Here is a 144179-nt window from a genome sequence, read left to right on the forward strand (position 1 = left end):
TGATGTAAAGATTGGCCTCTGTCACAGATTATGTGCCTTGAACCATCTTCCCTCCATAATGTCTCCCTCCAAGACAGAAGGGAGTAGTCCATGGCAGCAGTGGCATTTGGGAGGTGGAAAAATGAATGGTTAATCCTGTGATTCCAGTGCCCTGGCCCAGCAATCAAGGAGCCTCAGACCTCACCACTAACACCAGTGAGGGGCATCTCATATAGGAGGAAAAGATAACAAATACAGTAAAGTGCAATTTTCCTTAAGAGCACACAGAGATCACAGTCAGTCCAGCGCTGGTTGCTCCCTTGCTCTCCAGGTCCCCAATACGACTCCTCATTGGCACAGCTATAGGGTCCAGATCTCAGCCTAGTGGCCAAGCTAAAACCTCCACCACCCTCTCTGTCCAACCAGTGCTTCGTGTCCCTACCCAAGTAGCTGACACATGCACACACACACACACACACACACACACACACACACACACACACACACACACACACACACACACACACATGCACACACACACATATACACTTTGAGAAGAGTTTATACAACCACACAGACACTCCTGGGGAAGGCTGGCATGGGTTCTCCAGCTGTGCCCCTTTTTCCAAGACCATACGGTAGTACCAGCTGCACCACCCACTAATATTTATCAGCTACTCAAAGGCCCTTAAAAGGGTGTCCAATTATTACTGTGAAATATTATTATCCAATTGGTAGTATAGCCCAGGGCTAAAGCTATTGAAGTGGCTTTGTACAATTTTACCAAAGGCATGCAAGTACTCTAAAGAGGTTAAATTATCTCTACAAAAACAGCCAGAGTTGAACGGGTTTAAAAATATTTAATAACAAATAGACAAAACACAACACAATACTTTTTACTAAACAGTGATAGTTCAGAGATCACACAGAAATACTTAAAATAATTCAGTAGTACAGTTCTGACATCACAGAAAAACATTTAATCTAATCTTTCTAGCTTTTAGCTATTTCTAAGAGAAAAGACAAGTCTAAGATAAACTTACATATAGAGCAAGACAGTGCTGGTGAGTTGGATGGTCAAGACAGAAACGCTTAATGCTCTCTGATTCTCTCTGTTTTTAAAATCACATTCCTGGTTCACATTACATCATTCTTCACACTTCCCTGGGTTCCCAGGCTAACAGAAACTACATTTACATTCTTCACCTATGGGCAGGAACCAGAGCAATAAACAACATTTATGCATGCAAATTCTAACCATTAACTCTGGCCTTAAAACAATAGGCAGGATGCCTCACTCTAGACTTACTGACTTCGAGTTTTAACATCAAAGGTTCACAATATGCTATATTTGGTCAGTAGAGTGCACTGTTGATACATTTTTTCTAGTTCCACATGCAACACTATTTTTACCATTTAAGACAACAAGCCTGTGATTTACATTAATATTTACAAATGACAGAATTATCAACAAAATTCGATCTGGCTAGGGTGGCAGCCTTCATCTATCTTCACCCAATCTTCACAAATCCAGGGAAATCTGAGGAGAAGTTAGCTGACACTGAATGTTGCATTTGCTTACTGGTGTGATGTGAATTGGAGAGTGCAATGGATAATGCAATATTGACAACTGAACTGCCAAGGACCATTGTAGAACTCTCACATAATACTTCAGCTGTAGGACTACAAGGATAGATATAGCCACAGAACCTTAAAGATGAAGAATGAGTCTCACTGAGGGATTGTTTGAAGCAAACACCAGTGAAGCTTAATGATAATTGGAAACTATTCTGGACTGCAGAGATCTGGCAATCTGAGGTGATATGTCCAGATGACATCCAATGAACTCTACTGTCTATGAGGAAGTCAACTGACTTTTTGCCAAGTTTATGGTGATTCCAAGGTGATCTGAGAAATGGAGCAAGACATCCCTGAAATGAATCAGTTATTCTATACTGGGAGTGGTAAGGAGACCATCGTCTAGGCAAGGAAACATCCAGAGCCCATGCAAACACAGATAGGATGCTACAACAGCCATTTATTTGGTGAAGACCCTGGAGTCTCTGTTGAGAACAAAGGGCAATATTTTGAACTGGAAATGACTATTTACCATCTGAAAGTAGAGAAATTCCTGGACTGCTTCACTGTCTTCACATGGAAGTAAGCATCCTGAAAGTCTATGGAGCACAAAAGTCATTCTTTCTCAGGCTAGTCAAAATGGGCTGCACAATGACCATCCAGAATTCTATCTGTTTGACAAACTGATTTAGGTGGCTTAGGTTCAAGATGGGCCTCAGGTCTCCTTTTTGAAACCAAAAATAATCTTGAATAGACTCTGGATCCTTGCTGGCCTGGAGAGACTTCCTGGATGACTCTCTTTTCTAGCAGCTTTGTTACTTCTGCTAATGAGACATCCCACTGACTGGGTGGAACATTAGGGATTTTCTTGTTTATGGAAGGGCAAACAAAAGGAATAATGTAGCCCCAATGGTTATCTTCTACACCCAAGAGCCTTGAGTGATGGCTAGCCAAGTGTAAGAGCATGGGGATAAGTGTCCCCTGCTTGCCTCCAGAGTGCAGCAGTCTGGCAACCATTCAGGACAGCTGAAAGGGTTTCTGTGTAAAGGGGCCACAAAATACTTGACTCCACAGTCCATCTTTTCCCAAAGGGCAATGGCCATTGAAGTTAATTTCACCCTCTATAGTCTGAAGCGTCCTAGACAAAATTCTGAGACTTTCAAAACCAGAGTCTCTCTCTACCCATTTGGTTCCAGAAAAATGTCCTCTGGGGGAGGGGGGTGAAAAACTGAATCCCTATGACAGAGTCTTGCTCTTTTGTTCAATTCTGGCTAGCATTTCTTTTACCCTGGTTATGAACAGTGGTGACCCATCAAAGGCAACTGTGATAAACTATGTCTTGAAACATTTTCCAGAGTTGCAAAGATGCCTCCAGACATGCCGATAAATTGTGATGCTGGTACTTGCTGCTCTTTCTGTGCCACTGCTGCATTGGAATGTAGGAGCATGGACATGTTAGTCATAGGCTTAAGGCAAGGAAGCTGGGATTCCACCATTTGCTTGACATCCATTGGTAAATTACCCAAAAGTGACTTGGAAAATTCCTCAGTAAAGACTCTTTGGAAACAGGTAATGCTTGTGCAATAATTCACTGGGTGAAGAGCAAACATCATTGAAGCATATGTCTGCTTTCCATACCTATCCAACAACCTGGACACACTGCTAGAGGGGATGGACAGAGGTGCTCCAGTGAGACTCATTTCAAGGGAACACAAGAATTTAATCTAGTTTCCTAGGAATTAGCTCTACCACACTGGGTTTCTTCCAGGCACACTGAGTGACCAGGTCGATAAGCTCAATGCCCAGTCAGTAGGTAAGCCATCCCCAAATGCCTCCAGGAATACTGACTCCTCTCTGAATAGAGCTTCAGATGATCATCCCACTCTCCCCTCTGCTTCATCAATTGCAGGATTTTCTCAGAGGTGGGACTCCTCCCCTTCAAAGAACTCAGTATCTTCTGTGAGTGACTCCGTGAGAAGTCAATATGTCTCTTCTGGAGAATGCTCAGGGAGGGTCTCAGAACTGGGATGGGGACTCAATAAGTGTGGAACCTCAAGTCTGAAAGAAGTCGGTTGTCCCTGATGGATGGGATGATGGGACAAAACATCAAGTTCCAACAGGAGTTGGAACAGAGTCAAGCTGGTGTGAGGAACCTCCCCTCTGGATCTGGAGACTACCATTTCAAAGGCTTGAAACACTGACATTGAGATCAGAGCCAATGAAGGTCTCCCAGGACCCAAAGATATGGAAGAAGAATCACCGACTCCTATCAGACTCAGCTCCAAAGCTGATATCAGGGCCAAGCTGTTTAAGTCAGAGGCTCTGAGAGGAAGAGATGACTTTGAAAACTACAGCACTGAATTCAACCCCCAAGTCCAGGCACCAGTCTGTCAGCCTAGAGACCCTTTGAGCACCGATGGAGCAGGAGTCAAGAAAGTAAGGGAAGAAGCTGTAGTCACCACTGAAAGGACTCTCAGCTCTAGCAAATTTCTCTCATGGGTTCCACTTGGGATCACAGAGCATTGGACTGAAGCATGGACAGGGGGAAAGAGAGATTAAAATGGGACCTAGGTGGGGCACAACCAGCGATCATAAAGAAGGAGCTGGGAGGACTCCTATTTGGATCTGTGTTTGAAGGAACTAATTTGTCATGCTATTAACATCAGCTTCTAAGAACCTTCTTATCGACTGAAAGGACCTGAGGGCAGAAGTCAATGAAGCTGGACTCAAGGATCACTCTTGAAGAATTAGGAAGTGCAGCCTAGAACTTATTGGCTCCAGAGAAAAACCTCTCAGAGGAGACAGAGATTGGATCTGTTGTTCCTGCTGTTCAAGACCTAGGAGTCTGAGAGCCTTAGGTGTTGGAAACGAGTAATGGGTTGGGTCTGGGGTCTGTCTTTCAATTTTTCGTTCTGCTTTTCCTTTTCTTTCTCTTTTTCTCCATGGCTATCCTTATTCTCCTTATCTGGCCATTTGGAAAAAAGGTTAGGTAGACGAGGGAGAAGCAATAGGGTTTGATGCTCCCATTTGGGCTGACAGAAGACCTTTCAGGACTAACTTATTTTTACAATTAACTAGAACCCTGGCTCATATGTTGGCCCCCAAGGAATATATGAAGTGATCATGTAGATCTTGAGGGGGAATCATGTGGTCACAGGCACTACACTTTTTAAATCTAGTGCCCTTGTTTGACATAATTATAGAAAAGGGGTACACTTGCAAACACACACACACTAGCAACCAACTATGCCACTAAAAAGACAACGCCACAAAGAATAGCTTACAGATACTAACTATGCAACTAGCAAGGCAGTAACTAAATGATTATTAAGAAAAACAGTTTAATACTACTACTAACACTAGTCTAAATATATATTTTTTAGGTAGGGGAGAAGATAAGGCAACATATTCCCCAGAAGGAAATAAAACAGTAGAAAGGGAAGAAAATATCTGGATAAGTAATGGCAAAAACAGAAAAAACTGTTAGCTATTAGAATGATGAGTCCTCACTGATCATGTTTGGTCTCTGTAGGCAGCAGACAAGATTTCAGTTATTTCAGGAAAAGAAGGATACTGTTGGTAGTAAAGGAGCCACAGCCCTGGATCCAAAACCTGGAAGAGGTGCTGAGGATGGATCCATTCAGATTAGACAACCCAGTTGTGGAGTTGAACAAATAAGACAAAATCAGATCAATATTTATCATTGAAGAGTACCAATATCACTCTCAAAAGGCTTGTAACAGGAAAATATTGGAATTACATCCAAAAGCAAATGTCCTCATGCTATGATGCAATGATAATTTTGGGGAATGAAGCAATCATACAATGATCATCTTTGGGAGTGCTGCAGGAGAGGAGCTGGGGAAGATGATGACCCATCACCACCCAACCAGTGTTGTAGAGGTGGACAATCACCTGAACCAAGAAGAAGGAAGCCTCAATCTCATGGGACATCCCAGAAACAAAGGTACAATGAATGCACTTACATCTTGTCAAAGTGAAACAGATCAAGGTAAAATTGACAGAGGAGAATTCTTGCTGATGGGATAGCTGATATAGGATGAAAAGTGTATTTTCCTTCTTCTGGTCACACAGTCAAATCTGTATGACTTAGTGGAGACTGTAGACTCTTCTACCTGATAAATGAGACTTCCCCATGAAGATGACTGACAACAGCTATATGCACTGCATGGGCAAAGAAGAAAAACAACAAAGAGCCATTATGGATATTGGTATACGTGTCCATGAGCATGAAAAGCTAGTCAGCCTATGAACAGCTGTTTGATGTGTTACAGTCACAGTGTAAGGTGCTGTCTGTGCACCTTATTAAAATACCACCTTTATTTGCATTTTTTTTGCTTGGGTTCAGCTTTTGATCAGTGGGCTTTGGCAAGAACCCTACAGTTCATTTAATTCTTGGGGATGACGACAAGTGGACTCAGGGTGAGGCTGTCATCCACAAGAAGGATCAGGGTTTTTGCTTTAAGGTCTTGTCTCCCACTGTGTATACAAAACAAACTGCATCAGAATGGATGAGCAATCGGCATCAGTGAGAGCACATCACTTGCTTCTGCAAGTTACTTAACCCTTTCAAGACCACCCTACCTTTCCCGGGGTATCCACTCTCCAATGGAGCTCTAACATGGGACAGTGTTCCCCAAGCATGTGCCCTATACTCCCTATAAGGGAGGCAAGCCAGCTAAGTCTTGTCTTTCCTCTCTCCTCTACCAGGTCCAAAAGGCACTCACAACAGGCAAGCAGCGTGTAGATTATATATTCTCATAAAGACAGAAATGAGGCTGACGCATAATAATTGCAGAAAGGACACAACTGAATAAACACTGAACACTGACAGACTAAATTATTTTTGTTCAGTTGTGTATTCCCTTACTAGTTCAAGCAAGTACTAAAGAAGCACTTGCATCACAATGCACTTAACAAGAAAACAAAATTAAGATACATCAATTCATTCATCTTTAGAACACCCCTTTTCATACCTCTGTTCCATGTGCAGTCCCTTCTAGCATACCATTGTTAGTTTTTGCATGTTGCATTAGTGAGATTCCAGATAAAATTATAAAGATATACTTGCTTCATTCTTCCTCTTTAGCATGTGAGTTTACCAAATGTGAGTTTACTGTCTCCAAACCATTCATGAAATTATTTAGATTTATACAACACATACGTGTTGTCTATCATATTATTTTCAAGAATTCAATAATTTCACATTTTATACTTCCAATTTTCCTTCCTTTCTCACAGCTATTGACTGTTTCTCAAAGTTCTTTTATTTCACATCACACTAACTTAATGTATCTTATAAGTTGGATAACAAAAACACTCTACAGTTAATATTTAACTAAAAGAAAACTAACTGTGAAAAAATATATAATTCAGCTAGTCGTGTCTCATCTTAACATATAATGAAATTCATATAGTGTGAACAAAAGCGCTGCAGACAAGCTATATTTATTAATTTTTAACATACACAGACATTTTTAAGTGGGGTTGCTTTCCTTCCCATTATTTAAATTCTCTTATATATTTTAAAATTTACTTTTATTTAACTGATAACCTGCTGTACACCAACAACATTTAGTTTCTATATACAAAATACCAATCACACATAACCCAAATTACAAAGTCCTCACTGATGCTTGTTATAAGACCCATAGCAGACCAGCAGTTAAATTTTCACCCAATCAGATTTTACTTCCTGATTTCCTGCATACAGTTTCTCTATCCAATCACACAGACAATGGATAGTATAGTTTGTGTTTTAGACAAGTTAGACTACATAGTTGAATAAATAGTTAACGCCTAATGATGCTCATTTCTCTATCTATAAAAAACATCTAACACACGGACTCCAATTACTATATCCTCATAAGTTCTTTCATTCAAGTTTTACTACTGAATTTCCTGGCTACAAACACTCCAATCACACACACACAAGCTGGAAGCAAGATAACCATTGTAATACTAAAACCGCCTATATTCTAATATATACTCCAAGGGATATTTAAGTTTTAACCAATCACAATTATATGTTTACATTTCTACAGAATTAAATAGAAGGTTAATTTTCTTTCTTTGTTTTTGAAATGTGTAGAAACATACGATTTATATCTAGTTTCTTTACATAAGCATAAAGCTTATCTGCCAATTTATATAAGTTTCATCCAATAAAGATTTGTTGCTACTAAGGAGTGCAGCTATTTTTAATTGCAACAAGAAGATTTGCTGTTTTGGTATGAAGAATGCGAAGCTGTTTTTATTCACAAAAGTTAGAAATTTTTATCGCAACTAGATTTTTTACTATTTATTACCACTGTTTGGAGTTTCATTTACAAATATTTCTTACTACTACTACTGCTTGGTGTTTTAGCTTAGCTCAAATAGCTGAAAAGGCTATTCTTCCATATTTTTTCAATATAGTGGAATTCAGGAATGCCAGTTAAGATGGACACCCTCCACCACATTCAACACTTTACCTTCTTTCAGCACCATTAGCTAGTGATAAGCTCCATGCTAGGCAACTGCCTCATTCCACCATCTGCTCTAAGCTTTTCTTTTGACCTTCTAGTAAGTCATTTTCACAACATGAAATAATACAGAGTCCTTATATTTGCAGATGCCTCTGACAGTTTCACTTTTGCTAAACTGGCAACCAAAATTAATGACTGATGTAACTAATCACAATTTATAGCTCACATTACAGCTTATTATGTCTCAGATTCCCCCAGTCAAGTAACCCTTCCCAGTTTGCCCTGCTGTAAACCTCCAAAATATCAACCCCATCATTCCCAAGTTATTCTTAACTATAGAGCTGCTACTTTAATAGTCCCCAAAATAAATAATCTCATCCCTCCATGTGATGTACTGCAATTGTTACTCCCTCTATATACACCATGGGGTAACCTGCATTATGTACATTCAAGGACAGAAGTATTTAACAGATGCGATTTGCCAATGAGTGATAATATCCAATCAGAGGTCCAAGCTAATCAGAGATCACCCAAGTTGATGTCATCTCATCTCTTCTCAAGAAGCATTAGTACTAGTTTAGTATGACATTCACTCATATACTTAAAATAAATTGTGTAATTTAAATATTTTAATAATTTGTTGATAAGCGGTTTCCTTAAATACTGGTAGGGCAGAAATCAAGGAATATGTTCCTTAATCACATTACAGAAGCTTCACTGAGCTCTTAGGAGCTGGCAGTGGTCTCCTACTGAATATATTTATATACTAATCTGCAATGTTAAAATTGTCCCAACAAGGCTTACTATAAAAGTACACAAAAGTGATTCCCCTGTGACTTTTACTACACAGGATGGCACCTTAGTCTATAGATCCAATGAACATTAAAATACACTGACAATTGCCAAGCTGCCAACTGACATTGTGGACTTAGTTGTTTAACTTCAGGCTTCTCATATCATTCTTGACTTGGCATTTACCATCTAAGGGGTCTTTGTGAATGAGAACAGAGAACCATGCACATTTTGATTGCTTGGATTCACCCTTAAAGCATCTGCAGGTGTCCCCCTAGCACCTCTGGACACTACACAGTTCCTTCACTCATATGCTAGGAGAATATCAGACTTTATCATTAAAAAACTCATACACCAGATTAAACACACAAGTCAGAATTGCATCTACGATGGCTTCCCAGGTCTGAACTATGGAACATCATAAGGTTGAATACACTAGACAGTAAGTTATCTTTCCTCTCCCCAAGGTACAAACAGAAAGATATCGCAATCAATGGTCTTTTTACAGCATTCTACAAGAAAAGTAATTTGCTTGTACTCATGGAACACCAAAGTGATTTAAATGGGGTGCATCTATATGACAGATGTTCAAAACAAACAATAAGTATTGGGCCACTCAGAAACCTAGGAGAAAACGGACTGCTTTGGTGGAAGCTAGTCACGGATCAGCTGATGTATCTCACCATTTTTAAATATGTTCCAGTACTTTCTGGTTATACTCACAAAAAAAAAAAAAAAAAAAAAAAAACACTCATTTTAAAACATTACAACTTCATAATGGCATAACACACAGTAACTTAACAAAAACTGAATAATGTCCAAAAAGCTTGATGAGGTCTTCAGAGTTACTAAATAATAACTTTAAAATTTTAAATTCAGTCTAGGAAGGTAGTTCTTGCAAGTCCAACCACTGTTGAGAGTGCTCTACCCCTGCATCTTTCACGTCTTTGGTTCAAGTATCCTGCAGCTTTTGTACACTCACCTCTTCCTCGAAATATAGCATAACACGATGGACTTTGAATATATACAGCAAAATACTACCAGGGTTATAACACCCCAGTCAAAGCTCATTGGATGCCCATTTGACCTGGGCCAAGTAGTGTGTGCAAATGTCCAGAAATGTGGCCTGCAACTGAAATAGAGCATAAACACAGGCTTCTAACTGTAGGTGATGGAGCTTCTGTCACTATTTTTAATTATCCCACATGGAATGCAGGAAAACATATTCCAGATGTGTGGGAAGCTGTATGAGTAGCTGAAGCCACGTTTAAATGGTTTAGGGGCCACTACTGGATGCCATGGCACTACAGGATCAGAGTCTCTAAATGTTGACTGCGTCACCATTGCTTTTGTCCATCATGAATGTTACAATGACCACCCTTCTAATTCAGAATGGAAAGTATAGCTCTGATCACTGTGCTACAGTAAGACAGTGGACCAATATGAGCATAACACTAGTCACAACCTGAGAGAGCTTGTAGTGAGTGGGATTCCCTCTTTGCGATGCAGAAAGAGATGTCAGGTCAGACAGGATAAGGTCCAGTAAATGATTCTGGACAGTTATATAAACCAAGTGATAAAAAGTACCTTCAGGCTTTAGCTCATCATCTATAACTGCAAACATACCATTACTTAATAGTGGATTTCATGAAAAGAACATGCACCTTCACATACATCTCACCCACTGGAGACCCTGTCTTTAGGGAGAGGTGCCTGCTTGTGGGGATGTGGATATTATGTCAGCCAGCTTTATACAGTCTCAGGAGCTGTGAAACATTTAGTAAACTTTGTGGTAGATATTCCCAGTCTACTATTGACTGCACAGAGACGGCACAGTTAGGCTATGAACTGGGTTTCTATTCGTCACAAAAGCTGAAACATTTCTTAATTGTTTGACAAGTTGAACCTGCATATTTCAAAGGTTCTCTTTCAGTGTTTTGACCTCCTATATTTATGTACTTACACCACAATCTACACATTCACACACACCAAATAGGCACAAAACATCTTTGCCCAAGCCACAACAGCACATTAGGTGCAAGGTCCAGCCTAAACTGCTACATCAATTAGTGACAGAACAGCTGGAAATCACCAGGAAACAGCACATCCACCCCAGACCAGTTATTCCAAAGCAATATTCTAACACAACAGAAATGTTCTAATAATTGGTGACTCCATAGTTCAGCACATGGATTCTACACTTATGAGGCTGGATGAAAATATGGTGAAAGTGAGCTCTACTTAATGCTAGAAGTCTGAACAGCAAACTACTGGACCTTGAGTTCCTCCAGAATTTGGAGCAGATTCATGTATGTGTTCTTACATAAATCTGGTTTAAGTATCTAGAGAGCAACTCCTTCAATTACTGAGTTTTGTGCTTACCACTCATTTAGGCCAATGGAAACTGTGGGGTTCTATCCATATTTGTTAGAAATCAGCTTTTTGTTCCTTTTCATACCAGGACATTGGGTTTGGCAGTCTATAAACAAGCCATCTTCTCCTGGATTTCTAAGGCCATTTCTTTTTGTTAGTATTTTCATGGTAAGCAATTGTCTGCTTCCATGGGGGCTCATTCTACTAGAGTAGTTACCTACTCAGGGGCTTTCTTCAAAGGTTTAAACATCAACTCTATCCTTGAAGCTGCTACTTGATCTTTGATTCTAACATTCATTAAACATTACAAATCGGATGTCATTTCCAGGGCCAGGGCATGTTTCACCAAGGCTATCTTTCATGGGTTTGTGGAGGGTTCCTCCTTGCCTTCCTCCTCCCTGCCTTAGCTGTAGCTTTTGTGCTGTCCCAGAGGTGATGAGTACTGCAGCAGTGCAATGGAAGGACAAAGAACAGTTGTGTAAAATCTTACCATAACAGTACATGTCCTTCTTTTCACTAATGCAGTATTCACTCCCTCCATCCTGGCCCCCTTTCTCTCCTTTTTGCATGGGTGGTATTTTAGTACTGACCAAGAGGTTCATCACCTTCTCTTCCTTCTTTCCTTTTTCTGGATGGACATGTCCTTCTTTCTAGTAGTGGTCACAGTTCTCCTGGGTTATTTCAGTTCTGAGTTGGGGTGTATGTATGTCACCTTTATGTCCTATGCTTGCATGGGGAGCATACGTCTGATGCACAACTCTCCCTAGGTAATAAAGGCTTTGTTATACTGACTTGACTTTAACCTATCCTTTGCAGGATATGTCAGAGGTGATGAATGATGTAACAGTGATATGGAAGGACATCAATATTACCCACAATGTTGATGCTGCAAAGAGTTATGCATAAAGTTGTGATTGTTCATACCTGGACACATGTATTAAATTGGCAGTTCTAACTACATCCAAGCACATGGGGAGGTCTAAAAGTAAACCAACATGGCTGTCCTCAAGAATAAATAAACTATGTAATAAAAAGAAGAAATTCCTAAATCAATGCAGCAGAATAAATGACCCTCAAATTAAACAGAACATGAAACAGATAGCTAGGCAACTAAAAAAGGGCATACACAAAAGTATCCCATGTACTCAGGCTAGCTACAGAAGCCAATGACAACTACAAATACTTATTTATTTATGTCAGAAAAACAAAAATAAAATAGCACCCAACAGTGCCACAATCTTGTTCATAGGGGTACTAACTACTCCAGTCCAGTGGATAATTGCCAACATACTTGCAAATAAATTTGGTGCCAACTTCACCAGAGACATCTATTCCAAACCCACTTATCCCTGTTGAAATCAAGCTACTTACCATCACAAAAGAGAATATACTGAAGGTACTCTCTAAAATGATAATTTCCAAAATGAAGAACACTTCCATGGAGCCTAATAACAGCACTAAGGAAGCACTAGTGGAACCAATTCTTGACCTCTTCAACCTGAGCCTAACAACTGGCTTTATCCCATGAAAGTGGAGCACAGCTGTTGTGATGCCATTCCACAGGCAAGTTCTACTACAGAGAATTACAGACCCATCAGCCTAATGAGTTTTATATGCAAGGCCATGGAATGTATCACAACTGACATGATTAACTATGATCTAAAAAATCTTATCAGACTTAACCCCAGCAGTTTGGCTTTGGCAAGGGTGGATCCCATCAAATGAATCTTGTGAACTTCTTTGAGAGGGTTACCCAGGCTGTAGACTGTGGACAAGCTGTTCACACAGCACTCCTTGATTTTGCCAAAGCATTCAATGTCATACCACAGGCAAATATAATGAGCAAGTTGAAGAAGCAGTATATGCTTAGTTGGATAGCCAACTGGTTTAGCTACAGGACTTACATGTAATAGTTGCAGATGCATCTTCTGAGAATATGAAGTTAACCATAGAGTTCCACGGGGATTTGTGCTGGGATCTCTCCTGTCCGACATCTACTTCTCAGATCTCCATTTATCAAATGAGGGTCTTTGGTTAACAAAATTTGCAGATGATTGTAAGCTGGGAGTAATTGTCAAGTCCCCCACTCAGGGACAGGTACTCAAGCAGAAGCTTGCACTTACCAGCTGCTGTATTAAAAATAGGCTCAAGCTCAGTGCCAAAAAGGGAAACATTGTACTATTTGTTAAGAATCTAGTAGGTTCATAACACAAATAACACACCATTTCAAAATGAAAAAGTTGTGAAGAGACCTGGGCACTTGAGTGGATAGCTCCATTATATTTAATCATCACACAGTGGTTAGGAAATCCTTTTACCTTGCACAGCTTATAGCAAAATGTATTTATTCCAAATCAAAAGAAGTCCTCACCTCTTTGTACTCTGTGTTGATTACATACATCACTGAGTACAATGTTCCTTCAGAGCTGAACATTTCTAAGCATATCAAGCAATTGGCAATACCCCACAAGTCTGTAGCAAAAAAAGATCTGGGCCTAAAAGACCAGACTTACTAATAAAGACTGGAGGCTTCATCCCTTTATGCAGTTTCATACAGACTCCTAAGGGGAGACCTGTGCCTTGCTTATAGGGGTTTAAAGATCCAGTAGTCCACAATCTTTTATACCTGAATAAATCAAATAGTCCAGCTAACACTTGAACGAGGGATCTAAATCTACTCCAATAAATAGATAAGTCAACTTGGAGGGATAGATTTGTCACACAGTGCCTACCCCTTCTCTAGAACAAACTTCCTCACTATGTTAAGCAGTGTGGCACACTGTCTGCTTTGATAAATAGCTGGACAACTGGATCAGTGCTCACTAATTCACCCTGGTAAGACTGTCCCTGCCAGAGCAGTAGCTGGGGCCCGGTGTCCCTTCCCAATCTGGCACCTTCAACACAAACTTAAGCAACACACACCCACACACACACACACACACACACACACACACACACAATGCCCAGTCTCTAATCTGGTGTTCCTTGGCACCAGAGAAGCACCAGATCATAATGCCCCACATCCTCTCGTTCTGTGTGAGAGCAAATAAACAAAAGGCTCACTTCTCCCATACTCCTTCCTTCTCTCCTAAAAGCGAGCACCAGTCAGGTCCTAACACCCTCATGCTCTACTTTCCCACTTTCAAATTTACATGAGAAGTAAAAAATGTTTAAAAAAATGGGTCTGTCAATAGTGGCCCTAAAACCTTTTGCCCAGGATGGCTGTCCCTTTTACCCCACCCTAGCTACACCTCTGGGCCTATCCCTCCTTGAAAAGAGAGGAAAGGCATAAGGGTAAGGCAGACATTGCCTTATGGCTCAGCTGCTTTGTAAACACTAAGATCCTGTAGGGATGCACTGTCTTCAATGAGGCATGCTTTGAGTATACAGCAGGTGTACCGTGTATACTATGACACGGTGTACTGTTTTCTCTAACTCTTATTGATTTTGTATACTGCAATCTTTCCATCCAAAGACATCAAGCATTTTTTCTCACATTCATGTTTTTATTTATGTTTATTTATGTTTATATTCACATATGTATTCATATTTATATATTACCCATCATTATTATATTTTACTTATACCTGGTATATATATATTTATTTTATTATTTACATTTTTTACATTTATATTTGTATTTTTACATTTATATTCATATTTATACACATGTTCATATCCATATCCATATCCATACTTAGTTTTATCATTCATACACAGCATTACATTTTATTAATTTTCATTAACCCATTTATATATAGGTCACCAGCACACAAATGTAAATCATGACAAATCAGAATTTTTTTGACTTGTTTTGTGACTGATGATTCAACCACTCCGTGTTTAGGTAGCTGTGTCTCTCAAAAAGTCATCTTCTTTACATTTGTATCTGCATGTAAAGTGTCAGGCACATCTTCAGAAACCAAGACAACCATGATCTGTCAAGTTCTAATTGATTTTAATTGATTTTTAATTGATTGTTTAATTGAATTTAAGTGTTGTTAATGATGCTTTTTCATATTTAAGATTTGTTATTTTTTTTGTGTTGTTATCTATTGAAGCTGGTTAGTAGGTACTTCTGGAAGCGCTCATTTCAATAAACCTGTCTTTTGGATATACCTCGAATTTTTGTGGAATACTTCAAAGTTGTTTCTTCATATTGGATCTTTTTATATTACTGGCTGCATTTGTGGTGAGATCACCTGGTTTTTGCTACAATGTTGTAGGCATTCTTAACTCCCTTCATCCCTCCCAATCTATAACAAGCTTCCTTGAAAATCTCTTCTGATCGACACCATATTACTATCACAATGGCAGAACATTTCAATAGTTTACTACCCTTTCACAATAAAATATTTACATATGTTTTAAATGAGTTTGGTCTCACTACTGTGTATACCCTTTCTTGTTTTCTTTCCTTCTTAGCACAATGTCACCCAACTAATCAGTCACTGTACAGTGAGCCCATGTCCTCAAATGTCATTTATTCCACCATGGTATGGATGTCCTGAGACTTATTTTCCTTCCTACATCATTCCTGTCTTCTTGTTCAACAGCTTAGTGACTTTGCTTTGCAGTCTCTCTTTCAGATCAATTTCCTTAACTATAATACCTCTGGGACTGCACACATTATTCCATGTCAGTCAAATTAACAACCCCTGCAATGGACGCATAGCATCTAACTCCAATCAGCTGCATCCCCATGTATCAGTCCAACATTCTGCTAAAGTTTACCACAGTGATACAGCCAGTTCACACAGCTGTGCATGATTAAACCACTCCCAGGTCATATTTTTCAACAGTGTTCACTATATTCACTCTTATAACTTGCACATTACCCATGATTTTCTCCTGAAGTGCTAAATATGCATTTACCTTCATTGAATCATAAACATGATTTAAATCCATTTCCAAGCTTTACCAGACTGCCACTTCCATCCCAGAGTTCAGCAATGAACTTGGTGCCATCAGTAAGAGGTCGGCTTATGACTTCCACAATTTTGCTTACATTCGATGCAAATGTACTAAAAAGGACCAGTCATAATAGTGAACCTTCACAATCCCACTGGTAGGTAGCTTATCATTAGTTAGTCCTCTCTAACCACGGCCTTGTCTTTTCTATGTAGTGACAGTTTCCTGTGCAGTGCAACAGCCTAGATCTTCCCATTTAGCCTCCAGTGTAAACAGTGACAAAAATTCTGATTAAATCAATATGAGTCAAAGCCACCAGGTTCCCTTTGTCTACCACAGCTGTAACCTCATCAAAGAATTATATGAAGCATGGCAATAACCTTTACTGAATGTGTCACACTGTTACCCATGTGACTGACTGCATAATCCTTTGCATAATGTTTCCAAGGATGAATGAGTAAGGTTAACTGCCCAGTTCCTTTATTCAACCACCTACAAACATACACACACACACACACACACACACACACACACACACACACACACACACACACACACACACACACACACACTATGAAAATGACACCACTACAACAATTAATCTGCAGTCTTCTGGTATCATCCTGAAGCCAGATGAAGAGACCACAACCAATGCAATCAATTCTTTAAATATACTGGATGGTGTGACTCATGTGCTTTGTACTTTGTCCCTTGACACTACCTTGAACAGATTTTCTACTTCCAGCCTTTTTTTCTTCTCCAGCCTACCCCCAGGCTGGCATCTTCCTGCCTGTTCATTTATATATGCATATGGCTATAATAATTTTCCTCATTCACCCTGCATAATAAGAACTTCAGAGTACACATTAATCCAGTGTCAAAAATTTGATGGTATTAAAGGTAATCTCCTTGCCTTGATAATAAAAGCACCTTACACTGAAATACATGACTTATTTTTACCTCTATAAGCCAATATAGAGTAATTTCCATTAAAAAGATGCTATCTTTTTTCTCTTTTAAGCATTATTCTGTGACTGCAGAAATTCATTTGAGGTCATGACGTTATTAAACAATTCATTGTTAGGAAATCCCAATAAATTAGATTTTTTCTTGCATTCAAAGAAACAGAATGAACAAACATCTTACTGCATGTCTCAAGTGAAATAATTGAGTTCTTTTGGGGTCATTCAGAATGCATTGCTCAAACCCAGGTAAGCTTTGCAGACATAGACCTTCAGCATTCACTTATTTGTTTGCACAGAAAAGGGTATAAAATGCATCTCTTTTTGTAAGGTTCTTCTAGGGATTATCCCTGACTTAACGCTTTGGAATAGGGGTTAATCTAATGCTTAAAAATATACAGCTTTCTTATGAAGAATTGGATTTGCTGTTTGTAAAATAGATGCTCATAAGATATCACATATTGCTATCCTTACTACTGCCTTCTACTGTATTACATATAACTGCTGGCAGATTCTTACAACATGCTAGAAATACTCATAATATTTTTCTATTTAATTTCCTTACTGCTGCCTGACACTATTAAAGTAATATGACCTTTATAACATTCAAGAGATGCCATAAGGTATTATTACATACTATCCTTACTGCTGCCTGACAAGTACTATATGTCACTACTGGCAGACTCCTCCAGGATACTAGATATACTTGAAATATATTGCTACTTATTGTTATTACTGCTGCGTGACACTTCTATCTATATGTCACTGGTGGGAGACACTGATACAGTGCTAAATTATAACTATTAACCTATCTCCAGTGTCAGGGATAAATGAGGGACACTTTCAATCATTAAATACTGGGCTCTAAACTTAGAAAGGTGATAGCATAAGAGGACTTGAATTAACATGCATTTTTAGAAGTAAAACAAGTCTCTCACATATTATTGAAGTACTATACTTCACTGCTGGCAGATCCTCAGAACACGCTTACTTTTAACTTTTGGTGCATACTCCACAAGTACTGCCAGTTACTGCTGGAAGATGCTCTTAAATTAATACCCAAAGTACTAGTGTATACAGTGAAATACAAACAGTATTCTGTAGCGAGGAACCTGCTACTAAGATCAGCACGCGGAAAGAGTATTCATTGTGCCAGTGAATGTATTTTCTAATGGATTTACATTGGGAAATCCCATATCTTTTTATATTGTCTAATATGAGCAGTAACATCTCATCACCTTCAGTTGATGAAATAAGAAGTTATGTACCTACCATAACGTTCCATGTTAGTTGTCTTCGCCTTCTTTCTTGTTGATGGGTTGGAGCCGATCCCTCGGCTCGACTTCGCACTTGCTTTAGCTCGAGAACCCTTTTACCAGCCTCGAGGCAGCCCCATATCCCATGATGCAAGGCAGGAAGTACCCAGATCTCGTTTGTTGACAAAGGCAATAACACCAAGCATAAAATACTTCCCAAAGGAAGAAGAAACTTACAGATGGAAAAGGACCAGGTTTGAATGGTCTTTAGCATAATAGTTTCTTATACAAGGTCTGTCCAGGCCAGGGGAAGGAGGGAGGGTCAGAAGAAAGTAGAGAAGACAACTAACATGGAACGTTATGGTAGGTACATAACTTAATGTTAAGTTGTCAATCTCGCCTTCATTCTTGCTTGATGGGACCGGCCCCCAGCACCTCTATCCTGGGTGGCTCAATGGAACAAACTCTTGAGGACTGTAGAGCCAAAACTGGCTCTGTCCCTGGAGGCCAAGTCCAATTTGTAATGGGAAACAAAAGTGTGAGGAGGGCCCAAGTGGCCGCTGCACAAATAGTGTCCAAAGGCAGTCTAGCTGAAAAGCTGTAGAAGTAGCTAAACTCCTAGTTGAATGTGCTTTAGGTTTTGAGCACAGCTGTTTTCCCCTGATCAGATATAAATTTCAGTGATGACCGAAGAAAGCCATCTGGACAAAGTCACTTTAGAAACAGGGAGGCCTTTTTATTATCCGCATAGGAAACAAAAGTTGATCAGATTTCCTAAATTTTTTGTTCTGTCCAAATAATATCTAAGCTGACGGTGGACGTCAAGATAATGTAGCTTTTGTTCAGCTCTATCTGAATAGTTAGGAAAAAATACAGGAGATCAATGGATTGATTCAGATTGTTTTTAAGCGACCTTAGGTAAAAATGATGGATTAGTTCTCAAAGATACTCTGTCTTTGTGAAAATCAAATAGGGGCCGAACCGAAGAGCATGAAGTTCAGACACCCTCCTGGCAGATGTAATAGCCACTAGGAATAAAGTTTTCCAAGAAAGATATTTCAGGGAACAAGAAACAGCTGGCTCAAGGGGGAAGAATCAAGGATGTCAGCACTAAATTTAGATCCCACTGAGGAGGAGGATTCCTGATTGGAGGCTTTAGTAGGAAAATTCCTTTCAAGAAGGCCCTGCAGAGCCTATGGGACATAATATTATGATCTGCTATCCCAACATGAAAATTAGAAATAGCAGCCAACTGAACTCTGACTGTGGAAGAAGAGGAGCCTGCATGAAAAATCTCTGCTAAGAAGTCCAGAACTGCCTGAACAGGGCAGTAAAAGGATCAATATTTTGGGCCTTAGCCCAATAAGAGAAACGTTTCCATTTGTTTCGTAAATCCTCCTGGTAGAGGATTTTAGTGAAGCTACTATGATATCTCTAACTGGGTTAGAGATCAAAGGAAGCCTGGCTAGGAAGGAAGTGGAGCAACCATGCTGTAGGTTGAGAGAAGGATTGACTGGTGCAGCTGACCGGATTGGTGAATCAGTAGATCTGGCACTGGGTCCAGATGCCACGGCTGCACCAAAGGTGATGATGGAGGAACGGGAACCAAACTTGTCGAGGCCAGTAAGTATATAATATTATTTGTTTTAAGGTTTTCAATCACCGATGGATAAGAAATAATATATAAAATTACTTGTTAATTTAGGTGAGCATTTGCATGTGAAGATAATATTAAAATTGAACTGTTCTTTTTTAATACAAATTAGAATTAGAATTTAATATTAAAAAAATTTGCCATATGTAGTTGTATACCAGTTAGATTAAATATTTAATTTTTATATATCAGTTGTTTTAAAGGATCCCTTGTCAAAAGTGGATTTTAAATTGCAATTTTCGAACACAATGGACTTGGTTGGTTGTTGATATTACCTGAATTTTTGGATGCAATGCCCCGATTTTCGTGTGGCTTAATTTAAAGCCTTCTTTCCGGAATAAAAGGAAAGGGATTAATGCCCCCATGCTTCTTCGAAATACCCACCACAGGATTTTTCTTGCATTCAAAGAAACAGAATGAACAAACATCTTACTGCACTCAAGTGAAATAATTGAGTTCTTTGCTTCGGGCTTCAGAATGCATTGCTAAAACCCAGGTAAGCTTTGCAGACATAGACCTTCAGCATTCACTTATTTGTTTGCACAAAAAAGGGTATAAATGCTCTTTTGTAAGGTTCTTCTGGGGATTATCCCTGACTTAACGCTTTGGAATAGTTAATCTAATGCTTAAAATATACAGCTTTTTTATGAAGAATTGGATTTGGTTTGTAAAATAGATGCTCATAAGATATCACATATTGCTATCCTTACTACTGCCTTCTACTGTATTACATAAACTGCTGGCAGATTTTTACAACATGCTAGAAATACTCATAATTTTTTCTATTTAATTTCCTTACTGCTGCCTGACACTATTAAAGTAATATGACCTTTATAACATTCAAGAGATGCCATAAGGTATTAACATACTATCCTTACTGCTGCCTGACAAGTACTATATGTCACTACTGGCAGACTCTCCAGGATACTAGATTTGAAATATATTGCTACTTTTTTTAGTTGACATTCTATCTATATGTCACTGGTGGGAGACACTGATACAGTGCTAAATTATAACTATTAACCATCTCCAGTGTCGGGGATAAATGGGGGACACTTTCAATCATTAAATAGGGCTCTAAACTTAGAAAGGTGATAGCATAAGAGGACTTGAATTTGCATTTTAGAAGTAAAAAAGTCCCCACTTTTAATTAATACTATACTTTGCTGGCAGATCCTCAGAACATAATTTTTGGGGCATACCCACAAGTACTAGTTACTGCTGGAAGATGCTCTTAAATTAATACCCAAAGTACTAGTGTATACAGTGAAATACAACAGTATTCTGTAGCAGGAACCTCAAAGATCAGCATGAAAAGTATTCATTGTGCCAGTGAATGTTTTTTCTAATGGATTTACATTAAATCCCATATCTTTTTATATTGTCTAATATGAGCAGTAACATCTCATCACCTTCAGTTGATGAAATAAGAAGTTATGTACCTACCATAACGTTCCATGTTAGTTGTCTTCTCTCGCCTTCTTTCTTGCTTGATGGGTTGGGCCCGATCCTGGGCCCGACTGCACTTTCTTTAGCTCGGGAAATCCTTTTACCAGCTCGAGGCAGCCCCATATCCCATGATGCAAGGCAGGGAAATACCCAGATCTCGTTTGTTGACAAAGGGCAATAACACCAAGCATAAAAATACTTCCCAAAGGAAGAAGAAACTTACAGATGGAAAAAGGACCAGGTTGAATGGTCTTTAGCATAATAGTTTCTTATACAAGGTCTGTCCAGGCCAGGGGGAAGGAGGGGCAAGAAAGAAGGAGAGAAGACAACTAACATGGAACGTTATGGTAGGTACATAACCTTTTTTAAATTGTCAATTTGCCTTCATTCTTGCTTGATGGGACCGGCCCCTAGCACCTCTATCCTGGGTGGCACAATGGAACAAACTCTTGAGGACTGTAGAGCCAAAACTGGCTCTGTCCCTGGAGGCCAAGTCCAATTTGTAATGGGAAACAAAAGTGTGAGGAGTGGCCCAAGTGGCGCTGCACAAATAGTGTCCAAAGGCAGTCTAGCTTGAAAAGCTGTAGAAGTAGCTAAACTCCTAGTTGAATGTGCTTTAGGTTTTGAGCACAGCTGTTTTCCCCTGATCGTATAAATTTCAGTGATGACCAAGAAAGCCATCTGGACAAAGTCACTTTAGAAACAGGAAGGCCTTTTTATTATCCGCATAGGAAACAAAAGTTGATCAGTTTTTCTAAATTTTTTGTTCTGTCCAAATAATATCTAAGCTGACGGTGGACATCAAGATAATGTAGCTTTTGTTCAGCTCTATCTGAATAGTTAGGAAAAATACAGGAGATCAATGGATTGATTCAGATTGTTTTGAGCGACCTTAGGAAAAAAGATGGATTAGTTCTCAAAGATACTCTGTCTTTGTGAAAAATCAAATAGGGGTCGAACCGAAAGAGCATGAAGTTCAGACACCCTCCTGGCAGATGTAATAGCCACTAGGAATAAAGTTTTCCAAGAAAGATATTTCAGGGAACAAGAAACAGCTGGCTCAAGGGGAAGAATCAAGGATGTCAGCACTAAATTTAGATCCCACTGAGGAGGAGGATTCCTGATTGGAGGCTTTAGTAGGAAAATTCCTTTCAAGAAGGCCCTGCAGAGCCTATGGGACATAATATTATGATCTGCTATCCCAACATGAAAATTAGAAATAGCAGCCAACTGAACTCTGACTGTGGAAGAAGAGGAGCCTGCATGAAAAATCTCTGCTAAGAAGTCCAGAACTGCCTGAACAGGGCAGTAAAGGATCAATATTTTGGGCCTTAGCCCAATAAGAGAAACGTTTCCATTTGGAGTTGTAAATCCTCCTGGTAGAGGATTTTAGTGAAGCTACTATGATATCTCTAACTGGGTTAGAGATCAAAGGAAGCCTGGCTAAGGAAGGAAGTGGAGCAACCATGCTGTGAGGTTGAGAGAAGGGATTGACCGGTGCAGCTGACCGGATTGGTGAATCAGTAGATCTGGCACTGGGTCCAGATGCCACGGCTGCACCAAAAGGTGATGATGGAGGAACGGGGAAACCCAAAATTGTCGAGGCCAGTAAGGGCAATGAGAATCAATTTGGCTCTCAAAACGGTAGCTTTCTGGATCACCTGAGGGATCAGAGGAAATGGAGGAAGGCATAAAGAAGTCCCTGGGGCCAATCCTGGGTCAGAGCGCCTCTGGGGATGGCCTGATAGAGGAAGAGGCTGAAGAAGTCTGGACATTTGCTGTTTTGGGAGTAGCAAAAGATCGCAACATGGACACCCCATTCCAGAAAAATCTCTTCCGCTATGGATTGCTTGAGAGACCACTCGTGAGGCATGAGAATAGCTCTGCTCAATCTGTCCGCTATAATGTTGGTTTTCCCAGGGATATGCGTTGCTACCAGAAACCGATGAGAGGAGATCGCCCATTGCCATAGTCTGAGCGCTTCGACACAAGGGGTAGGACTTGGTTCCCCTGTTTGTTGATATACCAAACTACAGGCATGTTGTCTGTGTGGGCTGCAATTGTCCCTACGGGGAGAAAGTCGCTTTAGGGCTTGCAACGTTAAAAGCACTGCTCTCATCTCCAGGACATTTATGTGCAGATGGTACTCGAACGTTTGACACGTCCCTTGAACCATCCTGCCCTGATAATGACCCCCCCACCCGATCAGGGAGGCATCCGTGGTGACAGTGGCTATCGGGGACGGAGGTACAAAGCATCTGCCTTGGTGAACCTGAGAGATGTGATCCACCAAGCAAGATGTTCTTTGATGTTTGTGTCACCAGAATCTGGTGACGCATTGGGAGTGCTGGTATGACCACTGTGAACAGCATCCACTGAAGGAGGCGCATGTAGAATCGAGCCAGGGAAGAAGAGTAATGGCCGCAGCCATGAGACCTAATTTTAGAACCATTCTGGCCTGTACTTTCTGGCCAGAATGATCCTGACATGAGTCTGAATGTCTGAAACTCTTTGTTCTGTAAGGGTAACATGGACACCCCATTCCAGAAAAATCTCTTCCGCTATATTTTAGAGACCACTTGAGGAAGATATTCCAATCTGAGTTGTTTTCCAGGGATATTGCTTAAAATAATAATGGCCCTTGCTATTGATGGTTTTCTCAATTATTTGACTCTGATTTTCTGAAGAAGAACACGAATCGAAAACGTACTTTTACGTGTGGCATTAAAAGTTGTATTGTCTCCTTGTGGAATAAAAAAGATTGGATTTTTGCAGTGGCTGGACCTGATTTCCTTCAAGTGTGTGTATTTGTTTCAAGTCTCTAATCTGGTGTTCCTCGGCACCAGAGAAGCACCAGATCATAATGCCCCACATCCTTTCGTTCTGTGTGAGAGCAAAAAAAACAAAAGGCTCACTTCTCCCATACTCCTTCCTTCTCTCCTAAAAGTGAGCACCAGTCAGGTCCTAACACCCTCATGTTCTACTTTCCCACTTTCAAATTTACATGAGAAGTAAAAAATGTTTAAAAAAAATGGGTCTGTCAATAGTGGCCCTAAAACCTTTTGCCCAGGATGGCTGTCCCTTTTACCCCACCCTAGCTACACCTCTGGGCCTATCCCTCCTTGAAAAGAGAGGAAAGGCATAAGGGTAGGTACTGGTAAGGCAGACATTGCCTTATGGCTCAGCTGCTTTGTAAACACTAAGATCCTATAGGGATGCACTGTCTTCAATGAGGCATGCTTTGAGTATACAGCAGGTGTACTGTGTATACTATGACATGGTATACTGTTTTCTCTAACTCTTATTGATTTTGTATACTGCAATCTTTCCATCCAAAGACATCAAGCCATTTCATCATACTGATGATTCAACCACTCCGTGTTTAGGTAGCTGTGTCTCTCAAAAAGTCATCTTCTTTCATTTGTATCTGCATGTAAAGTGTCAGGCACATGTGCAGAAACCAAGACAACCATGATCTGTCAAGTTCTAACAATGCTGTAGGTATTAAAGTATAAAAAATACCACTTGATAGCTGAAGAGACCACCCGTAACGTGAAAATAGTAAATGTAGCAAAAACCAGGTGATCTCACCACGAATGCAGCCAGTAATATAAAAAGATCCAATATGAAGAAACAACTTTGAAGTATTCCACAAAAATTCGAGGTATATCCAAAAGACAGGTTTATTGAAATGAGCGCTTTCGCGTAGTACCTACTACGCTTCATCAGATAAATACAGAAATTAAAACACATCTTAAATATGAAAAAAGGCGCCATCATTAACAACACTTAAATTCAATTAAACAAATCAATTAAAATCAATTAAAATCAATTAGGGAATGCTTGCAAGCTCATGAATGCGTAGTTCCGTTACTGGATCTCTCTGAAGAAAGTCTGACTAAACAGCGCTTAGCAGCCAGAGAAACAGAACGCAATGTAACAGAAAGTGTATGTTACAAATAAAGTGCTGTAAATGATTATGTATACGATCAATATAGTGAATGAAAAATGCAATCGAATAAAATATAAGTTATGGTAACTAGCGTGAAGCTACGTAAATAAAATATATGTGTAGATGAGCAAACACCAAAGCTTCAACTTAAAAACGGAGAGCATGTAACATGAATTATAGTGCAGTCACAAACAAGTCACAAAAATTCTGAATTGTCATGATTTACTATGTAGTGCTTGGACTCTATATATAAATGGGTTAATGAAAATTAATAAAATGTAATGCTGTGTATGAATGATAAAACTAAGTATGGATATGAACATGTGTATAAATATGAATATAAATGTAAAAATACAAATATAAATATGAATATAGATACAGGTATAAGTAAATATAAATATGGGTATGAGTATAAATATGAATACATATGTGAATATAAACATAAATAAACATAAATAAAAACATGAATGTGAGAAAAAATGTACATATGAATACACACACACACAAACACACGTACGCACACACACACACACACACACACACACACACACACACACACACACACACACACACACACACACACACACACACACTATGAAAATGACACCACTACAACAATTAATCTGCAGTCTTCTGGTATCATCCTGAAGCCAGATGAAGAGACCACAACCAATGCAATCAATTCTTTAAATATACTGGATGGTGTGACTCATGTGCTTTGTACTTTGTCCCTTGACACTACCTTGAACAGATTTTCTACTTCCAGTCTTTTTTCTTCTCCAGCCTACCCCCAGGCTGGCATCTTCCTGCCTGTTCATTTATATATGCATATGGCTATAATAATTTTCCTCATTCACCCTGCATAATAAGAACTTCAGAGTACACATTAATCCAGTGTCAAAAATTTGATGGTATTAAAGGTAATCTCCTTGCCTTGATAATAAAAGCACCTTACACTGAAATACATGACTTATTTTTACCTCTATAAGCCAATATAGAGTAATTTCCATTAAAAAGATGCTATCTTTTTTCTCTTTTAAGCATTATTCTGTGACTGCAGAAATTCATTTGAGGTCATGACGTTATTAAACAATTCATTGTTAGGAAATCCCAATAAATTAGATTTTTTCTTGCATCAAAGAAACAGAATGAACAAACATCTTACTGCATGTCTCAAGTGAAATAATTGAGTTCTTTGCTTCTGGGTCATTCAGAATGCATTGCTCAAACCCAGGTAAGCTTTGCAGACATAGACCTTCAGCATTCACGTATTTGTTTGCACAGAAAAGGGTATAAAATGCATCTCGTTTTGTAAGGTTCTTCTAGGGATTATCCCTGACTTAACGCTTTGGAATAGGGGTTAATCTAATCCTTAAAAATATACAGCTTTCTTATGAAGAATTGGATTTGCTGTTTGTAAAATAGATGCTCATAAGATATCACATCTTGCTATCCTTACTACTGCCTTCTACTGTATTACATATAACTGCTGGCAGATTCTTACAACATGCTAGAAATACTCATAATATTTTTCTATTTAATTTCCTTACTGCTGCCTGACACTATTAAAGTAATATGACCTTTATAACATTCAAGAGATGCCATAAGGTATTATTACATACTATCCTTACTGCTGCCTGACAAGTACTATATGTCACTACTGGCAGACTCCTCCAGGATACTAGATATACTTGAAATATATTGCTACTTATTGTTATTACTGCTGCGTGACACTTCTATCTATATGTTACTGGTGGGAGACACTGATACAGTGCTAAATTATAACTATTAACCTATCTCCAGTGTCAGGGATAAATGAGGGACACTTTCAATCATTAAATACTGGGCTCTAAACTTAGAAAGGTGATAGCATAAGAGGACTTGAATTAACATGCATTTTTAGAAGTAAAACAAGTCTCTCACATATTACTGAAGTACTATACTTCACTGCTGGCAGATCCTCAGAACACACTTACTTTTAACTTTTGGTGCATACTCCACAAGTACTGCCAGTTACTGCTGGAAGATGCTCTTAAATTAATACCCAAAGTACTAGTGTATACAGTGAAATACAAACAGTATTCTGTAGCGAGGGAACCTGCTACGAAGATCATCACGTGAAAGAGTATTCATTGTGCCAGTGAATGTATTTTCTAATGGATTTACATTGGGAAATCCCATATCTTTTTATATTGTCTAATATGAGCAGTAACATCTCATCACCTTCAGTTGATGAAATAACTGTTTTCTGTTAAAGGAAAAAAAAAAAGTTGGATAAAAAAATCGAGGAAATGTAATAATTTGAATAACTGTGTGAGAAATAACCCAGAAGTAAAACAGTGCACTAGATACCTTTACAGATGATTAGTAAAAGCACAGGTTAGAGGCTTAACACTGTGTAGTGGGCAATGAGAATACACCAGGGTTTACCCTTGGAATATTGCATGCTGCTATCAGTCTCATTTCATATGCATGTCCTCCTTCAACCTCAGCTTCATGTTTAGTAAATTTCTTGAACTAGAGAACTACACCATAAAAACAGGAATACAGATATAAAATAATTAAACCATGAAAACAACAGTAAAGATAAAGATAAACAACAAAGACAACAGTATATTACAGCGGGTGGAGAGTCCTAGAGTGCTCTGATTTTCAATGGGACACCTTGGTAAGGAATTGTTTGTCACTAGGGGCAGTGATAAATTTAGAAGGCCTCCTAGGGACTGGCTCTACAGAGTCAGGAGCTGTCCACGCCTTTCGTGCAATAACCTGCATAAGGGGGTCGAAAGGCGGAGACACCCAGGAGGTGGAGGGCCGAGATCCAAACGCCTCTAGGTATACTGACTCATCCTCAGAGGGATTGTTGGTGGGCCAGTTTCCCTCTGTTTCAGAAGTTCTAGGATGTCTGAGAAGGAGACATCCTCAGAGGGGGATCTAGGGGATCCCTCTGACTCATCAAAGTCAGTATCCGAAGTGACAGACTCAGGGGAGTCTACATGCTTCCTCTTACAAGTCCTCTTCCTAGGAGGATCTCCCGAAACATCAGGAGAATCCTCGAAGAGGGGAAATTCCCAATGGGGAAACCTGAGGTGGAGGATCTCTGGGTCCTATAGCAAGAGAAGTGGCAGAGATGTCAACAGGTACAATAGAGGGAGGAGCTACGGAAGAGACTGCTGACTGATACCAGTGGCCAGTACATTCTTCATCACTCAATGCTCCTCCCAGGCAGGTCCGAGAGAACCCGCCCAAGAGCTAGGGAACTCCAGGGGCCACCGAAGGGAAGTCTCCGAGGCAGATGTCGGAGCCGAGCTCACCAAGGCCGAGGCTCCAAGGGAAGAGCGGGCTCGGACAAGGGTCCGATGCCACTCACCCCTCGGAGGAGACCATGAAGCCCGACCACGAATCCCTCCAAGGAAGAGGAGATAAGAGTAGGAGCTGAAGGGACAGAAGGAGGTATCCGCCCCTCCAGCCGAAGCAGTAACCATGCCCTCAAGACTCCAACTCCAAACTCTGGGGTAGAGTCGAAGGAGGAACTGTAACGGGTGTGGACCAACAGTCGCCTGCTGAGACGGACTGTGTAGCATTTGGGCCAGTACCTGTGACTTGAGCAATCTACTGACCACTCTCTAGGTCATGATCTGACAACCTGGATGACCTTGAAGATCGGCTCCGATGGTCTGCCCGATAGAAGAGGCGGCCGGAGCCGAAGTATCGGCTCCAAGGAAGGAGACCTCGACCTCTTCCTGGAATGGGCCATCGGAGCCGATACTGATCCTGTCGGCACCGCATTTCTCGAGCCGCAGAACGCTCGATGTATCGGCTCCAGCCGAGCCGGCCACAGCTACCAAGGTAACGGTGTCGGAGCCGATCGGAGCCGACACGATGCCTGTGCCACATGGGTGTCGGAGCCGAGCCGACCGATGCGTACACGGGTGTCGGAGCCGATCGGAGCCGACACCACAGTGGTCAAAGATTCGCACCGATAGCCATCGGCCAAAGCTTTGTGGATTCAGAATCGGCTCCAGCCGAGCCGATCTCACTCTATACGAAGTCGGAGCCGAGGCCGCAGGCTTAGAAACAGAAGCCTGGGCCTTGGCAGTTTTGGTTGATTTTTGTGGAGTTTACTTGGCCGGAGAGCCCTCCGGCTTAAGAAGACCCTGAGAATCAACTTTTATGCTCTCCTGCAGGACTCTCTGGCTGAAGGAGTGACAAATAGCACAGGAGTCCTGCAGGTGAAGAGGGCCCAAACAGTAATAGGCAAGAAGTGTGACCGCCTGTCAGAGACATCTTCTGACAGCACGAGTCACACTTCTTAAAACCTGAAACCCTCTCCTTAGACATGGTGCCTAAACAACACACACACACACACCAGTCAAAATAAATTAAACTAATACCAAGACGCATTTAGTAAAAACACCAACACACACACCCTAACGGGGATGGGATAGGGAAAATTGACTGACTAAAAAATTAAAAGAGACAGGGATTTCTGTCAGAAAAAGGTTAAAATTAAATTAAACTATCAAAAATATTAGTTTTAACTAAAAGAAGGGGCTTAAATATCACAAATGTGAACTACTTACCAGGAGCTGGTAAAGAGAAGACCTCCCAAGCTGCCGCAAACGAGATCTGGGTACTTCCTGCCTTGCATCATGGGATATGGGGCTGCCTCGAGCTGGTAAAAGGAGTTCTCGAGCTAAAGCAAGTGCCGAGTCGGAGCCGAGGGATCGGCTCCGAACCCATCAAGCAAGAATGAAGGCGAGATTGACAACTTAACATTAACTGTTTTCTGTTAAAGGAAAAAAAAAGTTGGATAAAAAAATCGAGGAAATGTAATAATTCGAATAACTGTGTGAGAAATAACCCAGAAGTAAAACAGTGCACTAGATGATTAGTAAAAGCACAGGTTAGAGGCTTAACACTGTGTAGTGGGCAGTGAGAATACACCAGGGTTTACCCTTGGAATATTGCATGCTGCTATCAGTCTCATTTCATATGCATGTCCTACTTCAACCTCAGCTTCATGTTTAGTAAATTTCTTGAACTAGAGAACTACACCATAAAAACAGGAATACAGATATAAAATAATTAAACCATGAAAACAACAGTAAAGATAAAGATAAACAAAGACAACAGTATATTACAGCGGCTGGATAAAAGAAACACCATAATTGTAAAAAAGTTCATATAAGTACACTTGGAGGGAATGACTGAAGCTGCTCAGTATCAGGCATTCCCACAGCCAGACAGACAGTAAGTGCTACAAGTGCAGCACCTTTCTTTTATATAGACTCAATGACAACTGATTAGTGAATATGTGCCCATCTCCTGTTTTCCAGTCTGTATTGAAATATATCCAGAGAAGAAGGTAGGCACACACTTGTACAAATGGATGGGTACACAGATAGGAAGCAATGCAGACAGATGGACAAACAGCTAGACAAACTTGCAATGAGACAGACAGGAAGACATTTGTGGTACATAAATTCCACAAATATAGATGGACAGATACAGAATACTGCATGCACGTGCAGTGTTTGAGAAAAATCCTCCTCAATGGTTTAAAATAATCTCAGCAAGACGGCCAAGTCTCTTACCATTAATAGAGCTACAGTGTAATACAGATTACATGGTTACTGACTACTTTGATAAGGCAGTGGAAAAATAAATCATGCAAACCATCCAGCTCTGGAAACGGTCTTAAGCCAGATTTATATTGCATACCAGTAATGAAATACCAGGCATTCTTGTGAGAATGGAATGGGGACAGTGTTCTTCACAGGATTCAGTAGAACAAAATGCTCTGACTATACAAGGGCAGACTGAAACCAACAGTGTGATATTTTACAAAACAGCAATACTTTTCTGCAAACACTGCCTGTCTAATTTTAGCTGTATTTAGGAGGGGGGAGACAAGGATCTCAGGCATACACAAGCACATGCTAGACATTGAGGTATGCATCTAACAGTTTGGTCATGGAAGGAAAATGAAAATGAAGTGGGAGCAAAAAGAATATAAATCTATTCAAATAAGTAGGTATTTCGATTAGATTGAATCACTGCCGTTGATACGTAATACAGTTTGAACTTTTATCATAGCATATCCAGTCCCAATCTCTCCACACCACATGCTCCACAGACCTCAACCTCACCACCACAATTAACAAAACATGCTGGAGGGATAGGTTCATAACCCAGAGACTGCCCATGCTATGGAACAGACTTCCCATACATGTCAAGCAGAGTACCTCGCTGACCCTCTTCAAGATAAATCTTGATGAGTGGATGGGAAACAGAAAATTCACCCAGGGGATAACTCCAGTGGCTCTACTCGACAGAGGCACTGGGAACTAAGGTCGTGTGGCACTATGCCAGGGTAATCCTATGGCTAGGCTTGTAAAGGCCTCAGGACCATTACCTTAGTACACACCTATGAACCTATATGTCCTTATTCCACTGGACAAAATATATAATAGTATTTTCATGCAAAATCTTACCATAACAGTAGATGTTCTCTTCACTGTTGCATTATTCTTCACCTTAGGGATCTCCTACCCAAGATAGTCCAATGTCTGTCTAGTATACCAAAGACTTTAGATCTTGTATGCACCATACGTCACACATAAGCTCCGCTTACAGGACATACAGCATGAAGGTGACATACAGATGCAGTTACCTGGAACTGTATTGCTCCAGTACAGAACAGTCTCCATAGGTCAAAGGAGGGCATATCCAGAAGGAAAAAAAATGCAGATGGAAAAGGGGGACACTCAGCCAGGAGGGAAATCAAATCAAAGCCCAAAAGTAAAAGGGGGGTGGAGGGAAAGACAAAATATTGCAACAGTGAAGAGAAGAACATCTACTGTTATGATAAGATTTTACACAACTGTATTGTGTCCTTCTATATCACTGTTGCGGTATTCTTCACCTTAGGTAGAGTACAAAACCTCAAGAAAATGAGAGGAAGGTGGAAGGCTGGGAAGAGAGCTCAATAAACCCATGCAGGGTGGCGCTAGCAAAATCTGCTCTGGCCCTACAAACCATATCCAGTTTACAATACTTAGTAAAGGTATGCATTGAAGACTGAGTAGCAGCTTCAAGGATAGAATTGGTGTCCAAACCCCTGAGGAAAGCACCAGAAGAAAAATAGCTCCTGTGGAATGAGCTCTAATGGAAGTAGACAGACACTTATCATAAAAAGAATAACAAAATGAAATGGCCTTAGATATCCAGGAGGAGATGGCTTGCTTAGAAATAGCCAAACCCAATGCCCTTGGATGAAAAGAAACAAAAAGCTGGTCAGACTTATGAATGGCCTTAGTTCTGTCCAAATAATACCTGAGCTGTCTATGCAAATCCAAAGTCCACAGAACCCTCTCACTAGCAGACTGAGGAGAAGAAAAAAAGGGAGTTGTACTGCTTGATTCAAGGACAACTCATTAATGATCTTGGGCATAAAAGAAGGATTAGTATGAAAAGACACCCTGTCCCTGTGAAAAACAACAAAGGAGGAATGGCCATAAGAGCTTCAAGCTTAGGAAATCTCTGAGCAGATGTAGGAGCAAGCAATAGCACAGTCTTCCAGGTACAGTGCTGCAGATAAACTGAAGCGGCAGGCTCAGAAGGAGCCTGGGTCAATTTATTCAAAACAAAATTAAGGTCCCAAAAAGGAGGAATAGGCTTCCTTGTGTGTCCAAGATGCAGGGCACCTTTATTTATTTATTCATTGACATTTGACTACTGGGAAAGTGCAACTGGGAAGAAGCCTATTTTCAGTGGTGACCCAGGGAGAAAAGATCCAACTTACTACAAAATATTTTAAGAACAATAATTTTACAATCTTCAAAAACAAAACAAAAACTTATACAGTTTAAATAATTATAACAAATTAGACATAATTTGAAATATTGTTTAAGAATTGATGCAAATTATATGACAATCATTTAATATTTAGAGAAATTTTAGACAATCTAATAAAAACAGAAACTGCAATATGAAGTGAGGGAAAAACAGGCTTATGGTCAGGAGAAAGTCAGGGAAGAGAATTTGACAGAACTAAAGAAGTAAGTGAAGAAGGGAGAGTAAGGAGGTATAAGAAATGAAAATGTACTTCTTTCCAGTTATTGATATAGTTTATCCCGGTTCTGAGCTGGATAAATTGTTTGATAAGAACTTGTTTGACTTTAAAACAAGAAGCCAAAGGAGGATTCAAGAGCAGACAGGTAGAAGTAGCTGACAAATAAGCCTTTACAGAAGAATAGGCCAAGACAGACTGAAGCAACTCAAGCAAATGGAAGAGAACCAGAGGGACCCCCCAGTGAAAAAGGGTCCTGGCTATGAGCATAGCAGCAGACAGAAAAACCTTTTCCATTTAGACATATATGACTTTCTGGATGCAGGTTTTCATGCCTCCTGTAAAACCATCAGCACATTCTCAGAAAAAAAGTGCCTAAAAGGGATCAAAACCCTATCACCTACAGTGTCAGTTGATGTGTGGACAAATGAGGATGGATGACTGATCCCTTGTCCTTTGTGAGGAGGTCCAGCTGGTGACGTAACCTGTGGTGATTGTCCCTGGCCAGATGCATTAACTGGTACTGTCTTCGCCAAAAGGGAGTCACTAGCAGGATTACTGGGGAGTCCAGCTGAATCTTTTTTAGAACTCTTGGAAGTAGAGGAAAGGAAGGGAAAGCATAGAGAAACATCCCCTTCCAAGGAAAAGAAAGGGCGTCCATCTTACATGCCAGATGGCATGGCATTCTGGAACAGAAGAGATGGAGCTGTCTGTTCAGAGGAGAGGCAAAAAAAGTCTACCTGAGGAATACCCCACCAATGGACTATGTCCAGAAACATGCCTGTGTAAAACATCCATTTGTTAGTCTGTGTTTTGAACCTGCTGAAGGAGTGAGACTTAGATTATGTTCTGAAGGAATATACACTGCCTGAAGGATAGTCAGATGCCAGGTCTGAAGGACCAGCCTACAAAGAAGGTAATAATTTGTGCCCCACTTCTTGTTCACATACCACATTACTGTAGTGTTGTTTGTATTCCGGGGGCCTGGAGAAAGATCATGGGGTGAAAAGTCTGAAGGACCAGAATCAGAGTTCTCATCTCTTTGATGTTGATATGGTATGATTTTGATTCGGGGGGGGCAGAGACCTTGAACTTTCAGGTGGCTACAGGAAGCCTTCCACACCATGTCTGAGGTGTCAGTGAATAATTCTTGAGAAGAAACCAGAGGCTGAAAGGGCAGGCCTGGATTGAAGGTAAGAGGCTGAATCCACCATCCAACCTCCCACTTCAGACAAAGAAGGACAGGCACTCTGAAATCCAGAAGGTGACAATGCTGAAGGCAAAGTGAATTGAGGTACCATTGAAGCATCTATATGTGCAGTCTGACAAGAGGGAACACTGGAAAAGAAGAGACCATGAATCATAGGACTCGAAGAATCTCCCTGGCTTGAATGGCAGGCAGAGGAAGAAGAGACTGAAAGAAAGCTGTAAAGGACAAAACCTTTGGTGGTGGGAGAGAGGGCCAGATATATAGACTTTTGAAAGTTGATAGTGAACCCCAGACTTTGAAGGTAAGATATGGTGAACTCCAGAGCCTGTAATAGACAACTGGGAGAATATATCTGAATTAAAATGTCATCTAAATAAGGAAAAATATAAATGCTTTGGAGCCTGCAAAAGGCAATCACAAGAGCTAGGCATTTTGTGAAAACCCTTGAGGCAGTAGAGAGGCCAAAGGGCAAAGGAGACAACTGAAAATGAGAGGAAAAGGCAATGAATTGCAAAAACTTCCTGAAAAGAGTGAATAGGAATATGAAGGTAAGCATCCTTCAAATCCAAGGACACCAGAGAGGCCTGGTGTAGTAACAGAGGAAACAGGGTTTGAAGAGAAAGCATCCCTTAAAGAAGGAACCTTGAAAAAGGTGTTGAGTAAGCAGAGATCCAGAATAGGCCTCCAAGTGCCCTCCTTTGAAGGAACCAGGAACACTGTGAAGGAAAATCCCTTTCCTACTTGGAAGGAAGAACAGGCTAGATAGTTCTCTGGTCCACTAGGAACCCAAGAATCTCTGAGAAATGAGGAAGCTGCTCTACAGAAGGATGAGGAATCACTGCAAAAGACAGGAGATACTTCACACCATAAAGCAACCCAGATGGATGATGGACAGAACCCAAGAATCTGAACTGATGAGTTGTCAGCTTGGAATACAGAGGCAGAGCTGAAGGGATAAGGAACCTGGCTGAGGGTTGAGGGAGGCAAAATGTGAAAGAGAAACATGCTTGTCAGATTAAGGAAGCTTCTGGACCACAGCAGCCTGAGAAGACTTAGCAGGAGGAGCTTGCCTATCACCCTTTCTACCACTGGTGGCCTGACAAGGCTACCTGCGAACAAAAGCAGACGTTGTAGGATAGTTCCTCTGGAACTTAGGACTAGGTGACACAAAATATATTGAAGGTCCTGCAAAGCTTTACCTTTTTCTTGAAAAGAATTAAACAGATCATCATCAGCAGTCCCAAGGAGATTTTTGTTATCCAAAGCAGCATCTAGCAACTTGGCTGTAATCTCTTCAGGTAATGACTACAGATGACGCCAAGAGTAATGCCTCATGACAGACTCAAAGACAGCAGCTCTGGAAGAGGCATCAGCAGTATCATAGCTTCACTTCATAGTGGCAAGACACCTGAGAGGTATTATCCCAAAGAGATAAAGAAGAATATTTTCCCTCAGAATCAGGGAGATCATAAATAACCCGACAAGCCTGGGCAATCAAGGCCAGAGCATATCTGGTCACATGGGTTTGGTAACTGATGGCTGAAAAGGACAAACTAGAAGCAGCACAGACCTTCTTTCCAATCCTGTCCACTGCTTTACTATACTTAGCTGAAGGCAAAAGCTTGGAAGAGTGCAAAAGCTTACAGGGCTTGTCAGAGGTGACTGAGCAGGATTAGCAGAAGGGCATTTAAATAGGAACTGACAATCCTCAGGAACCTTATACAATCTGTCAGTTTTCCTTGAAGCAAGGGGCTGAGAATCAGAAGTCTTTGAGGCACCTATAAAGGTAACTAACAAAGCAGCCAGAACAGGAGGTACTGCAGAAAGTTTAGGAGCGTTCACCTGAAGCAAGTCATAATACTTTGTCTGGATATCAGACACTTGAGAAGAATCCCACGTAAAGCATTCCATCAGGTTGGCTACTATGTCCCCAAAAGGCAATTCCTCCAAAGGAGACTCAATGCTAATGGACTCCTCTTCATCAGAGCCATAAACCGAAACAGATTGCATCTGAGAAGAGTAAGACAAGGACCCTTCATCAGACTTCGAATCCTGATCTGAGGAATCAGGTTCACTAGGCCTTTTGGAAGGAGATGGAGTCCAGGGGGTAGTAGACACAGAAACCCTTTGGGCAGCTTTCAGGGTTATTAAGCTCAAGCCATTCCCTTTGATGGTCCTTAGGATGTACAGAAGAATGTTTAGTCTTCTGCTTTTTTTCTTGGTAGTGACATCAACCCTAACAAACACCAAAGGTTCTGAACCCTGATGGGATTAGAAAAGAGTACCAGGAACCTCTTCCATGACCAGAATCTGCAGAATCCCTCTAGGGCCCTCCATGATAATCAACCATGGTTCCCCCTAGATGTCTAGAGCAGATGTCTGCAAAGCCTCAGAGGACATGCAAAAGGAAGGATCCATGCTGGCCTCTGATGGGGTCACGGCAGACAAAATCCAAAGTCAACATCAGACAGCCTATGGGGCTATCACCCACTTCTACAGAGACATCTGATAGAAGCTGGACAGCCAAAGAATCTGTCAGAGATTTCTTGGCCTTCTTCTTGCTTAATGTAAATACCTCAGAGTTAATCAATTATGTCATGCTACCCTGGGCTAATTATTTAAACCCCTGGTTCTCGAGATAGAAGGCTAGAGAAGACAACCGACTTCTAAGAGTCTCAGGCACAAATGCCTTACAAATACTACAGGAGGTATGGCTGTGGGGACCACCCAAACAAAAAGAACACTCTTTGGGATGATCCTTATGGGGAATCTGCCTGCCACACTGACATCTTCCCTTCCTAGATGACATGAACTTCAGGTAACCAAAGGAAAACAAGAGTGATAGCAAAGTATTCAGCACAGTAAAGGACTTTCAGACTGATAAGCAATGATGCAATTCGGACTGGCGATAAGAAGCTCTGGGTAATTGCATCCATACATCACCTTTATGCCCCATGTCCTATACAGAGAGAATACGTGTGATGTATGGTGCATACAAGATCTAAAGGCTTTGGTATACCAGCTGGACATTGGGCTATCCTTGGCAGCAGATCCCCAAGGTGAAGAATATTGCAACAGTGATATAAATTTTTTGAAATTCTGGTAAAAAGTTTGATTATTTTTAATCATGTGGATTATAATTTACAAATACTGATGCATATTAGCAGAGTAAAAGAAAACACACTAATAGAGATCTGCTGTTTCAAGTATATAGGGAGTTCCTAATAAATTCCCAGATCGTGCTTTGCAACTCACTTTCTGCATTTGTGTTGCTATTTGCCTGGCTCATACGTTTCTGCAATCAGCTCTGTATGCAGTTAATCATACATGTTAATTATTTCAGAAAACAAAAAACGATGGTGGACATGATTTATGAATCTGTAGGGGGAAGAGCAAAAGGGAGCAGATGGGAAGGAATACCAGAGGCATTGCAAATTGCCAACAGTCACTGATCTAGGAAACCAGTTTTATAAATAAGATAATGGGATTTTAAATAAATGTGTAGCAGGGCCCAGGAACATATTCAAGAGTGGTTAAAAGAGTATGAATATACTGACAGGATGAAACAGGCATGGGATGTATGAAGGACTGGAGAGGGAGAGGAAGGAGTGACTTGCAGGAATGTATAGTGATAAAGACAACAGAGGTCCAATGTACAGATGCATTCCCTCAACAGCATCTTCTTTTCTATGTTTCTTACAGTAACTAAACTTAAACCCACCAAATTAGCAGCAGACAACCTCCCACGTGAATACCTACAAATCTCAGCTGATGCTCTGGCCTACCCAGTATCCATCTTGATTAACTAATCTCTGTCAGAAAGTTACATTCCCACACTGTGGAAAGTATCACATATAATCCCCTCCACAAAGGCGGACCCTCTGCAGAACTAACCAATTACCGGCACATAGCTATTCTCTCTCCACTCTCCAAAATACTACAAAGATGCATACACTCTCAGGTCTCAGACTACCTCCTTACTAACAACCTCCTTTCCAGTACTCAGCATGGTTTCCGACCAAACCATAGCACCACCACTGCCTTACTCTCCTTTACTAACACTATCCTTCAGCATAAAAACAGTGGCTATCTCTCCTCTGTTACTTTCCTAGACCTATATAAAGCATTTGACATGGTCCCACACAAACAACTTATCTCTGTCCTCAATAACCTATCCTTCTCACAATCAGTCACCAACTGGTTTCAGAGTTACCTGTCTGACCGCCAACAATCCACTGTATTGCATAATGACATATCTCCCCAACTACCTGTCTCCATAGAGGTTCCCCAAGGATCCATCCCTGGACCCCTACTCTTCTCTGTTTACACAAATAATCTAGCCTCTGACACCAAACAATATGCAGATGACTCAACCATCATCTGCTCAGCCCAGTCCATACCAAAACTGCAAAAAGTCACACAGGAAGCCTTTTCCTCTGTTGAAACATGGTTATCCAATGCCCAATTAATACTCAACCCAAACAAAACTAAACTACTCATCTTCCAACCCACCAAACATACTCAAAACAACTCTCACTTTAACATCACAGCAAAAGACAACACCACTATATACCCAACTGAACACACCAAATTGCTAGGAGTGGAAATAGACAATAAACTAAAATTTGACATTCACATATCCATGACCATAAAAAAGTCAACAAAAAACTAGGATCATTATACAGAAATAAGCAATTTCTCACCAAAGCAGCAAAGATTTCAATTGCAAATTCCCACCTTATCTCCACCCTACTTTATGCCTCTCCAATATATACCACCTAAGGCAATGCGATCTAAACAAGCTAGAGACCTGCTACAACAAAATCACCAAATTCACCACAGGGGCATCCTACCATAGTCACCACTGTCTCTCACTTGCTGAACTGGGCTGGCTTGAACTCCCTCACCTCCTTCAGTGGTATCAACTCTCACTCGCACACAAACTAGTAAACCATCCACTAAATGTCCCATCCCTCCAGAATCTACTCCAACCCTATCACACCACCAGACCACTAAGATCCAGCAACAAAAATCAGTTGCAGATCACTAAAGCCAATAACTCTTCTGGTGAAGCACTATTCTCTTGCACTATAGCCAAATTATGGAACTCACTCCCACCCACAATTACCTCCGTACTATCATGCATCCACTTCAAAACTTTACTAAAAGCGCACCTAAAAACATGCTATCTATGCCCTTGCAACTTCCACTCTAATATCATCCGCCCCATCCAACCACTACCTTTCTTTCCACTCCACTAACTACCTTGATTATAGCAAGCTCAGATGCTCATAAGCCTAGTACTTATTATACAGCAGGAACTTCTCATTGTAACATTTGTTAATGTCTGTTATGTACTTCACAGATAAAGATTCTAGTTGTCTACTGATGTACTATGTTCTTCATCTGTAAATATGTTGTAAGTAATTGCTATGTTAAATTGTTAATCACTATGTAATCCAGTGTAACTACTGTCTGTTTATTTTAACTGTGGAGCTTTTCTCCCCGGGCCTCCGCTGAAAATAGACCTACGTCCAGTCAGACACTCCCGGTCAACAAATTTAAGTAAATAAATAAAGTAAAATAAAATAAAAACAGAAAGATCATATCTGGAGCTCAGTATTAAGGACAGTGGTGTCCATATAGTCTCTCGTTCTTCCAGAAGTTCAAAAAGAAAAAGAGTTGGGGGTTGGGGGAAATGAGGAAAAATGAAAATGGACAACAGAGTCAGAATGTTTGAGTAAGTACATAACTTTTTTAGATGATGATGTGAATTTTCATTCTGTCTTCAACTGCTGGGACAGAGTCCCCAGCCACCTAAAATCTCAGGTGGACTTTAAGGAAAGATATTCCTGAGCACAGTTAAGCCAAAAGCTGCTCTGCCCCTTGAGACAAGATCCAGTTTGTAATGAGTGATAAATGTATAAGGACTGGACCAAGCTGAAGCCACACATATGTCATCCATGGATGCGCTAGAGAAAAATAACAAAGAAGTAACCATGGACCTAGATAAATGGGCTGTAAGAGGTCTTGGTAAGGATAAAGACAATTTGTTGTAGATAAATGATATGCAATCCATCAGCCATCTGGCTAAAGTTAACTTGGCAACTGATTTGCCCAATTTAGAATCTGCAAAGGATACAAATAATTGGTTTGTCTTTCTAATTTCTTTTGTCCTGTGTAAGTAAAAACATAATTGTCTGCGAACATCCAGTAAATGCAAGATATATTCACCTTTGTTTGTAAATTTGATTGTAAATTGGAATTCCTAACCTACATGCCTAGCTTACCCACAACCAGCCAGACATAGTTGCCATCTCAGAAACTTGACTGAAACCACACATAAGAGATAATGAAATCCTGCCTCCTGGCTACCATATGATTTGTAACAACAGGCACAACAAAAAAGGAGGTGGTGTAGCCATAATCTACTCTTCCACCTACTCAGTTACCCCATACTCACACTCCAAAATTTGCCAACTCTAAATTAACCATAGCTCTCCTAAAATTGTACAAATACAAGTCCATATGCATAGCTGCTCTTTACATCCTTCCAGGTAATAACATCACAGTAGTAGAAGACATTCACTCCTGGTTCTCCTCTAACATTAAAAATGAAACCTTCATCCTAGGTGACATAAACATTAACTGGGCCACCATTAACTCTCAATCTCCTACCCAAACAATCAACCTCTTTAACTTCACCCAGCTAATAAACTCCCCCACCAGGCCAAACAAAGATGGAACCTCTGGCTCCATCATTGACTGGATCTTAGTGTCTCATCCACATCTAATCTCAAATTCAGGAATCCTTCCCGCCCCCTTCAGTGACCATATACCAGCCTTTGCTGACTGGTACCCCTCCCTCCTTCATAAACAACATTGCTACATTCAAAGCTGAAACCTGTCCAACTTCAACCTACAGACATTTTCAGACTGCCTAAAACTAACTGACTGGACACCTTTAAGAACTCTGCCCTTTGACAATGCTATCAACTACTTTAATGAAACTTTTCTGTACCTACTCAATAACCTTGCCCCTCTCAGGACCAAAAGAGTTAAAGCTATAATTTTTCCCTGACTATCTAAGGAAACTAAATAGATCATGCTCCTAAGAGAGGAAAAGTGGAAACAATACCAAAGAAATAAGCAACCTAATACCCTACTAGAATTTAAACAACTCTGCAAGTCCATAAAACAACTAATAGCCAGAGAATACAAGCTTCAGTCTGAACATACTAACAACCCTAGAAAATTCTGGAATACTATCTCCTCCCTCCTTCACGCCAGGAGTACAGACAACCCATGCCCAAACCCTAACTGCTCTGACCAAGAAACAGCCTCTCTATTTAACATCTTCTTTGTGGAATGAATAGCCAAGCTTACTGCCAGTTTCTCTAGCTCCCCTCCCTCTGCTCTCAAAACACATACCCCTTCCTTCAGCCTCAATCCTGTGGCCACACACACATAATAAAAGAACTCCTCCTTCGACTGAAACCATGCTCCAATGAACCAGATAATTTACCTGCATCCTTCCTCAAACTATCTGCCAAAAGCATAGCCTTCCTTATCTCTATCATAATAAATAGGTCCATTCAAGAATCTTATGTTCCCGCACTTTGGTGACAAGCATTCATCATCCCTCCCCATAGAGGCAGTACAAACACTGACACCACTAATTCTGGTCCTACTGCCATACTTTCCCAACTCTCAAAAGTCCTGGAAAAATGTATTCACTTACAAATGATGCCTTAGCTAACACAAAACAACCTCCTAACCTCCACACAACATGGATTCTGTCCTGACCACAGTACCATTACAGCACTCCTCTCCTTCCTCGAGTCCATTAACCATGCTCGTGACTGGTAAAATCATATCAACCCTGTTCCTAGACCTTTCCAAAGCCTTCAACACCATATACTCCTATCGCAACTCTCTTCCCTCAGTCTCTCCCCTTCCACCATAGCTTGGTTCACCAGCTACCTCTCCAAAAGACAACAAGCTGTTAAATGGAAACATTCCACCTCTTCCTTTCTATACACCCTTACTGGAGTACCCCAAGGTTCTGTCGTTGGCCCTTTACTTTTCGATATATTCATCAACAACTTTCACCACTCCATCTGAAATTCTACACTAATCCAGTATGCAGATGATTCAGCAATCATCTGCTCAGCGGACACCCCTTCCGACATTCTTCAGATCACCAAGTCAACGTTCTTAAATACTGAAACCTGGATGCAAAACAACCACCTAGCTCTTAATGCCAATAAAACCAAATTAATGATTTTTCCCCCATCTAAACACTCCCCCATTGATAAAAACTCCTTTAAGATCATAAACCAGAATAACACCTCCATTGACATTGTCCCTCACACCAAACTGCTCGGCGTCATTATTGATGAACATCTAAAATTCAATATCCACATCCAAACTAACACCAAAAAAAGCCACCAAAAATTAGGACTTATATATAGGCATAACTGTTATCTTACCCCTTCCATCAGAAAGACCCTCACCTCCATGTACCTTCTCCCCTCCCTAATGTATGGTGCTCTTCTGTTCTTGAATCTTCAGCTAGGAATTCAATCTAAATTAGAAACCTGCTACAATAAAATCTGCAAATTTGCCACCAACTCTAGGAACTCATCCCATCACTGCATCTCCCTCCACTCACTGCAATGGCTCAAGCTTCCCAACTATCTGAACCTCCTTAAATTCATCACTGCCCATAAGCTCATATTTAACCCATCCTCCTGTCCCACTCTCTCCACCTCCTTAACCCCTTATATTCCTAATTGCTCACTTAGTTCAGAAAATCAGAACCTGCTCAAAATCTACAAACCCTTACGGCCACCTGGACACTGTCTGCTATCCTGCTCCTTAGCTAAACTATGGAACTCTCTTCCTCCCCCCTTAGAAATACTCATAGCAAGTCTGACTTTAAATCCCTGTTCCATTCCAAAGTGGGAATGCCCTTACTCCTTCGTCACATAGGACTGTCCTATACCAAAACCCACCTTCTAACTCTGTGCATCATCTCTGCACTCACATCATTTGCACTCCTATTCCTCCTTAACCTCCAAATTTTGTTATAGTTTATTTCCAACAATTTCTTATACTCAATTTAATTCACTGTTAATGACCCTTAGACTGTTCTGTTGGTAGATTGTTACTACTATTATTGTGGTTGTGGAATGTAAAATTTCAATTGTAATTCACTGCTAATGACTCAGACTGTACAGTTGCTAGATTTTTATCTTTATTGAAGAATGTAGAATTTTTTTACTATAGAATGCTGCATAAAGCTGTATAACTTCTTTGCTTTGTATGTGTATATGCTAACATGTTTGTCATTGTTACTGGAGCTTTTCTCCCTGGGCCTCCGCTGAAAATGGGCTATTTTTAGACCCAGTAGACTTCCCCGGTCATCAAACTGAAATAAATAAATAAATAAATTTAGGAAAAAAGACTGGCAAATTAATGGATTAATTCATAGTCGATTCTGATACCACCTTAGGAAAGAAAGATGCATTGGTACATAATATGACGTTATCCTTTTTAAAGATCAAGTAGGGAGGTTTAGATGACAGTGCTTGAAGTTCTGAAATTCTTCTGCAGAGGTAATGGCAATTAGAAAGACAGTTTTCCAGGTCAGGAACTTAAGATCACATTTTGTTGCTGGTTCAAAAGTGGAATGAGTCGAGGCTTTCAGTACCAAGTTCAAATCCCATGGTGGAGTAGGGTCTTTATATGGGGGTCTCAGCAGTTGTGTGCCTCACAAAAATGCTTTACAAAGTTTAGTCAAAGCCACAGATGAGTTCTTAAATCGAATATGAAAATTAAAGATTGCTGCTAACTGAACTTTAATAATTGAGGAACTAGCTCCCTCATTAAAAATTGTTGCAAAAATTTAAGTGCACATTGTACAGGATCAAAGAAAGGGTAAGTGTGTTTTTGTTGTGCCCAGGAAATTAACTTTTTCTATTTACTTCTGTAAGTTTTCTTGTAGAAGCCTTATGGGAAGATAAAAGTATATGACGGACGAGGAGGAGAGCATCGGTTGTCAGGCTATTAATGGAATTGGAGAAACCATGCTGCTAGCCTGAGATTTGAGATATCTGGGTGAATCGTGCCTGTCAGGTGAGACAGGAGTTCTGGAATCAGATCCAGAATTCAAGGTGGATAAAGGAGTTGAGGCCAAAGAAATGGGAACCAAATCTGTTGAAGCCAGTAAGGTGCAATAAGGATTACTTTGCTCTTCAACCAGCTAGTTTTCTGCAGGAATTTGGGAATTAGGGATGTTGGGGAGGTATACATACAGAAGATTGGGGGGGGGGTCTTGTAGTAGTGCATCCCTCGGTGAGTCCCCCAGTGGGGGGATCAGGGCAAAGAAATTTCTGCACTTGTTGATTAGGGGTGATGCAAAAAGATTGCAGCAAGGCTCAATCCATTAATGGCAAATCATATCTGTCACTTTCCTGCTGAGAGACCACTAGTGAGGTAGAAGAATGGACCTGCTCAATTTGTCTGCTATCACACTGGACTTCCCTAGAATGTGCGTTGCTATCAGAAAGTGGTTGGATGAGATTGCCCATGCCACACTCTGAGTGCTTCTTGACACAGTCGGTATGATCTGGTTTCTCCTTGCTTGTTGATGTACTAAACTACTGGCATGTTGTCTGTTTGAATCACACTTGTCCCTAAAGTTATAGCATCTTGGAAGGCCTGCAACACTAAGAGCACTGCTCTCATCTCTAGAACACTGACATGCAAATTGGCCTCTTTGGGGGACCGAGAGCCTTGGACTGTTTTCCCCAGGAAGTGCACCCCCCCACCCAATCTGGGAAGCGTACATGGTCACTATGGCCTTGGGTTGAGGGAGAATAAAAGACGACCTTGTAGATCCTGATCTGAATGCATTCATCACCAAAGATATTTCTTGCATGCTTGAGTGAGTGTTATTTGTGCTGACATGCACTGGTAAAGAATAGATCATTGTGTTGCTAACATCCATTGGAGAATTCTCATATGAAATCTTGCTAGCAGGATGAAGATGATGACAGCTGACATTTACCCCAAGTCTTGAAGAATTAAGCGAGCTGAAATTTTGGTATTGTGAATTATTTTCCTGACCTGAAATCGTATAGTCTGCTCTCATGACAAAGGAAGAGAAGCTGTCACTGATATTGTGTTGAAGAATGCTCCTATGAATTTCAAGGTTTGAGCTGGTTGTAACTGAGACCTCTTGTAATTTATGGTTATCCCCAGATGAGAACAAGTCTGGTTCACCTGATTGCTTGCTGTTAATAGTAGATGCCTGATCAGGGTGGTAATAAGCCAGTTGTCTAGATATGGAAACACTCGGAAACCCTGCAGTCTCAAGTGAGCCGCTATGACTGCCGTGCATTTGGTGAGCATCCTTTGGTCTCTGGTGAGGCCAAAGGGCAGTACTCTGAACAGATAGTGACTGGTTCACAGCCAGAAGCGAAAATACCTTCTGGATTGTCTGTTCATTTTTATGTGACAGTATACGTCCTGAAGGTCTGTTGAGCAAATCCAGTCATCCTTGCCCAGAAAGGGTAGACTAGATTGAACCATGACCATCACAAACTTTGTACGTCGAAGTGGCTTGTTCAAGTCACTAAGATCTAAACTTGGTCTCCAGTCCCCTGTTTTCTTTGGCACTAAAAAGAATGTTGAGTAAGTTCCGCATTCTATCTGGTCTGATGCGACCTCTTGGATAACTCTTTTTTCAAGCAGTTTTTGTATTTCTGTGCTACTTTTTTCCTCTGATTGGGTGGGACATTGGGAATTTTGTGTACAGTTGGAGATGGAAGGGAAAAGGGTATTATATAGCCTCTGGAAATAATCCTCTGTACCCAGGTATCTCTTAAGTCTAGCCAGGCTCTCTAGTGCATGGATAGTCAACCCCCCATTGCCTCCACAGGGGGACAATCAGACCTTCTTACAAGAGCATTGATGGGGTATTTCAGAGAAAGAATCTCTGGACCCCTGGTTTTATGGGCCACCTCTGCCACTGGGTGCTGGACCCCTGGTTTTATGGGCCGCCTCTGCCACTGGGTGCCGTTGTCCATTAGAATTTCCCCCCCTCTGCCCTTAGGAGAACTATCTCCATGTGTGTCCTGGAAATGACCCTGGGACTTTCTGAACCACATTTTCTGACTACCTCATTGATTCCTTGAAAAGGACCTTTGAGGGGTCAAAAAAATACACCCACTGCAGAGAGAGTCTTCCATCCTTTTCACACTTGGAGAGTGTGTCCTTCATTTTTGGGTCAAAAAACAAACTGCTATCAAAGGGAGCACTGATGAACGAGGACTTTAAAGCTCTGAAAAATCAAATAAGCGCATCCAGGCATACCTCCTAATGGATATGCCTGGACCTGCTGCCCTTGAGGAACCTTTGGCTGCATGCGAGATAAGACTCACGGATGAATTTTAAATTGACTGGAGGGCAGACAACTGAGAGGCCACAGAAGATTGAGCCTCAGCAGTAATGGGACCTGAAAGGGATTTTGAAAGTTCCTTGATCAAGTCCATTTATAGACTGGTAAAATTTCCAAATAGTTCAGTGACCTAAGAGCAAAGGGCATGCATGCATATACATGTTTCTCAAACCTGTCCATTTCCCTAGATTCCTTGTTAAGGGGATGGACAGAGGAACAAGGAACTTTGCTCAGTGAGTTCCTTCTTGGTGGATACTGCAATGGCTATAGCATCCAAGGGCACCCTTACTCCAAAATTCCTTCCCAACTGGTGGAGCAATAATCCAATTTGGCACTATAGGGATTAGCTCAACTGAGTCAGGTTCCTTCCACACCCATATAGAGATCAAATCAATGAGCTCATATGCAGGAGCAGTAACCCATGAGGTAGAAGGAGCCAGCTCCAAAAGCATCCAGAAATACTGATTCCTCCGGTGAAGTGTTGCTGGAGGGCAACCACCTCTCTGTGTTAAGTTCTTCAGAATTTCTCCAAATGAGACATCATCTGCAGGTGATCATGGGAACCCTTTTCCTTCACCAAAATCAGTATCCTCCATGAGTAGCTCTTTCTGAGAGTACATGTGCCTCCTCTTTTACTTCCTCTTCCGAGGGGCTTCCTTGGCAGGAAGATCTGGTGAAGTGTCAGAAGAAATTGTAATACCATGTTCAGTGATCTGGAGGCCTTGAGCTGGTTGTCCCTGTGGTGTAGAATGATGTGGCTCCAGACCAAATGGATCTTTCCATCCTGTAGGAAGAGATAACACTCTCTTCACTATCTTGAAGGCGGATCACTCCAGAGAAAAAGAAGACAGTGGTGGAAGCTGGAGCCTAGCTATCCAATACTGAAGCTCCGAGGGGCAGAGAGGGCTGTAAAAACCTGGGAGTCAACTCCAACTCTCCGGACCCAACAAGGCAAGTTCGGCTCCTACAGTTATCCAGATCTGAAGAAGTCAGAGCCTGTACTCTCAGAGATGTCTTCAGATCTAAAGATAAAGATATCTTCAGATCCGAGCCAGACAAACCTGGAAGGACTGTTGGGAACAGAGAAGAAATAGACAATGATGGTGTAAGAGATGGATGGGCTTCCTGACAAGAAGGGGTAGGAGCTGGGAGAACATCAATCTGAATCTGCACCAAGAGGACTTTCCTCATCACTCTGTCCACATCTTCCTCAGTTAGACTCCTGGAAGTACGCGATGAGACAAAAGACAGTGACCTTGCAGATTTTCTCGTCGGATCCAAAGGGGAAAGGACCTGAGTAGATTTCGGTTTGGGTCTTGACTTTTTCTTTGGTGGCTCTGAAGAAGAAATGGAAGTAGTAGATAGCCTTGGAGACTTAACCAACATCTCCATAATTTTGGTTTTGGGAGACTCTACACAAGGATGGAAGCAAAGAAAGTTTTTTTTTTGTATTAATGTAAGAAAAAGAAAAGGGAAGGGAAATATCAGCAATGGTAAAAAGAAATACACAGACGTGTATACTATAAGAAGTTATAGATTGTAGGGAAAATTTACCAGCAATGGTTTAATAGATTACACTGAGTGTAAAAGGTAAGGGAATATATAACAAAAAGAAAACATGAAAAAAACACTCATCTCAACACTCGAGAGTTCAGATAGACCACATCTTTCGTGAAAAGTGTCTAACGACATCTGAGGTATTTTAGGGGCTGGTGCATTATGGGTAAGGGAGGAGGCTGAGAGTTTTTTGGTGGCCACGAGCTTTAGTAACAGCTGAGTCAGATCAGAGAATTACATCCAAATCCAATAGTTGAAGATACAATGAAAACTGACAACAGTTCATAAAGCATACAAGAAAGAAAGTTAAGCACTGGCATGACTGGCATCACTCTTACATACATACATTCAATGAATATCTTGCAGAGACATAAAAGCAGTAGAGAATATTCATGCAGACTAATAGACCGCCTTTATGTTGTCTCTGCCCCATGCTGTATGAGGCAGTGTACAGACAGCTTAAAGGTGACCTGGGATATTGTTTATAATTAGAATAATTCACCAATCAGAGCATGCCAATCATTGAAATGTAATATGTGCAGGACACCAGCTCACTGCACCAGCAGGTACAAACATCAAGACATCATGGGTACAATCTATCTTGCTCACAAGTCTGTAGTCACTGTATCTCAGTTAAACACAAAGCTCTTTCTGAAAGAGGGAAAATGGAGGCATCACAGATTTCATTATTATAGAAATAAACATACTCCATCCATCCCTGACCGAGATACAACAGCTCCCGATAACAGATGCTGGAACATACAGTGACAAATTATAAGTAGGGAATAACAGAGTGATGGACAAGATGCAACAGTGTGTATGTGGGGGGATGGCAAGGCATACAATTTTTATGCAATTCAGGTGACACCTGCAGATGCATTCACAAGAATGTATTGATGTGTGTATGTACAAGTATTATGCATGTGTGTTTGTGAGGATGCCTGTCATTCTACGTGTACATTTCAGGTTTACAGCATCATGAGGCCACACTGTACATAGTACTTATGAGATGAATCCTCTGGTAGACAGAAATTCACAGTGCTACTCATGAAGCTGAAACCCTGCACTTGTTTGATTACCCCAGTCCTATAGTCTGAGTTCAGTGCATCTCATTATACCTTTACTCACAGAGACTGATGGCACTGTCATAACATGTATCATTGTCTTATTGTCTGCATGGGGGGGGTGCAGCCACTTTCTGTCTGAGTGTACCTGTGTGGGCTACACTTGTGCTACCTATCCTGACAATAGATTCTGGGGACGCATATTCAATATGCAGTACTTTATTTTCTATGAATATACAACTGTATAGATGAATGTAGACATATTTATGTCTACCTTTTGAACCATAAATCTTTCGTCTACTACAAGTGATTCTATGTATTGCAGGGTGACACATGCCTGGGCTGATGCACAAGTGCCACTAATGTTTTTTCCAGCTTGTTGTGATAGTACACTAGCCACAGAATGGACAATGATGCACTGTGACATAGTTATAATGCAGTGGCAGATAATGTGCCACATGAGGGGTGCTCTATGAACTGCATACAGGCTTAGTCATAAACAATGTTTTGGATACCAGAGGTCATTCTTGTGTGTATCAGCATACCTCTTGTGTGATTTTCCTAACAGGCTGTTTCTGAATCATTTAGTAACTGTTATGTGCCTTTTCCTGCACATTAGTTTGATACATGGAACCATACCAGAAAGAACAGCACCCTTTTAATTTTTCTCCTTGATGTCAACAGAGTACTGCCTTCCAGTACACGGAAAACACTTTGTTGTTACTATACATTAAATGTAATTAGTGGAAAAAATCCAATAGTATCTGTAACAAAATTATTCAATCTATTGTAGGTGATGTGAGAAAGTGAAAAATGGAGAAGGGGAGGGTATGATGCATGTATGATACAATTTTGTCATCTAGGCAGACAGATTTAAATAAAGGGATAAAAATGAGAAAAGAAAAATCCTAATACATACTCATTCAAATTTTACTCATTTTTAAGATAAGTTCCTTCGCTAAAGCTGAACTGTTGACACATGACTGACTGGACTTATTAGGATGAAAATTGCTGTTTTAAGTCTCTGCAGTGAATGATTGCCCTTTTCTCTAAAATGCAATGTGATTATTTGAAACAGATACAAGAGTGGTAGCCACTACAGAAAATACATGAATCTTGATTTAATGAAACCTCCTGCTGAATTGGCTGTGCCTTAGTCAACTTTACTGAAGTTGGCTTCAGTCAGTTATTATGCATCCTTGATATGGCCTTGTATGAGAAATCAGTCTTTATTTCTGAATAGATGAAGCAGAAGTCAAACAACTAATGAGAATGAAGGCAATGCTTGATCTGAAGTTCTAAGGCAGCGGTGACAACTGGCAACCATTTTGACATCACAGAGCCTCTATTTTAATTTTCATAGAGCAAAACAATCTCACAAAGGTGAGAACAAGGAAACTACTGCTTACCTAATCCCTCTTTCTGGTACTGGAAACAGCTGTCCTCTTAATGCAGTCAACCCTACTCCTTACACACACACACACACACACACACACACACACACACACACACACACACATTTATTGCAATAATCAGGAAAATAAAAGCATACAGAGTAAGATGATCTCATATCATAAAGAGACTTGATTAGAAAAATAGACTTTTTATAAAACATTTCAGACTTTGACTTATGAACAGAAATCAAGTCCTTCTTTATGCTGGCTCCCTTATGCATGCTTGAGATGAAATCTCTCAAGCTTCAAGAGTACAAAGAATAAAAAGACAAATTACATGACAACAAACACTAGTTTCCATACAAAATCATTGTCAGTGTGGTTTCTAAGTGGACACTGGCAATGATTCACTTGTTCTGGACTATTTCATCATTCTTTGAGTTGGTGCAACCATGGAGTTGGTATATACAAGTCTCAGGGGTGTGTGAGGCTTGAGGCTACAAAAAACAAATAAAATTATTTTTTTCCTTCTTTAGAAGTTTTGAGGTTACCACACCTTTCGAACAGAATCCCACTTTGTTCCAAGCAGAGCACCTCATTGGCCCACTTCAACCGCAATCTGTATGATTGGATGGGTAGCAGTAATTTCACCTCAGGGGTTCCACCTATGTCCCTCTTGGACAGGGGTGATAGGTGCTGATCATGGAAATAATGGTAAAACTTGGCTAGGCTTTTAAGGGCCCTAGGGTCATTAGCCTAGTAACCTCCTATGATCCCATGAAGTTTGAGCATTTTTGTTTTATTCTATTGGGCCATCGGCTTTCAGGAAGTTGGCATTTCACAGTAGATCTTTTATGCTATATGGCCAATACAACAGATTCAGGACTCCTTGCCTGAAGTTTTGGAACTTAGAATATACACACACAATAACACTTTCCCTCATTTTTCAGTCCAGAATTCTGGTCAATAGCTGTGAATGATATATCACTCAGATTCATCTTGTTGAAATTAAAAACTATATGCAATGGCAGTTTTCATGACACAGATTCAGTCTCATAAAATGCATCAAAGGGCAAAGTGGGCAATCTTCCACTTTCTACTGCACTACTTAAAACCTATCCTCCTATTTATTAAAGAACAACCAAAGGACAAAGCAATTACACGTTAAGTACCAGGTAGAAACATTCTAAGGGTCTATATTTAAATGGGTCTACTTTGTTTGATAGAAAACACATTTCACTGAAACTCATTTCGTCAAAGCTTCATTTCACTGAAAATGAATTGCCTCAGCACAATTCATTGAAAGCTCACTTCACTGAAAACACATTTGAGTAAAACTCATTTTGTCTAAACAGGTATATGCCCTTTTTTCCGCTGTAGTGTGATCCTGGAATTAGTATATATATATATATATATATATATATATATATATATATATATATATAGTTAGGGGGTGTGGGGGCACAGCCCCCACATTGGGGGGTATGGGGAGTGTAGCCCCTCACATAGTTTGAGTATATATTATTTTCTGGAAAGAGTTATTCATTTGACTTGTAAGAATCCATGTCTATGGTTTACAACATTTAAGATAGGTGGGGGCTATGTCCCCAACACCCCCAATTTGGGAGGCTATGCCCCCACACTCCCCTTACTATATATATATATATATATATATATATATATATATATATATATATATATATACTAACTCCAGGATCACACTACAGTGAGGAACAGGGCATATACCTGTTTAAAGGAAATAAGTTTCAGTCAAATTAGTTTTCAGTGAAGTGAGCTTTCAGTGAATTGTACTCAGGCAATTCATTTTGAGTAAAATGAGGCTTCACCAAAATGAGTTTCAGTGAAATGTGTTTTCTATCTAACAAAGTAGACCCATTTAAACATAGCTCCTTACTTACCAAATAATAGTATGTCAGCAAAAATATAAGCCAAAACCCCTTTAGCTCACCTTTAACTAAATAAATTCCCTCATTATAACGTTGTATTCTCTTATTATATTTTGGATCATCTGGACAATAATGCTGCAAGTTAAATGATTAACCTAGATAAAAATGTATTTTTTCACTTTCTTTTACCACGTTAAGTGAACTTATCTTAATGAATTATTTTTATTCGAGACCTAATCCAGGAAAAAAATACCAAAATACAATAGTGACTAACAACAAAATTAATTATAAAGAGAACCATAAAATAAATGCAAACTGTCATCTCAAACATACTGACAAAACAACATACACAGGAAGAAACAGCTATTGGTACAACTTGCTAAAGAAGGTTCAGGAAGCCTTGCCTCTGAAGTAAATCATTAAGGATTGCTAAATGATTTGATATTCTGTGGTACCTAAATATGACAGAACATTGCACACCTCTCAATCTCTTAGCACAGGAAATCTAGACAAAGTCAAATACAAGGCTGGAGGAAGAGACAAAGGCCGCAAATCAGGGACGGTTTCTAAATTTTGCTTTTATGCACTCAGAAAGCTATTAAAATAACAGATTTTGCATTAGTATGCATTTTCTGAAGGAAAATAATTCTGCAACACAAATTTCTGTCATTATTTAATGACTTCAATCTGCTGTGACTTGCCAGAATACCACACATTTTGGGAAACAGACCAAAAATATGAGGCAAAAATTGGGACATTATGTAAAAATGTGGGCAGTTGAGAAGTATGAAACACGGAGTCTTTTTCTTAGACCGAGGAAGGAAAAAGCTTTTTCATCTATGAAACATTTGTGCAAGATACACTTGGGTAAAATACCCTAGCTAAGGAAGGGTGCAATCATTGTGTAAGTTTGTTTAAATGAAGTGAATGTGCAAGGAAAGCCATGCATTAAGACTTTGGTGTTTATAAATTATATTATATAGAAAAAGAGACAGAACTCATATTCACTAGAAGAGTATTTTTACTGTAATACACTGATGTTTTTGATCCAAGACAACAGAAACAACAGTGTTATCAAGCAGCACAGAATTTAGAGCAACTACAACAGGAAAACTGTAGTAACAATAACTGAGAAGCCAAAGTCTGAAGTACAAAAAAAACAGCAAAACATTTGGTTTGGAGGGTGGCCTAAGTAAGTGAGGGGCCAAGTATGCAGCTTTCATCTGAGAGGACATTTCAGTGAAAAAGTTGTTGAGCTAATGTTATAAAGGTAGAACAATGCCCAGTTTGATTCTCATATCATAAAAGTGTTCAATTGTTTTTGTCAGTGGATTGCTTGAATTCAAGTGAATATGACAATCAGAAGGGGAATGAACTATCTTAACAACAGCCCAACTTAACATAGATTTGTTTCTGTCAATAACTAAGAAATGTAAAAACTAAAACACGATGCAAAAGCACAGAGGATGGCATACAGCACTGTTAGCATATAATGTCTACATGATGCTAACAATGATGCTAACACTGAGGTGGGTATCCTACATATATCTACATGGTAGAGCTACAACACAGCATTGTGCAGTGCTAACTACAAACTACTGAATCCATATTGGTAACTCTAGCACAGAAAACTCAGTCAGTGAATAACTGAAAAAGACAAGTAAGTTACTCTTCACAAAATTATTTATAAGACCTCCAATGCTATTAATTACCATGATACTAATGAATTAGCTGACAGAACTAAGCAGAACTGAAACTGACAGCTACTGTCATCCTAAATCTATAATATTTCTATAGAGTGAATCTGGCACTGTGTGACCAAAAGCTGTCATATTCTAATAGGTACACCTGACACTATTTCACCTAAAAGTGCAATATTCCTATACAGCACACTTTCCACTACATGATCTTAAGATGTATCACACCCACAGGGTACACATGGTCCCATGTGATCTAAAGATGCAATACTCCAATAGGCATACTTGACACCTAAAGCTGTGATACATATATATATATATATATATATATATATATATATATATATATATATATATATATATGTATATATATGTATATGTATTTTGTTAATCTGTTGAGCCCACAGGACAAAAGTTCCCTTTTCAATAGTGTCTCAAAAGCATTGTTTCATTAAGAGAATTGCTCAGAGTCACAAAATAAGCCAATAGGGGCTGATGGATTCAAACAGTGAACCACAGGAAGCTCATTAATAATGTACAGCCTACGTTCTCTGTACTAACAAACAAAATATGTATATATATATATATATATATATATATATATATATATATATATATATATATATATATATATATATATATATATATATATATATATATATATATATACACACACACACACACACACACACACACACACACACACACATACATATATATAAATATATGACAGCTGATCGAAACTTCAACAAATCGAATGGTGACTGATCGAGAATAACTTGTTGACCAGCAGATAATAAAAAATAAAATAAAAAAAAACAACAAGTCTCATTTTTAGAGGGGACGAACGCCTCCCACCCACAACTAATTATATATACCAACTGTGTGATTGCAATATAGTGGGAAAGGTGCAAATTCTCCAATCCCTACTGTACTGCCATCTTGCAGAAAACAACTGCTGGCACATATGATCAGCTGATTTTTGATAAACTGTGCTGGCAGCTTTCCAGATTCGACAAGTTGCCATTTGACAACATGTTGTACACCTATTATTATTTGTAAACACACATGTATGCATAAAGAATATTTTCAAGATTAATATTATAACCATACAAAAATTACTAATGCATGCTTAATGTATACTTTCATGAATCTTGGCATAACCACAGCTCATAAACCTGTTTTTCTAATCATGCAGTACAAAGTCGTAGGACCATAAGATTTACAAGACAATTAAGTCAAGAGATTATCTGCATCTTAGAAATACCTGCACACAGGATGTACATCCCACTTTTAGAAAAGTAAAGCATGTCAAACCAGGGATGAATTTGTAGAAATGTATCCAATCATCCAGGTTTTCTTGAATGATAGAGGGTTTCACCCTGCTCCACATGTACAAGTAATCTGATAGGAAAACCACTGTGTAATAAATCTCTCTTCAATGTGTTTTATTTGAGGGTTGGTGGAAGTGGGGCTGTTTGCCTTACTGATGTACAAGAGATCTAGCATGATAGGGTTACTGATGGCACAGAATGCAAAACACAGATCTCTTTATAGATCATGACTATAGATTCAAAATTATTTTGGTAACTAAAGTTTTTTTGTTCAGAAACGTTGCAGTCTTTGTATGAAACAAATCAGACCTCATACATTCCAGCTGTCTATTTCTTTTGCACATTTGTGTGTGTGTGTGTGTGTGTGTGTTTGTGTGTGATTGTGTCTGTGCATACACACGCTTATGTGTGTGCCTTTCTGTCTGTTTTCCATGGACTTTACTGGACTATGTTAAGGTTTTTAGTATTGTGCCCAGATGTTTATAAATGAAGTATCTATCGCATGAGTAGTTTTTGGCTGTAATTTCAGAGACATTTTGTGGTGTCATTCAGTTTTTATGATGTGTACTGAGGGAAATGTTAGGACTTGTAGCTTTAAGCTTAGTTGTGCTTTTCAGTCTCAGATAGTCAGACTTTGATCTATTTTGCTGATAATCCTATTTTTCATACCGTACCTGTCATAAGTGTTTTGTTTTACTTTTTCCTGGGATTCAGAAAGGCTAAGCGCTACGCAGGAGGCTTACCTTGTAAGGTTTTTGCATTATGCTAAGCCTTTTTATTTCTGAGACTGCTCTGTCACTGAGGTTTTCTGCTTGCAGGACCCCAGTGTTGAGTGTGGTCTTGCGGGCAGTTAGCTAGATGGAAATGTCTGCAGGTCTCAAATTACTCAGCTGATTTATTCTGAGAATCCATCTGCCAAGTAGAATTTTACTCTAGGAGGAAAAATGAGCAGTCACCCATTTACTCCTATAGGAATACATGCGGTAACATAGTAAGTACATCAAAGCTATAAGTGTAAGGTTGTGTCAATCTCTTTGCATATGACTGGACATGTGTGAGAATGTCTGTCGGACTTTGATGGCAGAGGAGCCAAAGATTACCTATGTTACATCAAACAGACTTTACAAACCAACTGTTATAGCACAGTTGACTTGATGAGAGACTTTTATACCTTTGTTTTACAATAAACTGGACTGTTTTCCAAAACCCATGCTGGCAAATTAAAGTACAGGGAGAGGCTGTGTAGTACTAAAGACTCTTTGCTTTATCAGTTCATTCATAACCATTCATACTGCTATACTCTAAGAGTAAACTGTGACTTCATGCACCTATTTCAAGTTGTAGCTAGGAAAACAGCAGTCTAGCAGACTGATCCAACATAACCTAGGGGTGCAATATTCCTACAAGGTACTCTTGAAACACATGACCTAAACATATAATACTCCTACTGCTACAACTGACACTACATGTAGAATGAATGTGAATGTGTATGTGTGTGTGAGTGTGTATGTGTGTGTGTCTATTGGGGGACTGCCTTTGCTAACATAATGCACAGGCTGCTTGGGAGAATACTAGTGTGACCAGGTCTTACAGAGCAGTGCTCGATTCAGAGACATGATAATGAGATGATAATGAGCTCCTTCTCATTGTGGCTCTGCCATGTCTCTGAAAAGGAATTTCTCTCTTTTGAGTCATTTGACCAACCTGTGTTGGGCAATTAGCATGGGTGGAAGAGATTCTCAGAGTTTAGTTTTTAGTGGTGCAGCAGTTAGTGTTGTCTTCTCACAGCAAGAGGCTCTCCAGCTTGATTCTCAGCTGGGGTGCCTTCTGTGCGGGGTCTGCATGTCTTCCATGTAGTTGCATGGGTTTCCTTCAGGTGCTCCAGTTTCACATTCTAAATACATGTGGTAGGTGGACTGGACACACTAAACTGGCCGTAGGTGTGAGTGTGTGTGCAAGTGAGTGGTATGGATGAACTACCATGTCAGGGCTAGCCACTTGGTGGTGTAAACCTTGGTTCAAGATGAACTCCACTGTTGAAGTGACACCCTGACCCATGTGCAAAATGGGAAAAAGGTTGAGGAGGGATGGATGGAGGACTGAATTTCACTTCTACACAGCTGATTTATGTAGGTAGTAATGGAGGGATCTGTATTATGCAGGACTGTGGCACAGCAGGGATGAGGATATCTGTGTTTCCCCAAAGTGGTGCAATCTCAGACTTGGTATATATAATTAGCAGAAGGTGTGAGGGTGCAGGGGTGCTTTCCCCCTGTAAAAATAGGTGACTCTGTTATTTGTCCTGGGTTAATCTTATGTGGTTTGATTTTTTTCAGCTCAGTAATGTGAACTGTGATATTGAGAGCATTAAATCTGATTGGGATACACACACACACACACACACACACACACACACACACACACACACACACACACACACACACACACACACACACACACACACACACACACACATATAAATTGATAGATACACGGATAGGTAGATATCTCAGATCTTCAAACACAAACACTCACAGACACACACACGGTGAAATGCTATTGTCTTTGATGAAGATTACATTAAGAAGCATTACTTCACATTAACTGTACCAGACATTTGGAAAACTGTTTCCAGCGTTTTAGTCACATTTTGAAATGTCAACATCCACTTCATGGAATTATGCTTAGTTAATTGTTCTTGGCCAAAAATCATTTTGCCAAGTCAAGAAAAAAAAAAGTCTATGTACATACATTGGAGTGTGGTGCATACCTCCATAATTTACAGTACTTTGTTTCTGTTTTCCATTTAATAATACAACTGACTTCAGGGTCACACTTGACTGAAATTAAAATACTAGCTAAAGTGGGTGGGTGGGTGAGTAGTAAAAAAGTAGCGCACAAAAATCACTTCAATAATGGACATTTCAGTTCACAGTGGCATCCAATTTAACAGTATGGACAAGAACATCTTTGATTTTTTCCCCTTTATCTTTCCTTTTCTTTTAATAGCATGTTCAATATAGGTTCACAGTTATGTACTAGGGTAGCTGCCCTTGTGGGCCATTTTAAGCCTAGTCAATTTCCCTTTTGATGTTCGAATTAACCTATCCCATTTATTAGATTGGCCTTTCCCAACCCATGATCAAGAATAACTGGGATCATACCACAGATAATTTGAGGGGACCCATGTATGTGATAATGCATTTAGGAGCTACTTCTGTCTATTAGTAGTATAGGGGGCAGTCCTAGGGTAAATTTTCTGTTTGCCATATAGAGATCCAAGCTGCTCTTAAATATGGACATGGATAAACTGTATATGCTTGAATATGGATGACAGATAAATATGAGAAGAATACAGAAAAATAATATTCCAGGAAACACCCGGTGAAGAAGAATTTGTCATTACTACAAATCCCAACCCCTCTATTCAGAAATAGTGAAATAACTACTTGTCTGCTACAACTAAATAAACATAAAAATATATGCTTCATTTCTTTATACATCTCCCCAGGTGACAACATCTCTACTCTAGAGAATATTCTTCACTGGGCCTCTTCTGAGATAAAATATGAAACAGTTATTCTAGGTGTTGTCAACATTGATTGGAACAAAATCAACACACCTTCCCCCACGCTATCTATCAACCTTTTCAACTTCTCTCAATTAATCCATTCTACAACCAGGCCTAACAAAAAACACCCCCCCCGGCTCCATCTTAGATTGGATCTTAGTCTCCCACCCTAACAAAATCTCTATTATCTGGGGATCCCCCCTGGCTCCTTTGACCATCTACTACTGCCTTTCATTCATCGCTCAACAAACCCCTCTCAATCACCTCATTGTTATATCCAAACTCGTAACCTTAGCAACTTCAACCCCACAATCTTCTCCAACATATTCAAAGAAATCAACTGGCATATCCTTCAAACTCTGTCCCTTGACAATGCCGTAGAACATTTTAACTCCATCTTCCTATCTACTCTTAACTCTCTAGCCCCTCTTAGACATAAATTAATCAAAGCCAATTCTGCTACTTGACTAACCAAAGAGACTAAACAAACCATGCAACTCAGAGACAAATCTTGGAAACTTTTTCAGAAAAACAAACTGCCTTCTGCCTTGCTCCATTATACCCAACTCCGCAACCAAGTAAAAAAACTAATCATCTGGGACAAAAAAAACTACTACAACAAACTTCACACTACTAACCTTAACAACACCAAACAATTCTGGAAATCTGTTAACTCTCTCCATCCTGGATCACAAAATAACCCCTGCCCTGACCCCAGTTTATCGGACAATGAACTTAGCTCACTATTCAACACTTTCTTTACTGACTCTAGCCAGACTAACCAAAACATTCTCTGACAACAGCCCTGCCAACATCCTAAATGCTCCCATAACCATCATCCTGTTTCAACTTATAGAAAAGCTCTTAACCAAAGTAAAACCTTGCTCCAATGCCCTGACAACATTCCCCCACTTTCCTCAAACGATGGAATAGCTCTTCCAATTAGCATCTTATTAACAGATCCTTACAAGAGTCTTACGTTCCTAAACTTTGGCGTTCTGCCTACATTCTACCACTTCATAAAGGAGGTAAAAACAACTCTGTTTCTAACTTCCCCTATAGCCCTCTCTCCTTTATCAAAAATTCTTGAAAAATGTGTCCACTGCCAACTCTTACCCTACCTAACAGAGTATCAGCTACTTACACCCACCCAACATGGTTTCCGTCCAGGCCACAGCACCATAACTGCCCTTCTTTCCTTCTTAGAAACTGTTAACCAAGCTCGAAATTCTGGACTTCTAGTATCCACTATCCTGCTAGACCTTTCTAAAGCCTTTGACCCTATCTCCCATTCACACCTTCTCTGCCACATCTCCAACCTTAATCTTTCCTCTAATACTCTTTCCTGGTTCTCCAGCTACCTCTCTGACAGATTCCAGGCTGTCAGATGGAAGAACTGTACCTCCTCCTTCTTACCTACTCCAACTGGCATTCCTCAGGGATCCATTCTCGGCCCCATACTTTTCAACATCTTCATAAATAACCTTCACACTGCTCTCCCTGACACTACTGTCATTCAATATGCTGATGACTCTACCTTAGTCTGTGCTGCCCCCAACTTAGCCAAAGTTCTCTCTAGAACTTAAACAGCTTTTTCCACTACAGAAAACTGGATGCACCAAAATTAATCTCTCCCTCAATTCCAATAAATCCAAAATACTAATTTTCCTCCCTACCAAGATGTTGCCCTTGGACAAAAACTCTTTTAACATCCTCAGCCAATCTAACACTCCTATAGAAGTAGTCCCCTACACTAAACTCCTGGGCATAACCATAGACGAACACCTTAAATTCGACCTCCACATTCAACAAAACATAAAATAAAACACCAAAAACTAGGCATGCTCTACAGAAATAATCTATTACTTTCCAAATCCTCCAGGCAAACCTTAGCTACCTGCTTCCTCCTACCCTCACTTCTTTACGGAGCCCCTCTCCTCTCTAATGTCAGCCTCCCTCTCATCTAAACTTGAAGCCTGCTATAATAACATCTCTAAATTTGCCACCAAGTCTAAAAACTCTACCCACCACTGCCACTCCCTTCAATCTTTAAACTGGCTAGAACTCCCAAACCACTTTGACTATCTCCAACTAACAATCACTCATAAACTAATATTCCACCCAGAATAATGCCCTGCTCTATCCTCCATCCTCCCCCCTTACACTCCCAAACGATCTTTAAGATCTGAACACCAAAATCTAATCACCATTCCTAGAACTAAACATCCTGCTGGCCAACAACTACTATCATTCTCTCTAGGTAGAAAATGGAACTCCCTCCCTCCTTCCCTTAGAACTATACCTAACTTAGATCACTTCAAAACCCAGCTTTTCTTACACCTTTCATCAAAAAGGAAATGTCCTTGTTTTCACCCTACTTAATCTCAAAGCTTCCCTTGACTAAGTCCCTACACTAAGTCCGTTACTCCTGCACCCTTTATACACTCGAACTCCAGCTATGCCATTAGCATGGTCCTACCACTCTGTTTGGACAAAAATATTAACAACCTAAAAAAAAAAAAAAAAAAAAAAAAAAAATCAATGTTGCTGTTTCCTCAGGGAACTCCTGCAGTGTGTACATTCCATTGTATATTTCCATACTCAATGTTCTTTCTGTGTCTACATTCTATTGTAAATAGGTATTGTACATTGTCCTGAGTGTACTTTCTATTGTAAATTTGAATTTACTGTATCTTATTATGTTTTCTGCTGTGTGAATTTATCATTGTATTCTTCTTAACTTTGTATTGGTTATTCTATTTTGGAGCTTTTCTCCCCGGGCCTCCACTGAAAATGGGTACTTCTTGACCAAGTGGACTTCCCCGGTAATCAAACTGAAATAAATAAAATTAACATTTCCTTACTACATTTGCCACTTCTTTTCTGCATTACTCACCTAGGAAGAACAAAGAAAAATTGCTTCTTTAGATCAACATAAAACTGCAGATGAACAAAATGGAAGTGTAAAAGACTTTACTTAGAAACACACTGTGAACCATTTGTATTTGTTTACTAACTGAGTAAGCCCACTAGACAAACTGACCCTGTCTATTTAAGTGACTTGCTCAGAGTCACTTGGAGGTAGAAGGAATTAAACCCTTTACCCTTGACTTTACAAAGCTGCCAACAACTCAGAGTCATAATCCATGGATTGTTTTCCGCAGTAGAAAGGGAAGAAATGAGCAGAGGCAGCAACTCAAAGATCGGCAGTCATGGGGAAGAAAACATGACCTAGAAAAAGTACATAGTCTAAAACAGTTAGCTTTTATCATTATGAATACAATACAATAACACCATAACTTACTATTAAGAAAAGAAATGAAAACCATAGTTCTAAAAACAATGCCTGCCCTTAATATTTTTTAAAAGTTTACAAGGGAAGCAACCATACAATAACTTAAAGTCTTTGTTTCTCACTGTTCTTCCTCATCATTATTTTACTTATTTATTTATTTATTTATTTATTTATTTATGAGGTTAATGAATCTGTGTTCCACCTCTTAAGTCACCGTATCAAGAATATGGGCTTTAAACATAGACACAGTAAGCTTGACCACCAACTGAAACCACAATGTATATTTCACAAAAAAAAAAAAAAAAAGTCATAGAGAGTGGTTTCTCTTTGATTACAGCAGAAGTCTGGAAAGGTAGTCTTCTACCTAAATTTGAAATATGTTGAAGACAGATTAATATGTGCTAATGACATTCTACTCAAACACCACTTAGAACCTGAAATCACTACAGGCAGTAAATTTATTTTCGACCCACTGGGATCATCATTGTTTCTTTATGGTACATAAAACACTTTGGCAACTTGAATCAGACCCAAGTCCTTCCTTTGCTTGTTCTGTAATCAGTCTATCAGCATGTACTCAATGCTGCCTCCTTTCAGTAATTCACATTCTTCTAATAATCTTACAATTGTTGACGATACTACGTTTTCCAAGTATTCTAGCAGAGCTTGAGACTAGTCAAAATTGTTGCATGTAAAGGCTTTTGAGGATAAGATCTTTCCCATGCTAATTTAGAGTCTTGTGAAGAAACCTGAACAATATATTACAGGCCTCTGAAAAAGAAATTCTGGGTCCCAAATCATCAAGCACTTGAATAAAATTAATCAACATAAATGATAAAACTGGTGAGAACTTTTGGGAAGCATTTAATACTTTATCAGACAAGTGATAGTATATTCCTTAATTATTTTTAGAATACGCCAGTAACTAACTCAGACTGTGCACACACAGACACACAAACATATATTTATATCAGATTATTGAGTATTTAAAAAACTGAACTAGTTACCTCTGAGCCACAACTGGGCAGTTACCTCTGAGCCACAACTGGGCATTTTCTCTGGATAAAATGGTAATATTTCAATTTTGTAATATAAAGCATGAATGTAAACTATGGTTAAATCCTGAAGATCAACATACTAAAAGTAAAATGATAGAAATGTTATCACTGATAAAAGTGTAAAAACATTTTTGTCTGCTACTTTAATAAATGGTTGCTTCAAGCTGAACCTAATGATGCTGAAAATTGTATTGTACTAGTAGACAGATTGTTATGCCTGAAATTATGCTTAAAGTTAAGCAGGCTAAAGCTAAGGTAAAGACTTAAATTCTTATACCAACAAAAAGTATCAACGGCAGGAATACAATATTTTAAATGTGGGAAAAGAGGTCATATAACTACATTTTGTGCAAGTAGCTGTAACACTGTTCTTCCTATATAAACTGTAGTCACTGAAAAGTATACTATTAATGATGTTGACCGTATCCGTACTACTGGAAAATTAACTGATTGCAGGGAGCTACTAGCCTTGGGCAATATGTTTACTCTTATTCTATTTTGTATATTGTGGTGTATTTTTATTACAATGTGTTTTATATATATATTTTTAGCGGGGGTTATTTATTATTTACTATATGTTAACATATTATGTATTATTCACTATTTTAACATACTATGTATTATTCATTATTTTATGAATTTACTATTTTAGATTCATACAGGGACATTAAAATTAAAAAGTACGCTTATATGGAATTTAACTTTTAAAGTTGTTTGCACTTTTAAAGTTGTTATGAAATTTGAACATTGATGTATTTAAGGGGACGAATGGTCTCTTTAAGAAATGATTATTCAATTTAAAATGAGATTATTTAATGCACCTGATAGAATGAGTTTTCAGTTCTAATGAAGCTTTGTATTTTACGAGGTGAAAACGCGCTTAACATTGACTGTGTGACTTATGTAGAGCCTTTTATTGCATTTGAATCAAGTATTAAAGTTAATTATTCATTATACTACGTGGATCTGCTTGGATTACTGCCTTGGAATTTCTGTTGTTACAATGTGTTTTAACTGTATTCTGTTTTCTATTAGATATTTAAACTAGGAAAGAGACCAGAGCTCTGCCTGTTGTGAGTCACACAGAAATTACATTTTTCCCATCCCTGGTGCTGTTGTTTTTAAAGTAGTTGTCTCTGCAGCTGCTCACCCTTTATGTTAATTTGACCACATATTTCCTTTCCTCTCCTCTTTCATTGTCTATTGTCAGTAAGTACAAAAAATAATTTTGTGAAGTAACTTCCCCTTCAGCTGTTTATTATTATTTATTTATTTTATTTTTTATTTTACATTTGTTGACCAGGCTAGTCTATCTGGATATATGTCCATTTTCAGTAGAGGCCCGGGGAGAAAAGCTCCAGTGATTATTACATGGTTTAAGAAGGTGTTACAATAGAAGTAATGACAAATATAAAGCTAACAGGTAAACAAATAGTATTTTTTTTTAGTCAGAAAATTGCAAATTACAATCTTAAAACCAAAAAATACATAAACTACAACCTACGTGATGTTCATATCACAATAATCATTACAATACAAAGAATCAAAACACAAATTTTATAAGAGGAATGCTAAAGTGTAATGAGAGGTAAAGAAAAGCTAAAGGGGTGTAGAGAGAAAAAATAGGGAAGAAGAAAAGTAAAGAAAAAAGAAAACAGAATAAGTCTAGTTAGTACAAGGACATAGCCATTTTATTGAGGTACTGTCTAGATGCATCTAAAAAGTGGGGGAGAGGTCTGGGATGAGGTATCTGAGGGTTGATTTTTCCATATTTTCCAACAAAGTTGGAGAACAGGCAGTCCCCTGTTGAGTTATAGGGTATAGTAGGGGAAAAAATAGGGAAGAAGAAAAGAAAAGAAACAGAGTTAGTCTGGGTTACTACAGGGGCATAGCCATTTTTTATTGAGATACAGTTTTAGATTCCTTTTAAAAAGTGGGAGAGAAGTCAGAGATGAGATATCCGAGGGTAGTTTATTCCATATTTTTCCAACAGAGTTTGAGAACAGGCAGTCACCTGCAGAGTTATTCGATATGGTTGTTTTGATCAATAGTTTGTTTGAAGAGCGTAGATGTTTCTGATTATAATAAAGTGCAATGTGACAAGAGAGTATTGGTGTTTTGGTGGGTTGGTGCAGGGTTTTTTGGGCTATTATGAGTTGTTGAAGTTCGAGCTGATTAGAAAGTTCTAGCCAACCTAGTTGTTTTAGGTTCAGACAGTGATTGGTTCTAAAAGGGGATCCTGTAACAAATATTATTGTAAGATGTTACTAGTTTATTGAGGTTTTTTATTTTGATAGATTGGTGTATATGGGGGAAGCATAGAGTAAAGTAGAGATTAGGTGAGTTCTGGCTAACGTAGTTCTTGCAAGTGGAGTAAGAAAGGGTTTGATTCTGTATAGGGTTCCTATTTTTTTTGTTCACTGATTTTATTGTAGTGTTGATATGATTGTCAAAGTTTAGATTGTTGTCTATTGTTATTCCTAATAATTTTCTGGTAGCATCAGGAGAAATGATAGTACTGTTATTGGAAATGATAGTGAAGTGTAAGGGGATGTGCCTTCAGGTTGGTGCGAAGAGAAGCAGTTTAGTTTTCTTGGGGTTAAGTAGCAGGCAGAAATGAGAGAACCATTGTTCTACGGTGTTAAAGGCTTTTTGGGTAAGAGACTGGAGTTCTGTTTGAGAGGCAGATGTACAAATAATAGTAGAATCATCTGCATATTGAATACAGATAGTATTTGGGATAGCTGATTGCAGGTCACTGATAAAGATGGAAAAAAGAAGAGGGCCTAAGATGGAGCCTTGTGGCACCCCTAGAGAGATGGGAAGATGATCAGATAGTGAATTTTTCCAGAGTACCACCTGCTGTCGATTTTCTAGATAAGATTTAAAGCAAGTTATGGAAGGAGTGTGCAGAAGTAATTGGTGGTTAACCACGTCAAAGGCTTTAGATAAGTCAATGAAGAGTGCAGATGAAAGACTATTTTTGTTGTGATTAAAGTTGATGGAGTTTGTAAATGAGAGCAGTGCAGTGGTGGTACTGTGAGAAGGTCTAAAACCATGCTGACAATTAGCTAGTAGGTTGTTTTGTAGAAGGTGGTTTAGTAGTTGTTTATGGATACATTTTTCCATAATTTTAGCAATAGGGGATAATAGTGCTATGGGACAATAGTTAAAGAAGTCATTAGAGTTTCCCCCTTTATATAGTGGGATGATATGAGATATCTTCCAGATTGAAGGGATAGTTCCTTCATTAATAGATCTGTTTATCAGAATAGAAATGGGATAGGCAATGGCTTTAGCTCCTATTTACAGGAACTCAGCAGGAAGTTTGTCTGCAGAGGGGGTGGTAGGTTTAAGTTTTTGGAGTAAGGATGAGATAAAGGAAGTAGGAATAGGTGGTAGATGAAATGGGGGGGGTGGATTTGCAGAAGATGGAAGTAGCTTAGAGGTATCAGGAGATAGGTGACTAGCAAGAGTTTGAATAGTATTTGTGAAGAAAGAGTTGAAGGCATTAGCTGTTTGTGTGGGATTGTCCGGGTTAGAGTCTTGTGGGTCGGGTGTGATAGATTGGCCTGGGGATAGAAGATTATTAATGCTGGTCCAGAATTTTTTAGGTTCCTTGTTGGATGTTTGTTGTAGATGAAGGTAGTAGTAGTTCTTTTTGTCTGTCAGGATGGCTTTTTTTGTGTTGTTTCTACATTCTCTAAAGGTTTGACGGTCGGCCAGGTTCTTAGTGGTATGCCATTTTGCCCAGGATTTGTTTCTGATAATGATTTTTTGTCTAGTATTGTTGGTCAGCCAGGGGGCTGGTTTGGCTTTGGTTCTGATAGTACGTATCGGTGCCTGCTGGTCAAGAATAGCTAGGAATGTGGAATTGAAGTACTGTACTGCATCATTAAGAGGGAGAAATTTTAGAGGAGACCAATTACACTGTCTCAGTTCTGTCTGAAAGCATTCTGAGTTAAATTGCTTTTTTGAACGTAATGTTCTAAATGTGTTTGGAAAAATTAGATTGGTTTTATGTCTAATAATATATGTTAAAGAGTGGTCACTTAGATCGTCTGGAAGGGAGCCAGTTTTATAGGTTTGTTGGTGGGTGTTAGTAAGTATCCAGTCTAAAGTGGTGTCCTTGTTATTGATTTTATTAGTTCTGGTAGGGCAGGTAATTAGTTGTGAGAAGCCATGTAGGTTTATGTGGGAGGTGGGGTTTAAATTATTACAGGAATTCCAATTAATATTTAGGTCACCTAAGATTAATGTTTCTTGTGGGAGATTAGTGGAGAGCCAACTAAGGATGCACTCAAGAGCATTAATGTTATTTCCTGGGGGAAGATATATACAAATTATGTATATGGCTTTGCTTTTGTTGACTTGAAGTTTACAGCAAATTATTTTGGCACTATTGACTAGGGGAAGGTTCAGATTTATAGTGCTGATTTGTAGGTAGGTGGATTTTATAGAGAATTGCTACACCTCCCCCCTTTTTTGTAGAGCGGTCAAGTCTAATGATGTCATACCCAGGTGGGGAGATTTCGTTGTCTTTAATGATTAAATTTATTGACCTTACCACGGCATTCCATACAGCCAGAATACTAAGTACCCACTACACATCCAATCTATCTCGCTTTGATAAAATTAGTGGCTCTGCCCTTAGATTGCTAAAGCTTCTGTTATCCCCACTTTAATATCTAACTGCTTAGTGCACACTGCAACTTTTAAGATATTAACCTATTTTTCCATTTTACCTTTAAAATTCACAACATCTGGCCCAATGCCACCTATCACTGGACAGCCCACATTCTACCTGTCAGTAGTCATCTTGTGATTAGGGCTTCTGTTTTGATTTTGTCCTGGTGAGAGAAGGAGCACAGGGGCATTACTTCCTGGAGACTGCTGATCACCAGAAAGGCTGATAACTGCTTCATAGGAGCCAGCTTGAAATGTGTGCTTCTGTTTTGCTCCTGGTATGAAAAACAGCAAAGGGCATTGATTCCTGACTGTTTCTGCTTAGTCAATGAGTGTCTATGTGGAATCTTCATGACTGGTTTGGTCATTATTCAAGGCATCAGCCAGGAAAAGACTACATCAAAGCCTACAGACCCCCTGCATCATATGGGACAAGACTGTTGATCACCAAAGAGCCAAAGGACTGCTTCTCATATTATGATTGGTACTACTGTTTTGATTCTGGTGAAAGAAGAAGCAAAAGAGCATTGTATCCCAGCAGCATAAAGCTGTGGTGAGACCAATGCTAGTTGTAACCTGGTAGTAGCCAATTAGGTGAATACTTACTATTCATCACTCTTCTCAAAGCTAATTCTTTTTTCTTTTCAGTAAGGACTGCTTGATTAGCTATTGTCTAACATAACTTCGGAATACCTCCCTAAATACTGTATCCATAAATCATCAAGAATTCCCCTCAAGTGTTTTGCAAGTGTCCTGAATAGATGCAGGCACCATAAATTGACATTTTTCCTGTAAAAACACCCTTAGAAATTTCACCAATACTTAGTTGCACACAGGAAAACTAGTTTGCAGTGACAAGCACCGACCCCAGAATTGCAAACCAGAAACTTCTGACTTAATACTCTCACCGCAACCATCTGATCAATAAAAAGGGCCTGTTGCCATGGATATGAACTTTCCAACAATCTCTGTTACCAGCTTTGTGGATATGGGCATCCTGAGGCAATGGAGAAATTTCCTCATGTTTACTGACAAACAACTAATTCTCAGAGAAACTGATAAGGTATGTGAGAGATATATTAACACAATGTCACTAGAGGCAAATCTCTCCCATAAAAGCACTCCTAATGCCAATCAAGTTGTCAGTAGTACACACACTGCACCCATCATACACAATATGAAGCAACACGTAGACCCACATATGCTGAGGCATGAAGCATACATAATAAATGCCCTCAGCAGCCCTAAATGTGCTCTTTTGAAAAAAACAACCACCACATCACATTGACACATACAGCGACATGTCATGTAGCCTCTACTTCTAAGCTCATAAGGCAGACCATTGCACAGTCATGCATTCTAGTGATTGGAGACTTCATTGTGAGGCATACTGATGTCTCTCTCTCATGGGGCTGAGTAAGGAGAAAGTCATAATCAGATGCTTATCAGGGGCCAGGATCTGCCACATTACACATACACTCAGGTCATTGGACAGCAAGTACCAGTATGACTCTGCAATAATCCATGTGGCTTTAAATGACCTGAGACATACCTCCCTATACTACCTGAAGAGAGATATCATGGTGCTCTCCAAACATGTCTCCCAGGCTGGTATGAGCCTAGCAGTGAGCAGCATTTTACCTTCTCCAAGGATGATGCCACAATACGAACAAATGAATTACTTCAATGACTGGCTTAGTTTCTGGTGTCATTCAAGGTGGGTGAAATATTTGTCAGCATGGAACAAGATGGTCAGCAAACCATGCTATTTGTCTAGAGATGGTCTGCCCTTCTCCCAGTTAGGCTTTCAAATATCATCTAAAGCTTTGCTCTCCTCCATAGTGCCTTTTTTAAGCAATGCCACACTGAAAATACTTTCGATATTACAAATCAAAACCAAGAAAATTTAAGGGTGTTACTGCTCAATGCTACGAGTCTAAACAAGAAACTGAACTCCATACAAGCTCTCCTCACCCTTGAGAACACTGACGTCTGTGTAGTTACTCTGACAGGGTTTAAAGCCACAGAGAGTGCTCCAGCAATGCAAAGCTGTAACGCCTTCCACAAATTTAGACTAGCTACTACAGAGGTGGGATAAAAGGTGGAGGTGTCTTGATTTACATTAAAAATAAATATAAGTCAGGACTGATCCGACAGGACAATGCACATGAGTTTCTCCACATTCAAATCAACATAGGCAAAATCCCATATTACTTCTTTGCAAGCTATAAGTCCCCCTCTATGACTCAGAAAACTCACAACATGTATTTAAGCTTAATGGAAACACTCACCATCCAACCCAATACCATATTCATATTTGACTTTAATTACCCCGCTATTAACTGGGAATCATATAACTATGTATAACCAACAAATGGAATGTCTACAGAAGTTCCTCACTAAAAGGATACAGGATGTAAGTAACATGACCTATACAGACTGCCTCAAAGCCCTATCCCTGTATTCTGTCTCCTACAGGTTAGTGAAAGGAGATCTATGCCTGGCATACAAGACATTGTCGGGCTCAACCCTGATGGTCATCCTGTGTATCCACAAAACAAACAGCATCACAATCACCCATTCTTAAACATTGCCTCTGATATAAATAGGACTGCTGGAGAGTCAGTTATGTATCCCAGAGAATACTACTCCTCTGGAACAGACTCTCAATCCATGTGAAGTCTATCACCAAATATGCAGGCAGAGAAATTCCTAGATTTTGTAAATGCAAACTCCCTGGTCCAGATTCTCAGTACACCAACCAGGGGCACAACCATACTGCATCTGGTTCTCATTAATAAAGGACAGCACTGCACAACACCTAGTGTAATGTCCCCTATGCTAAGGCCAAATAATAAAATGGTCTCCTTTGAAGTCAAAATGAAAAGTGAAACACCCACCTAACCCTGGAAGGTTCAAGATCTTCTCTAAGGCTAGCTTGCTACTATTATGTGATAACCTGAAAAGTTTTCAAGCCCCTCTAAACCCTGAAAACATGGCTGTCTATGCAGAACTGTTCAGAGAAATTCTATACAAGCATGTTAGCAGCTGCATACAAGTGGCTGTATCCATCAGGAATAAGTACAGAACTAAGTAAAAAAAAATAAGCCACCCTGGTGAAATCACAACATCAGTAGGGTGTATAACAGAAGGAATGAAATCATGGCAAAAATTAAGAGAAGTAACACCCAACAGGATAAAAGCATCAACCTGAAAAACAACTTAGAGGACAAATAAAGCCTACCAAAGCCAAATTTGAGGAACCATTTCTGGGATCTCTGCTTTTTAGCACCTACTGCTCTGAAATCAAGACCAACATCAAGTACCTTTGGCTGACCAAATTTGCAGATGATCACAAATAAGGTGCAATACAGAATCCACTACCAACACTAATGTTCACCAGAAAGGACTGATACAGACAAATAACTTGTGCCAGAGCCATGGGCTAAAACTAAATGGCAAGAAGTGCAGAATAGTATCCTTCAGGAAGTCAACCACATCATACTATAATATGGACAACACACCCCTAACGGCTGACCAAGAAGTCAGGGACTTGGGGAAACACAGACAGTAATCTAGCCTTGGATCATAATGAGCCTATACTAGTGAGGAAATTTTTCAGCGTTGTGCAACTTATAAACAAAGGTATGGCATCAAGTTCCAAGGAGGTCACTGTTCCACAGCAATTGTCCTTCATCAGACCTATCATTGGGTACAATGCTTTCTTTTGTATGTACATGTTATAAGCAGACCATCTCAAAGCCCTATCCCTGTATTCTGTCTCCTACAGGCTGGTGAAGGGAGAGCTATGCCTGGCATACAAGGCATTGTCGGACTCCACATTGATGGTCATCCTGCATACCATAAAACAAATAGCATCAGAATTATCCATTCTAAAACATTGCCTCCAATATAAACAGGACTGGCTGGAGAGCCAGGTATGTATCCCATAGACTACTCCTTCTCTGGAACAGGCTCTCTGTACATGTGAAGCAGAGTTCCTCTCTATCGCAATTCAAATGTAACTTGAACAATTGTATAGGGAACAGAAAATTCATCCCTGGTTTGGCACCTCTGTCTCTAATGGACACAGGCAGTCTGTAAGTGGTTCATCTCCCAGGCCCCTGCTTACACTTATCAAGGGTACTAAAACTTGCCCGAGATTTGAATGCATGGCTAGGCTTAAGAAAGCCCCAGTGGTCATGAGCGTAGTACACACCTATGAACCTATAAATTAGTATGTTTTTGAAAAGATGCCCCTTACTAACAGCAGAGTTAAGTAGTCTACATTTATGGAGCTAGAAAACAGTATCCCATTTTCACAAGTAGAAATATAAACTATGTTTGAAAAGGCTGTTTATCATGTTGAGGTAGTTCCCATGTAACACATGCTACGATACTAGGAAAAGCTTTTGCCCATATTACAATTTGTGGAGATAATGGAAAAAGGTAATCCTTCTGACAAACTACTTTATTAGTGTGGTGAGTTTAACCAGGAACTAAGGAAGCCTACAGTTTTTCTAAGTAAAGGACAAAGTAAAACCAAAGATAAATTCATGTTCTGAAATACCCTTTCCGGAGGGTGAGAAACCTACAGACAGAAAATAAAGTGAGAGGGTGGTGTTCACTGATAAAAAATCACAGAGTGAGAGAGAGAGAGAGAGAGAGAGAGATAAAGAGGAAAAGAAAAAGGAGAGGGTAGTGCACACTGAGACAATATAATATGAATGGAGCCCTTGTGATAATCTTGTTGAGGCACAATAGAGGTAACTTAAACAGAACATGGGGGTTCTATGCATCAGGTTCATATAAGAAAAATGTAGAGAAAAGGACTAAGGTGGAAACTGCATGTGACAATAAAGAAAACAGTATGAGGTGGCATATGTAGGGAAATTAATTTGACACAGAGACTCCTGTGTCTGCACTGGATGACGAGGAGAAAGAAAATTGACGTCTGCCTGCAGTGTGGGTTGATAAACCACATAAGCCATAGAAATAACAGAATGAGGGAGGTTCTGTTAAGAAATAAGGACATGTTTTAGAATTATCTGGAAGAACAAACCTATTTCAACAGCATACTGAGACCTTGCATGAGGAAAAATTATCGTAAAACCTTACAAAATAAAACAGTCACTGAGAAAAGCTGTGCACAAAGAAGTACAAATAATGTTTCAGATAGGCGAGATGCAGCATTCAAAAACTGTCTAATGTGTAACAGCCCCTCATTGTTCTGTCATGATCTTAGGAAGCTGAACAGCATTTCAAAATGTGATGGCTACACGGTACTTATTAGGGTAGATGAAAGAAAGGAAAGGTTAGAGAAGGCAAGATTCTTGACCACATCAGATCTGAAAATGGGTACTGGCAAATCCCTCTAGCAGCTGAAGCTAGACAAAGCACAGCCTTATTGAAAATCAGAGGGCTCATTGCAAAAGACTGCCCTTCTTTTTGGGCACAGTGGTGCCCCTGTGACATTTCAAAGCTCAATGATTAAAGCTCCATGTCAGATAAGCTGCTGCTTACCTAGACAATGTTGTAATGCACTCTGAGGATTGAGACTCCCATCTAACACAGATACTGGCTGTGTTAGGATGGCAACGCTAAGGAGGAGGAAAACTGTCAAGTTCTTAAAAAGTCAGAAGCAATAAGCAATTTTTCTTTCCACATATTAAGAAGCAAGTGAGGACATTCTAAAGGCAAGCTATGCATCATCAACAATTGTACCCTTTTTGTCCTGTATAGCATGTCCTCTTACAGATTTGATAAAGGAAAAGATGCCTCAAGGTAAAATGGACACTAGAAGCACATAATGTTTTAAAAAGGCAAACTAGCTTTCCTTGGAGATTTAAGGTGTAGTCCGGCCTTCAGAAACTGAAATGGCCAAGAGGTATGCCTTGTTTGAGGAGTATGATAGGCCATCTTTTAAGAGCTTACACAAATAAGACAGTTAAAAGGGAGCACACATTTGTATAGGGACCAGTTAGAAAATGTTTTCCCTTTAGCTACGTAAGATTTCTTGCAGTAGGTTTCCTTGACTCCTAGAATACCTGAAGTACATCCTCATACAATTGATGTCTAAAAGGGATCAGAATCTTATCATTAATACTGTCACGCTGGTAAATGACAGGTTGGGATGAAAAAGAGAGCCCTTCTGTTGTGTGAGAAAGTCCAATTTGTCAAGAAGTTTATGGTGATGACCCCAGTTAGATAGTAGAGATGGGGAAATTAAAGCTGCCTTGGCCAAAACGGAATCACCAGTAGACCTGTTGTTTTGTCTCTTTCTCTGGATGTTTAGTAAGACCTTGGGACCAGAGGAAGTGTATAGAAGACATACGGGAACCTCCCTTTCCAATGAAAGGACATAGCATTCATTTTCCATACAGGAAGGCACAGAGTTCTGAAGCAGAAAAGAGGAAGTTGTTTGCTGTGGATGGAGGCAAATAAGTCTACCTGTGGGCTGTGGAATACCCCATTTGTGAACTATGTCTAATAAGATCCCCCCTGTTCAACATCCATTCATGAGTGCCTTCTCTTGATATGTTTAGAAAATCTGCCAAGACATTATCCAGTGAGGGGATGTAAACAGTTTGAAAGGAGAGCTTTGATTTTGTGGGCTAGTCCCATGCCATAAGGGCTTGTCTTTATAGCTGATAGGATCGTTTCCCCCCTACTTGTTTACATATCACATGACTGTGGTGTTGTCTATGAAAATTCTGAGAAGTCCTGGGACCCAGCCATTGAAAAATGTTTGCAGAACTTGTATTATTGCCATATCTCATTCAAGCTGATGTGCTCTGACTTCATATTCAGTCATCACTGGCTCTGAAGTCTCAGAGAGCCTTTCCATGCCCTCCATGCTATGTCTGAAGCATCTGTGTGCAGCTTCTGTTGCAGGGTCTGCAGTCTGAAATGTAGGCCTGGGTTGAGTACTACCTATGCTATGCACCACTGGATTTCATTCTTTAAGCAGTAGAGAAGAGGAGTCTGCATATCTAAAGGATGGGTGGGCTGAGACCAAATAAATTTCAAGTACCACAAGATCTTTCTCATATGCAGACTGGCAAAGGGGACCATAGGAATGGTTGCAGTAATGAGCCCCAGAGTCATGATAATTTCCCATTACAATACAAGTATGAAGGGGTGGGAGACACTGGAAGTCACTAGAGAGGCTCTATACCTTGTCTGGAGGAAGGAAGATAGGTCTGCATGAGTTTGGTGTCAAGTTTGGACCCCAAGAAGACTAGGTCTTGGTTTGGTACTAGAGTGGATTTTTGAAGTAGATCATGAGTACCAGTCTCTGGAGTAAGGATACAATGAAGCTGATATGGTGCAGAAGAATTTGTGGAAAGAATGCCTGTATGAAGAGGTCATCCAAGTATGGGAATATTTAAGTTCCCTGAGTCCTGTAGAAAGCTATGACTGGAGATAAACTCTTTGTGAAGACCCTGAGGGCTGAAAAAGCTCCAAAAACAAACCAGAGAACTGAAAGTATGATAAGTAAGCTGAAAACCTCAGATATATTCTGAAGGAAGGATGGACTGAAATGTGGAAGTAGGCGTCCTTCAGATCCAAGGACACTAGTAAAAAATGATATAACGTCTTCTGTTGGTTTCTTGCTGTTACTTGCATTTACATGCATGCATACCACAATTTATTTAACTATTTATTGTAATCAACTAGTCTTATTACTGCATTGTACTGAGTACAATAAATACACAGAGACAACCGCTTCAGTTAATATGCTTTACTGTTACATTCTCCTTTAAGATCTACAAGCATGCAGCACAGATGCCATTAGCTCTCTATGGCAAATTTCCAAAGCTTATTTATACACACTCATATTTATACCAAAAGGTCTGATATTTTTCTCAAAGTCTGATGTCTAACAGTTCTTTCTTTGTAAAACAGTTTTCCTTTGTTCTTCTAATTTATGATTTGTCCTTGATTCAAGTTTGGTGGTCCAAGGAAACTCAGTCTTGCATTATCTGAAACGTGGTGTTCCAGCACTATTTGTAACTTGATGTTACATCTCTTCACATCATTTATGTCCTTCCAGCTGTCATCTGTGCAGTTATTTTTACACTTTGTTTCTCAATAACATACTCTTTATATGGATGCCAAAAATCTAATTAAGCTATGCCAGCACACTTACTACTTTTATTTTTTTAGCATTTTATACTATTTGTAAATAAACATTTTATATTTCAAATCATTCTTGCAGCTTTTTATTCAAGCTAATAATCATGCTATCAGCAGTTACTATTATTCTTTCAGGTCCCCCTTATTTTATTTTATTTTTTTTGAAGGACTTGTTGAGTTATTGCAACTCTTTGTAAACTGCAGCATATAAAACAATTTCAAGTTGTCATTATTATTATGACCCCCAAAATTACTAACACACCCATTACCTACTCCTTACCCTAACCCTAAAATATTCACATGCATACACACACTAAATGCATCCATTTACCTAACCCTTACCTTAACCCTAAAACACAGACAAAATCATACAAAAACTCCCTGTCCAAACAATTACCTTTATTGAACAACTGGAATTCCTATATATCAGTGTTTGCACAAACATTCTTTCATTCAATAATAATTACTGCAGCTCACTAGTGTCGCACAAATGTGCTTTCCCAAGTATAGCTGTAACCACACACACACATATATAAATATATATATATATATATATATATATATATATATATATATATATATACACATATATATATATATATATATATATATATACATATATCGGTTTACTATCAAAATGCCAAATGGAGATGCTCTGCAGATGGAAAATCAAAAGGCGAATGTTCAATTTTCCATGTTGCTGAACACCTCCATGTTTGAAAGTTCATATCAGCAAATGCACAGTACATTCGCTGATATGAACTCGAAGTACTGCACAGAGATCGTGGTACAGTTTGGTTTGAGACATTCATCCCTTTCCCCAGTGTAGTGCGATCTCAGAGTTGGAATATATAGTTAGCAGGGGGTGGGGGTTACAGCCCCCTACAGGGGGAGTGCAGGGGGACTTGACCCCCTGCAAAAGAGTGGTGTGAGATGTAGGAGTTTCATTTACCTGAGCTCTTATACAGACATCACGTGATGTGTTCGGCGACAATGTCGAATCTGCTGAATTTGTTCAGCAGATTCGACATTGTGACTTGATATATATTTTTACTTTCGTTTTTTTTTTTTTTGTCAGTGTTATGAATGGGATTTTTTTTTTTTACTGGCGACATTTTGACAGTAAACTATATATATTCATATATAGTTGCAGGTCAAAACTGTGAATGCTCATATAAAGAATGCTTTTTGAAGCTGTTTGTAACAGTGAACACTCATGATTGAACATTCTTTTGTATGGAGTTTTTTCTTGCAGCCTTTTGTATGGTATCACAATGCAATGGGGTCAGGGAATTTATCTATACCCTGCTGTTGTGCAATTCCAGATTTGGTCTACATAATTAAAACAGGATGTAGGGGGTGCAGGGGTGCAGTGATTTACCAGAAAATAAAAAAAAATTAGGGACAGGCAAACATATGAAGCAGATTCTGTGACATTGTGCAAAATTCTGTCAGTTGAGATGTATGAAGTGAAGTATATATGTAAATGGCAGTTTGGCACAGAAGCTTGCTTGGCAGTATGGCCCAGAGGTCTAAGGCTATGGCTGAAATACCTTTTCTCAGCAGCAGTTCTGGGTTTAATTCCCACTGTTTCCATCTGTTTACTCTGTGTTACTTAGTCAGTGTTTCTGGCCTTAAAATTGGTCCACTTGGAACACACACACACACACACACACACACACACACACACACACACACACACATATATATCTGGTCAATTGGCCATTTAGTTTACAACTTTCCTGCCTACTCAACTGGGTCGACGGGAAAGCTGTCTACTGATGCAAGATCGGTATAATACCAGTGTTCAGGAATATGCCCTTTCCCTGGTATTGCACAATTTTCCTTTGGGATCTTTAATTAGCAGGTGGTGTGGAAGGCGCAGGAGGGATTTTCCCCTTGTAAAAGCATTGCTTTTTATTTGCATGCTCTGAGGTTATGCCTTGGAGCATGCGCTATAATTTGTCAGTGTTTTTTTTTTTTATCTTTTTATACTCAATCTACTCCTTTACACTGGTATATTTTATTACAGTTTTTGTTAACACAATCAAAATAAATCAATTCTGTAGTCAATTTCTGCTGCTCTTCTATCACTCTGGACCTGTATGCATTTTACAAATTTGATAGTTTTCTCACTCACTGCTGCAGAGAAAGAAATCCCTACCTGACCTAGTCTGTGACATCATATAAGTTCATAAGTAAGTACTAGGCTATCTGCCCTTGCAGGATATTTTAAACCCAGCCAATTTCCCTTTTTTGTTAGAAACAACCTCTTCCATATGGTTACAGATTGGACTTTTAGGGCACTTTTTGGACTTTGTCTTTTATGAAAGCTGTAGGCGAGCCAGTTTCAGGTATATCTTGAGGGACAGACAAAGGGGAGAGAGGGATAAAGTTAGAGCTAAATGTATTGGCTAAGTAAGTTTGCTATATCTTCAGTCTCAGTGTAGGTAACATCCTTTCACAATCAGCTCAATGTATTGCTTCATTGTTCTTTTGAGAGTACAAACATAACTAGTGCTGACTGCACAGAACTGTTGAGCACAGACTGTTAGTACCACTCTTGTAATGTGTGGCAGCACAAGCTCAATACTGTTTGTTTCTGGCCTGTTACACTTGTGTATATGAGCGTCCAGTTAGATAAGATCATGTCCATCACTGTTTGCTTTTAGCCTGCATTATTTGTTAGAGCAGTGGCTGCTTATCTAAGGACAAGTTTTGTCGACTAATTGTCTATGTCTGTTAAGACCCTGCTTGCGACCCGGTCTCCTGATTGCAAGTAAGCCTGTGTATTAAGATAGGTTTCCTGGGCACATTTAACTGTTTATTACCTACATGCTTTAATTAATAAAAGAAGGAAACGATACTGCCTGTTTGATATTCTTAATTTGTTTGCTTGTACCTTTTTTTGCTTTCTGCTACTGCTGTCCTTTCACTGTATTCCACATGCTACCCTACCTGAAAACTAACTGATATACAACTTTTGCCTGTGTGCAGCCACAGTGTTAGTGGTGCGCAAAGCGCTTTTTCTTTTCTGTTTTCCTGCCCTTGCATATCATTCCAGGGTCAGAAATAGGACTTTCACCCTTGTTTCTTTTGGCTGCTATGGTACCTCCACCTACACTCACATCTGTACTAATCTCCTAAAGGTATTTTTCTTCCCTTCTCGTTTAGCTATATCTCACTGCTCTTTTGCACTATCCTCTCCCTCCTTCCTCTAATACAGTACCTGACTATCACTGATTATCTTGTCCTTTTTTACAGTCTATTACCTGTGGGCTCCAACTCTCTCCTGCCCAGGATAGACATTAATATCCACCAAAGAATCTATAGACCCACAGACACCACTGGAAAGAATATCATCTCCAGGGATCCGGTGAAGACTCCTACCCTTACTGCGCCCCCTGGAACGACAATCCCCTCATTAAAAACAATACAAACTCAGTGTATATAACCCTATGCTATGATGTTTGCATTTAGTTAACTATTTCTGTTAAGAGCTTAGTACTACACCTTACTAGCGTGCAACAGCAGCCATCTGCAGACTGCTTGTACCCCCAGCCTAGCCACACTCTTATAAATATTGTTCTCTTAATTACAAAGCTACTTTATCAATATTTTCTGTGAAAGACTCTTCTCTGCTGTCATTCCTCCTGTCGCCATTAGGTGGCACTATATACATATACCATCATACCTTACCTTTTTTTACCTCTTTCATTCCAAACTCAGTTAAACCTCTGTTGTTCAGCTATTTTACCCAGTTTTTTCACTACCCTTTGCCTGACACTCCTAAAATATCCCTTGCCCTGCCCAACTTACATTTCTTCTGTTTTTACTCTGCAAACCCTGTTTAGCAATCACCTACCTCTTAACTGTAGTCTCTTACAGCCACAGATTGTTTTTTCATTGCTGTGGCTTGTCCATCTTTGGTTCTACCCATTCCGTTCACCCTATGGGCTTACTCCGCTCCCCTACCCTACCACCAAATACCACCCACCCCAGAGCACCTGAACTTCTACTTCCATAGCCACACCTCCAGCCAATAGCCTACATTATCTCATTAAACAATTAAATACTTTACTCTTGTTTTTTGCCTTCCTCTCCCTAATTCCCCTAGCAGCTCCACCCCTTCACTGGCCTACTCTACATACCAATTGACCTGTTTAACATATCCTATATGCCTCACAATGACTAGCCCCAGAAGGCCAATACACTTTAAAGTACTCCTCTGGTCTGTATGTCTTACCGCTCTACTAATATCTTACAGCTTAAGCTACTATGAAGCCCTAAGCTTTACTAGATTTCAACACCCTACAAGCAAACAAGCCCATTCTCACTTACAGCTTCTTACACCCATATTAACATAACATCCTCATCATCCTACCTTCTTACATAGTTTCAAGGATTATCACATACTAAATATTTCCAAAACAAAAAAGAATACCCTATATGTTTTAAAGTCTTCAAACTTAAATATAATCTTCAACTAGGTCTACTTCAACACGGCGACATTCATCCAAACCCAGGTCCTTACACTACCACTACTGACTCCTCATCAGCCAATATTTCCCCTTCTAACAACCCCACCAAAACCCTAAACTCTCTCTTTGTAGGCCACCTTAACATACATAGTTTAAACAATAAAATTACACAACTTCATGCCCTAATAGACACCTATTCTTTTGACATCTTATGCCTAACTGAAACTTGGCTCAAACCCATAACTAAAGACAATGATATAATACCACCAGGGTATAACATACTTCGACTTGACCATCTAAATAAAAGTGGTGGTGGGGTGGCTTTACTGTTTAAATCTCAATTGAAGGTCACCTCAATAGATATTCATCCACCATCACCTTCAAATCTCAAGATTTTAACTGCTAAGCTCCGAATAAATGCTAATAAATCCATATACATTATTTGCTCATATATCCCCCCAGGAAATAACATTAAGACTCTTGAAAATACCCTTAGCTGGCTCTCAATGACCCTCCCACAAGAAACCATACTCTTTGGTAATTTTAATATTGACTGGAATGGTTGTAACTCTCCCAAACCTACTAGTCATATACACCTACCATTACATTCCCTACCAGGACCCACAAACCTAGCAAGAAACAAACTACCTTAGATTGGATACTAGTTAACAGCAACCCCCCTCAATTACAAAACTGGCATACTTCCAGATTAAATTAGTAACCATTCTCTTATCTTCATAACTAGAAAAAAGACCGCCATTCCCAATGAAACAATATTTAGAACAACCCATAACAAAAAAAATTTCAACCCAGTGAACTTCCAAGCAGAGCTCAAAGCATGCAACTGGTCACCCCTAAAATGCCTGCCTCTTGACGAAGCAGTCTTTTTCTTTAACAATAAATTTCTGCAAATCCTTGATAACAATGCTCCCTCATGTACTGTCAGAACTAAAAACAAACCTGCTCCCTGGCTCTCTAATGAGACTAGGCACAGCATTAGACTAATAAATAAAATCTGGTCCAAATGGAGGAAAACAAAAAACCCAATAGATCACCTAAACTTTAGACAGCTTTGAAATGCCACAAAAAGAGTTATAGTCCTTGACAAAAAAAAAAAAAATACTACGTCAAACTCCAACAAACCCAACAGCAAAACCCACAAAAGTTCTGGTCAGGAATAACAAACTGCTGCATCCAGGTCACTTCAAAACTTCTACCCCCTATAACCTAACTCAAAGCCCTCCCAACCAAACTGCTGACACTTTTAATACATTTTTCTCTGAAACTGTCCAATCCCTAGCTAACACCTTACCACCTGTCACCACCACAGAATCTCCTCCGCTGACCAATCTCCCCTATACTTTTCATCTCCAGCCCATTCCCACATCCCTCATTAACACACTACTTCTTAAACTAAAACCATGTACACCATCAATTGATCTCCTCCCAGCTGAATACCTGCACATTGCAGCAGGAGTACTAGCCTACCCAATCTTCTTCCTAATAAATAGAACCATTACTGAATCCTACATCCCATCTCTCTGGAAAATCTCACATATTATCCCCTTGCATAAGGGAGGCAACTCAAATGAACTCTCAAACTTCTGCCCTATAGTCCTCCTCTCACCCCTAGCAAAAGTTATGGAGAGATGTATTCACCGTCAACTACTGAATCACCTCCTTGAAAATAACCTATTAGTGGACTGCCAACATGGTTTCAGGCCTTTCCACAGCACTACCACTGCACTCCTATCCTTTACTGACTGCATTAATAAAAAAAGAAATAGTAACCTGCTCTCTTCAGCTTTCTTTATAGACCTCTCCAAGGCCTTTGATATGGTGAACCACCAATTATTATCAAATATTCCCAAATCTCTTTCAATTGATACTCAAGCAGTTAAATGGTTTCATTCATACCTTGGAAATAGAAAACAAGCAGTGCGCTGGGAGAACAATTTATTCTCCCAGCTCCCGATCACTCTTGGAGTCCCACAAGGATCTATTTTGGGTCCACTCCTCTTTAGTATTTTCATTAATGATCTGAAAACCTCCCTTCCCCAAATTACCTGCATACAATATGCCAATGATTCAACTCTAATCTGTGCTGCTTCCTCTCCAACTGAACTCCAAAACAGGACACAAACTGTATTCACCTTAGTGGAAAAATGGTTCCACCAACGGTGTCTCCTCTTGAACCCAAAAAAAACAAAACTACTACTGTTTACACCCACACAGAAGACCCCTCCACTCAGTCTCTTACTTACCTCTAATAATGGTACTGTCATCACTCCCGACACTACCACTAAACTCCTAGGTGTAACAATAGATAATAATCTCAACTTTGACACACACATTAGCCTAACTATTAAATCTGTAAATAGAAAACTTGGTTTCCTGTATAAACTCAAACCATTTCTCACAGCCTCAGCCAAGATTACTATTGCTCAAACTCACCTGATTTCGACCCTTCTCTATGCCTCCCCATATACACAAACCTAACCAAAAGCAATTTAAATAAACTGGCAACTTCTTACACATAGCCAGATTTGCCACGGGTGCCCCATTTAGAACCCACCACTGCCAAAATCTAAAACTACCAGGATGGCTGGAAATACACAATCAGCTACTCTACCAGCAACTCACCTTTATCCACAAGATCTTACACCATCCCACAAATACACCTATACTCGGTAACCTCCTCAATTCTTATCAAAACTTTCCAACCCCACGTTCCACAAATAGGTTACAAGTAGCCACCTTAAAATCTAAAAACAAATCAGGGGACTGTCTGTTTTCTAACTCTGTTGATAAAACATGGAACAAACTCCCAACTGAACTAACTTCTACTACATCCACCCATCTTTTTAGGAACCAATTAAGAATTTTCTTAAAATCCCAATGGCTTTGCCCATGCACCAAGTCCGACTGATACTATCTTCCCTTGCCTTTAGCCTTTTTTACATCAATTCTTTTACCTTTGCTTCTGCTCTCTCTTCTAAAAATATAAATAATTTGCTCTCTTCATACCCATCACTGTGCTGTGTCAATTTCCTTGACACAATATGTTAACTGACTAATGCTTATATTTGTCCATGCTAACTGTTGCTCCAAATGACTGAAACAAAAATCTTCATAGTGTTAACCTATCTGCTTACTGCTGCTGAAATAACAAGTGTACATGAATGTATAGTTATCTAATTGTTTTTGAATGTATAGTTATCTATTTGCATTTTGTATAAACTGTTTCTTTTCTCAGAGCTTTTCTCCTCGGGCCTCTATTGAAAATGGACATATATCCAGTTAGACTAGTCTGGTCAACAAATGTAAATAAATAAATAATGTAAATAAATAAATAAACTAAAAAAATGTCTTCTAATTGTCTTTGACTTGGGTAGCTATATTAGTCACATACTTGCCTTTGGTAGAATTTATTAAGCTCCTGAGTTGTTTGTTTATTTCAGTGACAAGGGCTCAAAAATTCTGGAAATTTTTTTCTTTTTTTTTTCAATAATAATTCTTTATTATTTTCCAACTTGTTCATACAAACATTTGAGCGAGAAAAGAAAAATAGGTAATTTCCAAACAATGCTTCTAACAACAATTCTACAATATATGTACACTATTTACATGAATGCTTCCATCATTTAACAAAAAGCAATAAAGAAGAACATATGAAGAGTCTTGTCAGTAGGCCTAATATCTTGTAGTAATTTATTTTCTGATCAAATTTGATTTTATAGTATATATGTGTAGGGGTTTACCTGGGCTCGGTACATTAAGCCAGTATAATATTGAAAATTTGTTCCCAGATCTTCGAATTATTTATATGTTTGCTATGGTCATTGATTAGTAATTTGTGGGCTAATATATGTTTCATTGCTAAAATCTTGAAGTTGTCCCATGAAGCTTGAGATGGATTCAACCAATTTGAAGCTATGTAGAGTTTCATTAACAAACAGATATTTATAAGTATAGTCATTTGGGATCTAGATAGATAGTTTGGAGGGATATGTAATATCATAAATTCCCAAGAAAGCATTGAATTTTGATAACCCGTCTTTTGGAGTTGAAGTTTTAAAGAATTCCAAAGTTTGCATATACATTTACAGCTCCTGAACATGTGAAGGAGGTCAGCAGTTTGATCTTTACAGTATGGGCATTTAGGAGAATTTTTCTTACTTTTGGTCAAAAGTCTTTTCCTTTTATTATAAAGATTGTTGATATTATGATTCCACAATGTGGGTTTGTTTCTGTGGTTTGCACTGCACATGTTGCTATAGGACATCTGCATCTATGCAGCTGTTTACACATTGTTATAGTGTGGTGGTGTACATTTCTGTGTATTCAGTAAGCTTAACTGGGTTTGGTGGGGATTTGAAGCTTGTCAATGCATCACTTAGGATTGGGTAGTCTGTCTTAAAGAAATTTCTAAAGGTACTTTGGGTAGAAGGGATCTTTGGTTTCAGTTTTATTTCGAAGGAGAATGCTTTATGGTCAGACCTAACAAGACATATGTTCACACCACTGATATAAATAATGTTCTAATGATATGTGTTTGAAGCGAATCTCCATGGGACTCCGCTGAAAACGGGCTCTGTCCAAGTCAGACTTTCCTGGTAAACACATGTTAAATAAATAAATAAGTAATACAAAGAATGGAGCAAGATGCTCCCACATTAGTAAGAACAAGATCCAAGATGTTTTTCATCATAGCTGGCACTCTAACTAATTGTTCCAGACATTAGTATTAACAAAGTAAAGGAATCTCTGTGATTGTGCACTAATGGTGGTGTAAGCTTCCCAGTCTGTAGTTGGATAGTTTAGATCACCTAGGAAATGGTACTGGGTTTAATAATGAGTGATTCTCGTTTTCATTTATTGACGTTGCAGCTTTCTTTTGTCATAGAGGGAGTTCTATAGCTAGCCAATATATGGCATGGGACCTTTCTGATGGTCATTTGGACATGAAGAAGGCTCTAGTGCATCCTACTGCTTTACTAGTCTTTATGTGAATATCTTCTGGATGTAGATTAAAACCCCTTCACCTTTCTTCCCCTCCTGCACAGTAGCTGGTCTAAACTTTCATAAGGTGTGATAGCCCAGCACAGCTAGAGTACTCTCCACTATTTTAAACCGCGTCTCAGTCACTACACAGCCATCAATATCCTTCAGGGTGAGAAGAGCTTGCAGAGAGTGGAGTTTCTTGATTAGGCTCATAGCATCGATTAGTAAATATCTTCATACTTTCCTTTGCTTGTTTTGTTATGTTGGTAGGTTTATCAGGTTGGCATTGCTTAAAAAAGGCGCTATATCTCTAATTCTTATTAATCATCCCTTCTAAGAGCTGAATAATAAAACAGGAGATCAGATATACTGACTTTTTTAAATAAAATATTGTTTAAAGTTAATCTACACCAGAACTCATACATTGAATCTTGGCTATATTATCACCTCTGCTTCGAGGTCTGCTCAACGTACTGTGCCTTTTATTTGAATTTTTGTAGCAATAAGAACAGCAGAAACTACCTCATATTGCTTTTAGGTGCATTAAAAGGCAGTTATTTACAATGACAGGAGACCCTCTAGGCATATAATATTATGAAATTCAGCCTGTATAACACCACAAGAGTAACTATTTTCATTTATGCAGTGGTTATGGATAAATACAGGAGTCATTACTTCTGAATGTAATACTATCACATCATACAACAGTTCATTTCCTACCACTATATTGCAAATAACCTGGACTGTGACTACATAAGTCTGACTATGTCATTGGGAAGTTGTAACCTTAGACACATGTTGTGCACAATCTAAGAGTTGTTACCTGACTAAGCCACTTATAAGAGTGTCATGCTACTACATGCGCCCTGGTACACAAAAACATTTTATTTTGTAACAGTTTCCCAGGGCCATACTTCCTACAGCCATCTGCTACCAGCATGCCTTAACACCCCATTCTCTAGCTGCTCTTTAACAATTTTAAACATGGCTTTGAAACATAGTTTTATAACATTAATTTTGAAAAGGCATACCAGTCTCAGTAAATGTCACAACTTCGATTTATTATGAAACATAAGGAATTGCTAAATCAGGTTTCAAAAATTCCTAACTGCAGTATCTAATGTACACTCTGATTCAAAAACAGAGAACTGCAAAGCTAAATATCTCATAACTCAAATAATAGTGTTTTTATAGAGGAAAACAGACTCATTGCATCCCCCCTCAAAAACCTCTGATCTCTTAATAAACTACTGCTGTAGTCACATAAACTGCAAGCAAACAGAAAAGTAAAGTCAAAGGCAAAAAAGGTTCATGTTTTCTATTCGCTATAGGTTGCCTGAGCACAATCAATATATAAGAAAAAACACAGGACCTGCTGCAAACAGCCAGTTAATACAATGAAACATCAACAATGCAATACTTTGCCAAAGCATGCCTGGTGCTTCAAATGTTGACTAAGTATTATACAACTCAGTGTTCCTAACATCTTAGGGTTAAAAGTTTTGTTATCATGCCTATAAGAATAAAATGCTCTATACAACTACATAAGCTGTAACGTGGTACACATTTTACATATCTATTCCACAACAGTTTAGGTATACATGTGTGGACAAAGTCTTGGTGTTTAATGCACCTCCCAATCAGCCAGAGCCCTACTCTCTTCTCTCACAGGTGGTGTCTATGAACCACAGGTACTGTTTTAGTTGTCTTTCACTGCAAAAGTTAATGCAACACTAGGCTACACTTTTTCTGCATGCTGTGTGGTAACTTTAAAGGGCATACACGTGATGATATTAGTTGAGACATTTTGATTGATACCTCATTACAATCGGATATTATGGCTGAGAGAGGGTAAAAAAATTACTTGCGGACCTGGGGTTGACTTTCACTTGGATACAGTCTGACTATTTAAGTATTACCTAACTACCCAATGCTCATATCAAGTTGGTTTTGCCAGATAATAAAAGTATACTAATAAAATAAAATAAAACTGAATGAGAAGTGTCCAACGGATTTCTAACTGCAGTCTTAACACACAGTCCCCGTGCCTACAGTAAACACCAAGTATTTACACTGCGAATACTAAACGCCTACAAATGTCAGAGTTTAATATTTAGCAAACAGCTAACAAAAGTGTTTTGTTTACTTTGATTAGGGCAGAAATCACCAAAGAATGGCAGTGTTTGGAAGTCATGAAGCTATCAAGGAAGGAAGGATACAGCAAACATTTTAGCCATATTTAACTATCATTGTTCTTCACTGCTTCTGTTTGCACTTGTCACATACACTAAATGCCCACAAAGAGGTCCATGAACTACTATAAATAAAATTAGTCATATAGTTTCATGTTATTTGTTTTGCATATCTATGGCCTTTTTTCCTCTTTTGATGTCACAATACATAATCCCATTAACATATGAACATTAGGGGTAGGGGTTGGTATAATGGTTAAGGTATTTACTTCATGCACAGAAGGGGTAAGGTTTGTTTCTCACTTTTAGGCCTGGCAGTTGGTGCAGAAAGTTAAAGATATGAGCTGTTTTTCCTATAATACTGGGTTTGATTCCCTCAGCCCTCATTTGCCTACTGTGTGAACTTGAGCAAGTGTCTTAACCACACTGTGCTTGGGACAACTGGAAACTTAACAGTGGATATAAAAGGTGTAAACACCCCTGTTAAAATGCCAGATTTGTGTGATATAAAAAAATGAGACCACAATATATCATTTCAAAACTTTTCCCACCTTTAATGTGACATATAACCTGTACAATTCAATTGAAAAACAAACAAATCTGTTAGGGGAAAAATTATAAAAAATAAAAAATGTACAATAAGCTGGTTGCATAAGTGTGCACACACTTAAACTAATACTTTGTTGAACCAAATTTTGCTATAATTACAGCATTCACTCTTCTTGGATACACACCTGCCATTAATTAAAGAGACTCTGATTAACCCCAAATAAAGTAGGATTTTCCTGACATCTACTCAGTTGCCGGCTACAGAAAAAGCCATGGCTCGCAGACAGCTTACAAAGCATCAAAGGAATCTCAGTGTTGAAAGATAACAGTCAGGAGAAGGGTACAAAAAATTTTCCACAGCATTGGATATACCATGGAACACAGTGAAGACAGTCATCAAATAGTGGAGAAAATATGGGACAACAGGAACGTTGCAAAAAACTGGACATCCCTCCAAAATTGATGAAAAGACAAGACGCAAACTGATCAGGGAGGCTACCAAGAGACCTACAGCAACACTGAAGGAGCTGCAGGAATTTCCGGCAAGTACTGGTTGCGTACTATATATGACAACAATCTCCCGTATTCCCCATATGTCTGGCCTATGGGGTAGGGTTGCAAGATGGAAACATTTTCTTACACAGAAAAACATCCAGGCCTGATTAACATTTGCTAAACAATACATCAAGCCTCTCAAAAGCATGTGGGAAAATGTCTTATGGTCTGATGAGACCAACGCTGAACTTTTTGGCCACTATTCACATCACCAAAAGAACACCACCCCCACGGTAAAGCATGGTGGTGGCAGTATCATGCTTTGGGGTTGCTTTTCTTCAGCTAGAACTGTGGCTTTAGTCAAGGTTGAGGGAATTATGAACAGTTCCAAATACCAGTCACTTTTGGCCCAAAACCTTCAGGCATCTGCCAGAAAGTTGAAGATGAAGAGGAATTTTACCTTTCGACATGACAATGACCCCGAGCACACATCCAAATCAACAAAAGAATGGCTTCACCAGAAGAAAATTAAAGTTTTGGAATGGCCCAGCCAGAACCCAGACCTAAATCCAATAGAAAATCTGTGGGGTGATCTGAAGAGGGCTGTGCACAAGAGATGCCCTCCCAATGTGACAGATCTGGAACACTTTTGCAGGAAGAGTTGGCAAATATTGCCAAGTCAAGATGTGCCATGTTTATAGACTCCTACCCAAGAAGACTGAATGCTATAATTAAATCAAAAGGTGCTTCAACAACGTATTAGTTTACGGGTGTGCACGCTTATGCAACCAGCTTATTGCACATTTTTTTTTTTATATTTTTTCCCCTAACAGATGTGTTTGTTTCTCCTTGGGCCTTCACTGAAAATGGGTTTCTGACCCAGTGGACTTTCCCAGTCAACAAATGTCAACAAATAAATAAATAAATACATTTTCAGCATAGGCCTGGGGAGAAAAGCTCCACAGAGTTAAGTAACATCAAATAAAACACTAGTACAAATGTAAGCATATAAACATACCGTTTGATAGTGGAATACAAAGGATACAACAAACCATGAGGAGTCACCAATGATGTAAAAATAAAAATAAATAAAAAAATGACAATTAAATATGACAATCAGTATCTACTATGCCAGGAAATAAAAATAAAAAGATACAAGTCCACCCTAAGTGTGGAGAGAGCCAGGTGTTCAAAGGTATAGATAGTATGATGAGGTGAGGGTAGTAAGAATGTAAAGTATTTGTTAATATAGATCATGTAGGTCAGATGCATGGACATAGCCATGAGTTAGTGAGAAGTTCTTTAAGAGAGGACTTAAACACATAGAGGTTAGATACAGTTCTGACTGAATTAGATAGAGTTCCATAGTTTGGATATGCAGTGTAAGTATAAACTTTGCCCCATACTTTTTTTGGTTTATAGATTTCAATCATGGTTTTGTCTTGAGAGCGCAGGGGGCGATTTGGGAGATAATGATGAGGTACAGTGAAGACAGAAGGGCAGGCAGTGGGGTTATATAGTATTTTATTAGTCAGAAGAAGTTGGATGTGACTTAGTTGAAGTGGGAGTTCTACCCAGATGAGATCATGTAATGCTGCAAATCCAGACATCGTATAACATTGCTCAAGTTGTAATTTAAGAGGGATCTGGATGTTAATCAAAATAGGTGCATCATAGAGAAGAAAGCATATAGTAATGATATCAGACTTGCAAGAGATGCACTTATATATCCAAATTTGAAGCCACACACTCTCCAGCCAAGACCAAAATAGCTGATCAAGAGGAGAAGGTCAACACTTGCACCACACCACATGGAACACATAGCCTTGCAGAGCACACATCAGCACTGCCTTCACATAAAAACACAAACCATATACCCACCTTCACGAAGGATCTCAATAAAACTCTACCCAAACAGCAGAGACCTCCAAGGAAGAAAAGCACTTGACCACCACAACACAACACTAATCACGAGACACACAACTCTCCTAAATAGTGTGCCATGCAACCAAAGCCCCTAAGGCAAAACAGTATGCCCAACACACTAGTCATAGGAGAATTGATAGTGAGGCACACTGATGTCCCGCTCACTAGGTTGAATAAGGAGAAAGTAACAGTCAGCTGCCTGTCAGGTGCCAGGATCTGCCACATAACGCACGCACTCAGGTCCCTCAACAACAGGTACAAATATGACTCAGTCATTGTACATGTAAGTGTGAATGACCTGAGATGTACCTCCCTGGACTACATGAAAGAGACATGGAGGAGCTCTCGGATTATGTAGCCCAGGCGGGTATGACCCTAGCCCTGAGCAGCATCCTACCTTCACCCAGAATTATACTACAGTACAAGCAGAAAATGATTGATTTCAACAATTGGCTGTTTCTGGTGTCATTCTAAGGGGATCCAGTATCTGTCTGCCTGGGATGACATGATTGACAGACCTCGATGCTTTGCCAGAGATGGCCTGCATCTGTCACCCCTGGGCTTCCGGATACTGACTCCTACCACCCCTATAGTGCCTTTTATACAGTGTTCCAAAGACCAAATTACCACCGTAACAGCTACAAACAAATGCAATCTGAGGGTCATGCTGCTCAATGCTAGAAGTCTAAATCTCAAAATGCACTTGCTCGAAGCATTCCATAAAATGGAAAACATCGACATTTGTGCTGTAATAGAGACATGGTTCAAGGCAGCAGAAAGCACCCCTACACTATCAGGCTATAACTCATTCCACACCTTTCGGCATTGGAACTTGGACAGAAGCTCCAAAGGTGGTGGTGTTTCCATGTTCATAAAGGATGCACACACCTCCAGACTAGTAGCCCAACATAATGCATCAGTGATACTTCAGGTGCAGCTAACATTGGGTAAGACAGTGATTCAGGTCGTAGCCTGCTTTACGTCCCCAACCATGTCCCAAGACTCACACTCCATGTTCCTAAGCACTCTGGAGAATATTAGGGTCCAACCTAACATTCTCTTACTAAGCAACTTCAACTACCCCTCCATTAAATGGGAAAACTACTCATGTACCAATACACTTGCCCAACGTTTCCTGGAGTTCATTAATTCCAATACCATGGACCAGCTCATTCTTACCCCCACTAGAGGTAGCAACATCCTTGACCTCGTCATTACTAACATGGGCGACCGTTGCTCTACACCAATAGTCATCTCCTCCCTAGTTAGATCTGACCACAAACTAATCACCTTGGAAATCCACAACCCTCCCACCCTGACACCCCCCCTCCCCCAGAAAGGTAGCCACCATGAAAAACTTTTCCAAAGCTAACTTTGGGCTCCTAAAAACAAAGATGGCTAACTTCATGGCACCCATGCAAATGGAAAATAGTTGCATGACTGCTGAATCATAAACCAATGCACTGTACGAACACATATACAAATGCATGGATCTCGCTATACCAAATAGAACCAAGATGCTCTCCTCCAAAAAAGGAAGGCAATCTGGTGGTCCCCTGCCATAAACAAGCTCTACAACAGAAGGAGGAAACTGATGTGGAATAAGGTGAACTCCCAAGACTGGAAAAACTCCCTTATCAGCCTCAACAAAAAGTTGAGTTCCCTCATCAAATCCTCTAAAGCTAGCTATGAAAACAGAATTGCAGCAGATAGTAAAGACAACTACAAGGCCTTCTATAGTTATGTAAAGAATCTCCATGGCAATACCCAGATTTGCTCTGAGCTACTGCACAATGGTACCTCCTATACCAAGCCAACAGATATTGCCAATATACTAGCCAACGGATTCAGTGTCAACTTTACCCCTCTCCCCTCTCCAAAGGACCAATCACAATACCAGTAGATTGCCAGGCACCCAGTATTACTGCTGCACAGGTTAAAACAGCACTGTCCAAGGCCAGGAATACAGCTTCTATGGGACCTTACAATATCCCCAGCTATGTTCTACATGAACTACAGAGTGAACTGGCACCTCACCTGTGTGCCCTGTTCAATCACAGCCTCACCTCAGGCTTTGCCCCTACCAAATGGTGCACTGCTACAGTCATCCCTCTCCACAAAAGTGGAATGACTACAGACCCTGCCCATTAACCTGGCAAGTCTGATATGCAAAGCTATGGAATGCATCATCATGGACCTAATAAACAAGGATATAGGGAATCTCCAAACTCTGGATCTCACACAGTTTGATTTTGTAAAGGGTAGATCATGCCTCCTCAACTTGGCTGACTTCTTTGAGTCAGTCACCAGAGCTGTGGATGAAGGCAAGGTGGTTCATACAACCTACCTTGATCTGGCCAAGGCCTTTGATACCATTCCCCACTCAGGAATCATAGAAAAACTCACTAAGCTAGGCATCAACAGCTATATCACTAGGTGGGTTGCAAACTGGCTCACAGACAGAACCCACAGTGTGAAAGTAGCTGACTCCAAGTCAGACTGCCGACTAGTCACAAGTGGAGTCCCACAGGATTTGGTCCTGGGTCCTCTCCTATTTAGTATCTACTTCTCTGAAGTCCAGGCCAACACAAAGGGACTCTGGTTGACAAAGTTCGCAGAAGATTGCAAGTTGGGAGCTATTATTAACTCTCCAAGTGATGTTGACATCCTACAGAATGGCCTCACTGAAACCAACAACTGGTGTCAGAAAAGATCAATGCCAAAAAATGTCATCATCCCCTTTGGGAAAAACCCAGTTCCCATGATTTACCACACTGATGCTAGTCCACTGAACACAGAAGGTGTTATAAGACATCTGGGAACACAGGCTGACAGCAACCTCTCTTTTGATCACCACATTGCCACTGTGGTCAGAACGTCCTTCTATGTGGCACATCTCATTACTAAGGGTTTTGGATCCAGGAAGAAAGAGGTCATTGTCTCCCTCTGCTCTTCCCTCATTAGGCCAATCATCGAGTGCAGTGCCCCATTTGGCATGAAACTCACTAGACACCTGCAACAACTGGAGAGGCCACAAAAGTACCTCACAAAGAGGATCCTAGGCCTTAAACATTTGTCCTAAATGGACAGACTCAAAAAACTCCAACTATTCTCTGTTTCATACCGCCTGCTTAGAGGCGATCTCTGCTTGACTTACAAAGCCATGTCTGACCCAGCTCTGTTAGAAATGCTACATCTAAGGAAATCCCAATCCCTCCTCACCACACACTCCAGAGACCTCAACCTCATTACCACAATCAACAGAATGTACTGGAGGGACAGGTTCATAACCCAGAGACTGCCCATGCTATGGAATAGACTTCACATAAATGTCAAGCAGATCACCTTCACTGACCCTCTTCAAGAAAAATCTTGATGAGTGGATGGGAAATAGAAAATTCACCTTGGGGATAACTCCAGTGGCTCTACTCGACAGAATCACTGGGAACTAAAGTCAGGTGGCACGATGCTAGGGTAATCCTATGGCTAGGCCTGTAAAGGCCCCAGGGCCATAAGCTTAGTACACACCTATGAGCCTATAAAAGATAAGTGTTAGCTAGTATATTACTACTAAAAGGAGAAAGGAATTTTCTTTACTCACAAAGTAAAAATAAAAATAAAGTAAAACTTGCAGATCCACTTATTCATCATTGTAATTTATTTCAGGACAGCAAGTGGCTGCCAGTTCTTAACAGAGCTACTTTATCACTAGGCTCTCTGCTCTTCATAATTTTAAACTTAAGACTATTGCCCTCCTCTGCAGGTGAAGATGCCTTTTAATAATCATTATTATACTCTGAGAAGCAGACAATAAGTGCATTACCGTTACCAACCAAGCTGCCAAACTGCTGTGGGTAGGTCCATCAATCTGGAACCCCCTACCTGCTAACATCAATAAAAAAAAAAACAAAACAAACAAAAAAAACAGAAACTTTAAAAGCCTTTAAAGAATCACTCAATGAGCACCTCTTGCAGGAAGGCCAATGTACCTGGTATTGAGACAATAGGGAACTATATGTTATAATAACTTTTATGTCTTCCTTAGTGTAAGATTCTTACTTCATGCTATTCTAGAACTATCTCATTTTACTAAATGTGTCAGTAAGACTTATAGAAAGCTACTAAGCTAAATCTTGGTTAACTAAAACCAACATGTTAAATAAAGTAAACTATAACCAAGGGCAGAGTTAAATTGTGTTGGTTGGAGCAGTTCTGCATGCAAGTTTCATTGTGGTGTGAATCTCTGCCCTGCCCACCTTCCCCAAACAATAAAATAACTCCTTGTGGTACTACTGAGATAGCAGATGCATTTGTAAGAGGTTGGAGCAGAGAGTCTCCACCTACAACCACAGCAGTTTTTTCATGTTTTTCAAAGTCTACATTTTCACTGGAAGCACAGATCTGTGCTGTCTTAGTGTCAGTGAACCATGGCTCAGTCAACACTGATTAAGAATAGTCTCAACTGTGGGTGCGAGTCTTAGCAATTTATTTTACACTGCAAACTGGTGTAAATGCATGACACCAGTTGGTATTAGGTAATAATACTAGCTGCAGCATGTCCCTTTATTAGTTTGCCAGTCATTCTACATATTTCAGATCAACAGGACATAGTTATGATAATTTGCACTTTGAAAGTAGCCCTAGCACAGCATAATACAAACTAATATTCTGCTATTCTATCATGAATGAACACCCATTTTAAGATGAAGAGGTCTTGTACAGCTGGGGATGTCTGTACATCAAAATATTATGGTGTACAGTAAGACAGAGTGGCTAAAGGAACTCAACAGTCCCCCTCCTGCTTAGGATACTGAACACATTTACAGGAGGATACTGTTGCTGGCATTTGTCTGAATTCCTTCTGTCATTTCCTTATCACTTGACCTCCACCATTGTAGGTTCACTGTTTAGCTAACGTTATATAACTGTTAAATATAATGCTAGGTTACACCAGGTTCTTTAAAGTACAGCATATGGTGGAAACTATGCAGCATACAAAACAGCTACAAGATGTGCCCATATTCAGAAACAGACCACAGACATACTATATACAACACTTTAGTGCTGCAATTGACTGGTATTAAGTGTTGCCTAAGGGATTCTCCTTTATGGCACACTTCTCCAAGGTGTGGTGAGTGTTTTTTTTTTTTTATATATTAATTCTGCACCTGTGATTAGACATGCATAATATATTTAACAACAGCATTCAACAAGCCATTAGGATGTTGTTGTTGTTTGTCTTTCGGCTTTTCCCGGTTAGGGGTCGCCACAGCAGAACTCCGGTCCACTAATGATTGGCAGTAGATTTTCACGAACGCCGAGGTGCCAGCTTGACGTCCAACCTTCAACGAATGCATGCCCATTTACGCATGTCTTTTGAATGCCACCCAACCACGGGGAGGACATGCAGACTCCACACAGAAGGCACTTCCCACACTCCAGCCGAGAATCGAACGGGAGAACCTCTTGCTGTGAGGCACCACCGCAGCTATCTCAACAAGCCATTAGAATATTCATTGTGAACTCAGCCTATATATTTTTTGAGAAAACTGACTGCTGCTTTTCTTTATCAATAGACTTGCAAATTCCTTGAAAAAAAAATCAAAATATCACAGCAAAGCACAGCTTTCAGCCTTTGCACACTCAGTAAAACAGGATTCATTTTTTCTTTATTTTCTTTACTGCAAGCATACTGTCACGGCATAGCATGGCGGGATCTTTTGTCAATTTACAATGTATATATGGATATTGTTCTCTTTTCTGTCTTATTTATTTGTAGTATGAAGTATAATGCAATTTCACTGTCTGATACATTGTGTCAGAAATACCTGTATTAAGCTTCTTTTACATGAAGTAACTTATTTAAAGGAGTACACTGATGCAGTAGTAGCCTGAACACAGCCAAACTGAGGACTGCCTTCTTATTTCATGACTGCGAAAATAAGTTCATAACAAGCATGGGTGATTTAAAGCTTTCATTCAGCGTTTGATCTACTTTTTCGTACAAGGTGACAAGTCACTGAAAGCTCATGCTATCTGTTTGTTTCATTAAAATGCCAATTATACTGGGGCCGCATTGATTTGCATTACTTTGTTTAGCATAAGCTTTTGCCTTTCATTTTGTTGGTAATTAACAGCATACATCACAGACAGAGACAGCTCATCCATGAAATAAAGAGCAGGTGGCCAGTGTTGCAGGAGAACCCATTACTGAACTCTAAGAACTGATTTTTAAACACAACAGCAAAAAAGATATCATCACATCTACAGACAACAATGACAATGTTAGGTAGCTTTGCAATGTTTGTTTGTCTTTTGGCTTTTGCCCGGAAAGGGGTCGCCACAGTGGAATTCCGGTCCACTAATGATTGGCAGTAGATTTTTTACGAAACGCCGAGGTGCCAGCTTGATGCCCAACCTTCAATGAAGGCACGCCCATTTACGCACGCATGTCTTTCGAACGCTACCCAACCATGGGGAGTACATGCAGACTCCACACAAAAGGCACTCCCAAGCCAAGCTGAGAATCGAACGGCAGAACCTCTTACTGTGAGGTAACAATGCTACCGCTGTACCACCACCAGAGTAAGAGAGAATAATCAGCATGCATTTTCTGAAGGATAGGATGTCTGAAAGTCAAATGACTGTCATTACTTACTGACTTCAATCCTCAGTGATTTGCCAGAAAACCACTAATTTTATGAGGAAGAAACCAAAACTAACTGGTACAAAGATAGATACTCTGCAAACATCTGGATAATTGAGAGGTATGTGTCAAACAAATCTAAAAGATGATCTAAAAGGAAAGTTAAAAACAATATTTCAAATAACACTGTATTAGCAGCAAAGTGCTTGATAGCTAAGGTGTATCAATAGTATACAAAGTGATGCAGCCTTCCCATTTTTCTCACGGAGATGTATCCGATGATAAACGTCTAAGTCCTTCAAGTAATACATCTGAAAATGTGTTTAAAAAAGCAAGAGCAATGTACACTGCCCAGTTCGGTTAATACAAGTCACTCAGATTCATTTGTGCCGAAGTGTTTCAATGCAGTATAAGAGTATATGTGATCAATAATTTGAACTTTGCTGTAACATGCACTGTTCATACTAATTTGTTTGGTCAGGATCTACCCTTAACCCAATTTGTAGTAACATGGAAAATTAATATATTTATTTTGTGTGGGAAAAGTCCCGAACAGAGTATGAGAATGAAGGGGGGACTATATCCCTCAGAAAAAATGCATTCCTGAAAATTCTATTAGTCACATTGTTTGCATGACATGGTTTTCAAATAAATACTTTTGAATCTCCAGCCATTGATCTTTTACTACAGAAACTGGTGAGCATTTTTTTTTATTTTTATCATAAAGTTTGTAGAACTGCTAAGTACAGAAATTTGGTGACTCTGCTTCTATTAGCATAATTAGTATTATGGGCAGAAGGAGGTGGGGGTGCTTAACCCCAGATTGAAATAACTCCAAATTCACTTAAAACTTGTATTTAAAAAAGAACAAGATAATATTGGTCATGAACTCCAAGATGGCTGGACATTGAGTAACAGCTTAATTTCAACTCTCACAGTCTGAAAACAAAAACTCAAAAGAGAGAGCCAGTGAACTAATTTGTGAGTAAATTTCAGTAACTGGCAGGTAAGTGCACTGCCTGGATGACAGCAAAAAAGAAATTTAGAGAACCTGAAATAAAATCAACCACAAAAGGTGAGGAAAAAACAATGACTGGGAATAATTCTGCAGTTCAGCAAAAAGCAGTGCAAGCTCTAGCTTTAGTGCAAGACATGACTTCTAGTAACCTAGATTAAAAAATAAGTCAAACGTACTCAGAGACGATTAAAATAAACAAAACACTGAAGGAGTGTATCAACTCAAATAAAAGGCTGGATAAAATGGAAGAAACTTTAAACAGATACTTCTGCATCACACAGTCATTTATGATTCTACCTCAGAACTCAGTATTCTTGTCATATGGTATTTCAACATCCTAAGGCCCTTTCCCTCAGTATCTCATGGTTCTTTACCACTGCACCTCACCATGCAAAAGTCCGTCTTCAGTACACCTCACCATGCAACAGGCTTTCATCGCTGCACCTCATCATGTAACAGCCTTTTTTCACTGTACCTCACCATGTAACAGTCTTTCACTGCACCTCACTATGTAACAGCCTTTCATTACCACACCTCACTATGTACCAGCCTTTCTTTACTGCACTTTGCCATGTAACAGTCTTTCTTCACTGCACCTCAGCATGTAACAGCTTTTCATCACTGCACCTCACCATGTAACATCCTTTCATTACTGCACCTCAACAGATAAAAGCCCTTCATTACTGCAGCTCACAAGGTAACAGCCTTTAATTATTGCACCTCACCAGATAAAAACCTTTCATCACCTTACCTCACCACATAACAGACTTTCTTCACCATCTAACAGTTTTTCACTGTACCTTGCCATGTAATAGCCTTTTATCACTGCACCTCAGCATTTAACAGCCTTTCTTCATTGCACCTCACCATGTAACAGTCTTTCTTCACTGCATCTAACCATGTAACAGTATTTTCACTACACCTCACAATGTAACAGATTTTCTTCATTGCACCTCATTATGCAACAGTCTTTTAACTGCACCTCAGCATGTAACAGCCTTTCATCACTGCACCTCACCATGTAACAGCCTTATATCACTGCACCTCACCATGTGATAGATTTTTCACTGTGCTTCGACATGCAACAGCCCTTCATCACTGCACCTCACCAGATAACAGCCTTTCATTACCTCACTTCACTACATAACAGCCCTTCATCACTGCACTTCACCATGTAACACGCTTTCCCCACTGCATCTCACCATGTAACAGCCCTTCTTCACTGCACCTCATTATGCAACAGTCTTTTAACTGCACCTCGGCATGTAACAGCCTTTCATCACTGCACCTCACCAGGTAAAAGCCTTTCATCACTGCACCTCTCTAAGTAACAGCCTTTCATCACTGCACCTCACCACTTCACCTTTCATCACCATGTAACAGTCTTTTCACTGCACCTTTCCATGTAACAGCCTTTCTTCACTGCACCTCAATATGTAACAGTCTTTCTTCACTGCACCTCACCATATAACAGTCTTTCTTCATTGTAACTCACCACATAACAGTCTTTTCCCTGCACCACACCATGTAACAGCCTTTCATCACTGCATCTCACCATGCAACAGCCTTTCACTGCACCTTGCAATATAACAGTTTTTCTTCACTGCATATCACCATGTAAACGTCTTTCTTCACTGCACCTCACCATGTAACAGCCTTTCATCACTGCACTTTGCAGTATAGCAGTCTTTCTTCACTGCACCTCACCATGTAACAGCCTGTCTTCACTGCACCTCACCATGTAACAGGCTTTCTTCGCTGCACCTCACCATGTAACAGCATATCATCACTGAACCTCACCACATAACAGACTTTCATCACTATGTAGCAGTCTTTTCACTGTACCTTGCAGTGTTATAGCCTTTCATCACTGTACTTCATCATTTATTTATTTATTTCCAGTTTGATTACCAGGGAAGTCCACTGGGTCGAAATGACCCATTTTCAGTGGAGGCCCGGGGAGAAAAGCTCCAAGTTGCATAATACATTTACAATGCAAGTGCTACAAAGGTATAAAAGATACATTATACAACAGTAAGAATTAACACATTTGGAGTCAAGGTATTTAACAGAATTCAGGGTTTTACAATTTCATTTAAGGTGCACTCTAATGTGTGGAGTTTGACAACAATGTATGTGTGAACATGAGAAGAGAGAGAGATGACAGATAAAAGACATAGAGAATACACTCTGCTTATTCACAATTGAACATGTTTGTTATTTACATTATTTACAAGGTTGATTTGAGTCAGAGTAGCTATAGGTGTTATCAGAAACATAAAGAGCCCAAGAGAAAGAGAGGGGACACACTGGGAGCAGAAGGTTTAACTAGGATTAGGTAGGGTGAAGGCAGGTACATTTCCGCTAAGAGGACAGGTGTTTGAAAAACAGATTTTTAAAGTTTTCTGAGTTTGGCATAGATCTTAGAGCAGATGGAAGGGAATTCGATTTTTTGCTAAGTTGAGTAAGAGAGAAGAAGTTGGCCAGCAGTGTGTTTAGGTTTATTGATAGCTATTAGGTTCTGATGTTCAGATCTTAGTGTTCTTTTGGGTATGTAGGGGAGAAGGAGATTAGTTAGGGCAGGACATTTTGTTGGGTGAAATATGATTATATGAGCAGAGGTGAGTTGGAGAATGTCTAGGTAGTTAGGGAGTTTGAGCCCATTCAGGGAATGTAGGGTGAGGCAGTGATGTGTATAGCTTTTGGAGTTGGTGGTGAATTTAGAGATTTTGTTGTAGCAGGTTTCTAGTTTGGAGGTGATAGTGGAGGACAGATTGGTTAGGAGAGGGGCACTGTATAATAAGGAAGGGAGAAGATAAGTTGTGGCCAGAGTATGCCCAGTAGAGTTGGAGAGAAAGTAACTGTTCCTATACAGCATGCCTAGTTTTTGGTGGGTTTTCTTGATATTTTGTTGTATATGTATATCAAATTTTAGTTGTTCATCAGTGGTAATTCCAAGTACATTAGCGGAGGGAACTACTTCTATAGGTGAGTTTATATGGCTATAAACTTTGAAGTTGTTTTTGTCATAGGAGAAGGACTTTGTAGGAGGGAATAGTAGAATCTTTGATTTATTAGCATTTAGAGAGAGGTGGTTTTGACACATCCAGATTTTGGTTGTAGAAAATGCAATTTGGGTTATTTTTAGAAGTTCAGAGAGGTTTGAGGCAGAGCAGACTAAGGTAGAATTGTCTGCATATTGAATGATTTTGGTGTCAGGAATAGCAGAGTGAAAGTTATTGATGAAGATATTAAAAAGCATGGGCCCGAGAATAGATCCCTGAGGTACTCCAGTTGGGGTGGGTAGGAAGGAAGAGAGATGGAGTTCTTTGATTTGACTGCCTGTGATCTATTGGATAGATAATTGGAGAACCAGGATATGGTGTTGGGTGAGAGAATGTTGGGTGGTTGGAGAGTTGAGAGAGAAGGTGCTTGTGGGATACAGTATCGAATGCTTTGGACAGATCAAGTAAAATGGTAGAAACTAAATGTCTTGAATCATGGGCTTGGTTGACAGTTTCAAGGAAAGACAGTACAGCGGTAATAGTGCTATGGCCTGGGTGGAAGCCATGTTGGGTGGGAGTGAGAGGGTTGTTTACAGTAAGAAAAGGCATGAGTTGGAGGTGGATGCATTTTTCTAGGATTCTGGAGATTGGTGAGAGCAGAGCGATTGGGCGAAAGTTTGAGATGGTGGTGTTTTTGCCTCCTTTGTGAAGTGGAAGAATATAGGCTGAGAGCCAGAGTTTAGGGACATAAGATTCCTTTATGGATCTGTTAATAATGATGCTGATTGGAAGAGCAATACCTTCAGCAGCACACTTCAGGAAAGAAGGAGGGATATTGCCAGGAGCATTAGAGCAAGGTTTAAGATTGGACAAGAGCTTTTGTATGAAGTTAGTGTAGACAGGTTTGAGCTCAAACAGAGAGGGAGGGGAGTTAGGTGAGTTGGAAAGTGGTGAGTATAAGGAAGTTGGGTTATTGTTAGGAAATGTCTTGGTGATGTTTGAAATGCTTCTATGAAAAATTAGTTAAATTCGGAGCTTAATTCGAGGCCAGATATTACTTGGGTCAGGACAGGGGTTATTCTTGGAGCCTGGATTGAGAAGATAATTTATTGAATTCCAGAAAAGTTTGGTATTTTTATTATTATTTGTGGACTGGAGTTTGATGTAGTAGGATTTTCTTGTCTTTGGTGATTAGTTTTTTGCAAGGTTATGTAGCTGTTGATATTGGAGGAGTGTAGTGGGCAGCTTATTCTTTTGGTGAAGTTTCCATATTTTGTCTCTTTGGTGCATGATTTTTTTTGTTTCTTTGGATAGCCAAGGAACAGTTTTGGCTTTTATCCTTTTGTGTCTTGGAGGGGCAAGGGAGTTTAGGGTATCTAAAAAGACAGATTTGAAATATTCTACAGCTCTGTCAAGTGGAAGGGTGTTTGGAGTTTGCCAGTTCATCTGTTTGAAAATGTTTGGGGTTGAAGTTAGTGAGGTTGCGAGTGTTGATATATTGATGCTGGTGTGGGGTAGAGTTGGCTGAGCGATGTATGAAGGCTGGAAGGTGGTCGCTAATGGTATCAGAAATAGTGCCAGAGTTAGTTATTTTAGTTGGATCATGTAACAGCATTTCTTCACTATACCTCACCATGTATCAGTCTTTCTTCATTGCACCTCACCATGTAACAGTCTTTCTTCACTGCATCTAACCATGTAACAGTATTTTTACTGCCCCTCACCATGTAACAGCCTTTCTTCACTGCACCTCACCATGTAACAGCCTTTTATCACCATATAACAGTTTTTTCATTGTATCTCACCATGTAACAGTCTTTCATCACTGCACCTCACCAGGTAATAGCCTTTCATCACCTTACCTCACTACATAACAGCCTTTCATCACATCACTTCACCATGTAACAGGCTTTCTCCACTGCACCTCACCATGTAAGAGTTTTTTTCACTGCACCTAACCATGTAACAGCCTTTCACTGCACCTTGCAATATAACAGTCTTTCTTCACTGCACCGCACCATGTAAAAGTTTTTCTTCATTGCACCTCACCGTGTAATAGTCTTTCATCACAGGACCTTGCAATATAGCAGTCTTTCTTCACTGCACCTCACCATGAAACATGCTTTCTTCACTGCACCTCACCATGTAACAATCTTTTCACTACACCTCACCATGTAACAGCCTTTCATTACTGCACCTCACCATGTAACAGTCTTTCTTCACTGCACCTCAGCATCCTGCTGTCCGCTTGCTCCATGTATCAATATCCAGCAATTCTTTCCTTAGTGTTATTTTACTAACATACCACAGTATTTTAAGGTCTTTTACTGCTGTGCTATACCATCCTTTCATCTTTTCACACCTTATCTCAGCAACTCACCATTCTTTACTATTGCACTGCACCATCATGTGCCCTTTTGCACAGCACCTTAGCACCCCATAGTCCTTAAGTACTAGACTTCAACTTCCTGCATCAGTGTTCTACTGTACCTCAGTATCTTAAGCCTTCTTCTCTCTACAATGATGTACTTACTTGTTATCATATGATAACCCATTCCCAGAAGATATTTTTTCAACTTCATGTGTGCATTATCTACTCAAATTTTTATAAAAAAAAACAATAGTTAACTGTAATTATTCATAGTGACTCAGTGATTAATATCAATGCAGTAAAGTTCCAGGGTCCTGGATTCACAGCTGACTGCTGGTCATCATTCATATCGTGTCTGTGTACTATTCCAGTGTTTCTGTGGGGTGGTAGCAGGTGCTCCTGTTTCCTTCCTTCCTTCTACCATTACCATGCTGGTTTACTGGCTGGCTACTCTAAAATGTCCACATATATTTCATTTCTTGAAAAGGATTTAGGTTGCACTAACCTAAGAAGGGAGATCTGACAAAGACTCCACATCTTTTACTTTAAAGAGTATAAGAGACCACTGTGAATGACAGTGACCTGCAAATTTCCGAGGATGATTGTTAAATGTTATAAGTTTATAAAAGCTATTGGAAAATGACATAGTTTGCTGTATATATTCCCAACACCTGAAAAGTAGTATTGTTTTTAAGAGTTTCACAGTGGTTTTATCTTGTCTAGTAATGCAAGGTAATTGTGTTGCTCACAATTACTTGTTTTAGCTAATTTAGTAACTGATTGTAGTAATTATACACCTGCATTCATGTGGGTTTCCTCCTGGTGTTCCGGTTTCCTCCCACATTTCAAATATACATGCATCTGGAGCGTTTCTCCATGGGCCTCTGCTGAAAATTGGCTTAGTTCCTGGTCAGACTTTCCCAGTAAACAAATGTTAAATAAATAAATAATTATGTTTCATTGGATATATGAAGTTGTTTTCATTGTTCTGTTCTGCTTTAAATTTGTATGTGAAGTTTATGGAGAAAATAAATGGAAATAATTACTTCCTAAAAAAGAACATGTAACTCTTAGTGTCATAAGAAATTCAACCAACTTTACATGGAATGTACTTTTTTTAGGAGCCAGACAGTTACCTAATTGCTTCATAAAATGTGATACATACAATTACTTTGCCAGAAGCTCGCATAACACAAAAATAGTATTGGAAAACACAAAAATGCAAACATTTTTTATGATATTCCATTGTACATGTACATGCATGAGCACACATGTACACACACACACACACACACACACACACACACACACACACACACACACACAGACACTCACAAGGCACAGATACATAAGCACATTCACCTGCAGGCAATATGGAGGATCACCAGTTCACCTGGTATGTGTCTTTTTTTTTAGATCTAGTAGGAAACCATTTTACCAGAAAAATAATCATGGACACGGGGAGATGTGCAGACTCCACATATACGGCATCCCTGCTGAGAAGAGAACTGGAGAAGCAAGTGCTGTGAGACAGCAATGCTAACAGCTATGCCATTTGGTGTTGGGTGCCCTGTGCTGGTTATGAAAGGAATGGGACAAGAGAAATAAAGAAAGGAGAGAGAGAAAAACATATTTAAAAAGTTTAATCTCTCCATCAATTTCAGTTTCTTCTCTGCATTCTCATAGACTTCTTTTACCCACAAGCTCATTGTTGTCATCTCCTCCAACAAAACATGGATTCCAATACAATACCCTTGGATAGATTCTCTGTTCACATCTTACATATGACTACTGCTAGCAATGTATTTATAAACTAATTAAAACAAAACAAAACAATGTGCTTTGGGCACTTAGCTTCAGTAGCCCTTTGCTACAATTTAATGAACAAAACATCAAAGTATTGTAAGAGGGAAAGGATATCAAGTCCTGTGCAGTTACATAAAATATCTAGATCACTTCTTGGAGATACTTTCCTGCCTTTATAGTACTGAGCATTCTAAATAATAAAACACATGCCATACAGGACACGTAGGAGACTAAATGCTATGTACTCCAGCTGCACATGTGTAACACCCATTCATTAAAACATAACTACTTTAATCCCTGATGTGAAAGTCATTAAAGTAGCTGTTTATTATAATATTCTCTATGTTTACCTATGGTCTACTGCTTATGACATGAATTTTGTTGAAATTAAGATAGAAGTTTCTGATAATTTAACACTGTAGAAACACATGGAACTGCAACATATAAATAGCTGGATCATTACAGCAAGATATAAGAATTCAGGTATGTGCTATATGCAAAATATCCAATATTTTATATACCAGTGCTTTACTTTCTTTTAATATTTAATGAGACAAAATGATGAAATGCACTCTTGTGTGCCTGAGGTGAGGCAGCCCACACTCAGTTTAGATGAAGGATTGATTATGGCAGTTTCTTTATAAAACAGCTTTGTTTCTGCCATTCTGTTTAACAGCTACAATGAAAAATAGATATTGGCATTGGATATTTCTAAATTATTTACTGCGTATTCCTTTTCACAAGCAAATAGGTACAGAAAAATCTCCGGGAATGCAAAATATAGGTGTTATTTTATGTTATCATAAGTAAAAATGCAACACAGAGATTCAAAGCCATTTGCTATAACTCTCTTCCTTTCAAGATAATGATCCAGCTACATAATGGACTAATAAGATGCAAAACAATGCACTAACCAAAGTGAAAGATGTGCAGTTCCCTTCCACACAATGTGGAGAAGATTATCAAAGTAGTGCTAAAATTTTACTATTCCTACCATTGTGATTTATCTGTTGTGACAAGTTAATGCAGTATGAATATTTTTTGCCACTTTATAATGTTACAACCATAGAATGTCATATTGTTTTTCAGTGGCTTACATACAGACAAACCTTTGACTTAGGAAAATAATTACAGAAAAAGTTTCACAGACATGGTACAGACAGTAGTGCACAGTGTTACATTATTTTTAGGAAGGGCAGTGATTCTTCTTCTGATGAGCAAATATTGTCAGTAATTCTTCTTATGGATGTGTGTCACCTGATCTTCCTAGAAGCACTTGGCAGATACAGTAAAGACTTTAAGGAGATTGGTTACACATCCAGGTTGTTTGGGTCTTAAGTCAATACACATCCAGGTTGTTTGGGTCCCAAGTCAAACACTGCAGATACCACATGTATCCTGGTTACACATCCAAGTTGTTTGGGTCTTAAGACAAACACTGCAGATACTACATGCATCAGATGTGTTAGAACTAAACACATATATTCATTTTCAAGTCATCTATTGTTCTGTCATGTAAAAATACAAATTACAGTTCATTCCTTTTTTTTTTAATAATGATGGCATTTCACCTTTAATACATATATTTTGTGAGAAGCCTGCAAAGTATTTTGTTTTTGAAGAAAAGTTGGTCCACTTTCGACCACCATGAATTCTCCTGCCAGAAGGCAATTTGTCAAAAATCTAGAACCTGCAGATCAAGAAATCTGACTTATTCTTCATTTGATGCAGAACAGCCAAGAAGCCTGAAAATGTATTTATTATTTGTTGACCCAGATAAGCACACTAGGCTTGTGGTCACTTTTCAGTGGAGACCCATGGTGTTACTTATAATACAAGTGGAATTTGGACAGGTCATCAGGGAACTTCCTTTATCCTTTTCAATAGATGAAATTGGATCTTTTAAATTTACCTGAGCTACCACCAACTCAAGCAGATAGGACATCAGTTTAATATATTATCTGAAGAATGAAAGGGAACAGACTTCCATGTTTCTGGTTGTTGTAAAGAAACAAGTCTTAAATGTACTCACTATTTTACCCTTACATTTCAAGAAAAAGAAAAAGATAAAATAGCATTAAAGAAAAAATCAGTAATTGTTATCCAACCCTAGAAATAATGTTCCATTTTCATTGTAAGAAATCAAGGCTCAAGAGGACACTACAGATGCAGATGATATTCAGCTAAAAGACAGAACGAAAGACTGTGTATTTAATGAATTGCACAAGTCACTAATAAAAGGCAGAATATTCTGTGGCACATGAAATAATTACATTTTAAGAAAAGCAGATTTGACAATCAAAAGCTGTGTATACAGGTTGAGTAAATGAAATTATTAATATACAGTTAAAGGACTTAGCGAAGAAATGGAAATGTGTAAGAAAATGGGAGTTTAGTAATAAAGCAAAAGGGAACCTTAATGTAAAAATGTGAAATAATAGTGGTGATGAGAAATAGAGCAATGAGAAGCACAGGTAGTACTGGAAACTTGAAATTCAAGCCATGTATACTACACATTTCTATATGTGCAAGTGGGAGGAGTGCAAGTAATATTTACTTAGGTTTGTAGAAGCAGTGGTAGAAATGATAGTGTACAGGAACATAACAGTGTTTTAATAACTCTGCATGTTACTAAGTCAAAATGGCAGGGAAATCCATATCAAACTGTATAGAAAACTAGCAGACTAAAAAGTGTTTTGCAGTTTGAAGGTTAACATCATGATATATTTCGGAAACATGCAGATGAGATGAAGACTGAATTATTCAAACTGCATTATAACAGTGATAACATAAATGCAGTTTATGTTAATGTGCTTATGCCATGCTGTAACAGTAAATACAAGGCAGATTGGGTAAAAAGAAATTAAGCAATGAGTTGTTGTTCTTCTTCTTTCGTCTTTTCCCGGTTAGGGGTTGCCACAGCGGAACTCCAGTCAGCTAATGATTGGCAGTAGATTTTTACATTGCCGAGGTGCCAGATCGATGCCCAACCTTCAACGAAGGCACACCCATTCATGCATGTCTTTTGAATGTCACTCGACCGTGGGGAGGACATGCAGACTCCACACAGAAGGCGCTCCAGCTGAGAACTGAATGGGAGAACCTCTTGCTGTGAGGAGACAACAGTACTGCTGCACCACCGTGGCAAATTAAGCAATGAGTACAGATTCTATATATATTATTACTTATGTTAACAATGTGAAACAAATATAAATGTATGTTGTTAAACACTGGGCCATACTACCAGTGGTTGGGAGTGGCTGTGTAAAAAAAAGATGTACCCTGAGATTCAGAAAGAATTCCACAGATGACTGATTTCATGATCATGGAAAATGCAATAAACAGACGTGTTAGAAGCAATGAGGAAAGACATCATTATCAGCTAATTTGCATGTTCCTGAATTGTATGGTGTTAGCATTAGTGCTAATCATTACCTTCCTGCGGTAATCAAGTCTGGCAGCCCATGCATCACATTGGCACATGCATCCCTCAGTCATTCTTAAATACACACACACACACACACACACGCACACACACACACACATACACACACACACACACACACACACACACACACACACAAACACACAAACAAATGTGCTCTTACACACATTCACTGTCATATCTCTTAGGTGTTCCATAGCTTACAGAATGCTCTTATCTTTGTCCTTACTCCTTGTAAATCATGGATATTTACACTTAATCATTAATGCCAGACATTAGAGTTCATTTATTCTTGTTGATCAGAAATGCACAGTGATGCTACATTTGTTCCCCTATGAACTTTTTAAGTGTCATGGACTGATATTTACAAAATGTCCCTGTTGTCATCTAGAGTTTCTCATGACTTTGGCATGAAGTCTTGAGCATGGCCATTGAGAGGTATGACATCTGTCCACACATTGACACATTCCATTTCTGTAGAGTGTCCCTGATTTTACAGAATGTCATTGTTTTTTGTCTTGCACCTGCCCTTGACCTTGTAACTGATGGACTATTACAGTAGATCAGTAACATGAAACATTAGAATTTCATACTTATTATAATTTAAAAAATAGCTCTCACTGCAATAGCTATTCTGTAACACAGTGGACTAAAGCACTGGTAATGAGGTACTTCCAGAGCTGAGGGTAAGGGGTTTGAAGCTTTTTATTCATTGTTGTTCATTTTTTTTAACTGACTGAAAGTAATATTTAAAGAATATTCCTGGTGCCTAGTGTTAGCACAGAGGACTAAAGTGATGCTTGGTTCTCTGTGTCACAGTTACAGTGTTTAAGGCTTTTTGACCATTCTTTATTTTTTAAATGAGTTTGGGTCATTTCATGCTGTGATTCCTGTTGTTCTATTAACTTTATAAATTACTCTAAAGTAATAAATACATTACTCCAGTGTCTAGTGTCATCTGCCAATATTGCAAGATTTGTGTTTACGTGACAGCCTCCCTTAGCACCCCCAAATACGCATTCATACACACACACACACACACACACACACACACACACACACACACACACACACACACACACACAGACACAGTCCCTCCCGCATGTGACAGCACAGACCCATACACTCATTCATACACGCAGACAAACACACAAACACCTATCCAAACTATCTCCTAATTCACCTAATGCAACAACACAGGCACACAAACACAGTTTTAAACATCTACACATACACACAGTCTCTCCATCATGCAATCACACCCACTGGCTCACTCATCCATATATGCAGACACACAGACGCACACACAAACACCTATCCAACCTATTACCTAACTATTCTCTCTACTGCAGAAACACACACACACACACACACACACACACACACACACACACACACACACACACACACACACACACACACACACACACACTCTCTCTTACTCTCTCACCTGAGACCACTCATCCCTCTGCAAACACTCACACATACAGCCACACTCATATATACATGCACCCCCCCCCCAGCACTACCTGTCTGCCAAACTCCCTGGCCCTCAACTCTAACATGATTTCACCTACTGAAAGTAAAACATAAACTCAGACAGCAGAGCTAATTTAAACAGCCAAGCAATTCCCTGAATCACTTGGCTATGTAAATGCTTTATTATCACAGACATTTTTGAGGGAAAGCACATGACTTATTCATACAGGCCACGCCTTCATTAGCATATAACTTGGACCATGGAGAATGTCCACTTCAGTGATCCTACTGACTATGAAAGATCACAGTGGTGAGCCTATCTCTGAATCACACAAGGATGGCCACAACCAATCAAAGCCTGTTTCAGGCCTTACAGCTGGCGACAACCCTTTCTGTATCCCGCCCATAGTATTATTAAGGAGGGGCTATAAAGAATCTACTGCTGTACCTCTCCATGTCAGAACTGTATATTTCTTGGTTTATTAAAGATAAAAATGGTAATCTAAGTTATGTTTCTTTTTTGTGTTTTCATTCATATGTTTTATGATTATTATCATTATTATTATTATTATGAATATGTTTGATTTTAGAATGCTTTTAACAGTCTGAAGAAGTCTTGTATGACAAAAATGATTACTGTTGAATAAACCCATTTTAAATGGGACTTTATGTTGTTCTTCTTGGTGTTTTATACAAGTACCATTGTTCCATTTAACTTATCATTTCCAGAAGGCATCATACAGTTCAAAACCATCAAGCATTATTTTTTCTAACTTGTTTCTTGACTCATGAAAAAGTATTATCCAGTTTATTTTATGTTATCTAGACCTGTGGATGTTTTTTCTGTTTAGCTGTTTTATATTTGCCTCTTAGCATTCTATTGTTATTTTGATACATCAGAATACTTTGCACACATTTTTGTTACCTCTGTGTCTTTAACATAATCACACTGAAGTGTCCTGGATGAATCACTGAAACTAGATATATTGGTTTTAGTATAATCTGCTTTCTCCTTCACTGATTAGACACATTTACTGTCTTTGTATTCACTAAGCTGTTTTGGTTAGGATTCATGGCATCAAGTTCCTTTATACCAACATGAGCCTTCAAGCCAATTTCACAGAATAGGTTTCCATTACATTTATTTATTTAGCAATTTGTTTATTTAATTACAAGGGACCACTCCACAAACCCCCAAACAACTAATTCTGAGGTCTACAAACAGGGTCTATATTATAACGTCGAAGGTACAGAATCCCAAGTACCTGTTCATCAACACGTAAATGTCGAATGTCCTGTTTAGCGAATGGCCACATAATCAATTTCTTGCCAAGGGAAAAAAATCGGTAGGCCAACTATGCATGACACAATTTAACATACACTATGAAGTGGGGGGCTTCGCACCCCATACCCCCCACAACCCCTAATGAAATATACTAACTCCGAGATTGAACTACAGCAGGGAAAAGGGCAGATTTACAACAACAGCCAACCAATTTCTTTCCCTTGGAAAGAAATCTATGATGTGGCCGCTCACTGAAAAGGATGTTTGACATTTACGTGTCGATGAACAGATACTCAAGATTCTGCACCTTCGACGTTATAATATAGATCCTCCAAACATGCAGGTAAGTTAGAAAAACTGATAAATACCTGGTAAAAAAATGCTATCAACAATTCAAAAATTACTTGACAATATAAATGGATATTATTTTTTTACAGATACATGAAATATTTTCCTGCTTGCTATCATACCATTAAATAATTCTGTCTTACCCAATTTGTTGTTTACCATTGTTTGCTTTTTCTGCTTTATATATTTCTTCCATGTCTTAATATTTCTTTAGCCTATATACAGTTTGTACATTTTGTTTTTCCTATTAATCAGATTTTTAATTTCTTTTGATACAGTCACCGCCTTTGAATTCTGTTTCTTTATATGGAATGTTATTGTTATGCAATCTGGTCTTATATTTTTCAATCTATGCTGTGAAGCATGAAATCACCCAGGAGCAAAATGTCTTTTGATTACATTTGAGTATATACAAACATCTACAAAAGATTCCATATCTGTGGTATAACCTGCAGATATACTGAACACCATGAATATATGAAATAATGGTCATGTATGTTCTAGACTTACCATCATACAGTTAGATGTGCAGTCTTCTTTGGGTAGCATGTCTGTATCAATTATCATTACTATTTTTTATGGATATAGATACACTGCCACCATTTCTGTCTTGTCTGAAGTCAACAACTATGTCCACCATTCATCTTCTTGCTCCCACACCTAAGACAACTTTCCTATCTCCTGTTTTTTTCCTGATTTCACTGCACATTTATTCCCATCCTACCCAACTTGTTCCATGACTTATGTTTCTCTACAGACAACCTGTGCATATACCTTTATAGTCTTGAACCTGTATAGTCCACTTACAGATAGAAATGCTTCTGTTTTGCTGTTGAATAAGCTCATTGTTTTTTTGTTGCCAGGACTCATACACCATAATCAGATCTAACTTGTTCTTTATATACCGAATCATGTCTCCTTAGAAAGCTGCCATATAGTTGATGTACACTGTAGAACAGTACCTGTGCAGGTATTACTTCTGTTTTCGTAAGATCTGCCTTCTACTGTGAACTTTAGATTGTTTGGTTATGCCCTATGTACATGCTTGAGTGCGTCCGCACACTTGCATGTATGTGTGCGTATGTGTCATGTGCACACACATATGTATGTGTGCATACGCGCATGTGTGTGAGCATGTAGATGCATGCATATGTGTGTGTGCATCTGATTCCCACAGTTGTGTGGTCTGCAAACGCACAAGAAAGCAGTTGTTCATCACTGCATGATCCCTGGTGAAGAGGAAGAGGTCACTCAGTTCACAAATTCTGAACTTACACTAGCTTTTCAGCCACTCCTGTGTACAGTGCATCATTTACATCTTGATATAGACATGAGTGATGTCATTGTCCTGCTGCATTTCAAAGCCATATTGGGTTTTGCAGTGGGAAACTGACCCCACACTTACTATTCAGATCAACTACAGATTATATATGTTCTAACAACAGTGGCAGCAGATTACAGTTAAGAGGTTTTATATCTTTGCTGCCAATCTGTAGCATGTCTGTGGGCATGTCTCCATGTGCAACAGTGGATATATATTTCAGTCCAAAAGTTATAAAAAAATACTGTCAATACAATTTTACATGCTTCTAGAGTTTTCATTGTGGACTGGATACCTATATGCTGACACTGGTGTACCTCATGTGGCCTGGCCGGGTCTGTACAGCTTGTTGGTAGAGTGCTATAAATGCTATAAATGCACAGCAGCACTATAGTATGTGACGACTGTGGCATTCATTGCAGCTGTCTCTGAATGATGTTATCAGTGTTATTCAAGTAGACATGCTCATTTACATGCATTCTATACATGCTATACCCCACAAGCAGACTTGGTGCATGGTAACATATATCAGCTTCAGTTTCAGTGTTCTTCCTTTATAAACTGCAGTGAAGCTTCTTCTTTGCATCCTACTATAATAGCCCCTCCCCCACGTGTAACAGGTCTCTGATTCCTGTCACCAGTGTACACCAACAAGAATACATAAAAAAAATCTGTGTAAGAAATTCTAAATAACCACCTTATCTAATTTTTATAATGGACCTTATCAGAAAAGAGTAGCACAGTGAGGCACTTATCAACACTGCTTTTTTTTTTTTTTTCTGGGTTGTTCCAGCTCTAAAGCCTTCTCTGGAAGTCTAAATGTGCTGTCTGTGTACATTTTCACCAGGCAGTCTATTTGCTTCTCACACTGTAAAAGCATGTTGCTATATGAAATGATGTTCCTTTAAAATGTCCAGAGGTATGACCGCAGCCTGACTGTCACAACCACATTCTATTACTGAAAAACAGCTTTGACAATACTGACCTTTGCAGAGAATGTAATGTCTTTGCTCTTTAAAAAAAAACAGATGCCTGTATAGTTAAATCTTGCCAATATTAACATATTATTGTAAAAGATGGAGTATAATCAAGACTGACGGTGAGAAAAATTATGCTTTTGAACTGTGGTGTTAGAGAACACTTTTGAGAAATATGTGGACCTTTAGATCAGATCAGTCAATACTTAAAGAAGTAAAGCAGACTGTTCATTGGAACACCTAACAGTAAATCTAAAATCCAAATACTTTGGCCATATAATTCTCTAGAGAAGGCACTGATGCTGGAGGAAATGAAAGGTGAAAGAAGAAGCGGGGCAGCAGGTTAAAGTGGATGGACAGCATTACTGAAATAATGAATATGAATTTGCAAGAACTTAAAGCAGCAGTTCTTGACAGATAAGTCTGGTGTGGTACAGTCCTTAAGGTCACAGCTGACAGAAAAATAAAACAACAATAAAGACTACAGTCTGAGAGTGAGAGTGAGAACCAGTGCCCTGCCCACGATAAATTATCTGCCTTGTGTCCATTGCATGGTGGGATAAGTTCTTGATCCCTTGCAGGACTGAGTTGAATAATGTGCCTATTAAGGAATGAGTGAATGAATCAATTAATTAATATATCACAGCCACACTATAACAACAGAAGATAAAACCTAAAACAACTGAGTGGAATTAGGAAGCTGTAAGACACAAAATGCAACCCAAGGTAAACTTCAAAAAAGTTCAAGCTATGCAGAGCACAGTTCAATCAAAATGGTCATTACAAGCTTTTAAAAAATATCTGTCTGTATTCAAATGTCTTGAATTACAGGGGCTACCTTACCTGTTAAGAATGAGAATTCAGTTCCATCTTACATCAGAACCTTTGAAACCAAGCAACTATGCAAGCACGTGAATCAGTTTCTCTGAAAATTGAAGCAATCAGGTCACAATAGACTGAAACCCAGTTTAATGGTGCTTCTCATATTCAGCTGAAATTGCAAACAAATCTCTGTATAACAGGAAAGAGAGATGTAAGTGGACGTGAAGTGTAAAATGTCTGCCTGATCACTTCTGCAAAATTATTCTACACTGAGCACAGCCAACATGATTTGAATTAGACATCACAATTTGGTCTACAGGAAGTAATACAACAGCAGCTCAACATATGCTCACTACTACAGCACTGGCAAACAAGGGAAATGTGACAAAAGCCTGAAAGAGTTGAACATTAAATGGCATCGTGATGCCATGCAAGGAGACGTGCTTCAAGGAGAACAGAAGGTAGTGGCGTAAGAGACATCATACACACCAACAGATGCAAGTAGTAGCATTTTTCATGGTTGCTCAAAGTGATTATAACACATCAGAAGTACCACCTCCACTGTGCTTTTTAACATTTTTTTGATTGATGAGCTGCTTGCATAATGAAAAAAGACAGTGTGTTGTACAGGTCACAGTCCAGTCTGTTAACCACTTATACCCCGTATCATCTTATTCCTTGTTACTATAAACTTGAGAGCCTGTCTTATCATACATATGGTGACAATGCACATTACAAAAACAGACTGTAAAGTGTAAAATGGCTACTCTCCACCTTATAGTAATGCAAATATAAGTTTATTGATTTAGGCACAGGAAAATGCATATTTAAACATGTGATGATGGTGGCCAGATGACACAATGAAAGTAAAAACAGTGATGAATTAACAAACACAGAAGTGTAGTAGGTAAATAATGAGGCAGCCATAAGTACCCAGGATCAAGGAAGCTGGAATAAGCAAAAACAGTGGTCAAACAGAAAAAAACAGCAGCTCAGCTTCAGGAAACCTCTGTTTCTGTGTATAAATAATCTTTAATCAAAGGCTGAAGAACATGTTTGCATTTCATTCTGTTATTGCATCTAAAGATGTTTTACGTATTTCTGTACAGTAAACAATAACAGTCAAGTGTTTACAACCTCTGACTAAATTATCTGTAATAGATCAGAATTTTACCATAAGGGGTTAACATTATGTGGCCTCTTGAAATGCAAGTTTTAGTAGTTATTTTTTAAATGTCTTATTTTTCCTTCTGATGTGTTTTTTGTTGCTTCTTTCAGAAACTGAGGTTTGATGCAAATTTTAATCTATATGCTTTTTTACACTCAAGCCGCGGTGGTGCTGTGGTAGCGTTGTCACCTCACAACAATAGGTTCTCCCGTTCAGTTCTCGGCTGGAGCACCTTCTGTGTGGAGTCTGCATGTCCTCCCCGCAGTTGAGTGCCGTTCGAAAGACATGCGTGAATGGGCATGCCTTTGTTGAAGGTTGGGCGTTGAGCTGGCACCTCGGCACTGTGAAAATCTACTGCCAATCATTAATGGATCGGAGTTCCGCTGTGGCGACCCCTAACCGGGAAAAGTCGAAGGAACAACAACATGCTTTTTTATACTGAATTAGCTGCATATTTCCGTCCATTTGAACTGATGCACTAAAGGAAGCAAGCCATTTGGAAGAATATAGGGGCATTCCTCTTACTATAGTCACTAGAACACGTTGTAGCTGCATCTCCTACTAACCTACTAAGTAAGATAATGAATTTAGGTTACTTTGGCAGTTATAAATAGCTTTAACAAAAAAAAAAAAAACTTAGTGTGTAAAATTACCTTTTGAGATGGATTGGTAATACTGTATCTCATACAGTGGGATTCCACAGAAGGAAAAATAGAAAAGTATTCCCTAAGCATTTAAAATTAAAAAAAAAAATTATACAGAAATGCACCCAATTTCTGACATGTCTGATAGCATAGATTAGTACTGTGGTTAAGGCAATGAGGTGCTAACGATCTTCATATATTACTCTAGGTGTGATCCCATCTCTCCACACTTGTACACTGTCTTGTTCTAAGAAAGTCACTTAACCATACAGTGCCCCAAAATGCCCCTATAGTAGGCAAACCTTCTACAACAACCTTTCAGGAAATGCAGCATAATGATGTAAAGTCACTTTCCTTCCAAAGTAGAAAGATGTTTTAGTTAGTAAAACACAATGAAAGCAAGAATATCTTTATTTAATGGAATCTTTACTTAAGGTTACTCGTTTATTCATTCTTTAATACTGCTTTGTCCTATTCAGGTTTGCAGGGGAGACTAAACAACATCCTGGCACTCAGTGGGTACAAGGCAGATAACTTATCCTGGATAGGATGCTAGTCCATCCTAGTATTTAAGGTAACTCTGCATTTCAGATCACTACGACAACTATGTTAGAAAGGAAGTATGTTAAAAACTCTAAATTTCTAAGTTACCTTTTATTTGCTAACAAACTTTACCTGAAAGCACCTACACTGGCTTAAAACTTACACTGTTTCATAGATAGCTTAAATGTACTTAAGCATTTTTTGTCTCCCCTTTCCACTGTTTCATAGATAGCTTAAATGTACTTAAGCATTTTTGTCTCCCCTTTCCACTGTTTCATAGATAGCTTAAATGCACAAGTATTTTTTGTCTCCCCCTTCCTACCCCACATTGAGTTTCTCACCTTTTTCTCTATGATTATTATAAATGACAAATGCAATTTTTTCAGCTGAGTTTTCAGTTTTCTGCTGAACAAATCCTGAATTCTCACCATAGAACATCTTAACTGTAACTAAAAGTGTTCTTGTCTACATACTCTTGAGTAACTATTTCCCCTTCTTTTCTCTAGGATTATTGTGTTGGATAATTGCAGTTTTTAAATGATTTTTCTATTTTCTGCAGTACCGCAAAAGCAGGGCTTGTTGAGCCTAATTTTTTTGGACAGAACACAGCTACTAAGTTCTGTTGGAAAAAATGTTGTGATTTCAATATGCTTTACACTTTAACTAACTAAGGTTACAACAGCACAGAAACCAATTATAACTGCAATGGAAAACAGGAGACATGACTTCAAAAATAAAGTTGTGGAGAGGCCTCCAAATAAACAGCTGTAATCAAAACTAAGAACATAATGTTTACTGCATTTATGAGTACAAGAATCATACAAACTGTAACAATAATGTAGCACATAGAGCAGTGTGATTACCATCCAGACTTGGGAACTAAACAATTTTAAGCACCTTCTCTATTAAGGGTTTGTAACAAAACGTTTTAAGCACCTCTCAGTGTTAAGCTACAGCATAAACACATGGAGTGCCAGCCATCACAAAACATTACTAAGAAGCTAAAACAGCAGTAAAAGCTTTTAGATGCTTCAGTCATAGAAAAAAGAATGGCAGAGTGGGGTGTCTAACAGCTTTTAAAGCTGTTTAGTCATTGGAGGGACATTTACCTTCTGACCTTCTGGCCATTCTCAATGCTAAGTGTTTAATGACATTCAAGCCTGTAAAACACTTTCTGCTCCTTAAGTTTTTTTTTTCTGTAACTAGTAGTATACCATGTCCTACAAAGTATTATGATTGAGTTTCAACAGTCATAGCTCATTTGTTATATGCTCTTGACACAGATGTCAAGACTTACCTCTCAAGCTTCGCTTCGCTCTACTTTTGATGTGAATTTCTTGACATTCCTGTCTTGGAACACATGACAACTTACTCTACATTTTATTTATTTGATTTCACTCTAAAGTCTGACTCAGTCCAAGATTTTCAATCAGAGTGAAGTCAAATACATTTATCTATAATACAGTTAGTGTTCAGTGGGTGGGCCTTATTTTAAATATGCACAAAACAAAGCTGATGTACACATAATCATCAATATTCCTTATCCTATATCTATACCTATATATGTATATACAGGTTTGAATTATAATATATTAATGTATAAAGCATGCGTGCACACTCACATGTATCTGTGTGTGTCGGTATAACAATGCAAAAGGGAAGGAAAAGAAAACTCTGAGCCTTGTCTGGAGATTGAATACAACAACCCACCACACCCCCCAACATTCAGTGTGGTTGTCACTGCCAATGAACTAACAAAGAGTGTCTGGACAGTTAAGTAACCTGTTTTTTCCCCTTTCAACTATGAAACCACCATGAAAGTGATTTTTTAAACATGCAAGCACAAACGCTGAACCTAGTATTGTATTAACAACTCAGTGGGAAAGGAAAACACTAACCACTGGGGAATTAGCCCACAACTACTCACATGTTTTCTCACAACTAGAAGCAGCCACACACACACACACACACACACACACACACACACACACACACACACACACACACACCCACTACAACACAGTAAGCACTGCCATATTACCCATGAACTATTCAAAGTGCAGCAGCACAACCGCAAACATAGCAGTGTATCTTTAAATAATCATATATCAGAGTCCCATATACATTACACTGCATGGACAATATTCATATCACACACATAATCATCACATTTATAGACCTCTTATAAGGCATCGACTAACTAAGATTTTTTAAATAAATAAATAAAATGAATTGCTTAAACAATAATTGCACAAGGAATAATGGTATGAATGTCACTAATCTACAACTGTTAAATTGTGAGACTATCAAGTGCAACTCTGACATACACTTCTTAGACCAAACTTAAACTACGTAGAAAGAGCCTAACAATTCCCAAATGATAAAGGTACAGAACGTGGTAAAAAGGAGTAAACAGTCCACTACATTCTGCCTTGCCATTAAAATGGATTGTCTTGATTGAACTAATAGAAAGATCATTTTATTAAAGTACTTTGTTTTGGTGACATCATCAAGGACACCCTGGCTGGAGATTTGTTGAAGTGGATTATTACGAGTTATCCAAATGAACCTTACTGGTTTTAAGACTCAAACCACAGTAAATGAATTTGTGAGACAACAAATGGCTGAAGTGAAAAGGTGCTGGCACCATGCTGATCTGTACATCCTGTGATGGAAGTTACTGTTTTCTTAAATGGACAATTTTTATACTGAGATGCAACTAAAGGGGCAGTCACTCAGAGAAAAATGGTTTTGCTAATTTAAAAAAGTGACGGAAAGCATACAGCCAATACTTTAAAGCAAACGTGAAGTACATCACGATGAGAATTAAGCTGTCCTGAATAATCTGTGATATCAGTTTGTAAAACAGTGGACAGTTTCACGGTAAGTATAAAAAGTTCAGCAAAAAAAAAAAACTCAGATCTGACATAAGTACAATGCACTAAGTGATGTTGCTTCCTTGCTAATAGAAAAATATGGTAGAGCAAGATGAGAACTTCAACAGCAGTATAGTTAGTTAATTGTGAGGCTTTTCATCATAGCAAAACTAAATCCAGAGTAAAGATTGCTTTTTTATTGTTTTGACGTTTTAATATATCAGCACTTGGAGTGACACTGACACAGTTCTTTCTTTTGCAGTTTGAGGGAGTCAGAGAAGAGGGGAAAATGTGTGTTTCAACTTCCTTTTATACCTTTTCCCTTTTTCTGAGTTTGTGCAGCTTCATAGTACATCTAGAAACTTAACTGAAGTAAAAATAATTATTTTAAATCTACACTGATGTTTCACTACAATGTTTTGTGACTGTAGTTCCATGTTTTATTAGATGTTTTAGTTATAGTTACCTGTATCTCAGCTAAACAAGATATGATTAATCAGAATAAATCCAATAACTTCAGTTAAGTAAAAGGCAGTTACATCTTCATACAGAATGAACACATTTGTTGGTTGCTAGATTCAAAAGTCAGTGGTAGCACATCCCCTGCCTAAGCAGGGGAGGTACACCTTATATGACACAGTATAGCAGTGACACTGCTGTGGCACACTGTGGCTCTGTCGAAGGACTTAAAACAAAAAAAGTTCCACCAAAGGAACTAGTGCTATACAAAATGCATCAAGATGATAACGGACACCTTAAATTGTACCCCCATAGAATGTCTGGGCCCAGTGAATGTGCACTTCTTCCTCTGTGACTAATTTCACCAGCGGCTAGCATAGAATGGCTGAACAAGGTGCATGCTTCCTTGTCCTTTCTGCCTGACAAATGTGTTTCTGTTTACTAAAGATATTACAATCTGGGCCTAAGAACTGAATGGAGCTAATAATATGCTAAGTCTGTCTTGAGCTCAGATTCCATATCTGCTTTTTCAATTACTCAAATGTTCATTAGCTCATGTGACAGAGCAGTGCAAATGTAACAAATGCAACATGACTTTCTATAGGTTGTTCCTTGGACCTTTTTTCATTCCAGTGATACGTTCCTACTAAAATAGAAATTAATCTTTGCCTACTGCTGTGGATAAAATTGCTAGATGCAAATTAACATATATACTTTATTCAAGGCATTTTTATTTATATAATAGTTATACTGACTTTTATAATTTGTTGAACCAAACTGAACTGATTCCAATTAAAGGAATACTGAAAAAATGTGTTCTTTTTAGTACACTTAGTGGGGGATCTAGTAAACTGCATACATATGGCTTAATTTTGGAAGATAGACAAAAGGTAATGATCATTTTCCCTCACTGTAGCTGCTTTTTATCATCCTGTTTTAGCTGTCAGTACTCTGTTATGCAGTTTCAGTTACCTTAATTACATGAAGACTGCTTAGGCCTCCCTTGTCTACATTTTTACCTTCATAATGGGAAAACTAAAACTCTTTCTTAACCATCATATTGTTTCTTTCTGCACCTCATTACAACTGCTTTAGGTCTACCACATAAGTTCCACTTCTGCTTTGAAGCACTAGCTTCCTTTTTAGCCTGCTCCATGTATGTGCAGCCCTTTAAGCCTGCTCCGTGCATGTGCAGCCTTCTCTACTGATAATTCATCTTTACATCACTTCTCAGCCATTCACTGTCTATCTTCAGCATGTACCCCCTTGTTCTTGTATTTCTCCTCCAATGAAAGATGCTGCCCACTTGGACTTCATTATTCTTTTAAAGTGCTTAAACATTTCTATAATGCTTCTCCACCTCCTTTTATCATAGGGTATACATATTAATTATTTTCAGTCACTTTTCTTGTGTCTTTTGGTGTAGACGCTGTACCATTTTTTTTTTTTGCATAACTCATTGTACAACCTTCAATATTTCTTTCAAAAGTAGTGTCTTCAGGTCCTCCAAAACACATAATTGTACTCATAGGATCATAGGAGGTTACTAGGCTAATGGTCCTGTGGCCCTTACAAGCCTAGCTAAGAGTTTATCCTCAAAAAAGAAACCTCAGTCAGCACCTGTCACCCCTGTCAATAAGGGATGAAGGTAGAACACCTGGGACAAATTTATGGTTTCCCATCCACTCATCAAGGTTGCATTTGAAGAGGGTCAGTGAGGTATCCTGACATGTATGGGAAGTCTATTCCAGAGACAGGGCAGCCTCTGGGAGACAAACCTGTCTCTCCAGCAGGTTTTGTTGATGTTGCATATTATATTTAGGCCTATTGAACGGGTAATGCGCAAGGAGTTAGACTTAAAGATATGGAGCATCTCTAGTAGGACAGGGTCTGATATTGCCTTGTAGGCAAGACACAGATCATACCAAGTAGAGTGATAGTGTTTTAAGCCTGTCTGAATAGGATAGGTGTTAGAGGTCATGGATTCTCTTTGTGAGGTATTTCTGTGGCCTTTCCAGTTGGTGCAGGTATTTGGAGAGGTACATGCCAAATGGGGCATTATACTAAATTACATGTCTAATAAGGGAAGAGTACAGAGAGGTAATAGCCTCCTTTTTTCTGGATGCAATCCCTTTACTTATAAGATGGCCTTCTTCACATATGTCCACAGTCTCAAAGGCAACACCCAAAATCTGCTCTGAACTGGTGGTCAATAACACCACATACAGAAATACCATAGATATAGCCAACCTGCTGGCAGACAGGTTCAGTGAAAACTTTACCCTCATCCTCCCATCAGTAAACCAGGACATCCCCAGCACCTGGGACCAGGTCCTTAATTCCCTCTCTAAGGCAAAAAATACAGTCTCCGTGGGACCTGATAACATCCCTGGCTGTATCATACATGAACTCAGGCATGAGCTCTTAGCTCCATTAGATACCCTATTCAACCAATGCCTGAGCACCGGCTTCATCCCAGCTGAATGGAGGACAGCCACTGTCATCCCTCTACACAAAGGTGGAGCATCCACTGACCCAGGCAATTATAGGCCCATCGGTCTAACTAGCCTGATCTGCAAGGTCATGGAATGCATTAGCATGGATCTTATAAACAAGGACAATGGCAACCACCACACACTTGACTCCACACAGTTTAGAATTGTCAAAGGGAGATCATGCCTGTTAAACTTGGTCGACTTCTTTGAAACAGTCACCAAAGCCATGAACAAGGGGAAGATGGTGCACACCACCTACCTTGACCTAGACAGAGTCTTTGACACTATTCCCCATTCAGACATAATAGATAAACTCTCCCAGCTAGGCATCAACCCGTATGTTATCAGACGGGTACCTAACTGGCTCACTAATAGAACCCACTCAGTCAAAGTAGGGGAAGCCACCTCTAGTAATAGACCTGTAATGAGCAGCGTACCCCAAGGATTGGTCTTGAGGCCTCTACTGTTTGGGATATACTTTTCTGAGGTGCAAACCAAAACCAGTGGTCTGTGGCTGACCAAGTATGCAGATGACTGAAAGCTGGGTGCTATCTTAAATTCCCCTACTGATGTAAACATCCTCCAAGAGGGGCCTTACCCAAACTAATGACTGATGCCAGAAGCATGGCCTCAAACTGAATGCCAAGAAATGCACCATTATCCCTTTTGGGGAAAATGTCATCCCCACTAATTATCACATTAATAACAACATACTTAGCATGCAATCAGTCATGAGGGACTTGGGCACCCAGGTTGATAGCAACCTGACTTTTGACCACCACACTGCCTCCGTTATATAGAAGGCTTTCTACATGGCCCACCTCATAAATAAGGGTATTTCATCCAGGAACAAGGAGGTCATAACATCTCGGTACTCCTCCCTTATCAGACCCATTATTAAGTACAATGCTCCCTTCGGCATGTACATTGCCAAGCACATGCAGCAGTTGGAAAGACCACAGAGATTCCTGACCAGGAAAATCCAGGGTCTCAAACACCTATCCTATACAGATAGGCTAAAAGCCTTGTCCCTATACTCAGTCTCATACAGACTTATCAGAGGTGACCTGTGTCTGGCATACAAGGCCACTTCAGACTCAGCCTTGATGAAGTTGATGCATATCCATAAGACAAACTCCACTTACACAGCCCACATGCAAGGCCTAAACCTGGTCTGTACATTAATAGAACTTGCTGGCAGGATAGCTTTATGTCCCAAAGACTCCCCTGTCTGTGGAATAGACTCTCTCTCTCTCCATGTCAAGCAGAGTACCTCTCTAGCCCTCTTTAAGACTAACCTGGATGACTGGATGGGAAACAGAAAATATACCCATGGGATCCCACCTGTGTCCCTGCAGGACAGGGGAAACAGGTGCTGACTTTGAAGGAACATGGGCGAAATTCTTGGCTAGGCTTATAAGGGCTCCAAGCCAATAGCCTAGTGTCATCCTATGAATAAAGTAAAAGGTTTTTCTGACCACCGCCGCCACACGATGGTCAAATGTGAGATTGTTGTCAACCTGAGTACCCAGGTCTCTCACCACAGGTTGTGTGCTTAGAGGGTTGCCATTGATGTGGTAATCAGTAGGGGCCATGTTTTTATCAAATGGTATGATAATACATTTTTTTGCGTTTAACTTAAGGCCATGACTTTGGCATCAGTCATTAGTTGCTGTGAAACCCTCTTGCAGTATGTTAACATCAATTGACAACAGCACCCAACTTACAGTCATCCACAAACTTGGTCAGCCACAGGCCCTTTGTCTTTGCCCAGACCTCTGAGAAGTATATGCCAAACAGTAAGGGTCCCAGGACAGATCCCTGGGGAACACCACTAGTGATAGGTCTGCTGTCAGAGGTGGCAGCACCTACTTTGACCTTGTTGGTCCTATCTGTGAGCCAGTTGGTCACGTATCTGACTAGATAGGGATTACACCAAGTTGTATTAGCTTTTCAATGATGCCCGAGTGGAGGAACTGTGTCAAAGTCCTTGGCCAGGTCAAGGTAAGCTGTATGTACTGAATTTCCCTCATCCAGTGCCTTGGTGACAGTCTCAAAGAAGTCAACTAAGTTCAGTAGGTAAGATCTGCCCCTGACAAATCCAAATTGGGTGGGGTTGAGTGCTTGGAGATTGCCTATGTCCTTGTTTATGAGATCCATATTAATACGCTCCATGACTTTACAGATCAGACTTGTCAAGATGATGGGGCAATAGTTTCCTGGGTCAGTAGTGGCACCACCTTTGTGCAAAGGGATGACAATGACAGTTCTCCACTCTGCTGGAATGAAGCCCGTAGTTAGGCTGTGATTGAATATGGTCCTCAATGACACTTCCTGTCTCTGCAATAAGATTTCCATGTGCTTGTGAATTACTAAGCCTTTCATATGTGTATGCTTCAGTCCTGCTTCATTATTATGCTGGTCAGCTTACTTATTAAAGTTTTTGAATCTAGTGAAGCATTGGACTTTTGTATCAAAACAAAACAAGTGCGTGTTCAGCAGGTTGTCCCAGATTATACTGGTTTTGCACAGTTAGGAACAAATAAAAAAAAAATATCCAAGCCTCTATTGTGGAGCAAGAACAACTATTGCCTTCTAAGTACAAAACAATCTAAAAAATGTTAATCTTTACACTGTCGTGTCAATCAGTCTGCAACTTTATTAAAAATAATTGGTAAACCATTGGCTAGAGACTAATATTTCTAATACTGCACCTGATAGCTCAGTCACCTATTAGAAGAGAATTATTCCCCTACAGAAAACGGCCCAAAATCTATTATAAGTTAGGAGGTGGTGGGGCATTCTTTCAAATCTTGACATTGTGGACAAAATTTGCAAACGCTGTTTGGATGCTGTTACAACATTTTAAACTTTATGTGTAGCATGAATGTCTGGGCCTTAGAATGTGGCAGTTATGAACTTGTGATTTGTTTCCTCATTCCAGGAATTTACTGTTTTTATACAATGTTTTCTTTTTCACTAATACTGTAAGCTGATCAGCTGTTCCAAATGTTAGAATTGCTTTTTGAATGTACGGTCCGCATATAGTTGTTTTTAACATTAAAATATAATCTTACACCCTGGATGACTGGCATAGCAGGAACATCTATACATGCAACATCTGTGTTCTGGGTATATTTAGTTGTGCTAGTTTCAGATGGTCATCACCGTGAAAATGGAAAAAAAATGTATGGAGGGTGCAAAACAATCCTGCAGTGTTTCTGCGTTTGAATTTCCCACCTATTAGTTCCCATCTTCCTTACAATGAAGATGAAGAAGGCAATAAATTAATACATTAAAGAGTACTGGCAAAAGGTCCAGGTGGTGCAGGACATGAAGGAGCCAAAAAGTAATAATACATTTGTACTATGACCTATTAAGTGTTTCAGTTCTTTGTAATTAGGAAGAGAAACATACCATATCAATGCTGCTGAATACAAGCCACTTGTTTTTTTTTTTCTACCCTTTCTGAGTGCTGTATTCTGATTATTCCACTACTCTGCACCATATCCATTGGGGCAGCAAATGAGTCTGCTGCTGGAAGTAATATGAACTTTAATTATAAATAACACAAAATGATGTTTGCCACCAGTTATTCTCATGGGTTATGAAATACACTGAAAAATGTACAAAGCTTCTACACTTCTCTGAATAACTGTCAAATCCTTCTCTGTTTTGCAGTTGTGCTCTGTCTTTTCAAAGCTGCCTGAATATTCTATGAAATCAATAACACCCATTCTGGGCCTTTCACATGTACAGCACAGAATGGGAGTTACTGCTGTCATTGAATATCTTAGAATTCTGAAAATGAAGAGCAGTTTATTTGTGTAAACCTCATATTTTGTGCTCCTTTTATTACAGTTTCAATCACTTTTAATTGTATTGTTGCTCTGATTCCATTGTTATACCCTGTATTCTGCAATCACTGTTTTACCTACATCTCCCTTCGCACTTCCACTCCCCATCCTCAACTTCTTTCTCCTACCCGCCTCCATTCCCTAGCACCCACACTATTCTAAGGCCCTCGCTTATCTATGCTACCTGCATTCATCTCCTTGTACTCAGAGTATTCTAAGGCCCTCTCTTATTTTACTGTTATCTCAGACCTCTGTCTCAGGTAGCACTCACCTGCACCCATTGTTCCATACCCTACTCTACTGACACACTCCCCTCCCCTTACACACTATCACTCTCCCAGCTTTTTCACTCTTACTCGTGTCCTCTTTTGTTCCTAACCCCTCTCCTCTCTCTTCTCTCTTTTTTTCTAGGTTATTATATCCACATCTACAAGCCCACAGACCAACCCTGCCTGAAACTACCTGTAGTCAACACCCTTCGTTGCTACCTCTCTCCACTTTGAGTGCACATAACGTATGTATTGCTACATTCACTTGTTAAGCGAAGACCCTTACTGTTGCTCCTCTGTTGGCTGCTTCTTGCACACCTCAGGACACCCCCTGCTTTTCCATCTACCCTGTTCTCCCGCTCTCCTATCTTTGTTTACCTACTCATCCTTCTAAGCTCCCTGTCTACTGTGCCCCCCCACCCATCTTTGTTTCTCCCACCCTGGACAGACCCTCCTGCATTTCTCTATTTGACGGTCTACTACCTGTTTCTGTACTCTGTCCTGCTACCTCTTTTCCTACAGAATTACAGAGAATAACATCTGTGAGTTGCCCTACCGCCTTTCTGCCTCCCCTGCTCCCTTGATTGTTTCTGTTGATCTCTCTGAGTGGGTGTAGCCCCACTCCGTTCACCCTCGCTCCGCTCAGGCTCACTCCGCTCCTCTACCTTACCCCATTCCCACCCACCCCCACTTCAATTACATTTATTCTATCCTATCCCTCCCCTTCCTGTCTGATTCGACCACTCACATCCCACTTCCTGCCTCTAACCACTCCCTGTCTCACACTATCACATTCAACTACATCACTTCTTATCTCTCAAGTCCTCCTCCACCCATCCCACAACTACTCTCCACACATACAAAAATACAACATATATTCTTTACCGTACCACTTCTTATACTTCTCACTGTTCTAACCTCATTTTACACTAACCTTCCCCATCCTCACATATGCTCTACTACGTCAAGCATCACTGAAACTCTTCCTCCCTCTCACTCCTTTATTTCCCCATCTCTCTTCAACTTCCCCACAAAATGCTTTCGTAAACTAACCTTAGTTCAGAACTAACTTCTCACCTATAAATCCAAATCTAAATTGTACAACCAACACTTACTGCTAACTCCTCTTACATTTTTTGTTAGTAAGTTACTCCTCTCTGGAGACATTCACCCTAATCCTGGCCCACCTATCCCCCCCACAGTCATATACCACATGAGCCTTCCTCTACCTCCCCCTCTCCTCCTCATGCAGACTATCCACATCCCCCCGATCAACACACACCATCATACAACCCCCTAGCTATCTATTCTCTAAATACTTAAAGTCTCACTAACAAAATCAATGAGTTACACACCTGGATAGCCTTTACCTCTCCTCACATTTTAACCTTATCTGACCCCACATCACAAACAATGAAATACTCTTACCTGACTATAATATCTACCACTGTGATAGATTCCCAAAAAAAAGGGTGTGGCATCACCATCCTCTACTCTGATGCCCTCAGTCTCTCATCTATCACCAGCCCAATCCCTGAATTCCACCCAGCCAAACTAATCATCCTTAATTGTCACATTAACACATACAAGAAATTTGCCATAGCTTCTATATATATATATATATACATATAGATATATATATATATATATATATATATATATATATATATATATATATATATATATATATATATATATATATACATACATACATACATATATCCCCCTAGTAATAATATTCTAACCTTAGAAAACATCCTTCCCTGGTTTTCCCACAACATACACTATGAAACCCTCATCCTTGGAGATGTCCTTATCGACTGGTCCAAACTTACAACTGACTCCCAACAAATAAGAATCAACTTACAGAGATTCCACCAGCTGATTATATCCCCCACACACCTGCACAAAACATCTTCCACTATTGACTGGATCCTCAGTAACTCCCACAACATCTACCACAACGCAACCACCTTATCAGACTCCTTAAGTGACCATCTTCCTACCTCCATCCTAAGACACTCTGCTCAATTACCCAAATCTCACTTTTACAGAGACTGTCAAAAACTCACTAACTTTAACATCACCCAATTTAACTCCATACTATCTAGTACTAACTGGTCTATCCTCAGGTGAATTCTCCTTGACGATATAGTGATTAAATTTAATAGCATTTTCTGAGACACACTCATCTTCCTTGCCCCCCTCCAGGAGAATTAGAATCAAATCTAACTATGTGCCCTGGCTTTCCAAGAATACTAGATCTCATATGTGCAAATGAGATAGTGCTTGGAAAGCCTTGGTTAAAACAAAATAATTACCTCTGCTACAAAACTACAAAGAAGTGCGAAATCTTGTCAAAAAACAAACTAATAATGACAAAAAGTCCTACTACAACTCTCCCCAAATCAATATCAAATCCAACCCATGTAAATTCCAGTCCACCCTTAACAAAATCCTCTGTCCAGGTCGCCCTTCCAACCCCTCCACTTCCTGAATAATACTCTTTTTGAAACTGCTACAGTCCTCAATAAACACTTAATTGACACAGTCCAAAAACTCATACCCCCTAAATTCAACACACCTACTCCCCCCACCCCTTCTGTCCCACTCAACAAAAACCTTTTTTCCTTTCAACCTGTACCTATATCTTACATTAAGTCACTTCTACTGAAGCTTAAACCCTGCTCCCCCTCCACAGATAATCTCCCTCCTATCTTCCTCAAACTTGCTGCTGAATCCATAGCCTATCCTGTCTACTAATCAATAGGTCTATTTAAGAAGCTACAGTGCCTTCACCATTCCCCTGCATAAAGGGGGGGAACTCTACTGACCCATCTAACTATAGACTTATTGCCATCCTTTTCCCTCTCTCAAAAATACTCAAAAAATGCATACATACACAGCTTCTCAAATATCTCCTCCAAGAAAACCTTCTTACTCCCGCTCAACATAGTTTCTAGCCAAACCATAGCACGGCCAGCACCCTCCTATCTTTTACTCATACTATTGCTGAAGCCAGTGACAATAAGCAACTCATATCCTGTCTCTTCCTTGACCTCTGCAAAGCTTTCTTCACTGTCTCTCACCACTTACTTCTATCTAAACTAGCTAATCTCAACCTATTTGTTGCCTCCCTAGCCTGGTTCTCTAAATACCTCTCTTGTAGGCAACAATGTGTCAGATGGCTCTCTTCCTGCTCACCCTCCATTCCAGTTCCATGCGGTGATCTGCAAGCTTCCAACTTGGGTCCCCTCCTGTTCAACATCTTCACTAATGAACTTCACACAGCCTGCAAACAATCTTCCCTAATTCACTACACAGATGACTCGACTCTCATCTCCTTCTCCAGTAATATCTCTGAACTCCATACTCTAACCCAAGACACCTTTCTTACCATTGAAAAGTGATTGTCTGACAATCTACTCATCTTAAACCCACCCAAAAAACAAACTCTTGCTTTTTCTCATTCATTCTCTCTCTCATCATAAATCCACCTTTGCTACCACATCCTCCAACAGCACCATCATTCAACCTGAACCACATACAAAGCTCCTTGGTGTCATCATTGACGACAAACTTAAATTTAACTCACATATACTTCAAGGGATAAAAAAACTCACCAGAAACCTGGTTGCTCTATCGTAATAAAACATTGCTAACTTCAGATGCTAGACTCTCCCTGGTCATGCTGTTCTCCTCCACTCCCTTCTCTATGCTGCCCCTGTCCTTACTAACATTCAGGCTATGACCCTGTCCAAACTCCAACAAACATGCCACAAAATAGCAAGATTTATCACCAGCTCTCCTTACAACTCCCATCACAGAATTGCACTCAACTCTCTCCAATGGCTTGAACTCCCCCAACAAATCCTACTAACACAACTTCAAATAATACACTCTATCTTATACAAACCATCATCCTGCCCAGCTCTCTCCTCCCTGGTATCCACCTATACCTCATCTTGTACCCTCCAAACCTCAAACCAGCAATTCCTAGATATTTACCAACCAAAGACAAAGTAGGCAAATTACTATATAACTGCACTGTGGCCCAGACTTGGAATAAACTCTCTAGACACATTCCATTACCCAACCATTACTCTTTAAAAAATTTTTTGTTTGTATACAATTATGCAAATGCATAGTAGACACATTGGAGAGAGAGGTGTAATGAGGTACTAAGTATGGTCCTTTTGAGGGTACATAAAGGGAAGGAAGACTAGGTAGGGTCAAACTCCAACAAACATACCACAAAATAGCAAGATTTATCACCAGCTCTCCTTACAACTCCCATCACTACATTGCAGTCGACTCTCTCCAATGGCTCCAACTCCCCCAACAAATCCTCCTAACACAACTTCAAATAATACACTCTATATTATACAATCCTGATTTGGAGAGAGTTGAGTGCGATGCAGTGATGGGAGTTGTAAGGAGAGCTGGTGATAAATCTTGCTATTTTGTGGCATGTTTGTTGGAGTTTGACCCTACCTAGTCTTCCTTCCCTTTATGTACCCTCAAAAGGACCATACTTAGTACCTCATTACACATCTCTCTCCAATGTGTCTACTATGCATTTGCATAATTTTATACAAACACATTTTTTTTATTGTTGCCCTATTGAGCTATCAATGTAAAATTCATACTTAGCTTCTTTTTAATCCAACTTTAACTTTCATGCATGTAACCCAACATATGTGAATCTTTTTGCTATAACTGCTATTATATCAATATTGTTTAAAATTGTACTTGTTTAAAATGTACTACTGGAGCTTTTCTCCTCGGGTCTCCACTGAAAATGGGCCACAAGCCCAGTTGAACAAACCAGGTTAACAAATGTCAATAAATAAATAAATAAAATAACTCAAACTTCATCTTCTTAACACCAAGACCTGCCCCGGTCAGGACCCCACTTAACTCTGGCACATCCTCTTGTATTTCATTCTCACTACAACTTAACATGTATTAGTATGTATATGAACTTGTCTGTCCACATTCACACACTACCCTTCTTGGGATTTATCATGTTCAACCTGACCTCTAGTTGTTGATAGCTCTACTTGCTGTATATTGTTGTATATATTGTACATAGCTACTTGTTTGTTATGATGTGTATGTAACATACAATATTTTTCTTGATGTTCTAAATTTTTCATTGTCCTATCCTGGAGTGAGAATTTTTTATTTACTGTAAACTGTCTGAAACTGGAGCTTTTCTCCATGAGTCTCCACTGAAAACAGACTCCTGGCCCAGCTGGACTAACCTGGTTAACAAATGTCAATAAATAAATAAATAAATAAGTTACATGGACTGATCTCAATCTCCAAAGCCTGGATACCTAATTTACGTAATTATTTCTGGATTTGCTTAACAAGATTGCACAGTGTGAACAACAGACCTTTTTTCCTGCTATTTCTTTGGAAAGTACATTATACAGATATGATACGCAGATAACAGAAAAAAAAATAAAGTAAGATTCATACTCAAACAGGCTGGTAGTACTATGGCCAAGGAAAAATATCTAACAAAATGTAAATTATTACAAACTCAGTACTGTAAAAAGACTCAGTAAGCAATCATGGATGGTCTGGTTTAAGTTTATAAAACGTGCATGGATATTCTCTATGTCAATTACAAAAACTTTCCAAACAAGAACAGCATTAAAAAGGACCCTATATCAAATCTTTTTAGGACAGGTGCCAATGACATTCCGAAAAGAAGTTATTTTGATCCTACTACATGTCTAATGGCGTTTTGTTCATTTTCTTGAGATTCCCTACTTACATACCTAATGGTGTTTTACTCGTTTTCTTGAGATTCCCTGCATATATGCCTAATGGTGTTTTGTTCATTTTCTTGAGATTGCCTGCATATATGCCTAATAGTGCTTCGTTAGTTTTCTTGAGATTCTTAATCCCTAAAGGTAAAGCATTCCAAGAAAGAGAGGCATCTCATCTAAAATTTTACACCCATTTGAGTGTTTGCATTAAAAACCTTAAAGGACATACCTCTTAACCTCTAAGTGTAAGAAATCTGGACAAAGCCTAAAATAATGGGGTTGTAAATATTGCTCTTATAAACTTAGAAAGTTGCTAGAATAACTATTTGTGTTTGCATGTACTTTCTGAAGGATATGAAGTACGAAACTCAAATGACTGTCATTGTTTAGTGACTTCGGTCCTCAGTAATTTGCCAGGAAACTACAAACTTTAGGGGGAACAGACCAAAAATATGAGGCAAAAATCTGGAGAGTTGAGTGGTTTTTTTTTTGTTTTCTTTTTTTGGCAGACAGCCTCAGCAACCAAGCCATATAAAGAGTTTTTTTTTAGGGTCATACTATTTGTAAGTGAAGATGTTGAGTTCTAAATCAGGTCCACAGCACTGTAACAGAGTACTTCAATCACTGTGGCAAGCTGCTTCCTATTCCTACTTTTCTGTCACTTTTTGGTTCCTTCATTACCTTCAAACTCTATGGGTTATCTGTTTCCCACTTGTCTTGCTATCTTTTAAATTCTGTCTGGGAGTGAATGGTGATAAGACTGATACCTGACTCCTTCACACTGCAAGGCTGGGCTTTTTCTTTAAATAATACACACAATTTTCCCACTCCTCTGGTGGGATGTATGAGATTAAATCACAGGAGGATGCAGGCATTTGCTTTCTCTAGGTCCAAACCAAGCTTTGCTAAGAATATTCTATGGGGGCTCCTGGACTCTGATCCTTCTTTCTGCTCGTTTTTTTTCTAAGCTCTGGTGTTTGTTCGTCCCATGCAGCTTAGGCTACTGCAACAGTGATCGACTGATGAACATAGGGCAGTTTTGTAAGTAAACTTACCATCACAGCAGATGTTCAAATAGGTCACTGTTGCAGTAGGAACACCTTCCCTCCCTCTATCCCCCTTCTTTTTTTATTTTTGATGCTAGGGCATGGGTTTTTGTCACTATGTTCTTCTCCTCCTGACACATTCCTATCTAGCAGGGTTCTAACTTCCATTATTCAGAGGCAGATAAGCTCTGAAGGTTTGGCACCCTAACCACTGACTTTATACCACTCACCATGCGCTGTACAGTATTTAAGGCAGATGAAAGGTACCCTAAAGTCTGGAAGCTGGCAAACGCCTGGCAAGATATGTTGCATTAATCTTAGGCTACTGCAGCAGTGTTCTAATGATAAACATTAAGTACTAAGTAGACACAGATTATTACAGCACCTAATTCAGTCTACTTGTCAGGCATAGTGGAAGGGACTGGGTTCTGTTCCTAAACTGGGATTGGTTTTGAATTTCTACAGGACTTGGAAAAATGCTTGTGCTTAGCAAATGACACTAGGAGTTAGGCAGAAGACTTGAAACATTTCATGATGTGAGGGTTTGAGTTTTATATATATATATATATATATATATATATATATATATGTGTATAGAGTACTTACAGCCTAATAAGTTTAGTGAGCTTAACCCACTGTGGTCAAGTACTGACTGGTGTGTCAGCTATAACTTCTTAAAATGCACACGCACAAATGAAAACTCACTTCGTGGATGCATGGATATAAAATGACCACAAAAATTAACCAACTCTAAAATACTTGGATTCCAGCTTAAAATGTTCTGTATTTATCGCTTTGTTTATTAGACTGCTTCAGAATACAGACACATACATTCATTAAGACCATTTTAAATAACACATAATATGTCATATGACCTTTGTCAACCAATCTCAATGCCCTACTTATTACACCAGTTACCTCTTGCTGGTGTGGAAGTTGTTGCCTATTTCTCTCCCCTCCCGCCCCAAGCTAGTAATTCCCCTCTTCAGAGTTAGAAAACAGTCTTGCTTTGCCCTCAAAAATAGTGTGCCACCTAGCTGGGATCAACAGAGCATGACAAATGACAAAAGTCTTTGGTATATAGTAGCAAAAGTACTGCAGTATAGTTTACTACTAAACAAATCATCAGGGGGGAAAAACAGCAAACCAAGAAACTGCCAGTGTTTTTTTCCCTAAGGAAAGGGAATAGCAGTAACCAGAAAAGCAGAAATGCAGACTGTAGGACTGAATAATTTGAAAAGTCAATTCCTCCAACAGCCTTTAACAAACCAATGGTTTTCTTCACAAAAATATGTTGATCTAGTTATTTGATAGTCTCCTTCAAACCCATTATTTGTATGTTGCCACAAAATACATAATTTATCAAAAGTGTAAGCTTGTTTTTTAAGAAACTCAAACTCCTTCATAATATTCTCAGCTCCGGAAGCCAAATTAAAAATCTGCTTTAATGACCTGACATTTGTATGCTTCCATCTTCTCAAGCAAATGTTCTACACTGTTATTTTACACAAAGCTCTGTCAAGACAGACATATCCTTTAGCAAATGCCAGAGCTCCAGCCACGAATGCTCCTCAACATCACCTGTCCCAGTTTAATTAAATGAAGAAACCTTATATCCCTAAAGATACATTTTTTGTTGCTTATTCTGTTTTACATAATATACTGATAATGCAACAACACAGATATGGCTAGGTTAATATTTTTTAGCTTTCTTGTTTAAAATGCAAGAAAGTACAATAATTCAGGTGTTAATGCCAGCTGGTGAGATCTCCAAATCACTCACATCAAAACCAAATTGGTACTACCATTTCATAGTGAAATGGTAATCATTCTGGTTCTTACTTCTGGCACAGAACAAAAGTAGAATTACCTCCTGTCCCACTTTGCGAGGGACAGTCCCTCTTTGGGCAGTTGTGTCCTGACAAAAAATTTTAAAAATGGCAAATGTCCTGAGATTTTAGGACAAAATTATTTCCTATATTTTATGTAATAGTTGCATAAAACAGTTATTCTGTATCTAAAATACCTAAATGTTATAAGAAACAGAATAAGCAACTAAAATGCTACAAGAATAAGCTTTTATTTAGGCAAAAAAGTTAAGTTCTATTCTTTGTACTGACCGTGGGTATGTATTGGCCTGTAAAATCTGATGTTTGTGCTGAAAATGTCCCACTTTGGCCATTTGAAAAGGTGGCAACCCTAAACAAAAGGTCTACAATACTTGTGAGAGGTTTGTGTCTGCCTGTCACTTTGTTGCTTAGTTTCTGTCTTTGTAGGGAGTTTACTTCCAAACTTCTGGTTAACATATGCTAAAAGAGTCACAAGTATGTCAACATAAATGTCTAGACCAAGGTAATGATACATGTTTATTTCATTATCTGTAATTTGAACAAAACCACCTTCCTAAGAATGCTGCTTACATCTTTACAAAAACAGTCTCTGTCTTTCTTCATCCTTTTCAGTTTGTCATTTTTACAACAGTTATTATCTCTGCTTTAAATTTGTGAAATGTGATTTACTATGAACACAAAAATAACAGCTTTACTTAGACAAGCATATTATTTATCAGTCAGGCATTGTACTGCATTTAAGTAATAACTCAGAAATGGATGTGAATACTGCTAGATTTACCCAAAGGTTTGTGTGTGTTGAACAGCTGGCATAACAGTTAATATATTCACCTCCTGTGCAGAAAGTGCAGTATGTGATCCTGACCTCCAGTCAATGCCTGTTTGTAGTTTGCATGTTCTTCCTGAGTCTCTGTGGGGTTCCTCCCACCCCCAAAAAACACATTGAGTGTTTCCATCTCGAACTGATCAAAGAATGGAGCTCGAGTTACAACCAGCACAAGGATATTGGCAAAGGCTCTTGCTACCCCCATAGTACCTTTTTTAGGAAAGGCTCAAAAGACAAACCCACCTCCATAGGTATCACAAGGGATAAGAAACTGAGAGTAATGCTACTCAACACCAGAAGTCTAAACCACAAGATGCACGCACTCAAAACTCTCCTTAGCATGGAGAACATCGATATCTGTGCAGTAACAGAAACCTGGTTCAGGGCTCCCAAGAGCACCCCAGCACTACCAGGTTATACCTCATACCATGCTTTTCGGCCCCAAAACTTGGACTGAACCACAAAAGGAGGGGGAGTATCGATATTCATCAAAGATACCCACACCTCCAGGTTGGTGGCAAAGCACAAAGCATCAGAGACTATCCATGTGCAACTAATAGTGGGTAAAACTGCCTTCCAGTTTATAGCCTGCTACAGACCACCCTCCCAAACCCAGGAACCCCACTCGGCCTTTCTGAGAACACTGGAAAATATGAAGGTCTCTCCAAACACCATTATATTGGGCGACTTCAACTACTCAAACATAGACTGGGAGCATTACTCTAGCACCAACAACCTAGCCCAAAGGTTCCTAGAACTTATAAACTCAAATACTATGGAACAACTTGTTACCACTCCCACAAGAGGGGAAAACATACTGGACCTGATCATCACCAACATGGGGACTCTATGCTCCAGACCAGAAGTGTATCCCTCACTGGTAAGATCAGACCATAAACTAATCTCACTGGATATTCACATCCCGACCCCACCCCCTGCCCAGAAAAACCACAGTGAAAAACTTCTCTAAAGAAAATTTCACACTCCTCAAAACCGAGGTGGAATCCTTCAAAGCCCCTGGGCCTGTGGAAAATACGGCCCAGACCACAGAATCCTTTATAAATGCATTCTGTGAACACCTTTAGGAATGCATGGATCATGCGATCCCAAATAAAACCAAGACCCAATCCTCCAAAGGCAGACGTCCTGTCTGGTGGACCCCAGCCATAAACAAACTATACAATAGAAGGAGGAAGCTACTAAATGATAGAGCAAAATCCCAAAAAGGGAAGGAATCACTGATCAGTATTAGCAAAAAACTATGGGCACTCATAAAATTGTCTAAGGCCAGCTTCGAGAGAAAAATTGCACAGGACACTAAGGATAATCACAAGGCTTTCTTTAGTTATGTTAGGAACCTCGGTGGTAATTCCCAGATATGCTCAGAATTAGTCCAAAATGACAAAAAATACACTGAACCCACAGACATCACCAACATCCTAGCTGACAGGTTCAGCGCAAACTTCTCCCCCCCCTCCCCACCAAAAGGGCAAATATCTATCCCAGCAGAGTGCTGCCCCCCTGACATCTCAGATGCTCAGGTAAGAGCTGCCCTCTCCAAAGCAAAAAGCACAGCATCAATGGGACCAGACGGTGTCCCGGGCTGCGTCCTACATGAACTCCAAGAAGAGATAAACCCAAACATAAAACTACTGTTCAATCTCAGCCTTACTACAGGATATGTGCCCAAAGAGTGGCGTACAGCAACAGTGGTCCCTCTCCATAAAGGTGGTGCCTCAACGGATCCTGGAAACTATCGCCCCATAAGCCTGACTACCTAGTTCTGCAAAGCTATGGAAAGGATCATCATGGACCTCATAAATAAAGATATTGGGGACCTACAGACACTGGATCCTACCCAGTTCGGCTTTGTTAAGGGCAGATCCTGCTTCTTAAACCTGGTTGATTTCTTTGAAACAGTCACCAAGGCCATTGACGAGGGGAAGGTGGTCCATACAGCCTACCTGGACCTCACAAAAGCCTTCGATACAATACCCCACTTGGGCATAATAGATAAGCTCACCAGCTTAAATATAAACCCTTATGTCACTAGATGGATTGCAAACTGTCTCAAGGACAGAACCCACATGGTTAGAATTGCTGGAGCCATGTCAGACTCCAAACCAGTTACAAGTGGTGTCCCACAAGGCTCAGTCCTGGGACCCCTCTTGTTCGGTATATATTTCTCGGAGGTACAGGCCAACACGGAAGGACTGTGGCTGACCAAGTTCGCAGATGACTGCAAACTGGGCGCCATAATCGACTCTCCAGCCGACACAAGCATCCTCCAAAAGGGCCTCATAGAAACAGACAACTGGTGCCAGAGCCATGGCCTCAAGCTAAATGCCAAAAAGTGTATAGTCATCCCCTTTGGCAAAAACAAAGTGCCCTCAAATTAACACACAGGTGGTAATCCATTAAGTACAGAAGAAGTAATTAGGGACCAGGGGACCCAAGTTGATAGTAATCTCTCATTTGACAACCACGTGGCCAAAGTGGTTAGAAAAACATTTTATAAAGCCCACCTAATCATGAAGGGATTCATATCTAGATCAGGGGAGGTCATCGTGCCTCTTTATTCATCCCTCATCAGGCCCATAATTGAGTACAATGCCCCTTTTGGGATGTACCTTACCAGATACCTGCAGCAACTGGAAAGACCCCAAAAGTACCTCACCAAGAGGATCAAAGGGCTCAAACAGATGCCATATGCTGCCCGGTTAAAGAAACTCCAGCTCTACTCAGTGGCATACCGCCTGTTCAGAGGCGATCTGCGCCTGACGTATAAAGCCATGTCCAACCTGGAATTAATGGACATGCTGCACCTCAGAAAATCCAAATCCCATCAAGCTACGCGCTCGAGAGACTTGAACCTCAGCACTGAAATAAATAGGACATGCTGGAGGGACAGATTCATAACCCAGAGGCTCCCTTCACTCTGGAATAAAATCCCAGTCCAGGTTAGGCAGAGTCCCTCACTGACTCTCTTCAAGAGGAATCTTGATGAGTGGATGGGAGATCGTAGGTTTATCCCGGGTATCACTTCTGTGTCATTGTTAGACAGAGGCACAGTATACTAACCTCGAAAAAGGGCATAGCAAAATAAATTTAAAATGGATGGCGAAAGCCAAACACATTCTGGCTAGGCTTATAAATGCCCTAGGGCAGATAGCCTAGTATGAACCTATGAACCTAAGGGTTGGGCTGAACAATCAGCATGTACATTTTTAATACTAATGAGAAGTCATTGTATAATTGTTCTTTTACCATAAAAAGCTAGATAGATAGCTAGATAGATAGACTGATCAATAAATAGATAGATACCTTAACTGAATTTGGAACTCTACTGTGATTCAATCGCTTTAATGCATCCTATTACAAAAAAATCCTGTGTTGTCTCCTCCAAGTCAAAAATTTGTTAAGGATTTATATTTTTAGCTCCTATGTTATATTGCCATGACAATTCAGTCCACCTTCTACAGCTACTGATAATGTTGTGCTAAAAAAGAATAACTACTTTCAGAATACTACTGGTCACAGCACACTATTGCAAATGCTTGGCAAAACTTTATCCCCCATTACTTGAATGTGTCTCTGTAGTAGTCGTACAAGATATAATATGAAATCACCCTGCCTGTTTGAACCATTATTGCAAGTATTTAATTTTCTTAAGAGGTTAAGTATGTTTTCTTAAATATTTAAATATGTTATCTGTATCAGGCTTAACTTCTACTCTATAGGTCCACTGTTTCTTTCTTCTGAAAACATGCTTAAGAAACAGTGCACAAAACAAATGGTAATAAAAAGAAAGAAAATTCTTCTTTCATGGTAACACTACCCAGTGTACTGCCCACAATGAAAGTTCCTCCCACATGACCATCAGCTTTGGTTTGTACTACTATTTCTTAACCATTTTAGTAGCAAGTCTGGTAAATCTGTCAGGTAACCAACCCAAATCAAGTTAAAGAAACAAATTAGAAGTGCTACAGTCATTCAGTGAATGCCTAGTCTCCATGCCTGAACTTAGTAAAGTGCACATTGGTACATGCTAAGTATTCACTAAATTCTATTGCCTGGTACACTACATACTATACCTGTCTATTCATCACAAATCCTCCTTAGATAGGTACTAATACCTCTTGTGTGATTGCAGTGGTCTCACAACAGGCTTCCCCAAATCATCTTTTATGAAGCTTTTGATAATGAAAAACTGAGTGTGTGACAACCACAATGCTACAACTAAGTCTAATCAAGTCTGTGGTCATAATGGAGTAGGTTATATTTAGATGAGGGTGCTTTTGACTGAAAGATTTAGTACAGCAGATACAAGGAATCCAATGTCATCAAAACTGATATTGGACATTTATCAGGCTTCCTTTGCTCTACTATCCCTATAGTAATGCCCATTCATATTGTAAACTCTACACCTAACATGGAAGAAAGACAATCTGTGGCTTCTTCTGAACTATGAAAGTGCTGCATCAGTAGAGGAACATCAGGCCAGGTCATATCATTATAAGTGTTTGTCAGTATATAAATGATTTAAATGACAACACCGTCAAGCTGTTAAACTTTTTGCAAAACTTTAACAATAAAGAGTGAAGAATGTCTTCTTAATAAACTGATCAAAACTCACAAAAGGTCAGTTAAAAAATTTGGTAAACGACAGCTCAAAGACAAGCATACATAAAACATGTATTCAAGCTTGTCACTTTACAGACAAGATACACAATTACAGAAATCATGTTTTGCATTGCAGTAAGCTTGCACCCCCTATGAAGGAGACTTTGCACCTAACAGAAAGTGCAGACACTGATAGACAGTGTAAAATCTGTTTTTATTTCTCCATTGTAAACTGACCTCAGACTATCGAAGCATCATTGACATGCAAGTCCTATTATCTCATTGTATTGTAAAGACAATAATATGGCAGAAGACTGAAAATGGTTCACTTGGGTCAGTGTTTTACCCTAGTCAACAAATATATAAATACATACCTACATACATACATACATACTAACATAAATAAAACAGCTACCTTACGCTATTATACTCAAGCAACAGTGACATGAACTTGGATGAACCAAGAATGTGACTTTAAGCCACAAAAATCTGCACCAGTGGTTTCCTCTTTTTATAAAGTTTACAATTTTCTCCTTCTAAACTTGTCTCACTTTATCTTCTTTCTTAGTATAATTTCTTTTGCTATAGCTTTTGTTACAAAAAAAAAACACCCAGGGCAAGCTCAAACCTGGCAATGCAATTTTGCATGTCTTTTGATTCTTCTAATTTAGTATGGTAAAACATTCCCTGCAATAATCTCTAAAAACTTCATCAGTTTCCCCTGTACCTGTCATCGCAAAAACACTTTGTAATCTATCTCCGTTACCGCTTAACTTCACTTTGTCATTTATAAGAAGCATCCTTATACTGTCTTTTAGCGTACTTAAACATTTCTTCTTCATTCAAATACAGTTTTCTGACTAAATATTTATTCCCTGGTCCTGCTTATCTCTTTGCACCCCTTTTTTTTCTTTCCTGATTTTCTCTCTCTTTTATTTAGCATTCCGGTCATCTGTGTTGCTCTCTTACCTCTTTTTGTTGTATATCTAGTTATAAGATTTCAAGTCCTCTAGTATTTTCAAAGTATCCCACAAAAGTAACTGCTATGAAGTCCAGCAGTGAAATTTCTTTGGTTTGCATATGAAAATACTTTTGCAGTCATTCTTAATCTGCCAATGACTGTGTTACACAAAGACTATTCTAACCGTAGGACATTCTGCTTTGCCTTATCCTGTGTTCCATTCTGAATATAGCACAACCAGCTATGCTTACCATTTGCTGCATCTAATATATCTCTCGGTATGCCTTCAGACTAGTGTTGCAAACATTGTAGATATGCCTGAAGATTGTATGGCTCTTTTTATTGTATTAAACATTGTTATATATATCACATGCAAAGAAACAGCCATTTATTTATTTTATTTTATTTAGTAGTCTTTTGTGCACCGGGAAAGTTCTGCTGAGCAACTGCAGATTTTCAGTGGTGGCCTGGGCAGAAAAGCTCCAAATAGAAGATACATTTAGTTTTACAAAGAGAACAAGAAAAGAAAAACATGCAGTAAAAAAAATAACATTTAGGTAACCTAGATAGAAAATATAGATTTATATGTATGTATAAATCTATCTATCTACATATATATATATATATATATATATACATATATATGTGTGTATATATATATATATATATATATATATATATATATATATATATATATATGTATATATATATATATATATATATATATATATATACATATATATATAGATATATAGATATATAT

The sequence above is a fragment of the Protopterus annectens genome, chromosome 13.part0 (genome assembly GCF_019279795.1).
Source record: "Protopterus annectens isolate FY-2018-M chromosome 13.part0, PAN1.0, whole genome shotgun sequence".
Lineage (NCBI taxonomy): Eukaryota > Metazoa > Chordata > Ceratodontiformes > Protopteridae > Protopterus > Protopterus annectens.